Genomic DNA, 144,179 nt, shown 5'->3' with positions numbered 1-144,179 from the left:
TTTTAAACTGAAGAAATTAATTAAAACCAGCTATTTTTAACAGTCCTCTGTGTTTCACATTTAACCCACTCCTTGGAGATCCTTAGATAGTTTAAATGCATATAAAAATTGGGGAAGCATAATTAATTCCAGCAGTACTTAGCAATTGTTTCAGGCTTCTGGACAAAATGCTGGAAATAATGCTTGTTTAATAAAAGGTCTTCACTAGAAGCTGTGGCAGATAAAATTAATGCCCATAACTTCCACTAGCCCATATTTTTCAGTATCATCTCTCTCTGTTCCAACTGTGACTCCAAACTATGTCAGGCTTGCTACAATGATAGTGCTTCTTCTCCTGAAAGTTAAATAATTTGCAGAACTCTTCTCCATCTTATGCAGCAGAGACCTCCTTTTCTTGGATTGGATGGAAAATAACATTTTCCACCATTTTTTAATAAGAAATGCACACGGGAAGAGACAAGCCTGTTAAGTATCTCGATGTTGTGGATCTTTGCAAAGACATTTATGTAATGGTGTGCATTGGGCCTGAATGTTTCACTTGATTAGATGTAGGTGGTGATGTTTGAGAGCTCAGTCATCAGCCCTGGCTAGTATTTCTCTGCTAATGAAAAAGCAAATGTCAGGTTTCTTTCTGTCCCTTTTAACCCCATGTGCATGTCTGGATACAAAACCTCCACTTCCCCCAGAGTGGGCAGGAACTCCTGGGAAACACCACCAGGGGAAGTAAAAAATAAATAATAATAGTAGTAAGAAGAAGAAGATGAAGAAGAAGAAAGAGAGAAAGAAAGAGAGAAAAAGAAAGAAAGAAAGAAAGAAAGAAAGAAAGAAAGAAAGAAAGAAAGAAAGAAAGAAAGAAAGAAAGAAAGAAAGAAAGAAAGAAAGAAAGAAAGAAAGAAAGAAAGAAAGAAAGAAAGAAAGAAAGAAAGAAAGAAAGAAAGAAAGAAAGAAAGAAAGAAAGAAAGAAAGAAAGAAAGAAAGAAAGAAAGAAAGAAAGAAAGAAAGAAAGAAAGAAAGAAAGAAAGAAAGAAAGAAAGAAAGAAAGAAAGAAAGTATTTCAGACACTCTTCATGCCATTTACTCACATCCTGTCACTGCTGTGGAAATACAATTTATGGCTCACAAACAGCCACAGTGCAGCCACTGAAACAAGAGGAAGCACCTGGGTTCCAGCACAGCCAGCAAGGAAACTGTGCCTCATGTCCACTCCAGTGAATGCTGAGAGGCTGCCTGACCTCAAGTTGAGGAAACCCTATTCCTACCACCATCCTTATGGCAAAAATGTCAGTGATCACCCATTTGGGAACAAATTTCCCCCAGGGGAGCACCCATGCCCACCAATCCAGCATGTTCACAGTGCCAGATTTTCATCTCTCCTTCACTGAATGTTGTAAGGAGTTATAAAATTAGAATAATGAACTGTCCTGCATCCTAAATTTTATGTTGTCTTACTTTTTACATGTCACTATAAAACAATATGAATTTCAACCAATTTCGTAGGTAAAAGCTAGGAAAACCAGACTATAGTTTATTAAGCAGAGGCACCTAGGATAGACTGTGGGAGCTAGAGAGGATGATTCTCTTCTAATGCTAAAGTTGTGCTTGCACTTCTTTATTAAATTAGAGCCATGTAGAGCCATGTTTACACTCGGTCATCTTGTGTTTTCCCAGGGCTGCATGGACATTCTGCAGCAGTAGCAAATAATGAAAAATCAGTGTAGCATCTGACAAGACTTAGTAGTGCACAGCTTTTTCTGTTTACTTGTTTAACATCTTTTTCGCCACAGAAATTAGTAAGGATTTAATTGGTTAGTGTTATTGTTCACATAAATATCTGAACTATCTTTTGATGCTGGGCCCACCCATGACCAACAAGGGCTTTTGAGACTCAGAGTTTTCCTCTGTGGTCTCTAGAGATGGATAGCCATGTGAAGGCACATCTAATTAATCTAATTTAAGTGCTCCAAGTCATTATCTGGAGTACTTTAACTCATCTCATGGTCAGATGCATACTTTCAGATCTTTCCCTTTACTTTTTAGTCAATTCTCAGCTTGAAACAGAAGTTTTCCATTTGACCCTGTGTGCATAGCAGGGGTCTCTATTCTAAAATGAAATCAAGTTTCAGTTATTTGTGTCCTCAAGTTTACTCACTTATTTTATAACAATGTGTTCTCTCTTCACAAACATCTTAGTGTTTACCTCTCCTATTTTATTTTGTAAGTCTATTCAGACTTTTATGTCCTCACTGTTTCTCTTCTATATACGGACTGCAGAAAAAACTATCAGCATGCTCAAGTTATTCCTAGGGCTAATGTCCAGATTTATTCTTTGCCAAACACTACGACAGCAAAAAGCCACTGTACTTGCACTTGTCTTTAGTAAGGACATAAGCTGAAAACAGAAAGTAATTTTAGACTTTTTCCTGGGTTCTTCTACCAGACCTTTCAACTAAGTTTAGGAGACTCAGGTAGTCCATCCATTAAGAAGGTAAAGCTTACCACCAGCCATATACTTCTGCTCTTTTTCCTCCAGGGAGAAAATTCCTTCCCTTGGAGATAATCTTCTTTGTCAGTCCTCCACAACACACTTAGGCTTGGCACATTCTTCTGTAGCACTAGGGCTTTAAAGTCCTTTTTGTTAAAAAATGGCCATTTTTTGTTGTGGTCTCTCCTAAACATTTTCCTGATAGGTTCCTCCAAGTCCTAATCTCTGTTTTGTCAAAATCAGAGGATCATAGAGTCGAAGGATCATGAAATGGTTTGGTTTGGGAGGGACCTTAAAGCCCATCTCATTCCACCTCCTGCCATGGCAGGAACATCTTCCACTGTCCCAGGCTGCTCCAAGCCCATCTTGGCTTGCAAAGCAGGAGGTAAGCAAAAGTATGTCTTTTATCACCACCTGTTAAACCAGCTGGGGCAGTGTCCTTTATCTTTTCCACACCCCATCCTTCCTCCAGAGAGGCATCTTCTGTTAATGGGCCATTGTGTCCCACTGCATGACTGATAAAATTCCATCATCCCATGGGGAGATGCTCCAGCCAGGGGGAGGAGCCAAGAATTTAAGCATTTCCTACTCAGGTCAAATCTGAGATTTGGAACACCAAAGCAGCCTTTTTCCACTGGATTCCCAGACGAAAACCAGACCCTTCTACATCATCACTGGACCTTCAGAGGAGAGCTGCACCCTTCCACAGGACCACTGCTCCTACAGAGCCACATCTGTCACTCCAGGAGGATGCAGCCACCAATTAATGGGACTGCTACCAACACCCTGACTGACAGGCTGTCAGGTTGTATTCTGGCTCTGTAGGTGTTTTGATTCCCTTTTTTTCTTTTGTATTACTGTACATTTATTTTAATTTTCCTAGTAAAGAACTGTTATTCCTATTACCACATCTTTGCCTGAGAGCCCCTTGATTTCAAAATTACAATAATTTGGAGGGAGGGGGTTTACATTTTCCATTTCAAGAGAGGCTTCTGTCTTTCTTAGCAGACACCTGTCTTTCAAACCAAGACAAAGCCCCAGTGTCCAACCTGGCCTTGGATACTTCCAGGGATCCAGGGACAGCCACAGCTTCTCTGGGCACCCTGTGCCAGGGACTCACCTCCCTCACAGGGAACAATTCTTTCCTAATATTCCATCCATCCCTGCCCTCTGGCACTGGGAAACACTTCCACCTTGAGCTGTTACTACATCTTCTTATAAAGAAGTCTGTCTCCAGCTCTCCTGGAATCTCTTTAGGCCCTGGAAAGGGCTCTGAGCCTTCTCATCTCCAGCTGAACACCCCCAGCTCTCCCAGCCTGGCTCCAGCCCCCAGAGCATCTTTGTGGCCTTCCCTGGACCCACTCCAGCAGCTCCACATCTTCCCTGCTGCATCCAAACCTGGATGCAGTTGAGTCTCATCATTTTCTCCATCACATCTTCAAGCCCATATCTCATTTGCTACTGTCTCCAGTTCTATTTGTGATCACATCTGAGCCTCTGATAGTATTTTAGCTTATTCAATATGATTATGTGGAAAATCAGCTTTATCAGGTACCTGATGAAGGTTAGCATATATCATAACATATATCCTGCTGGATCCCATCAACCTCTTTGTCTTGTGCTGCCCAGTCCTTACTGTGTTTTTTTTCCTAATTCCCAAGAACCTATGGCATTTTCTTTAAGGATGATACATTTTAAAAATAATATTTTCTTTTATAATTGTTACTTTTGCTCATGAGGACACTGGGAGAACAGAGAACCTATCCACAAATGTCTGACAGATATTTTAGGAGGGAAGACACAGCCTTTTTCATCATAGCATTACAACTGCACCTTAAAGTCAGTCAGCCAGTTAGTGATTTGTGGTCATTTGTGCACAGTTCTTGTTCGTTTCTGTGAAGTATTTATTAGTACTATGAGGGGTATTTGACGTAGAGTTCAAAGTATATCCAAACAAACCTGTGTCAGAAGAAAGTCCCACAACATGGAGTCCGTTTTTCTTGGTGGCTAAGGACAGAAATGACAGTGATTTATGACACTGCTCTTCTGAAAACCAGCTGAGCCCCAGGACTGCCAAGTTAGAATAATGTGCACAGAGAAGCTCTCAAAACAATGTCGTGTGTTTTCCCTCTGTGTGGGTCAGAGCTCCACTTGAGAGCCTCCAGCTACTCAAAAACTCGCCTGCTTTTCTTTCTCAGCAAGTTCAGGCGGTGCTGCCAGCTCCAGAAATTCAATTATGGTTGTTTGATGTTTTACTTAAAAGCCAGCTCCTTACTGGCTTGTGACCACGTGAGAACTTCAGTTTCCATTTGGAGAAAAATGAAGATTCTGGCCATCAAAAGGCAGGATTTAAGGGCAAACTTGGACCTAAACACACACAGCCATCTCACAAAATGAAGAAGGAGGGCAAGGAGAAGGAGAAAGAGAAACATTCTTTGTTGGATGTCAGACAAACATCTATCAGAGTAACTCTGATGTAATTGGTTTTGCCCTGGGAAAAACTCATGTTGGCTTCAAATAGTTCACTGAAAAAACATCGATTTCAAGTTTTGTTTGTAATGACAAGAATAGGATGTGAATGGGACAATGAGATTTTCATCCCTATTTTTATGTTTTAAAGAAGACGTCACTTTGGTATTTTTAGTCGTTTAATATGAAACTTTTTTGAGAATTTTCAGAGAAATGTCTTTCATTGGAAAATGGAGTATCTGCAGAATCAAAATCCTCTGCAGGGGACTACATTTTTCTGAAGTGAAAGCAAACTCAGAGAATTTTTTGCACCATTAAGAGCTTATTATAAATATCTATCAAAAGAGAGTGTATTTTCTTTATTGGTGAACAACCCCACTATGCTTATTATGGCAAGATGTGCAGAAAAATGAAATCGTTCAAGTGTACCAGCACAGCAGGTTCTTCTGAACTGGAACCGGAAAAAATCAAAGAGAATGTGATAATATGCACCCTCAATTGTGATGAAGAACCAGGTGAACGCTGAAGACAGTAAATTTAAGCCAAAATATGCATGTGAGCATTTAGAATTCTCTGAAATGAAACACACTTAGGCAAGAGGCATAGCAGGATGAATGGGAGAAATGTCTGATTTTGCAGCTGTTCCTAATATTATTGCAGCAGTGACAAGGCAAGGCTGTGTCTTGTGGTGTAAGGGCATTGCCTCGCTGAAAATCCAGCACCTTTGCATTCCAGGCACCCTCGGTGCCTCGCAGGTGTGGACGCAGCGCTGGCAAGCACGGGACTGATCAATTGTTCCAGATAGGTTTGGATGCTCTCTATTAAGCCAGGGTGATTTGAAGAAGTGACTCAAGTGCAGCTCTTTGGCACAGGTCCTTGGTAGATGCCCAGATAAGAGAATGCTGAGGTGTCTCTGCTGACAGCAGGTGCAATTGCAAGTGTTGAAAGCCTGCAGAGGGTGATGGCTTCTGACAGGACCTATGCCAGGCGGGGCGTCTGAGGTGGCAGGAGAGGTGGGACAGCAGGGTTAGACAGGGAGGGCTGTGCATCCAGATTTCCAGAATGGCTGGGCATGAAGAGAAAGAAGAAAGCAAGGTATGTGTGTTGTTTTGAATAAGCCATTGCCAAATCCTTGGAGGGCTTTGACAGAGCAGGTCAACTGAGCAGGGGGGGAAGCTCTGTCCCTTCATGTGCTGGGAGCACAGGAGAAGAGGCTGTGACAAATCACCAGGCACTGCTAGGCTGTGAGTTTTTATTGGTCACCCCTTCAAAAGGAAGTATTTCAAATGCTGTCTGTCAGTAGGAAAAAGGTAAACTAGATTTGTTAAATAAACTCTCTGACCAGGGGTAACAGCAGTATTGGCTTTCTGTGTGTTGCTCTGCAGAATATACCCCAATTAATATTTTATTTTAAATTTAAAAGCCTGAGGTCTCTATTTGAAGTCAAATGAAGATTTGAACAATATCTCTTTTGTCTTATATTTGACTAGCAAGAAAGGAGTGAATTAGAGTTAAGGAATCAATATTAGCTCCCATCAAACCAGAGCAAAGTTACCTAGGCAGACAACAGGGGAAAGACCTGTCATACCAGTGAAAAGCCTGAGAAACAAAAATGAGGAGTGTCCAGTTCTTATAAGCCATCTTCTCTCTAAAATTTAACAAATGTTTCAATATTATTTTATATCTTAGTTTTACATGCATTTCATGAAAAGTGTGAAATGTCGTTTCATAATGTAGAAAGTCTTAAGGGCTACTAAGATCTAACACCATCAGAAAGGTTGATTGATAAATAACACTGTGCTCATGAAAGCAATGAAAACCTAATTTGGTAACATTTTCAGTGTTCATTGCTGCAATCTTCAGTTAGAAATCACCCCAGTACCTTTCCTGAACCAAGATATTGGAAGGAGGTTGAAAACCGGTAGTTGAGATTAATTAGAACAATTCAAGAGAAATTAAAACATTTTTTCATCTCTATGTTTAACAAGATCTCCCAGAACAATGCTTATGGTTCCTCTGTGTTTTTTCCTCTTTTTAAATTATTACTGATCATATATATCAAATGAGTCATAGAATCACAGGATAGCCCAGGTTGGAAGATCCCTTTTGTGGGAAAGCAGCATCAAGGAGATTATCCAGCACATTGATTCCAATCCCATCTTGAAAACGCCCAGAGATGGAGACCCCACCATGTATGCAGGGATTTGGTTCAAGAGTTCAATTGTTCTCTCAGTGAAAAAATTAGGTCTTATTTCAGAATAAAATGGCTGCCATTTCTTACTAAAATAACTTAAGAAGGACAGAGAGCACGAGGAAGACCTGTAGATATTCCTTTTATTTTCTTTAAGTGCTTAAACCATTAAAGTGGCTAACCATTTAAAGCTTTAGCTTTATCCCATTAAATTTAAAAACACTACAATCACGGTTTTCAACCTGCAAGTATGTGATAGATAAACTACCCCCCAGAATTCTGGCCCTGAAGTTTTCCCCTTGTTTTATCTCATGGTCTCACAGTGAGAACATAAGAAAGGTGACTACTGGTGGTGTCAGGGGGTGTACAAAGAGTGTAGAGAAGTGTGGGTATGGATGGCTGAGGTTCTTGCAGTTTGTCATTAGTAATCTGCTCCTTTACCAGAGATGCCTTTGGTTCATGGCATGATTACAATCTTAACACCTTAAATTGTGTCTCCAAGTATGCACATATCCTCTGAGCTGGTGTTTTCTTGTGGCTTCTTCCCAGGAAACTTCTGCCCCTCCCTTCCAGTCATTACACTTTTCTCTTGCTCTCATGTGCACTTAAATAAAACCATGGTTTTGCAATTCTCTGTCCCCGAAGTCTTCTCTGCCTTCAGCCTTTTCTCCTACAGCTTCTCCCTATCCCCACCCACAGCTGCTTTTCCCCTCTCTCCACGCCCACAGACTGTTGAAATCACTGTGTCCCTCTGCTCCTTTGTACCCCGGGTCTGCTCCTGTCCTGCTGCAGGTGTGGTACCCACAGCTCTGCCACACCCATGGGTCCTCCCCTCTCTTCTAACCTCTTCGTTTCTAAGAAGAGGTGACTTAGTTTCAAAGAAGAGATTTTTTAAGAAGAAATGACCATTTTCCTCCCCAGCCTCTGCACCAAGGCTTAGGATGCACTTTCAATCTGCAGCCTAAAGCCAATTGAATAATCAGCTGCTGCAGGAAGAGGCAGCCCTGCTCCTCTGTCTTCAGTTTCCCTCCTCTGTGCCCATCTCTCGAGATGCTAACTGGTCTGATGGTAATGTCTTTGTTTTGCTTCATTTTTAATTCCTCTGGTGAATTTTCCACACCTGATTTATGCTGCAGTTGCACAACAGCTGTGTCTAATGCAAAGGGAGTGGTGGCAGCCTTTGGAGCTGCAAGGTGGGGTGGGAGTGAGTTCACCCCTTTTTGTTCCACATACTGACTTTGTTGGACTGTGAAAAGCCTCTCTCAGAGCAAGAAGCAGGGAGATGGATGGCTGCAGATTTTTCCAGCAGAAAAGGTCCTGGGTTCCTTGGTGGAAGTACCAAGATTTGGACAACCTGGAGGAAGTTGGAGTACGGAATGGCAAGGCAACAGAACTTCTCATTGCTGCCTGTCTAAAAGCATTGTACAGTAGCTTAGGTTCTGTTTACTGGTTCGGTGGTTTTGCATTAATGTTTCAAAGCAAAGGGAAATGGCAGAACAAATTGTGTAATTTGAGATAATTGTTGATTTTTGAAATATCAGGCTAAAGAAAGTGAGGGCTGTATTAACCAATTGCTTTTCAAAATAGGAATGTAGATGGACCTTATTGACCGATTAGCAGTTGTAATATGATTCAAGTTAATAGTTACAAGTTTTTAGTGTGTTTCTATTAGTAAAGAAAAGATCTTTTAACATGGAAAAATGTAGTAGCATACAGTGAAGCCTTGTTGGTTTTGAAATATCTTTTTTCAATGTACCATACTTTCCCCTTCTTTGTCACAGTTCAAGAGCATGGTCCCTTTAGTACAGAATCCTTCAGATTTTTCTTAATTAGTGTGTTGTGGACCTTCCAAAGAAAAGCCATTACATTTGTTACTACCTTTTAAAACAGAATTAAATCAGTTTCCCCAGTCATGGAAAATGTGAGCTTATCTTGAATGTAAATTAGCTGCTGTAGTAAATAGCTTTGACTGTGTGTGTTTCCTTATGTGGGCTCACATGGTTTTAGCTTTAATTAAGGACACTAATTTTACTTTTGGAGAATTATAAATTCCGTGAGTCAGGACATTAAGCGATTAGCATTAAGATATGCTAGTTACTATTCTATTAGAAGAGAATTGCATAAATGATCTTTTGTCACGTTAAATCTTTATGCTCCCAGTTGAAATGTTCACAGCCTTTGTTCAGGTAGTGTTCTTTACACCTAATAACTGCTTTTATGAGCATTTTCCTAAATTACCTTATATTGTATTCAGTTATTTTCTGCTCCAAATACAGCGTATGACATTAGATCAGTGACAACAGCTAACTGTGGGGGGAAAAGTCCGAATTTGGCTGTGTCAGTGTGAGCTGTTGCATTCCTGGGTGTGTAAAACATTCATCGTGGAATTTCCGTGGGTTTCTCTGAGAAAGCACTGCCACATTTGGCATCTCTGGGTTAGCCAGCAGGATGACATTCATTTCTTTAAGGACTCAGTTTAATCAAAACAGTGGATAAGAATCACTTGGGCGTTATCAGCTTTCTCGTCTGGCATTCTGCAGCACATTGTACAGAAATGTTAGCTGTGTGGGTTTATTTAAGGGAGCTACCTCTTCCTTTCATGACACACTCTCAAAGGATGACATCATTGTGAGAAGGGGCAGTTTTCTGTAAAGGAAGCAGGACTCTTGAAAGGGAAAAACATACTCATCATTCCAACCTGCCCCGAAGGTCAGTGATTGTGTCACTGCCACAGCCAACCTTTCTGCTGAGACCATCCTGTCTCACTGCTCAGCAGCAGCTCTCAGCTCTGCAAAGTTATTGAAAATCAGGGCAAAATCAAACTGCAGGAAAGCCAGCAGCCTGCTCATTAAGCTTTCACGTTTCTCTTCATCCTCATTAGTCCAAAGGCCTTTGTGTTATTTCAAGATGACTTTTAAGGCAAGCTAACTAATGTGAGTTACGTAGTGGCTATAATTTCTTACTAAAATCTGTTCAGTGATGTTATTCTTGGGTTATTTTAATGAGAGTTGGACATAAAAGGTGTCTTGGCTGACATTACTGAACTACATCACGCCAAATCACAATTCCTGTATAATGCCCTTTGGAAGACATCCTCCTTCAGTCTGTAGAAATATAGCAATAAAATTGCACATTCCTTGTTTAATTACCAGTAAGCCTATGGATTAAAGATAGATCAATCTGCACACTCTTATTCTGCTGTGTCCAGGCAAAGTGTATGTTTAAATCAGTGTTTTCCTGGAGCTGCCAGCCAACAGATACCTAGTAATCTCTTACTTGCACACACCACCCAAATTTTACCCAGCTGCCTGCATAAACCAGCTGAAGGAAGAGAAGCAGAACCTGTTACAAACCTTTATATTTTTGGCAGCAGAATTGCTGTGATGTTATGCTATGTTTCATATTCAGGCTGTATTGAGGCAAAATTGGGAAGTAGAGGGAAATGTGGAGAAGGCAAATTAACTTAGAAATCTTAGCTTTTATGATGAGTTACATAAATGATGTTAAGGATGTTTTTGGTATCGTCACAGTGCACACTAAAGAGTACAAACAAAGGAAAAATAAATCAGTATGAGTGCCAGATAATTTGCAAAGGCTACTTCTGCACCCAATGCCACCTCTGTGTTAAAATGATTTAAAGCTGCCTGTATCATACTGATGGTTTAGATCCCTCCAGAGATGTTGTCACCCCACAACTTATCCTTATTTGTTTTTCTCCCTTCCTTCTGCAGACAGACAAAACAGCCTTCTCTGGCCCAACATTTGCTGTTTTCACCTTGTTCTTAGCCAGATTTTAGGAGTCTCCTTAGGCTGAGATTGTATAAGCACATGTCAGCGTTGACCATCAGATTATGAATTATATTTACACTGAGTGCAAAACAAAATCTCCTTCTGTGGCCAAGTCAGGATTCCAGGCTCTCTGCTTTGTGCACAGGCTGAGGCAAAGTTACAGCAGTGGATGCAAAAGTGACATAATCACTTATGTTAGGTCAGGAGAGAAGGGAAGCTACAGCCTCCAAAGTAAACCATATTTATGGTACGACTGTTCCTTCAGATTTCTGAACAAGATTTCTAAATTTCATTTTTAACCTCCCCAATATTATCTCCTTCTCACTTTGCCTTGGCAGAGGTACATATTTCCTGTCCTGGCTGACCCATCCTTTAGAAATGCTCTATTTTTTTTACATGGTCCCACAAAAAAATAAAAATAAAAAAAAAATATTAAGCTGGCAAACTGAACATATGAAGGAGTGCTGAAGCAATTGTTGTGGAACATGCTGGCTGATATCTGGATCACAGGGATGAAATTCCAGTGTAGAAGTGTGCTGAATAGACAAGGCAGGGAAACAGGTTGTGCCATGTCAAGGATTTCTTCTGAGGTTACCACAGGGGAGCCAGGTGTGCTCCAGATAGTTCTAGAAATGAGAAGTTAGGAGTCCTACTGCTTGCTTACTACCCTCAGATAATGTCCAAATTGCATTTTGAAAGGTTCATGTTAAGGGAGATATTTCATGCACCTCCACCACCCTGCCAAAGGAAACATTCCCAAAAGAGGAAACGTATCAGTGAGAGGAAATTTTGCAGGAAAAAAATAAACAGGTTTGCATGGTCCTTTACCCTCTGAGTGAGTGAGGTGTCAGAGGGACATCTGGTACAGAGTGTGTGGGGCACACTGCTGCGTGTTCTGCTTGTGTAAATGTAAGTCACAGATTCTGTGGGCAGACAAAAATAGGAGCACACTAACAATCTGGCAGGAGCATCTCTTGAGTCGCAGTAAATTTCTCAGTATTGCAGTTATGGCTTTTAATCAAAATTAGTTGGTTTTTGGTTGGATTTTTTTCCCCCTGAAAGGCTGCCTTTATTTACACTATTTGAAATGGATGTAGAATTTAGAACTGAAGCACATCTAAATGTTAAACATAATTATCTTCAAGTCTCCATTTTCAACAAGGTTAAGACACAGCTTTATGGCTGTGTCAAGGCTATGGAAAATATTTTAATGACATTGGCTCAGAAAAAAGCTTTCTTTGAAGGGCACTAAAGGAACTTTTCTGTTGAATGCCTGGAGATGAAAACTCACCCCATTACCGGTGCTGTAGGAAATTACCTGAAATTCCAATGTTTTATGGTATTTATTGAATAATTTAACATTATTTTCATTCAGAGGCATCTGTGAAGCATAATATTTTCAAATCAATAAGTGTCTTGGAGTTTGCCATCTCTGGGGGTGGAAGCCAGGATATGATGCACTTACTGCCAACCCTACTAGAACTGATCCTATAGCACCTGTGAAACCCAAAAGTCACATCCAAAAATTTTAGATGCCCAAAGCAACGTTAAGGGGACCATATGAACATAACCCTGAAGTTCCAAACCCTCCTTGGCTAATGACTGCTGGAACTCACAAGACTGTTTTTCTGACTCCCCTCTCTGACAGCTTGGTCAGAGGCACCTCAGGGATTTTTCTTCTTATTTCCTGGCTCCTGCTTTAACCTTACTGGCACCAGGTCCTAGAAGAAGCACTGCCTCCTCTGAGGTCCAGCTCATGGTGTGGCAGCAGCATTCAGCTTTTATATGTTCATAAAATGGCTCCTGGGATTATTTCTGGCTCATTTGAAAAAAAATATCCAATAGTTACTTAATATAAAATGCATATAAAGTGATACAAACAAACCTCCCCTTCATTGGAAGTTCCTTCATTTATAGGATTAATGGATTTTTAGATTCTCACTGTTACATGACAGTTTTCCTCTAAGAGATTAATCATTCCTTAGTTTTTTGCACACTTGGGTTTCTTAGAGCTGAGTGGATAGCAATATTTTTCACAATGAGGATTGTTTAAAGGGAAGTGTGTGATGACAAGTTTCTTCCTGACAAAAAGGTACTCCCAGGAAGAACACCAGCTTGCCTGGATCACAGAGCAGCAGTGCTGCAGAAATGTGTTACTGAGTCTATAACACCTTGTGTGATCTGAGAATACTTAAAAGGCAAAACATAAAGCTTCTGTCCAATATTATGAAACTTCCCTGCCAGAAATTTTCTGGGAATGCAGTTCAGCATCTTTTGTTAAGTCTTGTCATGAATCTTCCAGACAAGGAGGGGTTTCTAAACCTTGTGAATTATCCTTCCAGAAGCTGCTTCAAGCTCACCTAGAGCAACAGATCCTGAGGACGGAGAACAAGGAGCTGAAAAATCCTTCCTGAAACATTTTCCTGCAGAGGCACACCATAGTGTGAGATTGATGGATTCATAAAGCAGACGGCCTTGTGATTTTACTGAGGTGTGTTCTCGTGTAAATGCTCTGCAAAGAGACAGAGGCTGCAGGCAGCTGAAATAATGGTCACATTCACCCAGAGTGTGCCAGGCCTATGTCCCTGGGTAGCTCTGGCTGCCTGCAAAGGACAAGGTTCTGAGGGAGGTGTGGATGGAGGTTGCTATGTGACAGCAGGAGGAGGTGCTTTCCTCCTTGTTTATATTTGTGTATGGATGCCTTGGAGTGGCTACCTAGAACAGAGGCTAGGCAGAGTTAAGAGAATAAAGTGGGTATTTATTAAAGGACTTCAATAGATACACCTTGGTCAGTCAAAAGCCTCCCAGGGGCTACACCCAAGGTGGACAGTGGTCACAAGTTTTTCAGACAGATATAAGTTTGGTCTATTTGCATATGGGGGTTAATTCTCCAATTACAGCTTCAGGTAATGAAGTCATATACCTCCAGTTTGCTCCTTTTTGATTCCATTTTGTTTATTTTTTTTAGGGCCTGAGGCAGAGGGTGTCCTTGGTTCTCAGGCCCAGAAGGATGGTTATGTCTGACCCTAATGCAAAGAGAGCTTACTAACACCTTACATGGAGTTCACAGTTACACACTAATGCAGTACAGGATTTGAAAAATATAAAAGCTACAATCTTAAGGCATCATGTAAAGCACGAGAAGCCAGGTGGTGAATGCTGCCAAGCCAGACCACCCATAAAGTGTCCACGGGTGTCCACAGCATGACCATCTCTGCCCTGTGGTGACCTGGGTGGCAGCTCTGCATCATCTCTGCAAGCACAGTTTGTCCTGTTACGTGCACAGAACCGCGGTCCCACGCTCCGCAAGGTTGACCCTGACAACCACAGTGCAGCTGACAGAGTTAATGTTTAAAAATAAAAGATGCCTCCACGGGAAAATCCTCATGGGTCAGAAAAAGGAAGATAGTTTTGGTAAGCTTCAAACCTATTGTCCACAGGAGAAATCTGAAAGAAATATGTGAAAACAATAATATCCCATATTCTTTCTCTGGTCCGTGAAAATCTGGAATATATGAAAACTGAACTTCCCTGTAAGACAAAATAAATGACCAGCCTAAAATTGTTTGGGGTCTCTGCGTTAGAATATACCTATTTGTCTGCTTTTAAGTAGTTTAAAAAAACAAACAAAAACCCCTTATATTTTTTAATCAGTCTATGTGACTGACATTCTAAAACTGACTTCATTTTTCTCATGGGAAAGGAAAACAGGGAACTTTTTGCTTTAGTAATGTAATTTCCCTTCAAAATAAAAAGCAGCTAGATCAAGGGCAGTTTTAGGACATGGAAACAAGTAAAGATCCCAGGGCAAAAACACCTGAGAGAAATTCAGAGGTTATGCAGCAAATTTTACTGACTATGCCTCTCTCATTGCATGGTCAGATTATTTTCTGAATAAAGTACACCACTGGCATCCATATCATCCACTCTATTTTTAGGTAAGGGGTTGGGGAATTAGTCTGAAGACCATAAATTTTCATCAGTATTCAGAATGACTGATAGAAGTTGTGTTAATTGCAGTTAAACAGACAAATTACTGGCAACAATCAATAGAGTAGAAGAGAGAAGCAAATTTTTTGCTCTGATTTTGCAGAGGTATGAGAATAGTCCGTGGATTTTTTCATTTTTTTCTTTGTTGGTAGGTTTTGAGGATTTTTTGGTACACCTTTGAATATTAACACTCTGCTGAAGAGTGTTTCAGGCAGTCTGCAGGGTGGCTGCTGTACTCAGCCAGGCAGCATCCACTGCAAAGCTGCAGGGCTGAAATTATAGCCTTGCTTTAACATAACGACAGCACTGTGAGTTAATTGCTTCTTACACACAAATAGCATTTTCAGTTGTGTTTGCGGGGCTTTCTTTGTGCAAAATTCTAAGCCTTAAAAATGCAGATTTTTAAGTTGTGTATTCACCATTCCTATGACAGTCCTTGATCATTTATGTTTAGAAATACAAGTGCAGAAGAATGGACACAAAAGATTATTGTAACTACCTCTAGCTGCTGTGTGAAATGGTTCCTTCACAACTAGATGAAGGTATCTGTTTCACAGAAGTTGTCTAATTTTCGTCATTTATTTAATAAAGCTAGAACTGTCTATTATGTCCCATAATAAATACTGACATCAATCTTAAAAATAGCAATAATTAAATTAATGTGTACTGACTATCTTGTTGTGTATTCCCTGCTTATCTTATGGGAAGTATATTACAGTTCATCTTTCACTGATACCAAAAAGCATAGTATAAAACCCATTTATTGAAATTTTCAGCTACAAATATTGTTTTGTTGTGGATTTATGGCTGGTAAGATAACAAGTTTTCAACTTGCTGATTAATCTGGATGTCAGCCATGTTGGTGCCTCTAGAAGATGTAGCATTTTTGGTTATGTTATTATGAGTACACATTTAAGGTACTTGCTGTGGAGAAGGGTTGCAGCGCTGGTGTCTGTTGTATCTGCACACCCTGTTTTGAAAAGAAGAGTACACAGAGGAAGAAAACCAGCCTGTGGGGTGCACATTTCTAACAATTGCACAGATTCCAGTGCTGCAAATATATTGAATTTTCACAGGTTCTCCTATCCAGATCTTGGCAGGAGGTATTTCAGAAAGGTGGCAACCTCTTTAGCAAATGAGTTTTTGAGTAATTCAAGCGTTTAGGAAAACTTTGACTCTTTTTATATATAAATCTACTCACACACCTTATTTAGATGAATCCAAAATATTTTGTGTGCACATTTACACACTAAAGGGGAGTTTCCATTTTAAACATTCCACAGTGCATTAAGTCAAATGGTATTGAGGAGTGTCTGCCAAAAAAAGAACAGATCCATTTCTAGCACTGTTTTATTGTTGAAATTAAAGCCATCAACTTCCTTTAACAAGAGGCTCTTTTTGCACACAGAGATCTGCCTTTAAAAACTGTTCAAAGAAGGGGAATATGCGCCTGCAGGAGGAGGGCAATTTCAGCCTGATATCAAATTTTCAAGAAGAAAAGGATGAAGCATAGGTGAAAAGGGCAGTGCTGGTGTATCCATTTAGACTGTGCAGCAAACTACAGTACAGGAAACATTATGGAGGGATGTAATTCAATTTGTTAGTCTGATGTTTTCTGTAATCAAGTTCTGTTTGGTTAAAGTAGGTTTAAATGTCAGTCACAGCAACTGAGGTGTGAGTGAATGGAAACATCTTTGCCCAAATAGTTTGTGTACAGATGTTTGAGCCTGAAGAAACTTGCCATGTGTTTTTGTAGCTAAGGAAGTGAGTAATCAGTGAAACTAGTATGGGTGGTATAGGAAAATCATGCACATGGTCTTGGCACAGCTGTGTGCTTGCTACATTCCATGAGATATTTCATAATGGAAAACCAATTGCTCCACTCATATAGGATACCTGCATATCAGGATTGTGTTGTGGAGCACCCAGCCATGTCATGGGACTGGACAGATCCCTCCAGTCCATCTCAGCTGAAAGAGAAGGGCAAAAGAAGTCCCCTCGAGTTAACATAAAAGAGAGAGAACATCCTCTTGGATGTGTTTATTGTGTAATTGTAATTTTTAGCCACCAGATTGTGAAATGCCAAAAAGTGTAAGTGGTTGTAATATCTGAAGAACTATATAAATACCTGCAGTAGCAGGATATTTGAGTCTACTTAGCAAGACTGCAGGACCCTGCACCTCAAATGGTTTCCTGCTGATCACATTCCTCCTTCGTACTTGCTTCTTCCAGAAATTTCTTGCATATAATTTACACAAGAACATTGTGCAGTGAATGCCCTGTCTTAAGAAACAGCAATAAATAGGTGCTGCCACTCCATTGTTAATGTTTCTAGTTAAAATATTTGCTTTGAATTCATGCACACAACATCGTGTGTGTCACATTTCGGCCTGGATGCCTTCCACAGTTTCTTGTGTTACCAAAATCTCACCATTGCTTAACTGTGTGCACCTCTGATTATACTGAGGCAATTTATGGCAACTGAAGGTCAGCTCCAGAGCTTCTGTGCCTCAGAGAAATGTGTGGTGTATTGCAGCAACATGGGTGGAGTGATACACAAGCATGAATAGGTATTATCCCCCTTAGGTGTTCAGCCTGATCTCAAAAGGAAAATAACGGACTGCATGTGCTTATCACTGAGTCATTAACTACTTTTATCTTTTTAAAATCAGGCTTCTTCAAAACTGGAAAGGTACTGTGTATAAAACATTGTCTATTCTAAGTTTTGCCGTTTAAAACCAGTGTATCAAAAACTGATCTTTCCTGGCACTCACACATTTTCCATGCGCTGCGTTTTTCTCCCATGGTTGTTAACTGCATTCAGATAATGCCTAGAAAAAAAAGGCCAGGAAAACCTTTTCTGAAACAGCTTAGTCTGTGAAAGCAAGCACAGAAACTGTCTTGTGTGATTGCAGCTTTAGGAAAGACTTTTAATTGTGTATGATGTGTGTATAATGTTTAAATAACATTAAAGGCTATGACATAATGTGTGTGCTGAAAAGCTTCCTGTAGCCAGAACACAAGAGTATTTTAGAATTGGCCATCACCAGCTTTGGCCACAGTTGTACACTGTCTCAGCTTATATCTTTCTTCTTTTTTATTAGCTATGTTATTTATCACCAGAATTCTGTATTTCTTTCACCAGGTGACCAACTCCTCAGGATAATAAAACAAAGCAAAAAAACCCCAAAAAACCAAAACAAACAAAACAAACAAACAAAAAGTTTCATTAAACTGGTTATTCCTAAAGTTATATCTCCTTCTATTAGTCAGTCCTCCGTTATTTCATCAGTTGGTGGCTGAGACATTTTTGTTGCTGAGGTTTATAAATCTTTCCTGACCTCGTTCCCATGGAAGAGTGGTTGTAATCCTGTGAATGTTTCACCTGTCCAAGCTTCATGCTGCTTTGTGTTCTATTTCTTTTCCTTCCACCCACCACTAACACAATGTTCAGCTGACACAGCGCTGTTCTCTGACCACTTTTGAGGCATTTCTTTTCCTGGGAATACCTTGCAGGTAATTTCAGGGGTGCCAGTGGCCAGGCCCTAGACTGTCTGTGGCATCCAGCAGTGCCTCCTTCCCTCCTTTCTTTGGAAGGAAGATCCAATGTGCAAGGGAGGAGAAAGTAAAGGTGGGCAGACACCCAGGCAGACATTTTAGGGAGCAGACATGCCAGGCAGGCAGTAGCACAGCATATGCTCTGCTGTCTAGAAACAGCCGAGTTGAAGCCCAAATCCTGGCAATTCTCTTGATGTGGCAGATCTGATGATATAAAAAATATTTTCTTGCTAACCGTGTCTGTAAGCCTGACTCTCGTTTTAAGTTAGAAGAGGAAATGTTTGACCTTGAACTAAACTACTACTGGACTTACTTCAGGCTTCCTTCCAAAATCTTTTCTCATTTCAAACACAAGTTATTTATGCCTCTGGAAAAATGCTGCAGTGCTACAGGCACTGAGTGGCTGCTGCCTTCCATCGTGGGGGGCCCATGAATTTTGTCAGCCTGAAGCAGATCCTGGTCCATCCCACATCCAAACATTTTTTGGTCATTGTGAATGAAACCACAGCTACATTTGCTTTTCAAGCCTCTCCCCCCATGCTTAGAGGAAGATCAGCTGCAGTTCATCCATCCTGCAGCAGTGCTTTTGCTTAAGGACTAAAATTATGGAGGTTTATTTAGCACCCTGAGAAAGAAATATCCCAGGATGTCTCATTATTTTGTTTCTGTTTCACATTTTTCCAAATATTGCAGGAGTTGCAATGTACAAATACGCACAAAATTATTTCAACTACATAAAAAAACCAAAATAAGTTCTTGAAAGTAGATTGGAGAATATTCTCACTGTGAAAAGCATAAAGTTTGTGTTAGCAGAACTCTTCAGAATGCATTGGAACAATATGTACTGTGTGTGATCTCTTACAAAAAGCTAAGAGACACTAGAGCACATAATCTCTTGCACAGCATTTTTATACTAACAAAAGTCTGTAGAGAAAGGTATAATCCAGCTTTTCAAGCTCCACAAGGCTCTTCTTACTCTATATCCAAATACAAGTGAGGAAGTGTCCCATTCCATAAGATCGAAATATCTAAAAAACTTCCAGAAAAAAGTCCTCCATTTTCCTACATATTCAATAAGATGCTATTTCTTAGCATTAAGCAGTGACTAATATTAGCAAATCACTGTAATCTTTGTTGCAAATAAAATATGCAATTATTTTGGCCCATCTTTGTCTTTTTCTGCCCAAACTGATTACTACTAAGGTATTTTTTGCTTTGTTCTTGCAACAGCACATGCAAATGAATTTCAGCCTTGCACGTGTTTCATACCCTGCGTTTCCAGCATTCACTCAGCCTGTTTATTTGGTTTATATGGCTGAAACATTGGTGCTAAGAATCCACAAATAAATGTCCTTGAAAGCATTTGTACAAGGAAGATCCATTCTTGGGAGTCAATATAAACAAAAACCTGTCTGCAGAACCAATCAGGGAAAGAAATGTTTTAAAGATTGCTTAAAATTTAGTGGACCTACTTGTAGTCCAAGTGGATATTTGCAAGTGTTGTAGAGCAGCATTGGAACACTGTAGCAGTAAGAGCATCTGTTGTCCTGCCAGGAGGGAAAAGGCCACACTCCTGCACACAGATGGGTCTTGAAAAAGTTCCCAGTGATGCCAGGCTTCTTAAACACCATGGAGTGGGGAGGGAAGGAACATGCTGCCTGTTTTCAGGCAAAGTTTTGGATGTAGCCGTTTCGCTTGTGCTCTAATAATGCCCAGCAGTTGGGAGGTTCTCCTTTGTGCTTTGGCTGGCAGCCCTCAAGGGAAGAAACAAAGCCAGCCGTGTAGCTGGTACAGCTGGGGCTGTGCTGACTCACCCGAGATGAGGCTCTGGCTCTAGCTGTGACACTTGGAGTTATTTATTTCCCTTTCCCATCCATCGGGTAAAGGTTGCCGCTATTTGTAGCAGAGGCAGTGAAAGGAGGGGTGGCTCTGAACGATGGCTATCACAGCTCACAGCAGGGCAACCAGAGCCCCAAACAGAGCTCCCTGATGAGCTCGCATAAAGGACTGCTGGGCTGTGACTTGTCACCATTGAAATCCGAGCACAGCTCGCTGTACGGGTGATAACATTTGGCAGGAGGTCACCTGGGCAGGAGGGGACAAGAGCACAGCCACCTTCTCCAGAAGCCATAACCTCATGCTGCATATCTATCTGTGCCGGGGCATAGCAAACTAAAGCTTTCAGATAATTTCACAAAGGTAGTGACAGTGTGGTGTACAAGAAATGTTCCTGTTGGCATACTAAATGCCGCCTAAAGCCATGTGTTGACAATATTTATGAAGGAGCAGTAACAGCATTTCTCCTACTCGCCTGGGATTTCTCTCCTGTGTCAGGTTCTGTTTATTTGAAGGCTCCATAAATCTTATTTTCTTGTAAAAGAGAAAGACGTTTCCTTATAATTGCACCCCACAGGGGGAGGTGATGACTCTGATCAAGGAAATGCGGAACAGTGTTCAAGTGAAGCAATTTGATTCTTGTGTGGAGTTTGGAAGTTGCTAACTGAGGACTATTTTGGAGAACTTGGCTGGCCAGCATCTCTGGTATGTTTGGAAGCATCCTAAGGAGATATTTTTGTAAACCACTGGGATAAGGCAGTCTATTAAAGGTAATTCAATACTGCCAGGCAGTCACTTTAAGTCAGCGTGTCTGTGCATATTGCTAAATTGTCTGTAGCAAAGATAGGAAATTCCCACCAGTTCCCCCAATGCAGCAGAGAATTTTTCCATCACACTCCCAAAGTCTAGCAGAAGCTTTCTGGAAACATGATGGTGATTCAGTCTTGTGACACCTCACTTTCTCTTTTCTCCTCTTGAGAAACCAGACCAGATTTTGAATTGAAAGATTATTATTCCAGCCCTCAGAAGAGTCTCTAGCACATCATTATGTCCCACAAGGATATGTATTTGCTCTGGAAAGACTGAAATATTAATGAGATTGGAAAAGGAGGGCTTATGTGCTAATGCAGTTGTGCTCAGGCAGTTGTGCATCACTCTGCTATGGGCTTTTGTTTATTCTATCAGTTTCTGTAGAAAATCCTGAGCAACCTTTAAAAATTATTTTTGGAATTAAAATTTCTTGATGTAATTAAAGCAAACGTACTAAATGTGCTGTAGAATTGGAGGGAATGTGTGCCATTTTTTTATGAAAATATTTTTTAAAAAATATGTTAGTTTTTTCTGAGTCAGTACAAGGAGTTTAAGTGAAAGGGTTACTCTCACAGTGGAGAGATAAGGCCAAATAAGGACAGGCTAAAACTCTTTATTGGAAGACACCAGGGAGCAAAGCTCTTTTACTCCAGTGAGGATTTCAAGAGTTTTATATCTCAGGCATGACCTTTAAATGAAAGTGCTGGACTAACAGCAGGGAGCTGAGATGGGATTCTGCTCTCAGTGATGTCTAGGGGGTGGGTGTGAGAACAGCCCTGATGCTGCTTCTGTACTTCTGTACTGTCAGTGTTGTCCCAAATACGGGCTGTACCCAGAGTGCAAGAAGATAAGTACATACACAGATGGATAGATAGATAGATAGATAGATAGATAGATAGATAGATAGATAGATAATACATAGATGAAGAATAAATATTTCCTTACTCCCTGCACAGAGATGGGTGCTGAGGTAAATCCACAGAGCAGCACCCTCTCTGCATGCCAGCTCCCCACTTTTACACCCTTCAAATAGTGACAGATCAACATCTCCCCTGCAGAAAACAATATTAAACTACATCCATTAGCTAAATATTTTCTCACCTTCATTTAAATACCACTGGTTTTACCCCTCCTGCTCTGTGGGGAAGGGGATTATGTGACTAAGGAGCATCTAGAGCCAATGGGTGTGAACTTTGCTGTGCCAATGTCTATAGGTTAGCACAAAAGTTCAACTCAAATCCTTGTTTAGCCTTATCAGCTGCTTGTTCCTGCTTTATCTCCTTGTTTGGTGGATTTATGATGCCATCCTCCTCCGCTTCTCACTTTTTTGGTAGTTTTGTGGTATTGTCTTGTTCTCAGGTCTCCTCACTAGAACCTTGACCTGTGGTGCCAGATTTCTCTCCTGCGGAGAGAGCAATTTGATTCATCTCAGTCTTACACATACAACGAGAGGTTTGGGTGCAACTTGTATGGACACGAGCTGACTCTAAAGCAGCTCACGTGTCGTGAATGACACACAGAAATCCACAGCTCCCGGCCAGAACCACGCAGGGATTACTGATGGGTATGTGTTGGACCTTCAGGGAAATGCACCCACCCTTCCCACACAACTGGCAGGATCTGAGCTCTCTTTGAAAGGAAGGATCCATCAGTAACAGCTGACTGGGAGAGAAAAATAACCCATCGGCAGAACTCATGCAGCTGTCAGCAAGGCAAACTGCTTCGCCAGAAACCAGAGATAGGGTTTGTGAGGATGAATGGACTTTAAAGAATGTTTCCAAAAAGAGGATTTTGTCTGAATTAAAGGAAATATTAATTGAAAAATTGTCTTGTTTGTATTTTTTGTTCTATCTGCTGTGAGCTCTGAGACAATGTGTAATGCTTAATTTTGACAAAGTGGTCCCCGAAGCATGAATTAATGATATTTTACCACATAGAGCCCCCAAAGGAGGCCTGGAGGTACCTGATGTGTGGTTGCCTGATCTTTGAGCCTGTTGGGATGGGTACACAAGTTTTTTTGAGATTTAGAGTCCTACACAGAGGTATTACACCTATCCACATGAGTTGTGATCCCATGGGATAACTTCAAGGAGTCTAGCTAAGAAATTGTAACTTCTTCTCTGATCTGGAAATTCTTTGGTAGGAATTTGTATTAAATTTGGCTCAAAAATCAACAAACTTTCCCATGTCAAATGACCACAGAAAAGCAGCCCACAGACCCCCACAAACTGCATGGAAGCAGACAAAAACCTTTGATCTACAGCAAGACTGGGATTGTGGTAGTGACATGAATTTTCTTTGACACAGAATCTAATTTTTTTTCCGGCCTTGTTTATTTAAATGTGCTTAGTCATATGTCTGTGCTTATGGCAAATGTTCTATTCACACTGATGTCATCTGCATTAAAATAAAGCTATTGGTTTCCCACCTTGCATATCCAGTGCTTCTGGAGTTCTGGTGCAGAGTTTTGGATTCTTTTAATAGATAGGTTTGGTGAAGTTTCAGCAGCATTAACATATGAAGCTGCCGTGGCTCCTCTCCTTTTGTCAGCATCATTCTAAAAGGAGCTGACACCAAAGCAATTTCTTTATTTTTCACTCTTGGCACACCAGTGAACAATCCCCATCATGCCCTTAAAAATCTGCATCATTTTCAAGGAGCAGTAAGGAGTGGAATGTCTTTCTCAAGGCAGCAGAGACAAAGAAGGCTTATAATCAGTTCTAAAGCAGAATCTGTCTTTTCCATGTTGAAGTGATCTAGTGCTACTTTACAGCAGAAAATGCATCCTCCACTTCTAATAAAATTGCGAAACACAGTGAGTCCTATCCCACTCCTTTCTGTTTGGTGTGAATTCTGGTTTTTACTGTGGGAGAACCAGTGGTGCAGCCACCTGCATGTCCAGCCTCTCATCCACCAGCACCCCACAAGCCCTTCTCCTCAGGGCTGCTCTCCATCCCTTCTCCACCCAGCCTGTGTTTGTTGCCCCAGCCTATGTGCAGGATCCAGCACTTGGCCTTGTGGAACTTCATGAGGTTTGAGTGGTCCCACTGATTCTTAATATATGTACGGCAAATATATATATATTTTTTTTTATTTTTATTTTTTTTAGGAACAACGGCTCTGGTTGTTAAGCTCTAACAGTTGCTATAAATGCCACAGTGTTGCCATGGTGACAGTATGCTTCCACAAGGTTTCAGATATAGCAGAACATATCTTTATTCATGATGTTTGGCTGCTACTTTAGTCTCATAAAGCAGGCATTAAATTTACCATTGATAACACCACTTCTGTATTCTATCACTATTTTTGGTTAGGCTTTGCAACAGAATGAAGTGTTTGGGTTTTTTGCTTTGCTTTTTCATTTATTCTTGCTTTGGACAGGTTTTTTTTACAACCTGAAAATTGTCCTTTTTTTCTATAGAATCTTCATTTGAGGTTTTCAAAACATTTTTTATTAATGTCTTCTAATCAATTTGGACAGATTAAAAAAATCTCACTTGTGCAAAGCTTAACCACCTGCTAAAAAAAAAAAACAACCTGCTGGTATTTTCTGTGTTTTGTCTTTGACAGTGAAAATCAAAATTAGATAACCAGAAAGGTAATGAGAAATGTTAATAAAACATTACTGTGCATGGGGCAGTTGTGTAAAAATGAGATACCTTTTCTGTTTACCATCTGGATTTCCTGGTGCCAGAAGGCTGCACTGCACATTGCTGCTTTTCTTTCTTAAACATGATTGGCACAAGTCCTTCTGCCTTGTCATTTCACAGTGTTATGTATAGGTAGAGTTGTATGCCTTAGGACTTTTTTTTTTGCCTGTAGTTTTTTTTCTGTTTAGGATTCAAAGTTCTATCTGCCGGTTGCCAAAGCTTTTTTTCTCCCAGGAAGGGTCATTGTCAGATGTAATCAAGCAAGAAGGCATGCTGCAGTGGCCCATGTAACAAAACATGAAATCCGAGCTTTAAATCTGTTAAGGAGTTGTGATTTTCATTTCATCTTTCCCCAAGACTAGTTTACAGGCTGTCTGGTCAAGATTATTACTTTTACTTACTGTAAACATAGAGCAATCACTTCCTTTATGTGAAATCACATCCATTAACCCATCCTGAGTGGGTTGTGCACAAAAATGCAGCTTATTTCCCTGAGGTACTCTGGTATGTTTGCCTTACATATCTCACTAGCAATTATTTTAGTACAGTGTAAATTTACCATATGATGCAATGCTCCCAGCTTTTCTGAGCTTCTCTCTGGACCATGTAGAAAATGGGTGTTATTAAAGTTGCATAATGCTTGTGTACAGATTAATTAAAATGAAAGATTTGAGTTGAACACAATATAAAGTTCTGTGGAATTTCTTTGGTCGGTCTGTGTTGCTGGTTACACAGCAGCAGGCACCCAAATAATAAACAAAACCACAATTTGCTAAATATATCCTCAAGATTGACACAGATGGAGAAACTTCTTGCCTGAAATAAAAGGATAATGCAGAAATGCCATATACAGCAGTATATCAAGACTAGAAAGTCTCCAATGTGTTTAGAAAATAATTATTTATAACTAAAATGTGGAGTAACAAGATTTCTAGTAGCCCAGGTACAGCATGTTTTGTCTCAGCACTGAACACTGATTCAGCAGTCCTTGCTAGGCTCCTTGTCAGGCTCTTGGTACTGATATCCAAGACAGAGAGTTCACAGTTGAATGGTGTAAACTTCACAAAAATCCCCACGTAGCACTTGCCACAGCCCATGTAACTCTCAGAGTAAAAAGTCCTTGTTCTTAATTCTCTTGGGAGGTATCTAGGAAGTATGAGTTAAAATAACGTTAAAAGGGTGCATCAACATTAGAGGTTAAGAAAGGAACATTTTTAAAACTTTGTCTGCATATTAGTGTCAGCATTAGTAGAGGTTGTTGATAAACACATTGAGTCACAGACTCAAAGAACTGAGCAGAAAATTTTCAGTGCCCTGGACCTGCAAGAGAGCCCAGGATGTGCTTGGCTGCCTTCACCACAAGGGCACACTGCTGGCTTTAGGTTGTTTTATTCACAGCAAGGCTCTTCAGTCATTCCAAGTGCATTTTCTTGCAGTCACAATGGAAGAAGATCAGCTGAAGTCTGCTCTCATGGAGGTTAATTTCTGGGAGGTTTCTTTCACACGGGCTGATTAAAATAGTAGGGGGATTTTCTCTTTGAAATTTTCATCTGGAAGTTTTCAAATTAAAAATCAGAGAGCTGATTGCAGGCAATATAATTTTCTTGTTCTTCTCTTTGTGGAGACGTATAAGAAGAATAATTTGAGGATTGAGTAATGGAAGATAGGAAAATAGGAAAACAATATATTCCCTTTTATTTAAAGCCCCTTTCAAATCCTCCTTGCAGTTTTTACCTGTCCCAAGCCCCATCCCTGGCAAAAATTAAAAAAAAAAAAAAATTTAAAAATATTCAAAAAGACATACAAGAACAGAATAAAAAGCCCTTTTCTGCAATCAATTTCAATGGCTCCTTGGGCATGCAAGAATAGTTATTTTGTTAATACTGGAAGGAGTACTGATCTGCAATTCACTTCCCTGTCATAATGCCATTTGGTAAATCCTTTCAAATTATCTGAATGCCTAACTATTTTTCTCATTCTAGTATAGCTCATTGCTTCTCCCTATACTCTGCCTGATGTGCTTAGACCATTTTGTCACCAACAACATTAAAGCTATGTAGTGCCAAGGTTTTATGTAGCAACTCATGGCAGAGCTGACCTTTTCCACAGCAGAACAGCACAGTCTCCCATGTCGTGGTTTGATGAGTGCTGCCTACACACCTTTTCATTTTAGGAGCCAGCTTTTGAGAGCAAGGATTAATGACAAATCATTGTGGCTGCTGAAATGCAAACCCACCTAAAAGTAACCATGAAGCTGTTTCCCTCACCCTGTCCAACATCTATTTCAAATACTGAGTATACTAAAGATTTTTGGACAGGTTTCCTGTTTTTATTTATCTTGGTGTAGGGTTTCAGCACCTCCACTCTTCTTAGATTGTATGGATGCAGGGAAAGTGCCTTTCTGTTTTAGGTGAAGAATTATAGCTACCATCCATAGTTTGAATAACAGCTCTTCTAAAAAGAAAGATCTCTGTTGGTTGAGGCTAGGTCCACATACATCAGTTGTAAGAAAACTAATTTTTTTCTTTTGCTTGTACAGATCCCCAGTTTTCTTTTCACTTTTTTGGGTTTTTGTTTTGTTGTTTTGTTTTTTTTTTTCCCAGAGAACATAAGAACATACAGAAATATTTTTTTTAAAGCTGTAATTTTCTGCTATACTTCTTCCAGAAATTTGGAATAGGATGGGAAAAGAAAGAGGTGCCTATTTCTCAGATCCTTCCCAAATCTGGGAACAGGGTCAATGGAAATTTTCTCAGTTAGGACTCACCTTTAGTCTCATTACCTGTGAAAAATGTGATTATTTCTCTGGGAAAGTTATTTTGAAATCTATAAGCCCTCCACAGAAAAGAAAATCTCATCTCAGTAGAATCATGATACAGGAAGTTCAATTGCCAAATAAATACACTACAAAGTAGAAGTTAACAAAAGAGGGTGGTCTGCTCATGACCTGTGGGCTATTGGTGTAATTCAATTAAGTTTATTTTGTTAATTGCTTTTTATTGCTCCAGAACACTTTCATAGCTTTCAAGTTCCAAAATCAAGGCAAGCATGTAGGATCTGTATTTTGACTTTGCTTCTTCCAGGCCCACATCTGATTTTCACTGAGAGTACATTCACCTAAGGTCAGCTCTGTGCAGCTGAGTCTGAGTGTCCTCAGCTTCAGGCTCTATCACACTGAATGCAAAATATATTTTTAGCCATTGCAATCCCATCGGGGGTGGGGGGTGTGAAGGGGAGAGCACATAAGGGACTTTTCACAGAGTGGTTACTAGATGAAATGCACCTGCAGCCGGCTGAAGCCCTGCTTGCTGTAGATTCAGGAGCAGAACTGGACGTGCTGGCCATTACAAACCCGAAAATGCATGTACAAAACCTAAGAGGGAACCTATGAAAGCACCACTTTTTTTCAAATAGGATTGCCTGCCTTGTCAAAAAGGTCAAGAGTTGCTCTTTGTAGTGGCAAAATGTTTATCATGGAAGGCTTTTGTGTGGTGAGGCTACCAGTGTGTTTTCTGTTGGGGTTATCTTATCGTAGAGGTGCGATCACTGACACTGTTCTTTTTGTCCACGCATCTGTTCCTTTGAATTGTGCACAATAAAACAAAATTAGACTCTGTGCCCAATGATAGAATCCGAGGACAGTACAAACTGATGGCTTAAAACAATGGGTACTTGATAATTAAAACTATGGATTTGTGTAACTTGGAAGCAGTTGAGCACTATTGTTAGGACAAAAGATCCTTTCTTCCAGCTTTCAATACCAGATCAAGCAAGCTCTTTTGCACCTTGATAAATGTAAAGAAACAATTACTTGATTGTTTTTACTAGCTGTATATAAATAAACTGCAGTCATGTTCATAGATCTACCAGAGAGTGACACGCAGTACAAACTGCCAGCTGAAGGCAGAATGTATCAGAAGCAGCATGAATCAAAAAGAAAAATACCTTGGGAAAAAACCAAAAAACCTCTGACATGTGCATGCATGAACAATAAAAACAGAGGCTGAGGAAAATACTGACTCCTGTGCTCTGCACAGAGTGGACATTTACAGATGTGTGAAGGAGCAGGGAGCAGACATTCAATGTGAGATCCTAACCAGGAAAAATTGAACCATTTTGCTTTTAGCTGACCAAAGCCTGCAGGAACACAGACCTGCCTTTGATGCTTCATTGCAATGCTAAATTTAATGGAGCTTGGAAAAAAAAATAAAAAGCAGCTATTTCTATTTTATCTTTAATTAGTGGACTTATTCCTCATTCAGCAGAGTCCACTTCAGGCTATTCATCTTCATCTTTCAGTATGCCTGTAAAAGTAATACAGGGGAGAAAAGTTCATCATTTGTGGATATTGTTCCTGTTCTTGTCTAACATGCCAAGGGCTATTCAGTTCAGAGTACAGCTTGTTTTTCCTCTGACCCTCTTCTGAAGCATCACCCTTATTTACGGTATCTGGTTCAGATGTGCTGAAGCACAGTATAAAATTAATTTAAAGCTGAACAATTTCTACTGCAATAATTCTGTCTGGAAAGTGTGTGTGGGGCAGATGAAAAGCATTCTGTGGGATTTGCCATAATGAGGCACTTCAGGTGGATTAGATGGGATGGCCATGGCTTGAACATGAAGTGTTTTCATTTTTCTCTGGGATTTATGCTGATGGACTGGCCTGGCAGCAGGAGAGTCCCAGCTCCTTCACCATGAGATGACTCTCTTTGATGATACAATTTTCAGAAGACTTTGTAGAAGATCTGTCATAAAAATAAAGCCAAATTGGTCTAAGTCAGTTTGGGAGAGAAGGATGCCTTGGAGAGATGATGGAAAAAATTGACTTTTTTTCACTCTGTATAGGTAACCTTTAATAATGTTCCAAAAGCTGGTACCTCCACAATGTAAGCAAGAGAATAACTGTGACATACTTGTCACATAATTGTGAGTACTTGTATGAACATTGATTTGATTTCTGCATGTGAGGTTTTAAAAACTTAAAGTGCTTAGTTAGTGAAGTGCCTTTTCTCCTCCCCTCCCCCTAAAAATAGAATTAAATTTGTATATTGCAAGTAATCTGCAGACATACTGCAGTACTTGAAGTGCTTACTGTAATTTCCCTGTCAGTATTAAACTTTTCATACCCTCATTATTAGAAATATTCAGGGAGCTACTTTGAGTTATTTTGTATACCAAGTAATTGGCTTTTTTTCTTACTTTAAAAAGGTTATAAATAAAACAGATATTTTGACATTCATGATAACTTGGAAAACAAGATGTAAAAATTTCCAGTGTATCTGATCCATTTATCTGTTTCATCTGGTGCTGTTGTTTAATTCATGTGTTTCTCCTCCACATTATAATGATATTAAGTCATGTCTGCAACATATGAATGTTGTAGGTATACCCCTAATAATCAGATTATATAAAATTGAAACAAAAATTAACAAATATTCCCAGTGAGGGGATTTTTGTATTATTAACGTCTATCTTTAGAATATTGTATATGGATTGAAAAATATAAGCACAAGCCTATAAATTGTGTAAGTTGCACAACTTTCAGTCCTCACAGTGCTGGATTTAAAAACTGAGTGTTGCTTACAAATTAATCTGACTTTGGGGCTATATTTGGGATTGGGGCAGGCTTTGACAAAACTAAATACACAGTCCTAACATATGTGAGGTTGCTTCAACTAAATCCCAGCTGATTCCTGTGGAAGTGCTCACCTCACTTGGTGTAAAAGTCAATGGCTGATTCCCATTCTTCTTTACCAGGATATTTTAACAACTCAAGATTTATCCTTTAGAACCAGAAGTATTTAAAGACATATAATTGGATTGGTGCTGGCTTCTCTTTGCTTTTCTACCACAACATCTGGCTAAGGAGTTCCTAAGCCTGCTCTTTAGTGCTTACCACAGTTTGAACTGAAACCGAGGTGGATAACATCAGTTATTTGTTTTGCACCTTCCTAATAGTGTGACCCACCGGTGTCTCCTTTGGCGGACAGGCATGCAGCTAGACTGGCTCAATTTCTCCACAGCTCTCTTACAGCCCCGAGGAACAATTTTGTCTGTCAGTAGCTGACACAGCCTATGCAATACTGCGTCAGCTAAGCCTCAGTGCCAGGCACACACCTTCCTCTCGAGGCTATGGGGAAAGCGGTGAGAGCCTGCTTAATCCTCCTGAGCCCGGGAAGGGCCATGAATCAAACATGTCAGGCCTGGATCAGGCCCAGGAGGCTCAGAGTTGTTATCAGAGTCATGCTCCTCAGTGCCCATTGCTAGTGGAAGGATGAGCTTGAAAACATGGCCCAGAGAGTGGGAGGGAAGGGCCTGCAGGGACAGGTCGGGATTACTCAGGTGGGGACTGAGCAAAGGCCGACCAAGGGAAGTTCAACAATAAAAGGTTTGTGCCCCTGGGATGGGGCAGCCCTGGATGTAGGGCCAGAGTGGGCAGTGAGAGGCTGGAAAGCAGTGCCAGGGAAAGGCCTGGGGCCCCGGGCAGTGGCAGTGCCCTGCAGCCAGCACGGACATCCCTGTCCTGGGGCACCGGGCCCGGCATGGCCGGCCGGGCCGGGGAGGGATTGTCCCGCTCTGCTCCGGGCCCCACCTGCAATATTGTGTGCAGCTCTGGGCAGCACGGGGCAGAAATGACACTGAGCTGTCACGGAGTGTGCCCAGGAGGCCACGGGCACGGGGAAGGGCCCTGAGGGGCCATGGAGGAGCAGCGGAGGGCACTGGGGCCATGGAGATGGAGGAGACTGAGGGGAGCCCTCAGTGCAGCCCCGCAGCTTCCTCATGAGGGGAAGAGGAAGGGCAGCCCTGATCTCTGCTGCAGGGACAGGGACAGCACCCAGGGAATGGCCTGAAGGCGGGTCAGACAGGGTTAGGGTGGATATCAGGAAAAGGTTCTTCCCCCAGAGGGTGGCTGAGTACTGGAAAAATTTTCCCGGGGAAGTGGTCCCAGCACCAGACTGACAGAGTTCAAGAAGAATTTGGACAATGCCTTTGGGCACATAGTGTGATTCTTGGGGATGCAGGGTCAGGAGTTGGACTCGAGGATCCTTGTGGGTCTTCTCCAACCCAGCATATTCTGTGCTTCTGTGACAGAAGACCAGAGCACCCAGGAAAGAGCAGGCATGTCACTCCTGACCTCTGGAGGGAGGAGAACTGTGCCATGGAAAAAACTTCAGTGCTTTTATTTCAGCACTTTCTCTGAACACTCATTTCCTGTAATCTGAATTCATGCTGGGCTTTCTATTGTCTTTTTAAGCTTTATTGAGGATGACATAAAACAAAATTCTTGAAGGGGAACCTTGGCCTCAGAGACAAAGGCAGCAGGCATCTGCTGCCACAGGTGAGTACATTATCCAGTCTGGTGGCATTGTATATGTGCTATTAGTGGGAGATTTCTCCTCATTATCTCCCTGGTTTTCAACCTGTCCTTACACAGCGTAAAACAAACCATGGCACATCTGGACTGCAAGTTTGGGCTATTTAATGCTCCCATTTAGACAGGATTTCTTTGCCAGCTTTTGAAATTTACAAGACTAACTAAACTTCAGTCTTTCCTGAGCAGAAAATTCCATATTCAAGCCCAAATGATTACATCAGAATTGCAGCAATTTCGGTAAACCAAATAAATTTGGCTTTATTTACCATTCAGTTAAAGGTTTCAATGAAAAAAAAAAAAAAGATATACTGGTGTAAACTGGTGCAAACTGGTGCAGTTGCGTACTAGTGTAACTATGACCTAAATTACTCTTGGCAGTAGGCTAAACATGGAAGGGATGTAGGAAAAAGTCTTTGGCTCATGCAGATTGGTTTAATCACCCTTCCTGGCAGTCCTACTTATGTACTGATGATACAGGTGGCTTCATTCATCATTAATGAATGAATTAAAATATGATGATGATCATGTCAGTTACATTTCAGAAACATGCATTTCTGCCACAGAACGAAAAGCTGACCACTTAGGCTATGGAACAATTGGCAAGAGAGTGTGCAAAGCAAATTTGTGTGTGGTGGCAGCAAGCTGCTTGATTTGAAACCACACATTTTACTGGGTGCAAAATTTAAGGAGCAGTACATGATTGCCACGGGTCTCTCCCTGACTGGGTGGAGTGTACTGGATCTTCCTGGAGAGGCCCTCTGCTCAAAAATGCTTTTTGGAAAAGGGTTAATTCTCTGTTAATGAGAAAACAAATGCTTCAGAAAGACAGAGAGGCATAATCAAAATTAAAGAAAAGAGAAATAATCAATTTCACACATACTAAGGGAAGTCTGCAACAGTACCACACCAAAAACAAGGGTGTGGAGTAACAGAGAGAGCTCTGCACAAAGAAACCACCTGAAACTATGTGATTACACTCCATCAGTGCAAACAATTTACTTTTCATTATCAGAGATCTGCCAGTGCTTAAGCACCATTTTAGGCTTCACCTGCTCTTGTAGAATGGAAGTTCAGCATCAGTAGAAGTTCTGGTTATTTATGGACTTTTGCTTAAAAACTGCAGGGTGCTGAAGTGACAGAGGTCCTGCACTATTTTATGTAGAACAGGCTGTTTTAGAAAGAATAAAGGTTGCTTCCTATTTCTTTGGGTGTATCCTTTCACTGGAGGAGAGATTGTTCCCTGTTCTTTTTGTTACAGAAGAGCTTAAGCTAACCAAGCACTCTTTAGAGCATATACCAGCTTTAAAAATGAAAGCCTGTGAGGCTTTTAGATGTTTTTAAACCACAGACGGTTATTTGAATTACGTATTTTGAGGGTTTTCTCTGTGGTAGCAGTTTCTGGCATGCCCTGTCTGCAGTGGTGATGCTTCAGAACGCACAAGGTGCACAACACTGCCTGTGCTCTGATATCTGCTAAGCGGTTTAGTAAGAAAGGATGTTAAGCCTCTTACATTAAAGGTTTATCTTAAGGAAAAGTTCCTGCTTGGATTTCTCCACAAATGCCACTCAACATCTTTATGACATCAGCAAGGGTGTTTTCTTCCCTGCAAGCCTTTTATGTGAACATCTTGGAATTATGGACTTGTGGAATTGTCAAGATTGGAAAAGCATTAACACAGCATTACCATTTTCACCACTGAACTGTATCCCCAAATGTCCCATCCATGTGTTTTGAACACTTCCCGGGATGGTAATTCCACCACTTCACTATGCAGTTCCTTCCAACATGTCATCACCTTTCAACTGAATAAATTTTCATTAATATCCAATCTAATCCTCCCCTGGCCCAGCCTGAGGCCGTTCCCTCTCCTCCTGTCCCTGTTCCCTGGAGCAGATCCCAAATCCCCCCTGGCTGTCCCCTCCTGTCAGGGAGTTGTGCAGAGCCACAAGGGCCCCCCTGAGCCTCCTTTTCACCAGGCTGAGCCCCTTTCCCACCTCCCAGACCCTCGATCCCCTCATCCTGGTCCTCAATTAAGAAATTAAAGAGGACTGGCCCCAGCACAAGTCCCTGAGGAGCCCCAGGGGTGCCCAGTCCCAGCTGGATGTCACTCCACTCCCCACCACTCTCCAGCCCAGCCATCCAGATAGTTCTTCGCCCAGATAACACCTGACCTGTCCAGGCCATGAGCAGCCAATTTCTCCATGAGAATCCCGTGTGAAAGCATGTCAAAGACTTTAATAAAGGCTGCAGAGCCTTTCCCTCATCCCTTAGGTGGATCACCTTGTCATAGGAGGAGATTAGGTCAGTCAAGCAGGACCCGCCTTACCTAAATCCAAGCTCAACCCCTGGTCCCCATTCCCTGGTTGTCCTGCACATTAGCATTCAAGCTGATTTTAGCAGCTGCTAGTCAGAAAAGTGTTAAAAGCCATACCCAGCTGACACAAAGGGTTTCTAATTAAAAAAAAAACCAACATGTTCAAATGAAGTGTAAGATACACCATTATCCAGCTGGGAGGAAGGGAGTGCTGGAGATGTGTGGGTGGCAGGGAAACACTGACTGACTGACCCCACATGAGGTTCCCTAGAGCTGGAAGAGTTTCTATGTGATGGTGAGGGTTTGTTAGGAAACCTGAGAGAACGGTGCAAGAAGGAAATGTCCTCTAGTAAACTAGAGGATATGAGAGCTCACCACCTCTGCTACAATGGGCTCTGGCTGAACAAAGTCTCTGACTCACAGCCTTGTTGTTTTTAAGCTGGGACAACACCAGATGTCTCTGATTCTTAGCAGAACATCTTTAGTCCTTAAAGGACAGAGGGGAACATGGGTGGCATGGGCAGATATCTGCCTGTAAACTGAAATTTCTGGTGTTGTGGTTCTTGGTTCATGGGACTGCCCACTCAAAGTAGGCAGCTGAGGAGAAAAAAGTTGTTTCGGGATGCTCACTGCTTCTAAGAGGCAATTTTAAGAAATGCAGAAGTGGTTCACAATTGCTTGGTTTTGTGGGTGGTTTCGGTTTTTTATTTTGGTTCTTTTTTTCACAACATCAACAGAAGAGGCAGACTCTAGCAGAAATTACAGTCCCAAATTTGCTGCAGCTTAAGGGTGATGAAGGTCACAGAAAATGGTGCCTTGTGGTAGAGACTGGTTAAGGTCCAGCTCCTGGAAGAAAAAGGCTATGGGGTCTTGAGATCTGGTGGGGTTTGCATGATGTTAGGACACTGAATATATGAAGGAAGACATCAGACTGAATATAGAGATCCTGTGGGATACATTCCACTAAACAGAACCAGGCTTTGCCCATCTGGAGATGGAAAGTAGTGCCCATTACCTCACAAACGCTTACAAAAGATCTGTTGTGCTCTACCTACAGCTAGAGCTGATAGAGCTGGTCTGCTGACTGCCTCACTGGGACCTGTGTTTGGCTGTTCTTTTGCCTAATCATTTCAGGTTTGTTTGCCTCCTACTTCTGTGTGCTTCACACTTAATTTACAAGTGGCTAAAAGCCAGTTCCTGTGAGAACTTAGTCCCTTTGCAGACGTTCTCAATTATTTATGCCTTTCTTCAACAGTGAGTCTATTGTTCTTCTGCCCTGTCTGCAATGAATCCTTGTCTCCTCTGTGTGAAGAGTACTCTCTGTTATACAAGGATGCTCCTTTTTTTTTGCAATAGCTGGTCTCAAATTACCAAAAAGCTAGACAGTTTTTGTAGGTGATGATTTAAAGAGATCCTATTTGGAGCACATAACTATGATGCAGTGGGCAGAGTAAAAAACTTTTACAGGAAAGAACCTAAGTGGGGGAAAGGAGTGACTGATACCCCAGTAAGCTGCAAACATTTGCTAACCAGATTATTCATAGAAAATTAATGTAGTGGTGCAAATCCCAATTGCTTTAGGGATAGAAATGATGATTCTGTTTTCCTCTGCTTTTGCCTATATGCAGTATCTGTTTTCATTTATCCTCATAATATTCTCCACAAGTAACTAGGTCTCTTTCTTAATTGCTTTAATTAATATTTTTTCCTTCCCTTGTCTTGAAAATGTTGAGTTTTGTTCAGCACCAGGCCATTCTGCCCTTGCCTGTTAGCAGGCAAGTTTGTTATTGATCACACATGGTGCTTCTGCTGTGACTTTTTCTCAGAATTGTCTGTTGAGATTTTACATGATCCTGTTCAGAATTGATTTCTACACTGTGCTCCAGTTAAATGTAGAACATTCCTCTTAGCTATTGTATTACAACTTCTCCCATTTCATTCTTCTCCTTAAATAGTTTTTAAGTCTTACCCATCTCATTCAGTCTGGTCTCGTTGCTTATCTTCAGATAACTTCCTTCAGCTGCTTTTTAGCTTTTATTATAATTTCTATAAAATATCTTCTTTGTTATTAAAACATTTATGGATATTTTATACTATGTTCACATTGAATCCTTATCTAACCAAACCTTCCTTCCTTCCCCTGTCTTTCTCAGACTGAAAACTGAGGGAGAAAAAACTTAACAGGACATCCGTTATTCACAAAGGATTTTAAAATAAAAGGAAAAATCATATGCATGTTCCACTGGACAATGTTGAAAGTCATGCTAAGAGAGCTTTAGGCAAGGAATAGTGATACAGATGGCAGAAGGTACAACAGGATGGTAAATGAGCACAAATAGTATTTTAGGTCAAAGGTTATCTTTCCCTCTACATTCTTAATTTTATTTAGTGAACTATTAGTAGTTGTCTGCCCATTTCTAGCAGGGAACCTCCTATTGATGAATTCTGCATGTTGTTCAAGGTAATATGCTCTATATGGGTCTCTTGCTGGGTATGTCTTCTGTCTTTAAATCTCTAATAATAATAATGAGACCATCCTTTTTCTGCAGCTATTACCAAGTTAAGTGAGTCTTACATAGATAAAGTAGATGGGGAAAATAATTATTATTTTGTCCACAGTCATCAAAACCAGGTAGAATTCTTGGCACATATGTATACACATATGCTTAATAATAGGATTTGGGGGGAAGGGGGAAGTGAGGTGGGGGATGGTTCCTGCAGCTTTAGAAACCGATGAAATTGTCCAAGAAGCAAACTTGGTTCAATCTTAGTGTTGGCTAAAATGGAAATTCTGCATCATAGCACTCCCAGTTTGCTTATTTGGCCATGTAGAGAGATGAAACTGGTGAATTTGAGTGAGGATATATGGGTGTTAAGTAACCCTTGGCCTTCCTCTGCACCAAAGCACAAAATTAAAATGAAGAATTAAAGCATCTTGGAGTAAGGAACTAATGTTATTATGCTTCTCTTGGAGTTTTACTATTTATTTCTCCAGGTTGGGATACGGATGGACAAACAGTTAAAAATCTCTGCTCTGTTTGCAAACAACAGGTGAAAATTTTTAATTACAGTGTTCCTGTGTACAACCTGATGTAGCAGACCATGTAACTTTCCGAACCTTTCCATTTTTTTTTTAATTTTTTTTTACTTTCTAAAAGCATCCATGCTTGACTGCAATATAAATCCTTCTGGGACCTCTCCCTGTTGAAATTAGCAACAATTTTGGTGATTTCTTTTAACCTTCATGGAGGGTGGTTCTCTCACTGCCCATCTATGGGTCTATAATGTGTTGGTGCTTTGCAAAGGTGTGTTTACAGTTTTCATAAATACACTTTTTAGTGAAATGGAAGAGTAATGACTGCCTAGAGCTGTGTCTGAATAGAACTCTGTTCATAGGAAAAAACTTGCACAGTGAAATTACTGTGTCGAAAATGTTTTCAAAGGTTGAAAAGTCACTAATATCAATTCTGTAAAAGCACTGATACTAATGGATGGTATTTTCTTGCCCGCAGTAAATAAATTGTGAACTTGCTGTGGCAGGCTCAGTCTGCTTTGCAGCTGTAAACTGTTGTTTTTCAGCTGCTGAAAACCTCATGGAGAAAACACGATGGCATAAAAAAGAGGTAGGAGGTAAGCGTTGCTTTGTCCTAAGTAAGTGAAACAGAAAGTTTGTTTTCTGCATCACTAGATTTTAGTAGTTTTATTGCTTTATTTCTTTCTAGTCATTCAGGAAACTTGGCTATGAAAGCAAGGAATTAAAAGGCTGTGATATTTTTCCCTATAATCTGGGTAAAAGCACTGATCTCTTTTAAACTGAGACTATAGATTTGCTTCAAATGCAGTAAAAAGAAGACTGAATGCAAGGAACTTTGAAATATCTGTGTTTTATGAGGTCAAGAAGGCAAGCTGACCAAAAGAGCTTCTGCTTCAGACACTAGCTCTTCAGAAAATTATATAAATTGCCCAGCTTTCATGCATCTTCTGTTATATAAATATCTGTTTTGAAAATGAACTTCAGCCTGGTTGCCTTGAAGCTGGGGGAGAAACCATTAATTAGCAAGAATAATGTAGTAGTTTAACAGTGTAGAAGTCGATAAGGTATTAATTCATTGAAATCCAAACAAAACCCCTGTAAAGTCAACCAAAAAGGGGTGGAAAGGGGTGGGAAAATGTAGGAAACAAGGCAATGATTTATTCTTATAATTTGCTATGAAGACATGGAAAAATACCATGCCCAGCACATGCACTCAGCAGAAATCTCTTTAGACAGAGACACAGGGGAAAAAATGTTGTCTGTTGAGCTAACACATTGCTTAATCAAGATTTCATAAGCAGAATTCCTCCTTGCCACTTGGAGAGTGATTAAATTTTGGCTGAACACATCTGACTATTGTAGAAACCTAAGCTAAGAAACTAAGCTTCTCCAATTATGTGACCTGTCTCCCTCGATTATTAAGACATCTTAAACTTTCCATGGATTTCAAAATGGAGCCAAGAATCTTCTGGATAAGTTTCCACAGAGACAGAAGGTAGAAGAAAGAGAGGCTGCTAATTACGGTGTCCCATTTAACATCACATCAATTTGAGCTCTTTTCTATGTAGCCATCAGCAAGACTTAATCACAGGTATGTCGATCAGAGAGAGATGCAGATCATTTAGATCAATGCTCCCTTACTGTCTTTTCATCTGGGAATGGAACTCACTGAAAGAATCAAAAGAAAAAAAATAAAATAATCAAAAAATGCTGGTGGGCAATAGAGAGTCACAAGTTGGAATTCCTGGGGTGCATGTAAAAAGGAGAAGTAATGATTGCTCACTACGTTTTGCTGTCTCAAAGACACATCTATTACACTCAGTCTTCTGCATGTAAAAACAAATTATAGATGCTTTTGCAGGTTTTAAACTGCTAAAAGAACTTTAAGCCTAACTTTGGAGTCACTTTTGGCCTATTTAGACTCATTAAATTATGAACCACAGCCCATGTGCTCTCAGCTGGAGCCTCCAAACTCCTCAGTGAAAATAGGCAGTGCTGGGAAGATCAACCTTAGAAAATAGTGAGTTTCACTCATGAAAAAAATCCTAGCAATTGTCCTTTATCTTCTAGGTTCACAAAGAAAAGTTGCACACTCTTTCTGAATTATGTGGGAGGGAGAGCACTTTGAAATCTCAGTTTCTCATTGCTAACACCATAAGTAGCAACTAAAATCTGTTAGAATGTTGTTTAGTCCTTGTTCATATATCATCTGTAATAACATGACCTGAGTTTAGGTAAATTCCTGGATTCATTAATTAGAGAAACAGAATTCATCAGAAAATGAACTAAGGGCATACAGCCCTGAGAAACACATGTCAAGCAAAATTTGGCGAACACAAAATGGATGTATATAGCCATAATTTTTGAGAATAAAAGAGTCTGAGATGTAATAATTTCTTTAATGCTCTGGGCTTAGAACTGCAGAGATTCAGAATGGATTCCATAGCAGGTGAGCTGCTTTTCTAATATTTAAATATTAGAAAATACTATTACGTTACTATTACATTACTATTACTAATATTACTATTATATTATTTCTAATATATAATTTTATAAAATATTATTGCATATTCTAATACGTACAGCTTCCAGAGAAGTCAATGAAACTTTTTAGTTACTTCAGCCATATCTGTACTGTTCAAGAATTTTTTTTATTTCCTGTGTCATTTTTTACTTGGGAGGTCAAGATAAATTTTGCATGTATCTTAATGAAATCTTTGCATGTAATATAATAGAGATGTGTAAGCAAAATCTGAAAGTTTCCATTCTCTCTCATTTCTCTCTATGAAATACTCTGTGTTTAGGCAGAGCAAGAGAAAGAATCCAGAACTTACAATACTGCTGTACTTTTGTAGCAGTGTTCATTGTAAGAATTCAAACATTGCAAGGTATGAAATAAACATGTTTGTAAGCTAATATGTTTGTGATTAAATATGTTTGCAATGTAATAGGGCTAATAGAAACTTCAGAGATGCTAAAGAGACTTGATGGATGGTGCTTCTAGGCTGTAAATGCCATTTAGAATGCCAGGCTTGAGCTTACAGCTGACCTGCGTGTCTGGTGCAAGCCACAAATGGTGCCAGCATGTCACAGATAACCATCCTGTGTCAGAGCTGGGATCGTTATTGGCTCTTGTCAGGTGGTTTTCATCCCATGCCCCTGATAAGTGAAAGGCTTTATCAGTTTGCTGTTCTCATAGCGTTCTCTGGATAGAAATTGATCAAACACTGTGAATAGTGGATGCTGCCTCTGGCATTTGGGATCTATTTTGGAGCAGCATGATGATCAGCTCGGTGGCAGACCACTGAAATGTTTGTGAGAGAACATTCCTGAAGCAAAATTTCACTTCCTTTCCGTGGAAGTAGAGGTATAACTGTACTGGAAGAGTCTTTGGTGTGACATTAAAGATACACCAGAATCCCCCCGACAAGCTTGGAACAAGCATAAAAGGTGCCAGAGGAAAGCAGGGGTAATAAATATTGAAAGTTCTGACATCTGCAGCTCATTGTGTCCCATGAAAACAAGGCTAATCTCTTCACCAGAGAAGCCACAAAACCAGGATTGCTGCATGTTGAATTGATGGGAGATGTCATCACCACATTCAGTGGGGAGAACAAGCAATATTGCTGAGGGCTTGAAGTCTGTTAGAGTCCCTCTGTTTCTGTCCAAATGTGCTTGGTGGAGCTCAGGTGACACAGGCAGACGTGAGGAATATTCTGAGGGGCACATGAGCTTGCAGCCTCAAGTGGAAAAGTTAAGACTTTGTGGTCTCTGCCAGGATTTTGATAAGTGACTCACCCCAGGAGAGCCTGAGGGCACAATGAAGTCCTCTGTTGCAAGTTCATAGTTACATCTTGTTCAACATCAAAAATATCAGACACCAATTTTGCCTTATCTATGGATTTTTAGTGTTGCTACTGAATTCGTAATAAATTCATAAACCCACGTGAATTCTCTGTGGGTTTTGAATCAATTTTGTGCTGGATTAATAGAACCCTTTTATAGAACAGAGGCTCTGTGCCTTCATACTGCTGTATGTTGTTTGATTTCAAGGCTATGAATTTGTCAGCCTATTTGTTTATTAAATGTCAAAAAGCGCCTTGTCAAATAGTTTTTTAATATACTGTCACTTCAGATTCCTGACAGACATTATGAGACTGTGGGGGGAAGTCTATTATCTCACAATTCACCTTCGTTTGGCAATGTCAGTGTTGATCCACCACGGAGTATTTATTTTGAAACCCTGAGGTTTTTGAAAAGCATAATCAATTTCAAAATGCCGTGTACTCAGCAGTTTTCTACATTGTGATATTTTCCTTGATTTTTCAACAAGCTGCATTTCTACCTATGACTTATGAAATATGAAAATCAGTTTGATTTTCTGGCAATTTGGAAGACTGGGATACCCTCATGTAGAACTTTAAACACAGTCGATTCAGAATTGTAGACATTGATACCCCTTTGCAAGTGCAAAATTTGAATTTGGAGCCTGTGATCAAATCTAATTACACAGAGAGACACTCCTTTCCAAATTTGGTTTCCATATAGGCATTGTTCTGCTGGAAGTGGGCTGTGAATCTGCAGGGTCTCAGCAAACTCTGGCACTATGCCCTAGTCCTCCACTGCCACACTAATTATGAGTTATTCCTTTTAGCATTCGTGTCACATTTAACATAGGTGTGGCATCTGGGTCAGCAGAGCTGCCTTGCCCGAGCAGTTTACCCCTTTCCCAAGTCCCTGTGGCACTCTAATATATTTTTTCCTCAAAAACAACAAAATCTCTCTCCTTTTTTTTTTTTTTTTTTTTTTTTTTTTTTTTTTTTTAGGGTAAACTGGTTGCTTAAAATTTGTCTCAAAAATGGTGAAGTAAGCAACTTATCAGCAAGGTAAGATTTTGGGCTACAGTTTTCTCAGCCTGTAGCTACACAACTTTTAAAAATATGTTCAGGAAACAGAGGTTTGAATTACTTATGAATGTTAAGAAATATTTTTTTCAAACCAGAAATAATTAAGAAAAAAATACCACCCCACTCCCCAATCCTATACTAAGTTAACAGAGATCTGCAGTATTAGTTTGGAGGAGATAAAACAACAAGGTTGAGATGAAAAATTTTATATGTGGGTAAACATATACTGCCTTTTCATTCTGATCTGCTTTGAGAATTCTTAGGCTGCAGACCAGTGGCTGAATCAAATGGAAAGACACATGACTCTGATCAGCCAAAAAGGAGGCTGTACTCGTTAAATATTCAATTCCGAGCAGGCTCTCCCCAAAAGCAAAATAATATAATACTGGAGCTTAATGTGTTCACCAGCTTTGCCAGCTATGAGTGAGTGTGGGCTGAATCATGACAGTTCTCCTCATTGTTATGAAAACTCAAAACATTTCTAAAGAACTGTTTTCTGTCATGAAAATTGATGTTCCCTCAGTGTCTTCTGTTGCCAAACCATCACTTCTGGCGTATTCTTCCCATGGGTTAAATTTTAAATAAATCATGACACTTTGTCAGTTGGCATCAGCCTTGCTTTCAGAGTGCCTGTTTGGAGCTGCATTTCTCACTCCTCATACCTCTTCTCCCATGTTTTTACCTGCAGGATATCTCCACAGAGATAGGATGCCTTTTGTTTCTGCTCATCCTTCTGATTCATTCCCACCACCCTTGGTGGGAACTTGGGTTTTATTACCTGGCAAGAACAAAAATATCTTTTCAACTGGCCTAGCTGTTGTGATCTTGTCCTTAGCAATGCTTGGGAGATGGAGAGGAGCTGAGACATCTGTGAGGCTGAAAGCCACAGCCTGAACTGATTCCCTCCTGCTTGTGAACAGATGGGAGGTGATTTCTGAGCAGGCTCATGGAGCAAAGATTCACACAAATTGCCTAATATTAGAGAGCTTCTTTTAAAAATCACAGTTCTTTTAAAATCATAATTCTCATAAAATCATTACTCTTTCAAAATCATAATCACGTCTTCTTTTAAAATCATAATGACAACATAATTGTCTGCAATCCCATTGTGGACAATTTGCAGTGAATATAAAAATTGCACTATTTTGGGAGAAATAAAGCAGACTGTTCACCTTTAGGAGCCACTATGATCAGGAGAACAAGCGTTAGATATGGAAATAATATTTTAATTTTTTTGTGTAGGAAATACTGAGGCTAACAGAGTAGTGAAAGACAGTTTTCTTGCTAAATGTTTAATTATTAAGAGGCAGAGGCTTGTTTTGGCTGCATAACAGTTGCTTTCTCTTCTCAGAGGCTGTCAAGAGATAAGAAACTGCCACAAGACTCTAAAATGATGCTGGAAGAAAAGGTGGGTTGTTAACCAGACAGGTCTGGCAGTAGCTGCATGTGACAGCCATGGGAGCTGCAGTTCCAGAGTGGACAGGCTGAAGGTCCCTGTGGCACCCACATCAAAAGGAAAGGAGTTATAAAAATACTATTAAAAAGGATTATAAAATGGTTAAAGGGTAATGATGCAGTAATGATGCATCTACTCCAGTCACTTGGAGAATGTGGCACCCCTAGCAAGGCATTGTGCATGAAAGATGTTGCTGATCATATTATTAGATATGATTATTTTATATAAATAAATTTAAATATATATATATTCACATTTACATTCATGTTTATAATTTATATTTATATTAATGTATTAAAGCATATAGTTATATATAAATACATATATGTCATTATAATATAAAAGGGAGTAATTTTAAAGTGTTACAGAAGACCCAAGAGAGAAAGGATTATCCTAGACACCTCTGAAGTGCAGATAATGTGCTGTGCATGAAATCAGCCTGGGCTAAACAGTTGGGCTTTAATTCCATTGGGTATTGCCATGCTATGAGGATCTGAGCACTCACAAAATGATTTTTCAAAGCATCCAACTGTTTCACATAATCTAAAGTATCTTTCTAGTAAAATAGATATTTTCAATGCTTTTTTCACTCGTGGTTATGACAATGGAAAAGACCATTGATTTTATGAGATATCTTGGGTTTTTTGAAACAAGCTGTGAGACTGTCCAGCTAACTGAGTGCTTTACCCAAACCCATCCCACTGTGTGTAATATTTCTCATTTACTTCACTGGCAGAAGGCTTTTATGGCTATAACTCTACTATTCTGGGACACAAAAGTTTTATTTTTAGATGTGTATGAAAAAAAGAAAAACACTTTATAATTATCCCTTCAAAATCTGAAATTGCACTTTTGTCAGCCTTCACTTCTCTTTTACAGAAGACACAAAAGCAATCATTAAAACAATTTCCATGAGAAGATTACAAATCCTGTATTTGGTAAGTGAATTTCAGGTGAGAAAGGAAATTACTGCCATGGTGATAGCAAAATGTAGCTATAAAACAAAAAAAACCGACGTCCCTGAAATTTGGGTTAACAGAAGCAGAATTTTACCAGCCTCACAATCCTTGCTTTAGTAGAAAAGGGCATTTTATTTTAATTATTTTCTTGAGCTCTTTGTACCAGTGTAAATGAGAATTCAGTAGGAAAAGAACTTTTGGATCAAGACTATTCATTTACATTACAGGTTTTATGGAAAATGGGAATGTAACCATTTCATACACAATTTTATATCTATTTCTTTTTCGCTTTGTTTTGTTACTAATGTCCCTAGAACTGACATTCAGCAGGTTTTTTTTTGTGGGGGGAGAGGGGAGGGGGGAATTAGCTATAAATTAATTGCACACTAATTACACTGCATGTTTTATTTAAGAAACATATTTGAAGAGGTAAATTCTTGGTATTGCTAAGTTATAACTGCAGTTCTATGAACTTGTTTATTCAGAGATGAGAAAGTAACATGGTGAGGAAGTATAGAATGTCTTTATTGATTTCAATTTGTGATGAGAAATTAAATAAATAAACTTAAATTGAGTTTTCTCTGCCACCCTCCTCGTGCTTACACTGGGCACGACCAGTGCAATATGTATCTGAGTTCCTGTAGTATTATCTTAAGGTACAGTGTGGTTTTGGATTAATAAAATGTGTTTGGGTGCAAAACCAATGGAATGTGGCTGTATGTTTGCGCATAAATATATATTTATTCACACACATAAATTACACTTTGAAATATATAGCTCAGATTTAGGCACAAATCTTGCCTTCTCTGAATGCAATGGAGATTTTTGTGTTGATTTCAAGAGATGCAGAAGTGAGTCCATCTAAACTAATATATATCTTTACAATAGAATATGTGGGAGTCTGGAGGGATTCAGCAAGACAAAAAGGTTAACCAACTCGTAATGGTAAACAAGTATGATTTTAATTATCTGTTTGTTGAGGCTGTGGGTGGATATTTTGGTCTTGCATTCCGCCTTTTCTCTTCAGGCATTAGCCACATTTCAAAGAGGCTATTGTTTAAGTTTATTCGTGATGCAGTTGCTGACAAAAGGAACGCTGTATTTCACTATTTCTGTGCTTATTTACACTCTGTGTAAGCATATTTTTGTCCTAGCCATGGCATGCCAGGTCAGTTAAACAGGAATTTCAGAGTTGTCTGGAGGTGGAAAGCATAATGACCAATCATCATCCCATGTGCCTTCCACTTGCTCTGGCAGCTCAATTGCACACTGAGTGCTGTGCTGTCATTGGTAGCTGCAAAGACAAAACCTCCCCCTCTCCTAGGCAATTTTACTCCCTCAAAGTTTTTTAATTGTTTATTGCAATTAAAACCTTTGTCTGGAACTCCCAGTAAGGTCCAGGTTTTGCCCAGTTTCCTTGTACACCCTAATGTGGTGACCAAATGCCACATGCCTGTCTTGAAAAATCTCTTGTTCCAGAACGTAAACAGAAGGGTATATCTGTGCAAAAATTTAGTTCCACATTTGTGACTGACTCTTTTAGGAACTTTGGCTGGTGGGTCTTTATAGATATCCATATTTCATGGAAATTTCTTTAAGCTTGGTCTGAGGTGTAGGGCAAGATTCTCTAAGGCTCTGTAGCTCAGTCCCAGGTTTACCTTAAGTGCAATTCAGGCAGTCCAATTAAGAACAATTTAAGTACATATGTGTAGATTCTTGCAGCTTTTAAATGCAATTTAATTGTATTTAGCATAATGGAACATTGTATAATTTCACCTCTAACCCGAGGGCTGCTTGAAGGGAAGAGAATTACTTTGCAACTTCTGCCAAGTCTATTTGGGGAAAAGAACAGAGATCTGTGTGATGGCTCTAAATAGACCTTGGTGTTTACAAGCAACGAGAATCCTGCTCCTGTCTGTCCACCACCTCTGTGTGGAGTGAAACCCACCTAGAACAGCACAACACAACTTCTACTTCCATACCACTACTGCAGTATTTAAAGTAGCTTACAAGTAACTTCCTTAGTACCTTCTCTTGTAGGAGGTTTGCCACGACACATGGAGCACATTTGTGAGAGAGAAAAATATTTACCATGCACTGGTAATTAAGTTGAACATGAATTAAATGTCTGGAAGGTGTTGCCAAGATGCCACTGCTATTCTTGTTTCTGAAAGGGAAAGCTGAGGCTAAATTTGATCTGCTGCCTTCTTGCAAGATATGGATCAATCCAGTACTGGGAATTCATGTTTTGATTAGAAGTAAGAACATTCTGGTTATTGTAGAAGAGATTTTGAGGACTAGGTTTTTAATTGGACACATTTAACTTCTTCCTTGTTTACTGTTGTCTTCCATTTTTTTTTTTCTGAAAACATTATTTCATTTGAACATTTGTAAATTCCCCATTAATAAAGAAAATGGATTAATAACTTTGAAATGGTCTACACTGGACAACTGTGTTCAATATCATAAGAGTTTTAAGAAACAAAACCAAAACCAAGCAAAGACAAACTTAGGACAGAGGGAGGTGTGTTATGCATTGGTCACATACAAAAAGTTAAACTTTTAGCTTAAAATGATAAACTTATGTTGAGCACCTGAAAGGAAACTGTGACTTGTGCCTTAATGTGTAACACAAGGGAAAATCAGTTTCTAGTGTAGAATATTTGCAAACTACCTGGTCACCAATTAACTGCACCAATTCTATCTGAGAACGAGCTTGTCTCCTTTTAGCATTACTTTGATCAGGCTATAAATTTAGACAATGGCCTAAAATCAAGCAAATTCCCATGTCATATCCAGTTCCCTTGACTCACACCAGCACAAATATTCCTAAACTTCTAGGGATTTATTCAGAATGCTCAGAGAAATGTGGTGGCTTGAAACAAAGTGTGCCTCCAGCAAAAATGTCCCCTTAATTTCATTTTCTTAACTGAAGCTAAGAATAGTTTAGGTATAATCCTGCCTAGAGGCAGGGATGAAGAAAAAAAAATCTCTCTTCTATTTTTACCTGTGATTCTATTATTAAAATGTCCAGGCTTTCCTGGAATTCAGTATACATATTAAGATGCAAACAACCCAAAGCCTAAACGCTCATTTTACAGCAGCTCAGACTTTGAGGTGTTATTCAGTCAGGTCTCAGAGGAAATGGCATAAGGTGCTAAAGCTGTTCAAGTACATGTTGTGCAGATTCAAGGTTAATAGAGAACTATATTAATTTATTTTAAGAAAATATGAAAGAATAATATATTTAGATTTTCCTTTGACAGCATAAGAAAAATTCCACAAATATTTTTTTCCAGCTAAGGCATCATTCTTCCAGTAATTCTGGGGGGGGGAATAAGTGCAAGGGGTAATGTATCAGAGGAAAATTTCTGAGAAGGGTTGTGAAGTGTTCAAGAGATTTGTTAATGTCTTGTTTAAATTAGCACCACTGTAGTCACTACTAAAATAACACAAACAGAAACAGAAAGCTCCGTCCCAGGACCCTGCTGACTTTCTGAGAGCAGTGTCATGGTTTTGCTCCCTTCTGAACTGATGCAGCACTTAATTTTCTGCCACCAAATAAAACAAACCAAACAAAAAAAAATCCCCGAGTTAAGTAAGTCACAGGCAATCTGCAGCAGAGCTTTTGCAAGATTACAGTCTTCAAGAACTCTCAGTCAGAGAGTGCTTCGTAAGGTTAGAATAAATTAACACAGCCAGTATTTATGTAATGATTAGATTATAGATTGATAAGATTTGTGCTTGAGAGAGGAAGCGAGTCAGAGCATGCAAGTGCCTGCTGGAGCAGTAAATTTTTAGCAAACAGCAATGAGATGCAGTAATGTTCTGGTAAAGCCTTATGGTCCTTGAAGACCCAGTAGACCATGGGAAACAATATTTCAGTGGCAGTCATGCCAATGCCATTCTATTGTCCTCAGATTTTCCCACAGACCATCAGCAGAGCAAAAGTCCTAAAAGTTTCAAGATTTTTCTCTTTTTGTTCCCCCCACTAGCCCACTAGAGCAGTAAAATGATGTCCAAGGAAGGCCTCTAAACCTAAGCGAGGAAAAATCTTGGGAATAATTCTGAAATAACTCTCCAAAATGCACTGCCACTATGAAAGCTTCTGCTTTTCTGGTTCACTGGAAGCTGAACAGCTGTACTCTGAGGGATAATTAGGCCATGGAAACAAACTGTGGAGGCCTCTGTGCTCTCTGACCCTTTGATTCATTTGGGACATCTCAAGTCTTTATCTGAGCCTGAAATTTTAGATCTGAGTGTTTCATTTACTTAGTCCTTTCAGAGTGGTTACTGCTTTATGCATAGGCAAGACAGGTTTAGCTCATGTTCATGAATATGAAATATCACCTCATCGTGCCTTCACTCACCACCTTTTAATTTGGCATATGACCTTTCTAATAATTTATAATTAGGAAATAGTATCCTAGATACCTGAAGCGATCGGGCTACTCAACAATGGAAAAAAATTTGCTTGAGACTCTTTCTTTGAACTGTAAATGCTGCTTATCACATGACAACGAGTGTCCATACCCCTCATTTGATCTAAGTTGAGTCAAGGTTGATACAAGCTCGGAAAATCATTTTGGAGAAGCGATGGAGATGTGCTGTGGAAAGATTCATCCTAATCCACTGCTTGTAACAATTGGGTTTTTCAGGGCTGACAGGATTACTTCAGATTTTGAAAGTACATATTACATGAAGGTGAAATATTTTCATCCATTTCAAAAGGGCCAAGCCTGAATTTTCCTCTTGAATAGTCAATGGGCTATTGCATGTAGGCATGAAGGGTAGTCTTACATTTTTATGCTGGAAGCTTATTTGCTAAATCAAGGTTGGCAGTTACTGTACATTGGCAGAGGTAATATTTGAAATTTTATAAAGTCATTGAAACTTCAGAAAACAACATGAATAAATTCTGATGGTTACTACAAATTTGCAGCCAAAACTTTTTAAAAAAACACCTGATTGGATGGGCACGTGGAACTGACAGCTGTGAAAGCAGGGAGCTCATGGGATGGAGATTTGCTGCATTTTGGAGTCTTCTCTATTCACTTAGCTAAGAATGAAACTGGTATTCAGCTGCTAAAGGAAAGTCCCCTCACTTATAGCCATGTGCTACTGACTTTGTCCTGAAGAGTCATCCTGCCCTTCTCCAACACGGATAACAAGCCCAGGCCAGTGATCCTGCTGCAGCAGTCAGTGTGAAGGAGACAAAAATAACAGGACATATGCTCAGTGTATGGCATTTGAGACTTTGAAAAGTCACTTGTCTTACTTCACACTTCACAGCCTGTAACTTATTTAAGAAGTGCCTTCTGGCACCTCTTCTCTGCTTTCTCATCATTTGAAAATGAACACTCCCTTCTGAGGGGCAGTCCTGCTCACATCCTCTGTGTGCCTGGCTGAAATGCTGTCCTGCCTGGTAAACAATCTGCAAAAATGAATTGTTCTCATGGGAAAAAGCTGAACTGGACAGCTCTGTGACAGACTTCTGGAGGTTATGGGAAATCTAGCTTTTAATATGTTACTAAACTTTGCAGCTTGTCCCTTTGCTGCTGCAGAGCTGACATAGTTCTATTGACTCCTGGAGTACAGAACTGATTGACATAGCTGAAATTCCTATCTTTAATTTTCCTTACACTGTAATCCCCTGTTTTAATCAGCTTTAAGCCTATGGTATGTTTTTTAGACCAGTGAAAGAACTTCAGTTTTGCTGTTTTCAATGCACAGAATCCATATGTTTGGAAGACCAGCATTTTTCCATTTCTACTCATCATGACCCCTGTTGCTCCTTGAGGGAAATTTGCTCCTTACAGGAGGAGGAAAGAAATGTGGGAGCATAAAATAACCTGACTTTCATCAAGGCAGCTCTTTGCCTCCTGCATTTAAACAGCAAATACATTCAAGTGTCAGGCCAGCTTTCCTGCTATGGGCGCCTTATATAACCTAGACTGGGTTGCTGTAGAAATTTTGATTGCATTTTATTGTCTTGTGAAGTGGCTGGTTTTCAAGGGCTTTGTTTGTTTTACCAGTAGAGAGTCTACGAATCAGCTGTGCAACCCTACTTGTACAGTTTTTTCTAGGCTTTATTCTGTTGAATTTTAAATTTCTGTTCACTCGCTCTTTTCATTGTAACACTTGGGTTTGCTGTTTGGACCATAAAATTTACTCTGAAGCCTAAATCAAGAATTGAGAAAGATTGAACTCCTGGGGAAAAACAACCTCCAGAGAAATTCTACATAAAGTTCAGAGATCAGTGAATACACAGTGAATGTTGTGTTCATGTACCTCAGGGTGGCAGTTTGAAGGTGAGCAAAAAGTGAACACACATGAAAAAGAATGGAGAAGAATCTAAATCCCTTGGCAGGGAGAGTTACTTGTTTAAAAGTGGTACCAGAAATACAACAGAGTGCCAGTTCATTGCCCTACTTTTGTGAAACCTGAAGATACAAACCCCAATCACTACCCAGGATTAAAGTAGGCTGAGCTTTCTCTCAGGCCAACTGTCTCTCATCAGGGAAGCAAGGACTGGAAAGAAACTGTAAAAAAAATAATAATTAGAGTATGTGATTGTAAGTGTCAATTACTTTGATTTATCCCCCGTAATTTTCCCTTTTATTTTTTTTTGTCTTATATATACTTCTCTGGAAATTATTCTAGGTGATTTCTCTGGAAATTATTCTGGAAGTATTCACTGTGTTCTGATATCTTTAAGAGTTTTTTTTTAAGTTATGTTTTAAATTATGTCTTATTTCACACTATTCACTTACCTGAGGAACATTTCTATAGATATGAATTTCAAATGTAGCAGAATCTAACATGCAAAAAGAAGATGCCAAGTCAGGGTTTTATAGTGAAACCTTGAGTATATCAATATAGTATAAACACTTGTTCCATAAATGACAATAGAGTCATAGAATGAATAAGCTAAATACTCTTTCCACCGTGAAAATAATATATTAGAGGAGATCTGATCCTTGCTGAAATTAATTATGAAGCCCTACTATGACTAATTATAAAAATGCCATTGACTGTATTATTTCAGGCAACAGTGATAAATGTGCTTTAGGAATGAAAGTCTAGTAATAATCACATTAATACAATGGAAATCTAGCTAAATCTAGGATATCTAAGTAAAATAGTTTAGTGCCTATCTTAGCAAGGAATTATGACACCAGGAAGATAAAGTCCTCTTTAGTTTCAGATGCTAACCAAGCAAGGCAATAGAGAAAAAAACCCACGTCATTTGTCTAGGGGACCAACAGATTTCATTTAAAACTTGTGGAAGATAAATAAACAATTTCACTGAAGTTTATTGGCTTTGGGCAGTGGCTGTTGGAAATTAATCTTCTTTGTCACTCAATCTCAATACTACTCTTTTCTATATAGTACTTGAGAGCACAATATTTTTTATGGTTGTTCTAAATTCTCTGAGAAAAATTACTCAGGAATTCATTGTTAGCATAGCATGATGGATGCTGTAAAATTAATGGCTTTGTGGTTAAAACACACGGATTTCCAGAATTAAATTACTGTTCTGTCATGCTCAAATACATCACATGGTGGCAGGACCTGGAGACTGCAAAATCACTGTGGGTGCATCCTCCTGTTTGTTCTAGGAGGTAGTAAAGTCATTTCTTGTCTTGATCTGACACAGAGCAGCCTGTTCCTAGTCACTGGCTCAGCTTGAATTTTGGTGAACTGAGCTGGTGGGGTTACAGTACGAGAGTGCCAAACCAGGCAAAATGGGCAATTAGTCCATCCCAAAATCAATGGCTTTCAGCTGCTATATTTGTTCTGTACACAAGAGTGTGCAGACAGATTTTTGACATTTGATAGACATTTGCTTTGTTGGCATATGCAGAAGAAATGGATTTCAAAGGAACATCAGCTGTGCCTCTTTGCAGACGACACAGCTAAGTACTAGAGATAAAGTTTGAAATCTCCTTAATATGTTCTTCCAGTACTTCCAGATCAGGTCAAAATTCCTCCTTCACAGTTCATTCTGCTTATCAAAAAATAATCCTGTCATATGATTTCTAAAAGTTACAAGGAGTCATTAGTTTCCACAAAGCAGTGCTAACTTTTCAGCTTACTAGGTTCTGTGAAGTGTGTCATGTATAAGTGACAGATAGCTATGGAAAAAATGTGCAAGTGGAACAATAAGTAAGTATAGACCTTCTACAGCTCAAATTACATTAGCTGTTCACTTGCACTTGGATTTGCCAGGAACATTTTCTAAGAAAGTAAAGGCTCAATTTTTCAGTTCCAGCCAAACCCTTAATCATTTACGTATATAATAGCAGAGGGAAAAGGGATTTAACAAAGATGTTTGCATCAGCAAAGCATTTAAAACTTTTGCTTTCCTCCTGCTTTGGTTACTTTTCCCTTAGATGCTTGAAAGAGGTGGATATGCTCCAGAAATTAGATCCCTGTGCCCTTTACAAGACCAAAAGGCAAACACATGACAAAACATGTCCTTGTCCTGTACTCTTGGAAAACATTCCAGGTGCACTTTTGTGTGTGCTGACTGTGTCAGCAGTTGCTTGAATTTTGGTTATACAATGAGATGAATGGGAGGGCAGCAGGGCAGGGGAAGGGAGCAGCAGGGATTACTATGTCAGAAATGCTTCTGTGTCCTGATTGTGGCTGGCTGTGAGCATCTGAGTGACCTTTAGAAGAGAAAAAGGGGGGAGGAAGAAGACAGGGAACAGGTTCTGCCTGTCTGGAGGTAGGACAGTAGTTGGCCACTATCCATCTGTAAATTTTTTTTTTTCATTCTGCTTTTAAACATTTGCCAGTACCATAATATTTAGGATAACATATCTGGCCTACTATTTCATGCAGTCTAATATATCACTAATATGGTGTTTGTCTAAATCCAATTTATCTGATAAAAACATAACAATTTATGATGTGAGTTTAAAAGCATAGATTAAAAAAAAAAAAAAAAAGCTGGATGTTTGTGTGATTTTGAATGGAGATAGAGTAAAAATAGACAAGTTGAGGTAAAAGCAAGAGGAAAACATTACATAAAATTCTTGTCAGGAAATGTAAATAGCTAGATGAGACACTCCAGACTGTTACAGGCAAGTTGGGAAAGTCAGGGGGAGAGCACAGTAAACTGAAGTAGTACATTGTGTGAAGACAGGAATTATCTTGGGAATTACAAGCCAGTGAGCTTAGTTGTCCAGAAATACACTGGGAAGATATAAATCAGTGCACAAGGGTCTAGGGGATAATAAAAACATTAAAAATGGTCAACATACTTGTATGAAAGTGAAAAATCATACCCAGTGCTTTTCTTAGGCAGCATATTTGCTAAAGAAGACAGGAGAAAAATTGCCTGGATTTCAGTAAGACTTTTTAACTGTTCTCTGTGAAATATTCCTGATAAACTAGGGAGATAATTCTTCTTCAAACTACAATAAGGCAGAATTACATGGGATTGTAATGCAGCATTTAAGTCAATTCTTAATAATTTTCTGTCAGATTCTGTCTGCATCTCAGGCTTATGGAAGTATATGGAAGATTTGGGTACAGTCTCATCAGCTGGACGTCAAACTGGTCTGTTCCAGGTGTTGTTCACATGGTTGCTAAATGCTGTAATGACAAAGGAATGCATTTATGATGTATGAGCAGTTATGTAGAAAGTCAGAAATCAACAACAAATTGCTGTAAAATCAGGCAGATGAAACTCATATAAGCATGCGTAATAATAATAATAATAATAATACAATGAAACAAAATTTAAATAACTGCCTGTTTTACAAGTAGTAGTAAATAAAAAACAAAACCAGAAACAAAAGCAAAAACAAAACAAAACAAAACCAAACCAAAACAAAAATAACCCCACAACCAACAAAAAATAAGAAGAAAAGAAAAGTAAAAAAAAGTGTCAAAAGTGTTGGGTAAGGGCAGAAAACCTTCCCCATGTATTAATGTTGCTGCACAAAAGTCATGAAGGGTTACAGAAATTCTGGCAATGCCTTGGGTAAATGCAGTGTCCAGCTTAAAACATTAAATAAAGGGCTTGACATGGAGGAGATTTGGGTTTGGTGTCAGAAGTGATTTGGAACATGGATTTTTAAAAGAATTGAGTTTTCCTAGCCCAGACAGGAGAAAGCAGACTAAAAGAGTAGGTTTTTCTGTGACTCTGATGACTGGGGAACTGAGAAGTGCACTGCAGAGACAATAATTAGTTCTCCATTATCCAGGATAGGTAGGGACTGGCAGAGCAGAAGGATATGGATAATTATGTGATAGGCACAGAACACCCACGCTCAGATGTGCAAGCCCTGCTTTGTCACTTCAATGCAATTCCCAGATCTTTTTTTATCAGACTTGTAAATTAGAGCAGTGGGAAGCATAGAGGAGAGATTCTCCAATTTTCCAGGCTTCTGGCCTCGGGTGTTTCTTAATTAATTAGTATTATAATAGTTGTAATTAGTATGATGAGAGAAGTTCTATGTCTGAATTTCTTATTATCAGAGGACCCTTCTTAAAAATAAGCTGTACCCATATAAGCATGTTTGTACCACACTGCTCTTCTGCTGAGGGCATAATGGATTCAGCAGGATATAAAGCAGTTTATGTCCCTGGTCTCCAAATATAGAAATTTTCTATTTTACTGTAGGAAAAAACAGCTACATGACAGACACAGTCTATCAACAAAAAAAATTCTGGTTAATTGGTAAGAATCAAGCAGTCCCAAGACAATTTCTGTCTAAATCCTAACAGAAACATTCTCAATAGTAAATTGTTCATTAACAATGCAGTTATATTAATGTGGTATGTTCCATCTCTATATTATATAGGACTTGTTATATTATTAGACTGCTTTGTAATATTGGGTTGAATAGCTTCTCAAATTTAAAGTATCAGCATCAGGAGGTTGAAGCATCTGCTGTTAGCATTTTTATCAGCCAAACACCCAATTTGTCAAACAAACTTGGATTTATTTTCCCTTCTTTTTCTCTTCCTGTGGCAAGGAAAACAGCCTGTAATTGCACTGGTGATAATGTTTAGTAAGGTAGACAATATACATGTGTGTGGAAGCTTTTTTGGAGGGGAAGAACTGAGTGGGGAAAGAGTGAGAGGGACAAAAATGGAGAACTCCAAAGAAGAAGAATGAAGAATGATACAAAAGACTATCAGCATACTTGTTGAAGGAGTTACAGAGGTTAATGAAGGACATTTAAAGATCCCCACTCTCTGCTTGAAATGAGGCTTTTCATTCCCAGTGGAAGCCTTCTTTGTCACAGTACAGAGAAGTCTGTTCTATTTCTTCGTTTCTGTCTCATTCTTGGATTCTTTCTCTTCTTCTCTTCCCGGGTCATCATTTTTCCAAATATGTTGTGCCTTACAAATTAATACCTTCTAATTTTTCCTCCGTTTTAAAGTTTTCTTCATGTTTTCTAACCTAAATTTCCTTCACCACGCCGTACCTAGTACAAGGAATCTCAGGATTTGCAATTTTAGGCACACATGAAAATGAATATTTGCTCTTTGACAACATTGGTGTGTATTTCTCCATACATAGTTATTCAGCTTTGTGTAAAACATGACCTAAGAGGACAACAGTGTTGGGACAATATTATATGCAATAACTCAATTTTAACCACTTGGATGCTTTGATTTTTTCCATAATCCTGCAAAGACACTAAATTTAACTCCCTCTGGACATGATTTCTTTACAGAAACAGTTACCTGGTGTGTCCTTCAAATGCAACCAAATTCTTCCACCTCAGTTGACTCCCAGATTACCATAATTTCTTTGTTGTGAAGGCATCACTTCTTGCCTCCTTTTCCCCAACTGCTGATGTCAGGAGCATTCCCATTTCTATCAGATATAGTGGCATTGAAGACCAAGACTGAAAATCTAAAATTTTTCTTAAAAAGATACTACAAGCAGAGACGCACACAAAAGTACAAAACTGAGCTGGACTTATTTCTTAAACTACAATTGTGTTGCCTAGTGGAGTTTTCCACCTAAAAGATTCCCTTCAAAAATTGGGAGTTAGATGACAAGGTCTTGACAGGATGCCTGCAATGTGTGGGGTCAATCAGCACTTCTGTGTGGTTTCAGCATGAAATAAAACCTTATTATTCTCACACCCAAACTGAAATGTCAGATTTCATACTAAGAAATAATATTCTCCAAATTGCTCTACCTGAGGTCACTGAATAATCTGTAATTTTAGCACTCAGCTTTTCTTCCAATTATTGCTTCTTCTCATTATTACCTTTTATTATTTTTTTTTTTTTCTATGCAGGCAGGTTTTCAAAGCAGAAACTGAAAATGGAGTTCTGGTGGTTAAGAGTTACTTGGCAATTACCCAAAATAAGGTGTCATGTTGTTATGTTGCTCACAGGCTGCATTTTCTTGCCTGTGTTTCAGGCTCTGCTCTACTCACTGCTCTGTGAAACAGCATCAAGGAACATGAACTGCATAAAGCAGAACTTGGAAAAAGCTTAAATAAGGATGGATTTAAAATTTAATCAAACTCTCATAGTAATCACCCATTGCTGACAGATCTACAGCCAGTGAAAGGTCTGTTTTATCTTCCTGCTAATGCAGATTAGTCCTTTTTAAGCTCTTTCAAGGATTTTCATCAGCACCAAGCCCTGAGGCTTTCAGTCCATATCTTATTTTGCCACTATAGATTAAAACATTGCTGGATGTAAATTTGCTCCAGATTCATATATTCAGGAAACCTCCATATTTAATTTAATTTATTCTCTGTTCCAACAGTATGAATCATTATAAGTACTATGTTACTGACCCAAGTCTAATCTGATTCACCTTGAGAATCATAGAGGCTCTCTCTTTTTGGGATAAATGCTAAATTAAAATTATTAAAAGTACCATTTCACTGCTACAAATTTTGAGCTGGCCACTCTGCTCAGCACTGAATTAGAGATATAAGGTCTTCCACTTCAGATAGCACTCAGTTTGGGTAATGAAAATATTTTCAAATACATATTTGTTTGTTTGCTAGCTCTGGTGTATTTATTCTGCCAAGCACTGATGGAGAAGTATTTCCTATGTTTGCTGAATCTACCTTAAGAATGAGAGATCTGAACAACCCAGGGGCTGACCTGGACAGCTCAAACATTTGATGTTTCTAACTGAGAGGCAGTGTGCACACAGCTCTAGATACTTGATTAATTTAAACTTTGAGACGTTTATTCCCACATTTTATCAATATAGATGCTTAAAAACTGAGGCAATTGATTCATTTAAACTCAAAAACTTAGCTGTGAAAAAAATTCTTTCAATTTTTCTTAGTTTCAAAGAAAAATAAAGTAATGGATACCATGTACTCCTATTGAACACTTCTGTTAAAAAAAGGTGAGACAATTGCACTAATTCAGCCTGAAAAAGAAAAGGTCTCTGGGGAGACCTTATTGTGGCCTTTTGATATATAAAGAGGACTAAAGAAGAAGGCAGAGACTTTTTACCGGGATCTGAGGTGACAGGATAAGGGGAAGTGGTTTAAAATTGAAAGAGGGTACATTTAGATTGGAAATAAGGAAGGCATTTTTCATTATGAAACGCTGGAAAAAGTTTTCCAGAGAAATTGGGGATGACCTGGAAAATGTTCAAAGTCAGGTTGGATGAGTTGATCTGACCTAGAGAAAAATGCAGGAGGGGATGAGGAGCTGGAACAAATTATATCTGAGTGCCCCTTCCAACAAAACACCTTCCATACCTTCATGATTCTGTGGTTCTAACCCTGGTGACCTATGAAATTCACATTTCAAGTATCTACCACGTATTATTCAGTTATTTTTAAAGCGTAACCCTTGCATTTATCTGGATTTAAGAAAATCAGTATTTTCACAGTGAAGTTGGTTGTAAAGCAGCAAAGAATTGAACATAATTGTATGTATTCCCAGAAGATCATTCTCTAATATTTAATGGTGTGACTATTTAAAAAACTCACAGGTTTTTAATATTCTTTCAGAAATATAATATGGTAATTATTTCTGGGGAAGAGCTGTGAGCTCTTAGACAACATTTATATCCAGGAGGCATTTTTAAGATTTACAAAAAGCCCCAATATCTAAATCTTGAGTCCTGTTGAAGAAAGTAACTTCAGACAATGGAATTTGGAGGGTTTTCTGGATGTGCTGCTTTTGGTCATGTGAATCTCTCCATCCATGAGAAATTTGCTGGGTTGGACATGAATGCTTTACAGCAGCCTCAGACTGATAATGGTGGTGTTAGTTAACCTACACTTGCATGAGATTATGAATTTTAGACCATGAATGGATCTCATTTTGTTTGTTCTTAACCAGGGTGTAGCAGTTGGGGTCAACAGCACTGCTTTTTAACCAGGTGTCAGCAGAACTACCTGGCTTGTGGTGTTCTGAGCAGTGAAGTGACAGACATTGTGCACACCTGTAGTTCTGTGGAGGTGAAAAATCAGATTTTAAAAGGCTGTGATCACCAACACGTAAGTGATATAGCACTTTTTATCAAAAACTGGTATTTTCCTTACCTCCTACTTTTCTTCCTGTTTAGAAAGCAAGGCTCTCAGGGAAACAAAGTCTTCCTGGAGTAATATGCATGCTCTGTCTGCTCGACAGAGCATAACAGCACGTGGAATATTAGGCAGAAAATTTCACAACAATTTAGCAGTTTAGAAAGATTTGCCTCACTTATTAACACGTAATCAAAATGGTCAAAGCCACAGCTGATACCAAGTTTATGTGATTTTGCCCGGGGAAGGAGAGCAGGTAAAACCTAGATCTACTAATTTCCTGCGGGTCTGGTCGTTCAGTGATGACTTATTAATGAAAAATTTCAGTGAAGGGTTTCTAACAAACAACTGGACCTCCATTCCTGAAAATTCTCCAGAATTGAAAGACTGTCTTGGTTATCCATCAGCTACAAAAATACTCAATCATTCAAAAATAATCAATCAGATCTTTTAGAATACTGGGTTTATAAAAAAGAAAGTAAAATTGCAGTAGTGTGCTATTTCTTTTGCTAAAGGAATAACACACTATATTCTAAATTCTTGATGGTGCAGCTACTTGAGCAGCTGTCTGCTCCCCTCCTCCTCTTCTAGTAAGGCTCCATTTACAAAACGTGGGTATCAACTCCCAGGGCTCCATTATCTGTCTTGCTGGATGTCAGAGGATCAAAGCAGCTGCGTCTGACCCAGTGCTATGGGCTGTCATGTGTCCAGCTCTTCTTCCCTGCTCTTAGTCCTACAGGATGAATCCCGAGGCTGCACTGCACTGGTGTGCATTACTGGGAATGTTTTTCCCCCTGTTAGAATGGAGAAGTTTGCCCAAATCTTTACCCAGAATTTCAACAGTATACTTTTCTACATGTTATTACCGATGTCTGCAACCATGACAGAAAATAAAATTTAATATTTGCTACATTTGTTTCTGATCCTTTAAGTTACAGTTCTCAACCGAAGGCTGAACAGTTTTTCCTGGATTTCCATCAGTCTGAAGCTTTTAGCTCCAGGCTTTCTCATTTGTTTCAGATCTCAGGCTCATACTTACCCTGCAGCCCTGAGAAGCATGCACAGGCATGACAGGACCACCTTAGGTTTCAGAAATCTTGAGGCCTTTACAGCAGTTTTATAGGATATCCATATGTTAAAAACAAAGCAAAGCCTGTGAATGTGATGTGGCATTAGCTTTGAACTGTCCATCCAGATAAATTGCTTTAATTACCTCTGGTAATTGTGACCTGGGAGACTTAAGTCTTCATAATGATTCCTGCTGGAGATTCAGGAATTAGCAGGGGCTGTGTATCATTCCAAAGGTGGGCTTTGCTTGCAGTCCCTGCATTTTGGAGGCTAAAGGATTGAACAGTATGTAGAAACCTTCCCTTGCCAACTTGTTTTATCATGATATAACAACCCTGGCCACATATAAGCTACTTGTAGAGATGCAGCATTAATGTAATGGCCAGGAAGCCAAAAATTTAAAGAACAAGTACTTCTTGCAGTAAGAAACAGTAAGAAAAAAAAATGGGTAACATTCTAGAGAAATGTGGCTTGGGTGCAGCAGCTGAGACCAAAGAACAATCTGCTGCATTTTCCAAGTGACTAGCAAATACATACAATTTGGGTTGAATAATTAATAACCTGGAATATGAATTGGTTCCAAAGAGGGTTTTTATGAGACAGGAATCACGTTGTTACAAGAAGCTGCACCCTTTTTTTAAAACAGCTCTTTGCAAGATTGAAAAGTTTGAGGTAGAAAAAAAAAGCAGAAGTGGAAACTGCCATTCTGCTAGAATAAGTGAGAACATGTTCACCATTTATTTATTTATTTCAATAAGGTAAAAGATAAAAGATCTCCATTTGCTCTTAAACATTCATCTTACAATAATTTTTAACATTTCATTAGGACAGTGTTCCTCTAACTGCTGCAGAAATGGCAGAACAATTAACCAAGCAGTTACCTAAAGCACTTCACATGAAGTGATTTGGTTTTTCTTCAGTGAAATTAATTTGCTTTATTATTTCCTTTAAATCAACATTATAATTAGATTGTAATTATAAAGGCCAAATTTTACTTTATGAATTACAGTGTGTGAGTGTATGTATACTGTTTTATAATAGGTGTATAATGTCTGTTTATCATTTGTGTAGACTAGACTGCATATTATACAGGGTCATCCACTCGAAAAGTTAAGGCAAACGTCTTTCAGGAGAACTTGTTTTGCAAAGAAAAAGCACATCACCACTGGGTGCCACTGTGCTTCCTTCTAGCCTGCCTCATCTATCACTGCAGAATGATTTTAGCAGTGAAGGCCATGATCCAGAGCCCATTCAGACAGTGATAATGCTCACAAAGACTTCAGCAGGACGTGAGGAGAATCTAAAAGAAGGTGACCCTTCGACAGAAATGCTCCTGTTGCATAAGGATTATAAAATATGGTAGCTGCTTGTGCAAGAAAAACTCTCTGGAATTTTATTCCACTGTTGTGCATGGGTTTTTAATAGCAGCAGCTTCCAGGAGATGAGCTGCTAAGCTGCTCCTGAATTCCTGAGAAGGCAGGGATAAATGTCCTGCTCACTTCAGCAGAATCACAGGCAGGCCCCTCTCTTCAGATATCTAGCTCTTCACATCCAGAGAGGATGCCATCCACTTCAGAGCACCCATGAGAAGCTGAAATCCTGTTTTCCAGCCCTTCTAAGCTGCATAATTTGCTGTGCAATAGCACTAACACCTCCCCTCAAGGAGGACGCACTGTGGCTGCAATTTAGGGATGCTGGCATTATTCTTCTCTTGGCTTCACTCTCCAATGGTAATATTGTTGATTTATGAAAGATTCAGAGTACTTAGATAAGCTATTTCCTGGCTCTGTGCCTTCGCTTTCTCTGTCTCTGTAGAGCCCCAAGTTATGAAAGAGAAAGGGAGAGCACCGTCCTAAGCTTTTAGTCAGATTAATGATAAATGCCTTTGGTATTTGAGAGATCTTCTCTGAATCCATCCAAAATTATCAAAGACTACAACAAAGATAGAAAGACAATGCTCAGAAGCACCTTAAGTAACTAAGGGATGTAAGGCCAGACTTGTAAAGATTTTTGTATGTTTGATAATCAAACAACAGGAATTTTAAGTGCTCAAAGGTCAGTGGGGGGTAGATACATCCAGAACATCCTGGGCATTGGCAGATTCAGCATTGGGGGCTCCTGTGATTAAAGGAATTACCTGTCACAAGCTACATACATAAATATCCATGACAAACACAGGAAGGAATCTTCACTTTAGAATGGCATTCAGGAAAGCCAATAAACTGAGTGGAAGTTTACTTAAATTCATCTTTGGGAAATGCTGATAAAAGCTCTCAACCCCTAAAAGTGCATGCCTCAACCCACTGAAGTATAATTGTTCATATAAATCAAAGTGGTATTCTTATAGAACAAGAGTTTTTATTGCTGGGCTACATTTCAGCACCTAACTGTATTTGCTCTGATTTATAAAAGGAATATCAATTGAAAGAGACACTTTCTGAATCCTCTGTCCTATCTCCTTGAATCATAGACTTGTCAATGTTGGAAAACACCTCTAAGATCAACGAGACCAACCTTTAACACAGCACTGCCACATTCACCACTAACTCATATCCTCAGGTGCCACATCCATGGTGTTTGAACACTTCCAGGGATGGTAATTCCACCACTTCACCACGCAATTCCCTCCAACATGTCACCACCTTTCAACTGAATAAATTTTCATTAATATCCAATCTAACCCTCCCCTGGCCCAGCCCGAGGCCGTTCCCTCTCCTTCTGTCCCTGTTCCCTGGAGCAGATCCCAAATCCCCCCGGCTGTCCCCTCCTGTCAGGGAGTTGTGCAGAGCCACAAGGGCCCCCCTGAGCCTCCTTTTCTCCAGGCTGAGCCCCTTCCCAGTTCCCTCAGGAATTCTCCAGCCCCTTCCCAGCTCCCTCAGCCTCTCCTGGGGCTCCAGACCCTTCCCCAGCTCCATTCCCTTCTCTGGACATGCTCCAGTCCCTTAATGTCCCTTTTTTCACGAGGTCCCCTTTTGCTTACTGAGGTTTAGAGCAACAGTCTGGTGGCATTGGGTGTTTGGGGAAGTTTTGTACATTCTGGCCAGAGACACAAGGACACGAGACTTGAAATACAAGCGTAAGGGATTTCATAGTTTTCAGTGACATTGAACTGTAGGACACATATCCCATTCCATTCTTTTAAGATAGTTTTGAACCAAGCCCTTAGTATACAAAATATAGTTTAGTCTTTCAAGCATTAGACGCAAAAAAAATATTTTTATGTACGTCTCCTGTTAAAATGTGTCTCTGGGGAGCGATTGGAGACTATGTGTCTGATAAATTTTTGCAGATGGGAATATATTTTGACTATTCTGAAAATATCTTCCATGTATTTCTTTTCATGTTTCCCATAGCAGAAGATCCAGATCAAACACAATTCAGAGGTATTACAATGACTTCTTTTTCTTATTCTTAATTTGTCCCATCATGAAGTGTATGGGAGCCAGGTTACTCCTTGCACTGTAGCAGAAGCTGAAGGCTGAGCTGTAATTATTTCAAGCCTGATGTAATTAGCCTGATATAATTCATAAGAATCCTCATCTCTTCTCATGAACACAATAGTAGATGCACTTATGCAGAACTGATTCACATAAAATGTGGGGAGAAAGCAGCAATTGTAAGGCAAAAAGAAAAAAAAGAATGTTTTGTTCTAGACTGATAGAGGGGGGAAAAGGATGAAACTATACATATAAGGGTAACATAAGGTTAAATACTGCATAGGCTGTTAATTTTGTACTACTAAATTATACTAATGAGAAGGAGACAAAAATATATGTTTCAAACAGCAGAACAAAGCTCCATAAAGTTTAGAACTCTGTACTTAAAATTTCCAATGTCACAAGATCAATGCAGACTTTAAAAAAATGTTTTATAATAATAATCTGCAACCTGAATTTCAGATACTCAGATAATTCACTTAATTTTATTTTAATGTACTGTGCCTGGATCTTCCTTCCTTTGTTTAGGGCAAACTTTTAGTCAGGCAGAATTGTTTAGGTGGTTTGCATTAATAAAAAAAACCAAACCAAATCTGTGAGTTATTTAATCTGAGGGGATATTTGTTGAGTATTAATGTATTCAAATATACATTTGCAGTTGGAGTTGGATAGGACCGCCTGTCTTCGCCTTGCAATCCTTGGTGTCACTTGAGCTGCTCATGTGACAGAGCTCTAATATGAGAGGAGACAATAGGCATTGTTGGCCTCACATATTAATAAATAAGAGCCACAGTGTGTGCAAACAAAGGCTGCTTCCTGGAACACTGTGTCACATGATTCCCAGGGTCAATCCTGATGGCTTTGCTCTGCTGGGATCAATGGGCTCCATTCTCCTGGCATTAATTTTACACCACTGCAGAGACGTTGCTGGTGCACGGTCCCAAGTTCTGACCTCAGCTCTGTTGGTGTCACTCGGATCAGAAGTGACCTACTGATCTGAGAGCTGTGCTAGCCCCGGGCTCCCTGACCAGGCTCGTGTGGGCAGGGAAAACAGATCCACTGGGCATCTTGGCAGAGCTGTAATTAGACAGTAAAATCTGTGTGAATCACCACAAGAAGTGGTGAGAGAAGAGCTCTGGAGGGTTATAAGCAAGTGTCCCATTTTTCTGCTGAGCAGAGAATTAATGAAATGAATAAATACTGCAGGACTCTGTCTGTGGGGACTACCACCCCCATGCTTTTTCTCTAAACTTAGATTTAAGTTAGACTGAGGATGAGTGTTTTGCATTTTTGCTTATGTGTTTTTGAGTGTTCTTATTGCCAAAAGGGCTCCCTGGCTTTTTGGATTGCTAAGTAATAGATGGTAAAAGGCTATCACATAAAAAGAACACCATAAATAGGATGGTTTTCTTAGAAACAACAGGCAGCCTAAGGTTTGCACCCTTAGCTGATATTTGCCACTTTCTGAACATTTCTAATATTTGTTTTCTGGACTGCTAATGAACACACATGAGCATTACTCTTCAAAAAAAACCAAAACAAAACAAAAAACAAAACAACATCCTCTCCCAAAACACCCAACAAAACCGAAAACAAAAAAGCACAAACAAACAAAGAAACAGGGAAAAACCCAAACAAAGTTAAAAGGAAAGTCTTTGATAGCATACCTATTATGTAGGAAAACCTGCTATAAAGTGGTGAACTAGGTTTTGCTCTTTTGGGGGAGGTTGGAATAGATGATCTTTGAAGGTCCCTTCCAACCTAAATCATTCTGAAAATGGATATCTGTTTTTAGGAGGAGGATGAGTGTGTGTATGATTCTACACCAGAACCAGGTTTTTAAACTTTCAGCATTATTCTCATATCCAAATATCCTGTTTCCACACTACCCCACAACTTCCTCACATTATTTTCATATGAATCTAATACAGAGTGCAGCACTGTCCCACGAGACATTTCCCACTTAAAATCAATTTGGTGAGAAAAGTAGTCAGAGCCTCTAATCTTGATCGACAACCTGAGGAGAAAAACAAAGGGAATATTGCTTTGGGAAATTTTACCAGGAAGGAGGAAGCCTGGAATCCAAATCCTGGTCCTGAAATCCCCTGGGGTTCTGTATTTCTAAAACTCTGCCAAAATATATAGGACAGGCTGCAACTAAAATACACCATACTTCGTAGATGGCTGGTACTGAACTAACCAGTACATGTTAAAAAATTGATCTACAGTCTGCTCAATACTAATTAACATTAAACTTTATGAGAATGCCCAGACAGTCTAATTAAAAGTGGTGGGGTTCATTTTGTTTTTTTGTTTTGTTTTGTTCTTGTTTTTGAAATACATCACCAATAATTCAGCACCAGATAGGGCAAGAAAATAAAAAAATTAAGAGGAATGAGTTTGTACCAGGATTCTTATTTTTCTTCAGAATGCTAAATAACATGACTTTCCATCATCTGCTTTGTCTCCAGCTTCTGTCTCTAATGGGTCTGAGCAGACTGTTCAAGGTCCAAGAAATTCTGTTGCTCTTGAGAGCCTCAGAAAGTATATCCCAGAAGATTTGTTTCCTTTTGGTCTTTGACCAGTGTCAAACATACAAGATTAATGCTAAGAAGAGTTTGCAACACAATCTTCCTTATCTCTGATTTTGTGTGTCCATCAGGTTCCTGAAGACTCAAACAAGACCCTGGCACAGGGTAACAGGTACAAGTTGTTGTATATATATGTATATATACACACAAATATATGTAATTCATTAAAGGTTACCAACATGCCCATATATGTGTGTATTATCAGAATGAAAACCACAGTCCAGATTTATCTAGTTCTGCTTTTTTATTGTGTCTTTTTCAATATAACACCACATCCTTGGAAAACTTTCAATGTACTGCCTATACAAATATATACAACCCCAAAGTAAAGGAGAAAACTGCATATTCACTAGTAACATGAGAACTAACTGATTCGTGAGTTGTCCAGTTGATTTTTCCTCTGAGTTATATTGACTCCTCTCTCTGTGTTAGTACAAACAATTATGAAGATCAAGGTCAACTCCACATAAACATTTGAGTAGAACCACTCTTCCCTGCTCTTTTGCTCCTCTGAGTCGATGGCATAATTTCATTTCTTAAGCAAATAAAGACAACTCTAACAAGTTTACCTCCACATTTCAGGTGACTGTCTCTCCCAGACATCAGTAAATGTAGCAAAGCATTTCAGGTGATTACAGAATCCACGTAAATACAGACCAACCATATTTTTCATTCAATGCTGAAGGCCTAATATATTGTGCCATATTCCTGTCCCTCTGCACTGGCTCTGACTAGGAAGATTACTGAGAATACCTTGGATTCTTCATCAAATTGTGTAATGGCTCCAGAACACTTGATCTAAACAAAGATTAGTGCTTGGCTGTGGCAGCACCCTATTTAGGCCAGTGCCCATTTAGACTGTTTTCCCTCTATTTCTTTGTGAGTTCAGGTCTACAAAAGCAAAACAGTATTTCAGCTGGTGCATTTCTAGGGGATTATTGCTCTTGATGGGTGGTTAAACATCATTCAATGCATGCAATGATTGCCCAAATATGCACTGCCTATTGTGTTTTAGTGTTTAAATAGAGCACTGTGAGGATAAGTTTGTTTGAAGTAAGGTAGTCTTAGCAGCAGTGTTTATATGTGAAAGTGCATAAACACCATCATTTCTGTGGAGCCAGAAGTGGAATTCCTTCTCTAGAGCTCGTTCTGTCTGAACACGTGCTTAAGTTTTGTGTCATACCCAGCTGATCACAGAATCATGAAATTGTAATTATTAGTGACAGAGAAACCTATTAGGTAAGTCCCGTGGGGACCAGCAACAGAACCACTGACAGTAATCTCTCATAATAAATGTAGTTATACAGCTAATGTTAGTAATTGGAATTTTCTAACTTTCTATCCAGTTAATTCTGCCTGAATGCAGGCTTACATTTTGTATTATACTCAGATGATCAGAGAATCCCAAAATCGGAATTATTAGTGATAGAAAAACCCACTACGTAAGTCTCCCAGGGAGGGGCATGGCATCGACACAGTAATCTCTCATGATAAATGCAGTTATACAGCTAATTTTAGCAACTGGGTCTTTCTTCAAACAAATTTATTACTTCTGAGGCGATTTGTAGCTGATGTCACTACAAGAGAATTGTTCTGCAGCACGACTTCAGCTTTGTTAGTGAGGAAGGAACACGAACACTGGTACAGCAGTCCTGTATTTGGAGCAGAATATTGGCTTAAAGAGAATGGCAAAGATACAACAAATCAGCTTTTGTTCTTGTTTTTCCAGGCAGGATGTTTGCCTCTGCTAACTAATTACATAACCAATGGCTTTGCTTAGTCTTAAATGTCACGCTCTTGGTGGTGTGAATGGTGTACACAGCTACACTTGTGCCTTCAACACACAATATAGATTGTGTTGCTTCCTCTTTTCCTGTGGATTTTTAGGGTTGGGCAAAGCATTTATATCGTGTTCCACCTGAAACTTTCCAAGGAGATGTGTAGGCTGTATGTGCACTGGGAAACAATCACAGGTGAAATGATTGCCAGTCAGTGTGTGCGTGAGAAGTCCAACCTGCAGCAAGAGAACCACACATAAATCATTTTCTGGGTGCCATATACACACAGGGCTGTGCCTGGGTATGATCAGTACAACAAGCAGCTTATCTCAGGATTTCTCAACCTGGAAATCATTGTCTCGTTCCACACATTTCTGCAGAAAACAATGGGTTAGCCACCCTGCCAAGTCAAGAGACTAAAGAAACAAATAAATGCTGTAGAGCAGGATGACTCTGCTCATAACAACCAAAGGTGTCTGAACGCCTGATATGGAACTCCAGCTCCCCAGGGCACGGTTCAGTCCAGTCTGGAATCCCATAAGCAGCATGATTTTGCCTCTCTCAGGATGGCAGCAGGTAGAAACAGGAACAGCATTTTCCTACACCCCTGGCAGAAAAGTGGAGACAACAGAAAAAAAAAGCTAAAGCTGACCCTCAGGTTGTAGTTTGATTGAGTCCAGGCCCTGAAAATCTGTTGTGACCATTTTCTGTTAAATGCTGACAGTGGGGTTCCAAAGTTGTTCCCAAACAACTGAGAGCTGCCAAACTTCTAGGCAGCAATTATCTGATTGTGCCTCTGCTGTTAACAGGGCTGCATCTGCGTGGTCTTTTTGGTACTAACTGTAGAGGGGACCCCAGGGACACCTTTGGAGGTGTCCACGTTGACCAGATTACCAGGAAGAGGCAAACCTGCCTGGTGACACCTGATCTCTTACAGTTATCCTTGGCCTTTCCATCAGCTCTGTGCTTTGCCAGCTGGTTTGCTTGATCCTGTTACCAGTTCCTGCTGCTCCAACTCAGCTCTGTGCAGCAGAGTTTCCCTGTGGGAGATTAAAGTCCTCATACAAACCCAGCGAGGAACCTAGATTCTGATGCAATCTTCCTTCAGGTGTGAAAAAACAGATTAATCACTTTTTTTTCTATTGAGGCTGAAGGTGTGTGATCTGTTTTATTTAATACCAGACAGAGGAGTGAGAGTAGAGGAGCTGACAGCCTGGAGGAGCTTATGGAAGGGGTGGGAGGAAAATGAGGTGTCAGGTTTTGTGATTGTAGTGTCTGCATGTTCTCACTGTGATTATCTTTTGTTATCAGTGTTCAGAAAGAGTAATTTGAGGTGTGTCCTAGACCTCAGGGCATGGTGGCTAGGTTGATGCACATGATTTTAAGGTAAAAGGCTGTAGGAAAGGCAGAATACTAAAAACAGTAAATAGTAAAAATACCATCCTCATAACACCTGCAAGAATTATATGTCACTTTGCTGTGGACAGTCATCAAATCTGTATGCAAGCTACACAATAGCAACTGTAAATTGGATGATTTTAGTAGGTAAAATGAAGGGAGGAAACCAAGATTTACACATACAAATTTTACAGTCATGAAAAATGAGACCTTCAAATATGCACAAATAATAAAGACCCGTATTTCTAAAAGACAACCTAGAGCATAACATCTTAATGTTCAATTAATGGTGATTTAGCACTAGTTTCAGAATAATACCACTTTTTTTTTTCATTTGTGCTGTATGACTTCCATCCCACACAAGTTCTTCAAGGTTATTGCACCTCAGAGGCCTTAACATATAGACACAGACTATATATGGGCTAAAATGCAAGTCACAAACACCCACTTGATCCACATAGATGAGTTTTATCAAGTCAGCCTAACTAACTTTAAACCTACCCAAGAAACAAACAAAAAAATAAACAACCAGAAATCAAGCTGGTTATATAAAACAAGTTATATAAATTTAAAGAAAATAGGAAATATGAGTACTTCTAGTTTAAAAAAGTGCCTAGTTCACTGAGAAAATAATACAGTGTCACACAGCTTTAGATAGATATTAGAGTTCATGTTAGGCACCATCTCCAGCCAGCTGAAGGATACAGGAGCTAAAGGAGCTAAAGATATGCTCATCTAGTTCTGCTACCAGTGTCTAGGAACTGTCCTTGTTTTTTACAAACAGAGACAAAATCTGATGAATGGGAATAACCAGATGCACAGATTCCAAAACTAGGGTGATAGTAAAGAACAGACAATAATTAGATAAAGGACAAGGAGATCTAGTTGGTTTTTTTTAAGAGCTGCAAAATGAACGTATACAATATTTCAGGCAGATGATGCAGGCTCAAACAGTGGCAATATTAATATTTTTGACCACTGTCATCTTTTGGCATGGTGCAAATAAAGGAAAGGATGTGTTTAGTGCCTGAAGTAAGAGATGGCCTTGTTTCCACAGGGAGGAATTGGTGCACTTCAGGTAAATCTAACACAGAGATAGAGTATGCTTGAGGATCTAACACGAATTTGCCACATCCACCATTAAAAATAGTTTGCCAGAAGTCTTTGTCATAATGAGAAGCCTTTAGATACTTCAGTGCATAAAAGATCATACTTAAAACATAAAAATATACAATCATGGACAAAGAATATTTAGCAAAGAAGACAGGCCTGTGGGGTAATTAAATTGGAAAATTAGGATGGCAGTTAAAGCCTTTTATTAAATATCATATAAATAACATATCCTGTAACAACAACAACAAAAAATCCTTTTCTTTGAAAATAATCCTGCTGGAGAAGGCATAGAGAAAATCTTGTCTTAACTGCATTGGTTTCTAAATTTGTGTTTCCTGGTGCAGACAGTGATTAAAAGTTTTATTATGCCCCTCAGAGGTTTAACTTAGAGACTGGTAGCTACTCAAATTGTTTCCACAAATATTCTCTGTCATGTTCAGGCCCAAACGCAGCCATTTTTCAGCTATTCAGTGGAATTAATGGAAGCTGTGGCAGCACAGCAGCTTTTGGTGGTACTTTGTCCTTTTTGACTTTGAAGCACTGCAATGTAAAATCCCTAGGAAATTAAAAGCAGCTTTTTGAGGAAGGAAAATGGGGAGGAAGACATGGGGGAGGAGGGGAGACTTCTGTGCCTGGAAATACCTGTTCTGTGCGGGGGCTCAGAGAGTATTTTAAAAATTCTTTTATTAGTCACACTGTCAGCCCTGGATGAGATTTGTGAACTCTGTATGGTTTAGCTGAGACTTGTATTTGTCTCAGAAGTCACCCCCTCCCTCCCTATGGTGTAACATCTCCCAGACTTGCCTGGAGCTTTATCTTTATCTGATATTGAAAACAGTGCAGATTGCATCTTTGTCTGCTGACAAGTGAAGAAAATTATCAAAATTGCTTCATGAAATGGAAAGCAACATGATACACGATTATTCTTCTTTGTTCCTTAATGATTTGGTCATCCTTTCCTCAGCACTGGCATCTCCAGACTCCTACCATTGTGCAGATCACAGGGTCTATAAATATTTAACAGTTCATCACATTAAGCTGTAGTAACATCTCCAAAATAAAAGGAAAATTAGAAAATATATCCTGTCTGTTATTTCTGAGCAACTCTGTGTTTCATTAGTTAATTAATTTATCACTTTTCAGGTAAATTGTTTTTATTATTCTCAAATCAAACACTTTTTTGAACAGAAATTACATTGACATGTTTGTCCAACTGTAGCATTGAGATTTTTTTTTAAGCTTAAAGTTACATGGAAATTGAATCCAAAATGATGGCTGAACTTTCATGAATTAAAGCTCAATTTCTGAGGCCAGCACACTCTTTAATTCATAAGCTCCATTAAGTGCTGCTAAAATCCTCCTCCTATCTGGGGCAGCTTTCTTCCTAGCTTTTTAAGAGCACTGAAACAAATTCTGCTTGGTTTGTCCACTAACAGGCAAGTCAGAATTCCAGTAAAAGTCCCTTCTGAAGATTTTTTTTGCCCAGAAATGTTTTTTGTGGGGGGAGAGAAAAAAAAAACAAAAAACAACAACACCATCACAATTTAAAAGTTGAGAGGATTATTACAACTGATGACATCAAATGTGGGACATGAGTCAATGCATTCAAGAAGAGGGTTGCCAACTTGAGACACCTAAACAAGTGGAAGGAATAAACCAACAGGAACCTCATGAAATTCAAGAAAAACAAATGCACAGTCCTGATCTGGGATTGAATAACCTGGTCTGATCATGCCAGTGAGCTGCATATTGGATCAGGGACTTCTGAAGTTCCCTTTCAGTCTGAATTATCCCAATCTCTTATCACTTGGCCCTAAGATCAATTTTATTCTTTAAACATATTTGTAGTCTTAAGTAAACAAGTTTAAATATGTTTCTTTCATTAAATTGCTTTTTTTTTTTTTTAATATCTGACAATCCTTGTTGTAGAACATCCTAATTTTGAGTCACATGTGACCTAGTTTTCCTTGTTGATTATTCTTGATCTCTCTGTTCCTTTATCTGGAGTGACATATGAAAGTATCTTGGCACGGGCTGAGTGCAGACTGAGAAAGCCAAGGTCACACTCTTGTTTTCTCTCCCCATCTCTCCTCTGATGTGAAGGTTTTATTAACTGCCTGACCCGCTGCAGTTAGTTAATAGGCACCAAACCAGTTTTCACTGCAAGCCCCATGTAAAAGGAAAATCACGTTCACGGCAGCTTTCTCTGATTTATCAGTTAAACCCAAGCCAAGGTTTGAAGTGGTTGAAGGCCGCAGAGAAGTGCGGCCTTCTCTCTCCCTGCTGCGTCCAGTGACACTGGGCCGCCATTAACCGAGCCAGGCAGCCAGGCCAAACTCACAAACCTTGGGGAAAACCAGCTGACAACCATACCAGGAAACTGCTAAGAGACTTTGGGCAGCTGTGATTAAAGAGGTGGAGAATTTGGGGCAGAATTGGAGTGGTTGTGCAGGCCTGCACACCACCAGAGTGACAGGAGCAGCAGGGCCGGGGTGGCACCTCCCTCACTTCAGCATGGCTGCTGCCTCAGTGCTGCCTTTCCCACATGGAGATGGGAATGGGAAGGGCCATCTCTCTTTTGTTTTGCTTGGTGTCACCATCTATTGCTCAGAATCTGCTGTGCTCCTACCCAGGGTGCAGCTTGTCAGTAGAAGAGGCCTCAGGTTTGGCCTGTCCTTGCTGGGAAGGATGGACAGCCCATGATAGAGCAGGAGGCCGAGTTCTTCTCGGGGAAGAACCCCTGGAAAGTTTTTATTAATTAGTTTTTATTAATTAGTTTTTATTAATAGCTCTTTATTAAAGTGGTTTATTTTATAAAAGAGATGTCCAAGTATTGAACACTGAATCCCTGAGAGCAGGATGCATATCTCTAGCAGGCCACGTGTGCAGCGTGTTTCCATTTATATAAAGCAGCTCATTTTTAGGAATTGTGTGGAGCTGCCATTCCACGACAGTGGAAATTTGCATGAATACCCAAGACTCAATTTTGCAGAGTTTTACACCTTTGTGTAAGGAAGAGGAGAAGCAGCCTGCTGGTCCCCAACAGCAGCATCTCAAAGCCAAAATCTATATGGGGATGATATAAAAAAAAATTAACCGACACAAAGCCAAGCCTCAGGTTAAACTTTGAAAGCATCATATGGGAATCCTCAAAAAAGGAAGGCTTAGCATGGGTGGAATTATAAGGGTGACTGTTTTGCTCAGTAATGAATCCACAGACAACAGAGCACCAGAAACAGATCCTTCTGCAGCTGCACCATCTCCTTGGATGAGCGGGGGATCTGTGCCTGTGCCTCATCTGACAGAGAACTTTGTGGGGTAGTGCAGAGCTGCTTCTGCAGCCCACTAAATCCACAGAATAGAAAAACAATTGCTGCCATATTTAACTGCAAATAATGCCCAGTGACAGTCTGTGTGGGTGCAAGCAATTACCATGTTCTCTGCATGGTGTGAATTCCTCCTGTCTCCGACGGCTGCAAAGCTGAGTGTGAAGGAAAGATTACTTGGAAGCCAGGTTTTTATGGGATGCAGAGTAGAATTCATGGTGGAAAAAAAAAAAGACAACTCATATATTTATCCATTCAAATAAACCTTATTTTTAAATGAAGATCTATGTGGGTAAAAATTAATATTGTTAGTCCTAATATCAGTTCTTCATGCAATACAGCCTCATTTCCATTTTGATTTACTGTGACGTGATTTCAACAGATTTTAAAAGATGATAAATATTGTGGATGAGGTTTTTTCCTTTTAAAAATGCTTTACATAAAACCGAAATGTCAATTATAGTTTTAGATTGCTAGCTCTAATCAGACAGATGTATAAGACCAAGTGTCACAGGGAATATTTGGAAATAGCTGTCATTAAAGGAGAATCTTTGAAACAGTAATATATGCCAGAAATCAGGCATGTTCCAGAACAGCATAAAGGAGCCAAGATCTCAGGTCTTGAAAGCCCCAAGGACTGTGAATAAATCTCATCTATGGTAGCTACAGAAAAATAAATAAATTTGTGTCAAACCATTTTGCCTGAACTACATGTAGTCATTTAAGGACAGCATTGCAAAACCTAAATATTTGTCTTCCTTGAGACAAGTTAAGTGATATTTCCTGCAGAACATTTGCACAAAGAATCTAAAGATCCAGTATGAGCAGGAAAAAAGCTTGACATTAATCCAACACATGCAGCTCTTTTTTTACCCAGGAAAATTCTTCCAAAATGTTAAAGTAACATTTCATAGCTGCAGATACAACTATTTAGCCAAGTTCCAAGGAAGACTAAATTAAACATTGAAAAGAAAAAAAAACTGAAGAAACCTTGTTTTTAATCAGAGCTCTCAACCTGGGAAAGATCAGCAGGCTACATTTGAGAACAGATTAATTTATCCTTAGCTAATTACCCTGCAAGGTTCAGCTGAGCTGCCAGCACCACTAACAGTCAAGACATATCAACAATGGATTGTTCTGTCTGTTTGATAAACTCATTCACTGAACACATTGATTTCTGGCCGTGCATGTACAATAAAATCTAGGCACTCCACAGAGCTACTACTCATCTCATTCAGATCATTTTCTGCCTTTTTGTTATGCCTCATTATTTTCAACCCAGTTTTTGCATCATTCTTTCTAGTTTGGGGAGAATTCTGGCAGTCAAGACCAGTGTGTTCTAGTTCTTGCTCTGCTGCTCATTATCTCTGCAGTTTTAACAGCTCTGACTTCAGCTGCCCCGTCTGCAAAACTTGAATAATATTTTAAAGTCTCTGGGGGTCTTTTAAAGTATTAAGTAATTCTCACAGTGAAACACACATACATTGCACAGGGACACATTCATTTAGTTGTAATATCCCGTGGCAAGCACACATTTTGATTTTGCTTTGAAATATAAACAGAAAAAAAATTTCATCACTTACCAAGAAGTCAGTGCCTTTTTTTGTCTTTTCAGTACATAGAGACATCAAAAGAACTGAAAATTTCATGGAAAGAGTGTGACGATCACACAAGTTTCCTTTTCTTTTTAAGTTACTTAATAATATACATATAAATATGGGAAAATTTGAAGTAATTAAACCTAATGTAATTTTTTTTACTTAACAACGAATAAATTGTGCTCTCACTAAAACTACTGCTTTCTGCAAAATCAGAGACTGCTTTCACTATCAACCAGTCACTATGATGGACATTAACAAGAATCAAATCAGGTCCTTTCTATTGAAAGCTTAACAGTTTGCTGAATCTCAGTTGAAATATGGTGACAGCTTGCTTTGAATGAAAGTACACAGTGAAGTTTAATTTGGATATTATACCCTAAAAAGCCAGTCCTTAGATTCAGAGAAGCATTCTCATTTTAATTTCTGGTTTAGTTAAACAGTAAGACCTTAAAGAAAAGCTACTTCTTTAAAGCCTGAGGTAATATATGTCTTGCTACCTGCAGAATAGGAATGTACTTTCTCTTTTTAGAAGTATAACAAAACTAGAAAGCAAACATTCTTCCTACTGTGCAAAGAAAGAAGTATACTGTTCATTACACCAAGAAGGAAACTTCAAAAGTTAAAAAAAATACTATGTGTTTTAGACTGTACTCTGACTGCTACTCTATGGCAGAAGAATTATAATCCCAATAAATAATCTGTAAAACCTCCAAACTCTACCACGTGCTGATGTTGGGTGTGTCAGCAATATATCTGAGTTACTACTTGATTACTCCTGTTGCACGAAATTTCTTACTAATTGAGACACAGCAGAAATATCAGTGATTGTTTATAGTCCCTCTGGTGTTGTGGTAACATCAGTCTTAAGAACTACATAATTATTGGGATTAAAAGTCACTGGTTTGGTTCAAATTACGTTGAGAGTGTTTGGTGGCATTTTAGAACACAATGTGCAAAGTTCCTGCCTTTACATTGCTGGAGGCTAGAGTTGGCTGTTTTGATATATTCTTAAGAGCAGAGTAGCATGGCATTAAGGGACAATAACAGCCTTAAGCTGGCCTCTGGAACCACCACCCATTCTGTTGACATTATCTTTTGGCTGTCTGCAATTGATTTAAAACCAAACAATGGCGTTACATAATGTGCTCTTCATAAAATTACTGTCTCGTTATTAAAGTTCTCAGCTGACCTTGCCTGTGTATGCACTGTGTAGCTGGTCTGGAGAGAGCCCTCAGATGAAGTTTTCATCAAATTCTCGAGGGCTACATCTTCATTTTTGCATTAATTCAGCTGATCTGACACTGAGGTTGGGCATTTGTGGTCTGACACCTTGTAAAGCTCTAGGGAAGCTGCTGTGCCCTCAGTGGTACTGTCACCACGCCTTTAGGACAAAAAAATGTCTCCATTCTAAGTTAACACAGGTTTTTCCAGCCCAAGTGTCCTTGCTTTTGTCAAATCCAGAGGTATTTGGGAAAATTATAACAGCATATTGTAGTCTGTAGTCATAATTCTCCAATATTTACAAGCTGGCATGGGGAGTCAGCTCAGGAGTCTTTTGTTCAGATGTACCATTAAAAGGTGCTACATTTTCATTTAATAGTCCTTAGGAGAGATTTCCTGGCAATTTGTTTAATCTGTTTAAGACTAGGTTTTTGAGGATTTTTTTGGAGGGGCACTGGAGTTTGGTGCACAACATCCTGTGGCAATGAGTTTTTCAGCTTGACTTCATTTTGTGTGTAAAATCCACCTTCTTTTTCATTCCTTGCTTCATAAGTATAATTAATGCATATTCATTCTTGAATTGGGCAAGACAGTAAATAACCCTCTTCTATCTGCCTTTTTTTGTTTGCTTCATTCATGGCTTTTTAGTCTTAGCTGTGTCCTTCCTTAGCCATTGGTTTTCCAGGCTGAGATGTGTGAAGAGGGAAACTATCTTTGTCATTTTTTTGCCCATTTCTCCATAATCTTTGGTTCTACGATATCCTTTTAAGATGGGCAAGGTCATAAAATCACAAGAAATACACACGATATTCAGATTTATACAATATTCAATGTCATATGTAACAATATTGTGTTATATATGGTAAAACAGGGAGATTTTCTTTGTTCCTTTTCTGTTCACTTCTATTCTTTCTTTTATTGTTAGCAAGAATGGAGATAATGTTTTCCCAGAAAGCGATAAACTATCTTTAACTTAAAGTTCCCACCCTGGTAGTTATTACACAACTTGGAGTCACTTGCTGCACACGTACATTTAGTAATTTTTTTCTTTGTGCTTTTATCTACACTGCATTTTCTCAGTTATTTTATTGACCATCCTTTTTCTTTCTCTGCTTCCTTATAGCTTGTTTTTACTGACCTGAATGATTTCAATTTCAAGAGAAAACTGCCACTCTGATATCACTGTTTTTCTCCAATAATTTATTACCATGATGAACAGCCCTCCCATGTCATTAGGATATATTCCTTTTCTTCATAGGAGTGTGAACACCTGCAACCCCATTTTCACCTCTCAGCAGGGGAAGGCCCTGAAATTCTCTCAGCACTGAGCTATTCACACTGCAACAACTTTTTTCTTGGTTTTTACAAACCAAGCATTTACCAAACCCAGCTGAAGTTGCACATGGTCCAAAAATCCCATTATTTTCTGTCTGAAGTATGTAAAGGAAGGATCACAGGAGTTGAGGCCTTATCTAGCCACCACAATCTGTCATATTATCAGTCTAATGGCTCTGGGAATCACTCTGCCCATAAAACACTGGCATAATTCAAACAGTCTCAAGTGCTCAACTGTTTGATGCAAAACACACTTTGAAGTTTAATCGTGACCATAAACGCTTATTGCTTCCCCAACGGTGCACATGTTCAAAGATCACATATTCTGTGTGCAGTCCAATGTGTGAAAGGACTGGCATAGGAGGGTTTCCCTCATATTTTTATCTCATCTATGTCCTGCAGAGATTCCCTGCCCTAATAGGTCGTACTGATTTATTTTTTACTGTAGTACCCTTAGAAAAGTAGAATCCTGCTTTGTCGTCTCGAAAGCTTAGTGGTACTGGAAATTAAAAGCTTAAAAGGTGACTACAGTGCAGAGGGAAGGCAGGAGAATCAGGGAGGATGTGGTAATTTTACAATAGTAATTTAGACACTTTAAAAAACTTTAAAACTTATAATAGTCCAATATAATACATATAATTACACTGTAATTATATTGCAGTTACAATGTGTCTAATTACGTTGTAATTGCATAAATAAGGAATGTTTAGACCACTGAATAAGAATTTTAAACGTTTGTTTTTTCAAATTATTTAAACCCAACACAGGAATTGAAAAGAACTGCCTTCTCTCATACATCCCAATATATGTTATGAATTAGGAATCTTTCAAGATCATGAATACAGTGGAATTGCATTTTCAACTTGAACTAAGTATTCAAATTCTTTTTACTATTTTTTTAGCTATGGTGTGGTTACAAGCTGCTAACTAAAGCACGTAATCAGAAAATACCCACAAAAATTTTATTTTAAAAACTTAAATTCAAAAATGTAAGTTTTTAGTAAACGTTAAAAGTAGAAAATTATCTTCCTATTCACACCACCATGTATTTGTCTTTCTTTACAAAGAGGAAACCTGGCTCAGGGCTCAGATTTGCAAGGTGGGCAGTCAGGATGCCATCAGAATAATATGGAGCATATATAAAATTTGGGGGGCTTATGTTTTACTACAGAATGTAGAATTATGCATATCTGCAGTTATCAAATTATCATAATTGTTATTAATTCCTATTTATTGATGTTATATTTTTAATATACAGGAAGAAGTTAGAATTGGTAAAATTAATTCTCTTTTGTATTTGCAATCTACTGTTACAAATGTAAATGTAATACAAAATCAGAGTGCAAAGTGACTGCATGCCAGCTCAAAACAATGAATTTTTGTTTTCATTACATTCCCTTTTCTGAGGTTTCTTCTTCTATAGAGCTGTATATGCAGTCAATTCTTCTGTGTCATCAAGAATTTAATGAAATCACAAAACCCTTTTAGAAATTTTAAATTTAATGTGTGCTAAGCCAAAGCCAAAAAACAAGTTAGTATAATATGATGGTAGCACACACTTTTAAAATTCTATCACATAGAAACTCCTAAATGAAAAGCATCACAAGTGGATGGCAGGGTTTTTAATACAAATTATGCAGGTTGTCTCTGTTGTCCTCCTGAAAGGCATGTAATATGTAAGGTATTAATCCAGGAGATAACTGCAAGTGTGCCATTGTGAGCTAGAAAGGTGGGACTTTTCCACAGAAAACCTCAGAGGGAAAAGGATACTCTGGCTGGAAGGATGTCATCTGAAGGATGACATTTTGATGTACCCGTGGAGTGTACCTGCATGGCCTTCCTTCACACCTAAAATTCCTTCAAGGTCCTGAAGGCACATTCCTCTTCTGTCTGACAAGCAAATGAACTGCACATTTTTCACCGAGTGTTCAATAAGGAGAAGTGTAATGGGATCCCCAGAGCTGTGCAAGTCTGGAGCACAAGTGACAAAGTTTTCATGAGAATGGCATCAAGACTATCTTCTGAAAAATGCCCCCCCAGTGTGTTCTCTGTGTTCTCTTTTGCTCTCATGCTGCACTGCAGTGCATTTTTAGCTGAGCTATCTTTGTGTGCCACAGTATATGAGGGAAGAGACAGGTCAAGAACATCACCATAAGAGAGAAGAATATGAAAATATAGAATTTGAACTCCTTTCTGCCAGAAGCACATTAGGAGCTCCTGCAGAGACACAATGACGTCAAACTGGAACAAAGCACCTTCATTTCAGCAAACTTCCATATTAACAAATATTACTTTTATCAAAAAGTAATAAAAATGTCCCGAACTTCACTATTTGCTGCTGCTTCATCATCTCTATCCTCTCAAGTGGAAATCTTAGACTACCAGAAATTGCTTTTGGGGAAACGAGTCTTCTTTGCAACCAGAAGTCATTCTCACTTTTCTGTGAGATCTCTAGAGACCTGGATATTGTTTCAATGGCCTACAATAAAACCTGGTTTATTTGCATTGAATGTACTGCATTACATGCATTAAACATATTAGCAATGCATGTGAAAAATTATGGGCTAATGGCATTAAGATTTCAGGCTCCTAGCAACCTGCTTTTCTCAACTGCTCTTCTTTGAAGATTAAGTATCTCTGCAGCACTATTTTATATTTCTTGTGGATTTGTGGGAAGGAGAGCTTTTAGCCACTTTCAACCACTCCTTTAAGCATCAGTACATGAAGCTATGGCCATTCATTTTAGTGTCAAAAATGAAAAGCTGCTGCCAAATAGACCCTTTTGTTTCCTTCAGCACATTTATGCACAATAGGTTCTATATTTGCTTTCATACTCTAATGTCTTATATACATAGTGTTTATACTATGCCTTAGCTCTTTTTTACAGGGTGTGGCTGGTGCAAGTGCTCCAGTGCTAATCTTGTAACTTTGTGGAATGGGCAAAGTTATTTCCAAGCATTTTCCAAAGTCTGGAAGCCCCAGTGGACAGGACTGCCCATCTCATTCATATCCAAAGGGACAGACCCAGAATGTTGGGAAACATCCTGAAATTTGGGGCACTAATTTATAAACTGGATACAGCTGCAGCCAAAGAAAATCAGCCCAGTACGAAGTGAAAATTATGCATGAATTGCTTCAAAAAAGGGGAATGTTGCTTTTGGAACAGAGGGTCATTAAAACTGCGTCAATTAGAAGGCTGGCTTTTCCATTATTTTTCGTGTTTTAGTGAGTAACACCTTACGAGTTCAGAGGGGATTGAATGTAGGGTCATATGTAAATAATGCAAGTACAGGGCAGGATTTGGGGGGGTGTTGCCTTTTTTTTTCTGCCTTTTTTTTTCTTTTTTTTTTTTCTTTTTCCACATAATAACTATTTTAGGTTGGACCAGACACCCTGAAACCACTTTCTTGTCCATGCACGCAATCTGTAAATTTTCCCTCTCTAATTTATGTTGGTGAGTGATTTTGGTTCTGCTTTTGTGTAGTTCCATAGTCATAGTTAAACACTATGGTGTTAACATAGGACTAAGACTAAATAATAAGACTAAAATCCAGTGTGGGTCTTCAAGCTCCTTTAACTATCAGTCTTCTCTGATCAGGAACATTAAGGCAGAAGTCAGAGCTGTGCTGAACTCTGAAAAACCATTCTTGGCTTTTGTGACTTCACTTTAAGGACATTTTGAACATAAGGAAAGGAAACAAACTGCTTCCAAAACACGTAAAAATAGGGAGAGAATGGATCCTGCAATGGAGATTCTTTGTGGGGGGGTGGTATTCTTCCTTCTCACTATTTCCTGTTATGCATTAAACATCTATATTGCTTAGAGAGGAAAGAAAAAATGGAAAGACAAATATTGGTATATATCTTAGCAAAAGATCCAGGTAATTATCTTCCTTACTGAAAATCTCATCAATCTGCTTTTGTTTGAATTCCTTTGGCCTGCAAATACTTTCAAAATACACATGCTCATAGAGAAAGGAAAGCTTATGTATTGGATGAGTATGTTGTAAAATGAATTTTTTTCTCATGGCATAATTTACATGAATTACTAAAATCCACTAGAATTTTTCTGGAGATGCAGTATTGCCCACTTTTACCTTGCTGTAACTAGACAATTTCAGCTTTAGAAACAGAGTGTCTGCACTAAATGTTCAACTGGTCTGCCTGTGAATTTGGCACTTTTCCTGCCATAAGTCCCTCTTTGAGAGGAAAAAAAAGCTGATTTTAGCTTGTGATAAACTTACTGGAGAAAGAAGTGTGGAATATAATCCAGTGCTAGAGTTTCTCATTTTAGGCTTTGGATGTGTTCCTCATTCCTCACACACAGTGTTTTTAGCCCAGAGCTTGAACTAAAAATTCTGTTTGCTTTCAGAATGTGGGACTGAACCCCATGGCTTGGTAAATATAAAGAGCTGTGATGCTTCAGCAAGGAAATTCCAACGAGCCTGGCCTGGCTGCCAGGGTGTTGCCATGCCACTTCTGTGTTTCTTGAGGGTGCCATTGTAAAACACTCATATCACACAGGCTTCCAGCACTGCTGACATTTGATTTAGAACAACACTTGTGAGAGTTTGGAGGGGCTGAATGGTGCACACAGCTTTCCCCCAGCCCTTCATCATCTGTGTGTTTGAATGCTTCTCCAAGCAGTTGCTGCTTAGTTTTGCATAGCTGTAAATTACAGAAAAGCCATCTGAGTTATCAGATTATATCATTTCCTCTAATGCACTGCACTACAGTGCCTGCAACATGTGGTGCAGAGGTCCATGCTTTAGTAAGATTATTATTTTGTGATTCTTTTGCAAATACTGCTCAGAGATTTTTTTAAGAATAATTTTTGTGCTGCTGAAGAGGGAAATTGTGGGAAGGCACTGAAAATCTGCTGTTCTGAGGGATCTCTCCTGTATCTTTGCTGCACATTTGGCTGAGTAAAAGCAGATTCTTGCCACAGTATTGTGCAGCCAGTGAGACAAGTTAGCCCAGTTTGCAGTGCCACTTAACCTGGATATCAGGGTTTTATTTGATAGTGCAAAGACAAAAGGGCAGGATCTCTGACAGTATCACTGAAATGAGAAAAGTATTCTCACAGCCTCTCCTTGGACCACAGACTACAATTGCTCTATTTGATAACCTGCACACAGCTGAGCAAACAGTGAGCAAACTGAACAGTAGGAAATCTTTATCAAGCAGCAGCTTTAACCACAGCTTGGTTCTGCCAGTGCCAGGAAGGAAGATGATGGAAGAAAACAATTGGCCAGCTATGGCTGCAACAGGTTTTGACATAAAATTAATTGCTGTGCAGACACAGTAATGCCTAAGCCAATTTCTCTGGCACTGCATATAGCATATGTACTGGTTTATGTAAATGTGGGCACTTCACCTATGGCAGGGGCAAGCCCCATGTCACAGTGAAAAGCTAGAACTAAGCTGTGTTTGTGAAGGAGACTGCAGGAGAGCATGGTAAAGTACTTGTGAGCTTTACAAAGTGCAATGATAACTAAAAGATATTTTTGTCTGTAACACCAAACATAGGGAGATACTGAGTTTTTGAATTTAACTTTGTGGTGATTATTCTAAACTGCAAGTCAAGTCAGATCTAACATCTCATGTGAGTGAGTTAATATGCACAGGATATTATCCCATATTATCCCAATTGCATCCTTCATGGTGGCAAGGATGCTTTGATTCATCTCAGTCAGGTTCCTGCAGTGTTGCTGCAATATCTGACACTCTTTGTCCCTAAGCACTGCTTTTTCTGTGAGATTTCTCTTTGGCAAACAGCATTGACAGAAATCCTGAAACCCTTCAACAGCAACAAAATCATAGGAGGCAGCCTGGACTGATTGCGTGGTGTAACAGCACATGTGAGGGATTAAAAAGAAAATATAAAAAAAAACTTAAACTGTAAGATTTTAGGGAAAATCTTGATCCATTTGAAATCATTAAGGCTCTTCTGCAGATGTCACTTGGAAGTAATTTGTTACCAGGAAGAGATAATTAGAAGGGTTTTTTTTTAAAGTTATCCAACTGCTGAACCATGTGTCCCCTTTTATTCCCCCCTTTTTTCCTCTTGTGTTCCTTAATCCTTGTTCTCTAAGTCCTATTGTATAATTATTATATACTCAATCTTTGTCTATTGCCCTTTTTTCAGTAGAGGTGATAGCGATCACCATAACTTTGTGAATTATTTACTTAAAAATTCTATTTTCAAAACACAATGATTCAATATGCTTTGAACACAACTTTGAACCACTGTTAAAAGTGTATAAGGTATGTTTTAATAGTGTTATGTCAATACTACGTGGAGTGAAACCTTCTATTGCAAGCAAAAATATGTTTATTCAACTTAGAGATATCTTTTTATGTGAAGTTTATATTAAACACATCCATGACTTTTCCATGACTTTTGACTTTAGTGTGAGTGTGGCATCTTTGTTGTTTGAGACCATCAAAACTTCTCTCTTTCTGCCAGCATGACAAATAGCCAATATCTTCTCTACTCCAGCTTGTGCATTCATGTCATCCAAAGAATGCAAATTCCATCAAATCAAACTATTTACCTTCTTAAAGTGCTACATGTGCTAAAGTGCTTTACTGGTTCGTGTCTGTAATTACCTTTGATCCCTGCTAACTTAAAGGAAAAAAGCAAAGACTCTACTCCCATGCATTCCAGAAAAAATATCCAAAAAACTACCAGAGCCCTTCCATTTGAACCTCTTTCTGTTTGCTGCTGTTCCTTTTTTAGGTACAGGAATTTGTTTAGTCTGAAAGGAATCAGGAATAAATCAGATCAAAGCCCTTTTTTTCTTGTGACGTTAGACTAAAAGCCTGCCACTCACAAATTATAAAATGTCTTCATCAGTGCTTGTATGCAAAAGACTGCATTCAAACTTCTGGCAGTGTTCTACCAATTTATCTGCAATAAAATTGAGAGGGAAATGAGTAAAATTTTAGATTCTGTACAATTCTGTTCTGTACACCCTGGCTAAAGACAGACAGAGTTGTACCTTCATGAAAGGTTTGGGGAAGCTTTTCTACACTTACATGGTTAAGGGTTTTGTTATGTAACAGTAATAAAAATTTGTGTTTTCCTGCTAACCTAAGACCATTCTAAGATGGTTCTTTGTCATTGCAGAGCACTGCACTACTCTGTTTCACATGGTGCAATAAGACTGTTAGCCACATTAATAGTAAAATCTAGGTGTGACAAAGAAGCTGCCTTAGGTGTGACTTATCTGTCAGTCTGATGAGGAACTGGACTTTGAGTTTTTTGAGCCTTAAGAAATCTTTAAAATGTCATGTAGATGGGAAAGGGTTACAGAGTCAGTTGATATCCAACCCTTCTGCTCCTAAAAATTTAATCACTGTGAAGGAATTAGGTGAGGCTCGAAGAACTTGTTTGGCTGCAAAGTGTCATCAACACAGTCTGAATTGTTACTTTTTGTGCTGGACCCAGACAAGCAGAGGTAGATGAAATCTTTCATTAGAACAGGAATGCACATAATTTTGCAAAAGCTTCTGTCAGTGACCTGACCTTTTCAGGTTGGTTTCTGTCTTCAGCTCAAAAGGTACTAGATGTTTTCAACCTATACATTAATCCAGTTGTGCTATTTTATACTCATAGTGGGTCTTTATGCTGTTTGCCCTCTGGGTAATTAATGTGGTGTCCTGGCAGTGGTCTGTGGGCATGGGGCAATTTGAGTGAAAACCAGAATAAAAAAATAACCAGCTCTGGAGCTGGTCACAGTTTATTATGAACTGAAGAGATGATTTGATAGCCATTTCCTCTCCTTCCTACTAAAAAAATCAAACCAAAAAAAAAGAGGAAAAAATAGAACCGACCAACCAACCAATAACAACAACACAACAAAAAACCAAACCAACAACAAAAACCCCAAAAAACCCAATAAAAAACAAAACAAAACCAACCAAACAAATAACCCAACTAAAACCAAAAAAAAAAAAACAACTCATGAAACAAACCAACAAACCAAACCAACAAACACAAGAAAAGAAGGTGAACTGTAACAATGATTATTATATTATGGTATAGTATATATACAGTATATACTAAACCAATGTGAATTGGTTCTGGTTTCTTTCCCCCCAATTTATCATTCACTGAATTATTTCACAACGTTTTTTTTCAGTAAACAAATTCAATGCTTCTTTCTTGCCTAACTAAAAGAGATTCAGACCCTGAGATCCACAGGGGTTGTACTACCTCTTTCTATCTCAAGAGCTGAATTTTTTGGCACTACAGCCCCTCAAATGAGGTTTCAAATAACTTGACCCACATTCATATCCCTCAAATAGTACAAAAATGCTTCCCAAGAAAATATGAGTCTACTGGTGAAGGACTGTGTTTCTTGAAAAACAAACATCAACTCCCTCATCAGTGTAAGAAGGGTCAAAAGTCAAAATTGCAGGTGATGCCACAGTAATGGCCTGGGAGTAGTGATTTACATGTTAAATGCTTTAGGTAACACTCAAAATATTTTGCTAAGGGAAAAGAACTGTTCTGCCTGTAGGCTCTGTAAAAATCATGGGAGAAAAGATTCACCACCCTTAGTGCTAAAACTTTGGAAGCCTTGATTCTTCCTCACTGCCTTTTGGGAGATACACAATTCCACAATGAATTCAGTTGGAATTTCCTTTTTTAAGGAGTTGCAGAAGTGATTCAAATGTATTATTGCAGCACGGCAGACAAACTGCCAGAAGCAGAAGAAATATTAACTGTACTAGTATTTGCAAAGGTGCATTGGATAATTTCATATTACATCTTACCTTTTTTTTCACAGATCTTACTATCAACTGGATTTTTACCCAGTGTTGCTTTTGTTTCACCAATTTCTGTCATTTACACTGTCATTTAATCAACTAGTCTACTACATTTATTGCTTAATTACTATTTTGCTAGTGCTTAATGCTTGCCCAAAATGGTCTTGTTTCTTCACTGTAAAAGCTCTAAAATTGGTGCCAAGTTCAATTTGCTGCATGGTTCAACCTGTGTTTCATCTCCTTGTTCTCCTTCTCCCTTCATACACCTGTACACAAAAGCACCTGTCCAAAGGGATATTCCAGACGTGTGAATTCATGGTCAGCAATTTGGTTAATAAATTGTCAATTTTAAGATCTGGACGTACAAAAAAAAAGTTGAAGGACAACGTGGATTTCTACAATTTCAGTTGTAGATACAATTCACAGTTCCCTTTTGACAGGACGACAAGGGCCTAAATTGACAGATTTCTTGGTTATTTTTCTCCCAAGAAAAAGTGAGGCATCTTGCCATAGTGCCCCCAAAAGCATGTATCTTAGGTGCTGCGTTTTTATTTTATGGCATATCACATGCTGTTCAGTTTTCATGCCACAGGGCTGCGTTTGCTTCAGAAATATCACATTTTCCTTGCTTTTACTGAAAAGCTGGAATACCAGCAAGGTTTTGTTGGGCTGAAAGGGGAGCTGCATATTTGCTGAGGATCCTTTCACAGACTTCCTTCTACCTTTCTTAGGGTAATAAATTACATTTTTGATGATTCTGAAGCCTCCAAGCAGAGTCTTCAACTCCTGTTTCTACCACAGGAAGGCCTGGAAGCTGCCAGGTATTGGCATTTCAAATATCAATTGTTCTGCCCACAGAGTTCTTCTGGTGTAATTACTGTCCTGAATGGTGGTTCCTGCAGCAAGCTTCTGATTCCACACACAGGAAATTAAAGTCATGACTGCTGTGGAAGAGAAAATTTAATAGACTCCTGTCAGAAATGGATGATGGGAAAGAGTCTTTCAGAGTCTTAGTGTGCCATAAAAACTGCACGTGACATATATTTAAACAAATACTTAATATTTAAATATTTGAATATTTTTTTTAAAAAAAATCATTTTTTCATGGTGTTCCAGCTGTGCCTGGGAGAGAGGAAAATTAGTTTTCTTTCAGTGAGGTGAACTTATTCATAGTGCACATGGGATTGCTGCTCTTTGTGCCTTTGGCAGCCACCTGGCAAGCCAACATTCCTGTGTGTGTTTGCTCCCTTCATTTTTCTGTCCCATTTTTCTGTGATCCTGGAGGGTGAGTGACTCAGAAGGTGCCACAAACACAAAATAATTTTCAGGATGACAGAAGTGTCAAGGTTGGAAATGACCTCTAAGATCACCAAACAATTAACCCAGCGCTGCTGTGCTCACCAGTGATCCCTGTTCCCAGGTGCCACATCCACACTTATTTTTCCTGAAGGTTTCCAGGGATGGTGGTCCCAATGCTTCCCCAGGCAGCCTCTTCCAATGCCTCACCATCATTTCAGTGAAGAAATTTCTCCTGATGTCCAGTCCAAACCCCCCTGGCACAAGGCAAGGCCATTCTGGTTCCGCTCTCCTGTCAGGGAGTTGTAAAAAACCAAAAGTACCCCCCGAGCCTCCTTTTTAACTTGTCAGATAATTGGGTGGGGAGAAAAAAAAAGGGCTCAAGAATTGCCAGGAGTAATGCTGTCTTTTTGCACTCCCCAGAACAGATTAAAAACAGAGAATACCTTTCTTTGCCCTGGTTGTCAGAAGATCTTTTGCTTTTGCTACGTACACCTTCAGAAACCTCAGAAAATATTTTTCCCTAAGTGGAATGTTGACTTTGGAAAGAACCAGAGTGGGAGTATGCATTAAAAAGTCTTTGCAATTTAGAGCTATATTTATATTTCTAATTGTGCTAAATTCTTGGCTAATAAAATAATTATGAAAATACAGCATACTCAAACATACTCTTGAATTAAATTACATAAGTAAACACACATTCATTATTACCTAATTTTCTTGTTTATCCAGCCAAACTCATCAGATAGCTTACAAAGACAAGACAAATAGAAAGCAGAATACATGGTGTAGAGTTTTCATTTTGTTTTTATCTAAAAATGTTTATAAAATTACTTCTAAAATGATACTAAATATTTTACCAGTTGTCATTTTATATTAACAGCATGCATCTTGAATCTAAATTCATTTGAATAATTTTTAATTACTCTAAAGCTCTTAAAAATTAACAGAGAAAAAATTAAAGTAAAATAGCATCAAACTAGACATTTAAATGGATGGAAATTTCCCATACATGCAAGAAAATGTTTACTTGCAGTGTAAGACACAGATGACATGTCTAGCATGTATTGCAACACTCAGTGGAAAGGAAAACTTTTAATAAAGTAATTTAATGGTTTTTAATGTGATAATTTTAACAGCCATGACTTTTCTGCTTATGTAATTTCTTTTTCATCAGACACACTTACATAAAGGCTACCTCACCTAAATAACCTTCTAATTAATGTCCTACATTAATTAGATGGTAATTGAAATACTCATTCTGAGTCATATGTAGAATGTTAACAGCAATGGCTTTCCTTTTTTTTTTTTTTTAAATAGAAAATCCTTCAAGGTCAATATACAATTCTGGGGTTTTTCTCTCTCCTGCCATCATCTTCCCAGTGCATCAGTAAACAACTCTGCTGACACAGAAATTACAGTGAGGATAAGAGTAAATGAGATTTGGTTGGGAAATTTCTGGAATGTGACGGGGACAACTCCTATTAAAAAAAAAAAAATCTATAAGCAATTCTAGAGCATTTTTTCTTCACGGCAAATCAGTCTCAATGTAAAAAGAGCAGGGGAAGCCAGGAAAACTGGTAGGAGGAAGCAATGACCTCAGAATGGTTCTGCAGCTCTCAGTTCTTTCTCATGTGCACACTCCCACCAAGAAGCTCCTTATTAATCCTGATCTGACTTGATGCTGATTTACCACAGAACCTCCAGTCGGGCTTTGATGCACCCAGTTTGCAGTGAATTGCATCTTGACTTGGCTGACAGCTCACATTTCACTGAAACCCTGTACAGCTGAGCAACGTTCGCACTTTAAAATCGACTTTACATATTTTATCCCCATCATTTTCAAAATGGAGCAGTCTCACTCAAAGGTTTCTCGTACTGTAACTTTTAGCAAAAGAGGGGAAGTTTCCTTATCACTTGCTGCTCATCAGGGTAAGGATCTAAGAATTGGGGGTTTTGCCTCATTTTCTTGATTTTCATCCTTAAACAGTGCTGGTCCTTTCTAATAAAAAAAAATTTGTCAGAAATTTGCATATCTTTGAACATATAAGTGTGTGATAATTAGTTTTGCAGGTAAGATAAATAATACTTTCCTTAGCTGAGACCTCATTTTTTTTGGCATGTGTAATGAGATGTGGCAGGTCTTGATAGCTAAGTGAAATAATGTCTTTATAGTTAACACGAAAAAAAAAAAAGAATGAAAAAGGAGAATAACCTCTGTGTGTTTCTGTGAATGGAATTCAAGCTGGTATGGGAAAGGATTCTACAGTACTTGTGATGTTTGCTTTGGCTGCCATCACAGAAAATATTTCAGTGGTAAAACCAAAGGTTAAATGCAACCGGCAGGAAGTTATAAAGGTGAATTGCATAAGATGTTTCTGAATAACAGGAGTTTACAACTCCAGCTATTGCTTCTGTTCAGAGTGCTTGGAAGCTCTGTACAGCAGTAGTAGTAGTATATAAAATGCGAATTTTAGAGTTTAGGGTGATAAGTTTTTCTGGTTGATATGGTACAAATTTACAGGATTAAATTTCATTAATGTAATAAATGTTATATACTTATAACATTATAATTAATATATATTATATAATTATAATATAATAAAATCATTATAATTATAATATAAATACAAGATGCTTGCTCTTAATTTAAAATGACAAAGGGTAAAACATTTACTATTATTTAAGTCAGAGTAGTTTGATAAACATTCCTACGTAAAAACAAAATGAAAAGTCTACACCATATATTCTGCTTTCTATAATATAATTGTGATTATAATTAATATAAATTATGGTATTTCATCAGTTAGAGCAGTGAAGTATAATATGCTGCTTTTCCTTTTGCTAGACTTCCTTTTGAGTTCCTGCTGTTGAAGCAGTTTGGGAAGAAACTAAGGGAACTTTTATATGGTTATTACACTTGTTTGGAGCAGCAGAATGACATGGCAAAGTGAATTTATTGACACTATTCTACCTCTGCAGTTTCCATGGTGAACACACAGCAGTGCTGCTGCTTTGTAGCTTTCTGCCCAAACCATTCCAGAGTTCACCTGCCACTAATTCAACTTTTGAAATGTGAGCAGTGCTTTGAAAATACCCCGAATCTTTGCTTTTATTACATAAGGTGAGTACAGACAGGAGGATTTTCTTCCAACATGGGCAGCCCATAGGTAGAATACACATTGAGCTGAGGCTTTTGATATTTAATGTGCATCCTTGTTAAGGTTTTCCAAACTGGGTGTATTCCATGTGAGCACGTGGAGGGGATATTTCTGGAGGTGTCCAAGTTGATGAGCAGTGGAAAAGGATGAAAAGCCAAATCTCCGAGCCTCTGAGAGGTGTATTAAGCTTGCATGACAAGGTAATTTTGAAAATAAATGAGATCCGGGAGTCACGCTGGTTAAAAGGAATGCCTTTCAACACTGTGAAATGCAAAATTGCACATGGTGAGGTGTGTGACAGCTGTTCAACACCTTAGAGGAGTGAGAGAGTGTTTTCCCACTGAAACTGGCAGAGGGAATTCTATCAAGTAGATTCAGCTTATTTCCTGGCCATCTCTAAACAAACAAACAAACAAACAAACAAACAAACATAAATAAATAAATAAATAAATAATCACTACATGCAAGTCACTATAAAAGGCAGGGAAGTAATTTTAATTCTCTAATAATTTTTAAGATCTGGCTTAATTCTGACTATCATAGGCAGCTTTTCTCTGTTGTATTTAACATCTTTTCAATGCTAAGATTTTGCAGCTCTTCCAGCAAAAGAGTGAGAGAATCCTTCTTGGCATGACAGATCACACTGAAATTATACTGAGATTAACGAGGTGTAATCATGCAGATATCACATTTCCTATGGCATTTTTCTCTCACATACAAGGCCCACTGGCTTTTCTACTTTTCCCTGAGTCTAATAGAAACTTGGCAAATATTTTATGATGAAGAAGCACAGGAGAACTAAAAAAAATGCATGCAAAAACAATTGTAAATAGCTATAAAAAAATCTGTCAAGACTTGGTTGTCTCACAAATGTTGGTTTAAGTGCATTGTAATTTTAAATATCCTTTGATATATAAATTGATCCATAGATATAGATATATAAATTTCACGTGGGCTGAATGAAACTGAGATTCTTGCCAGTTCCAGTGAGGATACTGGCACAGCTGCACTGGCAGAAATTCCAATTTCAATCAGCAAGCTCAGATTCCAGAGAGGACCTTTTATTTAGAAATGACGTGCTGGACAGAATTGTGTTTAGAATGCCACGTTTGTCTCCTGATGGGATTGTTTCCTATTAATTCATTTAAAGGTTAAAAAAAGAAAGAGGTTCCTCCCCCAGAGGGTGCTGGGCACTGCCAGGGAATGGGCACAGCCCCAAGGCTCCAGAGCTCCAGGAATCTTTGGACAATGCTCTCAGGGATGCACAGGGTGGGATTTTTGGGGTGTTTGTGCAGGGACAGGAGATGGATCAATGATCCCTGTGAATCCCATCCAGCTCAGGACATTCTGTGACTCTGTGGCTCCAGATGAACTGCAGAAAGATCGCCCACAGCACCAGGCATTTTGCAATTAAAATGGCACATACAATGAAATAATTGCCAAGCTTAAGCCATTGGACATTTTTTTCTCTGCTAATTTTCATGTTCTTTATGTGCAAATCATTGGAATGAATTTGTTCAGCTTTGTTCAGAACTGGATTTGTCAACAGCCACTAACTAGAAGAGCTGGTTAATGAGTATTTGCCACAAATCACTTTGCTTACGTAGCAAAGTGTGGCATATGAAAATACAGTTTAACTAACCAAACAAAACTGGTATTTATCCTATCATGTATTTGGCATACAAATAATATCTAAAATGGTTTTATTGTCTATTATAATTATAAGGCGTTGTTCTTTACTGTGTGTTAGTCCATTATCAACTGACAACTGCCTTTTAGTTTTATATGAAATAATAGCTCATTTTACCATGAGAAGCTGTGAAAATGCACATTTTTTTCATTGAGCTCTGGAGGCATTGTAAGGGAGAATAGCTTTCAAGCTGTTCATTAAATAGTATCTGCCTATTACTACCTCTAATTTGGACCACAGCAGCACAGGGAATTAGTTTTAAGCAGCACCTAGCAACGTAATGTTTAGAACCACTCACTAAATTCCTCTTACATTAGCAGGAAGAGTACTTTTTACTACTGCTACCCGTGGAGAAGTGGTAATTATATTGCTGCATTTCAGTTCATCCATCATCTGGACATTCTGCAAATGGGTCTCTCTGAACCCCTGTGTAACATCACCAGCTCTGTGTTTGGGTTTTGCTTCTATTTTTTGGTTTTTGGTGTTTTTTAAAATTTGTTCAGTTGGTCCAATGTATTACAAAATCCAAACAGAATTACTTTTTCTGCAGGCCTTTTCAGCTTGGGAAATATCATTTTAATACTTAGATATTTACCCTGTTTCTTCGAAGCCAGGCTGTTGCAGAGCAGCTCTCTAACAGAGGCTCCCAAAATTGACAACACCAGGGATGTTCTCAGAGGAGCCCCACGGTTTCTGGAAATGAAACTGCATCTCTCTTCCTTAAATGTAACATCCACCCCGTTCATAGGATGATTTGGGGAAGTTAGGAGAGATTTTGCTTCTCTGGGAATCTCTTCCATAAGGTATTCCACCAGAAAAATGCACAGGACTTTTGTTTTGAGGACGTGTAATGGGTAAAGGATGATGGTGAAAGATTCTGAAATTCAAAGACTATGGTTTAAAATGGATGGAGGCAGCTGCATAAAAACCTTGGTGTTTGATAAGGCAAAGCAGAAATCATAAATCTCATGGAGGTGCTGGCCTGTGTGGAATTATTGCTTGTGCTTTGCTTGCCTGCTATCAGTGGGCCTGTTTGCAGTGAAAGGAATAAAAAAGAGATAAAGAATTGCCAGCCATGCAGGTCTGGGGCCTGAACCACCCCAAGCATAATACAAAATAATTCAAGACAGAGAATGAGCCAGAGGATTCAGGGGCAGGACAGGAAACAGCTGTGAAAATACAGGCCTCTAATGAAATTTTAGATAAAAATTAAGTATACAAAGTCTGCATGTGACTGAAGGAAACAGAAGGTGAATTAAAAGCAATTTTAAAAGAAACTGAAGAAGAAAGACCAGGAATTTAAACCTAGGTGAGCAAAACGAGACATGTCCAGTCCTTGACTGGAATTCAGCATTCCTCTCCAGGTGTAATATTTTCTGGTGTTGCTGCCTGAGGCTGTCTGACATGCAGTTTATAAAGCAGCTAGGAATTCTATCTCACAGCCATAGTAAATTCAAACTTAGCTGACAGCTAAGAGTCACCTGGCTGTTGTATTTCTGCCCTTTATTTAAATATTGCCAGTTTAAGTTGTTCTTTTAGGGTTCTTAAATGTTATTTTTTTATACTATATCGAGTCCTGTTAATAGCTCATACAGTTTTTATAGTAAAATTCACCTTCAATTTAGATGAAGTGAATTAGGATTTTGCATCTTCCAGCTATGGATTTAATGATTATCTGGTAATTTCAGATGCATAAGCAAAAGCAGAAATTTGGAGTATTTTTTGGGGGGAGGACATTGAGCTAGTCTGCTTTTCCAAATTTAGATTGTAGTTTTTTGGTGTTTGTGAGGAAAATATTTAAGAATAACATCGCTCCTTGCATTTTAAAGACATTTCACTGTCAGGCCTTGAAATCATTCCAAATTATTCCAATTTTATTCCAAGAGTTTCCTCACCTCTGAAGCTGTATTGAATCTTACCAGGTGCCCCAAAACCTATACCTGTGTTACCTGTGTACTTTACTATCTTGTCACCTGTGTGTTCACCTTAGGGGTTTTTTTTTTGGTGTGGCGTTTTTTTGTTTTGTTTTGCTTTTTGGCTTTTTTTTTCCGTTGGTTGGTTGGTTGGTTGGTTGGTTGGGGGGTTTTTTTCCTGATTTTTTTTTTCTTTTTAAAAGAAACTGCAATGTGCAAAAGAAAAAAAAAGAGAATATGACATCACTGGGACAACAGAGCAAGGAACTGACCTTGCCACCCTGTAGCCAAAGTTAAGGACTCTGATGGAAAGCAAACCCCTAGAGGTCACTATAATCATAAATATCCAGGGAGAAATGTAGATTTGAGTAATGTCATGATTAAAATAAGCCACCCACAGAAAGGAGCTTACTGTCAGATTTCTGGCCTGTCCTGAAGTGACCCCTCCAAAGCCAGGGTGAATGTCACTGGTGATGAATGCACCAAAATCCATCAGGGCACAGCATCAAATTGTCAGAAAATTACCAAAAAAATTGTCAGAGAATTTCCAGGGCAGAGCTGGAGCTCTGGGGGCTTGTCCTTGTGAGGGAAGCAGGGTGGTGTGGAGGGGAAGGCAGGAGGAAAACAGAAAATAAGTGAAAAAGGAGCTGTGCTTGTCACAGTGGCTTGGACACGATGCCAAAGTGTGCTAAACACAATGGGCCAGCAATCCACATTAAATGGGAGAAGGTTTTGTATTAGTAACAACTGCTTTGCCTGTGTATTGCAAACACTGTCTCAAAAGAGGTTTTCTCATACATTAAAAGGGAACAGATCACTTGGAACCTCATTCTGAAAATGTGGAATAAAAACTCCTAATACTCATAACAAATGCTACAGCAAGGGTGAAATAAATGCTTGATGGTCCACCCAAAACAGAAAAAAATTGATTTCATTGAATAAACTAAATTGTTTGGAGTCTCATTTAATTTATAAACAGTCCACACTACATATGGTTGGGAAGCAGTTTATGATGCTGTGCTCTAATCTTGAGCATGGTCATGGCAACAAAATCCTGTTGAAACCTGTATTAAGTGATTGTATTAAAAAACAGATTAGTTCACTGCCAACCAATTCACTATGACATGGAACAGAAGCAACTTTGCAAATGTCACAGGGGCTGTATCTAATTATGCAGCAGTTTATTTGGACTTCTGGCTTCTACCTGGTTCTCTAAGGCTCCACAAAATAGCTGCATTTGTCCCAAGGGGAATAAGGTAAAATCTGACAGCCAAGAGAAGAAAGTTTGTGGCATAAAGGTGCTGGGACTTCACTGTTTTCATGTCTATGCTTTGCAGACCATGTGAAATTCATACAGACCATTTTCCAGTATATTGAAGCATTTAAAGGGTGTGTCCTGTACCAACAAAGTGAAAAGCTGATTTTTTTTTCCCCAGTGATGACAAGTGATGGAATACACAGGCAGGTCTTGATTCAATTGGCAGAACAGAACTCTCCCATGTCATTTCAGGCACTGGAGAATTTGCAGAGTCCTGTCAGATATGATATCCCAAGAAAGCAAGGATTTCTGGATTTGCATATGAGCGCCATGTGAGAAATCCTAGGGTATCTCAAATGTGTTTGGGCATCCGAATCAGACTTTTACTGCTCAAACGTACCCTTAACACCGATGGTCACTGATGCAGCACATGAAATAAGTAATTTTTGTCCCCTTTGTTGGTGTGGACTTATCTCACTACCTCATTACAGTAGTTCTTTGTGTTAACTTCATTAAGTTTTCAACACGACTTCTGAAAACAATGAAAATTCCAAAACAAATTGTATAAGATCTTAGATAACAATGGCTTCAAAAGAGAGCATTAATCAAGACCTAGCCCCTGGTGCCTGAATAACATTCAAAAGGAAACAACAGTGTTTGTTTTGCTTTTTTTTTTCTCGGTTCAGACTATCCAAACTGAACTTAAGCCTGGGGCAAAATGAGCTGAAAGGGAAAAAAAAAAAAGAAAAAAAAAAGGAAAAGTTGAAACTGAGTTTCAAAATGAAAAAAAAAAGCAAGAAGGAAAGAAAAAGAATAGATCTGTAATACAATATCTCGTTCAAAAGAAGCAAGAAGGCCCACACCAGATCCCATCCCAGATTCCCAATGCTGCAATGACACTGACTTCTGGAGGATTGTGTTGATCCAATTGAGAGCAGAACTGGTCCAGTGCACGATTCTGGCAAAGCCACTGAATTTACTTCACAGATATTTTTTAAATATAAAATTTTAAAATACCTAATGTCTGGTTCTGGAAATATGTTGCTGACAATATACAGGGAAGGGAAACTTCCTGTCTTCTTTCCCATTTTTTGTGATTGAAATAAGTAATATTCTTGTTATGACATCACATTTGTTTTAGAAGCAACTCAATATGGTTTCTATAAGAGAGGCTCAACAAGTGAAGCAAGGGAATAAACAGCTAGAAAGAAGGCAATAAAACTGATTAAACTGAAATATTACTTGGTATGAGAAGAGGGCCCTTTCTATATACAGACATTTATGCAGGGAAACAGTGATTATTTTGGATCCTCTGGCAAGGCTGCCTGGTGAAATGGAATTAAAGACATTGATTAAAATCTTTAATTCTTCACTCAGAATTTGAGTTATCAAAGAGTCCAAGGAGTCCTTTTTAATCTCTTCCTGTAAACAGCTATTGTATGTTACTAGCTAATAAACTCCAGGGTGCTTTCTGATAATCATTATATACAAAATAAATATACATAATATTATTATAACAACATTATATATTTCAAAATAAACAGAATTTTTTCACTGATACATAAATCATGTACAGAGCTCCCCCTCTAGCAGAAACACACTTTTTTTTTTTTCTGAGAGCTAGCACTGTCTTGATTCTGCCTTGTTTTTCTTAATAGTTATTACTGTATATAACAATTTCTCTCTCTATATATAATTACCCCATTCCATTAGGAAAGGATTTAAAGTAAATCATGCAAATAAAATGGCAACAAAAACTGATTCCAACGAGCTACAAACTTCAGTTTGCAAATAAATCTACCAGGCAGAGGTAGAAGTCATCCTGCTCTTGATACATCATCACAACAAACTGTGTCCCAGGCAGCAGAGTTTGTATTTCTATTATTTAGGTCCTGGCTTTTCCCAGGTGATTTCCTCTTTACATGCAGCCCATCTTCTTTGCAAGTTTCTGCTTCCAACAATACTGAAATTTAGACAGACAATTCCCTAAGTCTACTTAGATCATCATTTTTCTCAAAATCTCCTACTTTATTTTATTAAAAAATCTTTTTTAAGGAAATAATTTGTCTTGACTATCTTTAACAATCTTACAGGGCTTTGAAAAATAATTGTTCTTGGAATTTATCAGGTAAATGTGCATGATCATATTCAGGTTGGATCTGATTGCACAGATAGGGAGAAGAAGCAGGAAAGCAAAGTCCTCTGTCACATTTCTTCATGGGCAGCTTGCAAACTCGCAGCTGAGACCCACTCCAGTTGTTTGGTGGCCTTTTTTAAATTTTTTTTTTTTTTTTTTTTTTAATTCACAGAGTTGCACCACCACAATTTTTCGTCGATTCCAGCAGAAATCCCTTTCTCCCGCGTGCATCTCCCTGGTGTCCTGCCTTTATAATTTCACAGGCCACCAAGAGAAGGGAACTGACTGAAAGCAGATGCAGGAAAGCTGAGTTTGCTGCTGCTCCTGAAGGTCAGTGGCAACCACAGTGCCTGGGAGAGTTTTATTCCCAGGACATGAGGAGTCGTTTCTTCTGCTCGCTCCGTTCCCACAGCTCATGGAATCACTGGGAATTCTGCACTTACCTCCCCCCGTGCCTTGGGTCAAGTGCTCCAAAGGGAGCCCTTGGTGGCTGGTGCAGGTTGTTTTGCCAGGGCAGGGAGAGGAGTTTTTGTTGATTCACACGGCATGATCCGGCCAGCATGTGACAGTGGCCAAGTGCCAGCAGGATTCCAGGGACACCGGCTGCTCCTGCCACTTCTCCCGAGCCTGTGACCTCTGCTGTGACAGGGAGACAGCTGAGTGCCCCTCTGACTTCACCCTGCTCCACTTCTTCTGCCTTCATCCCTGCTTGCCCTTAGTCAAATAATGTAAAAACTGTGGAGTCTTCATCGTGGAGAATCCGTATCCACTGCGGTTTTCCTGGAGTTTTTGTAGTAGTGCTGTAGCATCAGGGTTTGATTGGCCATTGGGTAGGCTGATATTTTGTTTTCATATTTGTCTATATCACCATGGAAGGCTGGCAAATCTGACAAGAACAGCATTGGTGATCCAAGGCATTTTTCTGCCTCATCTCAGTTCTGGCCAGACAGAAGCAGCAGAATTTGAAGAGTTCCCTGCTGAGGATTTGTCATGTCCCTTTGCTCCAGCCACAGGGTTGGAGGAAAAAAAAAAAAAAGAAGAAATCAAGACAGAAGAATTTGCTGATTACTCTCAAACAGAGATGTGTTTGCATTGACAGTTTGCACAAACCCCTTTCCACTTCTTTTGAAAGGAAAGATGGAGCTCTCCCCTGAGCACAAGTGAAACAATTGGTTCAAATAACATTTATTTAGTAGCAGAACTGTAGAGGCCCTGGCGCTGCAAAAATATGAGGCAGAAGAAAATTTGTCAGGTAGTATATTCCATTAGACAAACTAGCTAGTACATTTGGAAAAAGTCAACAAACTTGTGAGGACACAAGGCTTTCCCCAGAGTTGAGACTGCAGTCTTGAGTTCTTCCCTGTGCCCATGAACTGTCCTTTAGCCACACTTAACCAGGCCTTGAATTTCAGGATATTTGTATATCCCCCACCCATTCTGTTTAATTTGATGACTGGTTATGAAGAGCTGTATAGGTTTCCTCTCTGAAATACAGACTTTACTTTGTTATATAGTCAAAATAAAGCCCAGAAGCATCATTATACCTACTTGAAGATGCTTAGTCCAGGTTTTGGATTTTTGTTCTTTGCTTTATTGGGAAGATTTGGCTGGTTGGTTGGGTTTTGGTTTTCATGGGTTTGAGGGGGGTGGTCTTTCCCTTTCCTTTCCTTTCCTTTCCTTTCCTTTCCTTTCCTTTCCTTTCCTTTCCTTTCCTTTCCTTTCCTTTCCTTTCCTTTCCTTTCCTTTCCTTTCCTTTCCTTTCCTTTCCTTTCCTTTCCTTTCCTTTCCTTTCCTTTCCTTTCCTTTCCTTTCCTTTCCTTTCCTTTCCTTTCCTTTCCTTTCCTTTCCTTTCCTTTCCTTTCCTTTTTTTCTGATTTTTGGGACTTCTACAGAGTTGAATGATGTTATAAATGGCTTTCTCTTGGGTTCAGTGTTAATAGGTTCCGAGATAAAAATCTCATCTCTCAATTATTTAGGATATTGTCTAGATATTTAACTGGACAGAAAGTTGAGGCACATGGGAGCACAGACTGTTCAGCACTGAGTGTGGGGGCACTTTTAAAGATTAATAATTTGGACAAGCAGAATTCCCTCAGCCCCTAAACTGGACTGCTGGATGGTGCTTTGGTTGTTTTTTCCCCTCACAGTTTTCTTTTTTGCTGAGGGAATCTGCTTGTCTTATACCTGTTTTCAGGCAGAAGTTCTTCACACAGGCTCGAATTCCCTAAAGCAATAATTATGTTCTTACAATGACTGCAAACAGCTGTTGAAATAGGAGAGAGAACAGGTGAGGGTGGATGGCATATAAGATTCTTGAGCTTGCTATTCCTCAGATTCCCTCGGAGCAGAAGAAATGTAAGAGCCTTGCTTATTTTTTCTTGTTTTTCTTTTCTTTTCTTTTTTTTTTTTTTTTTTTTATTAGAAGCTGAATTGCCTGTTCTTGTTTGTCCAGTGTTTTTTGGGAACTCTCCCAGAGGAAAAGCGTGGGTTGTGTAAATCTCCATCTGCCCCAGCTGTGATAACCTTCCTGCAGTCCCTCCTAAGCACAGCACAAGAGCTGGGGACTGGGACCCCAGGGAAGGCATTTGAAATCCTGCCCACTCACCCAGTGGCCTCCTGCTCCTGATTTAAGCTGCAATCTTGTCAATCAGGGAGCTGGACAGCAAACCAGGATCCAGGGATGAAACTGATTAATCTGCTCTAGATTATTTGGTTTGCAATTCTTTCTGCTAACTTTATAGGGTTGCTTTTACATAGGAGCAAAAGGACTTAAAAAAAAACCCTTTTGAGTCATCTAACCTAATCATCCAAAAGAATAATTCTCAAGGCCTGAAGAAAAGTAAAAGCATTGAGCTCCAAAGTTTGGGTCTCAGTTTTCACCAGATGTTGGGATGAGTAGGAGGGAAAAGCTTTTTCCTTCACCTGGAAAGACAGAAATATTGGAGACAGAAGACACAAAACATTATTTTCTTTGAGGAGAAAAAACCCCAACAAACAATCAAACATACAACAAATAAAAGAAATCCACAAATAAACGCAAAACAAAAACAAAACAAAAAGAAACAACAAAAAACCCAAAAGCAAAACTCCAAAGGCAAACAACTCCAACCTACTTCATATTTACTACTGAAATACTTTTGTTTCAAAAATTCAGAAAGTGTCCAAGTGCCTATTACTCTAGAGTCTGGGGAAGTAAAGTGGAGGTTTAAATTACTCCTCTTCAGAAGTACAAAATTATTATGAACATCTATTGCTCTGTCTATTTTCTTGATGATGAAAAGGAAGCACAATGTGGCTGCTTCATGTAAGTCTCAAGTCCATAATTTGAGTAGGCAGGGCCAGGTTTGGAGTTTCAGTTGACAGATGCTCAAAAAATCTGAGATCTGAGTTAAAAATTTGACAAAGACAGAAGCTTGTTAAGATTTTTAGGGTTTTCTATCTTCATGTGAAGCAGGAAAGAAATTTTTTCATGTCTGTTCCCATTTTATCTGAAAAGAATAGGTCACCTTTCTCTTCTTTGAGCTTTAAATTAATATTCTGCCTTTTGAATAAAACCTTCTTCAGACTGGCTTTCATTTCAAAAGATATCCTATTCCTTTATAAATTCGACTGCAATCTTGAAAATATTCCAATCAATATAATAAGTAGATCAGATCAACATCTGAAACTGTTCTCTTTTTACAGAAGAAAAAGAAAGCAGCATGATAAAAATAATAATGCCTGCTTTTATTAGCTCTATGATATATTGAATATAATAAATTATTGCAAGGTAATGAAGCATTCCCTTGGGAAGGAAGGAGAAATTAGATGATTTGCCTGTAAAATTGGCACAAGAAAAAATTGATACAAGTCCTCAGTTCTGTCTACCACCTAAATAAATAATCACATTTTTTTCTGTTCAGACATTTTAGATCTAGAAGTGACATGTGAAAATTGAATTTTTTTTAATGGAAAAACTGTAGAGCTTTTGATGTAATTTAGGTGTTTGGCTATCTTCCCACTTACTTTGTTGAAGAAAGAACAGACAGACAGGTGTAGTGTTTCTGAGGTAAATGAGGTTGTAACTGAAGGAGGTGAAGTTGAACCACAACAATGTGGTTCTTGGCTTGTGGTAACCATAACAGATAATAAGCTTAAAGCTGATGGAATCATGTCTATTTACCTTTGCTGCCTGATAAATGCCAAGAACAATTATTTTTAAAACCCTATAAGATTGCTAGAGATAGACAGGACAAATTATTTTTTTATTCCATGAAAAAAAGGGGGGGAAAGAGAAGCTTTTGTAATAAAACAAAGTAGGAGATTTTGGGAAAAAATATGATCTAAGTAGACTTAGGGAATTGTCTGCCTACATCTCAATATCTCAGCACTAAAATACACAATTAAATAATTGTGGATTGCATGGGTTGGGTTTTTTTTTTACTAAAATAGGCATCTAGCTAAAAAAGTCTCAACCTTGTTTTGGTAGAGAAATGGGCTAAAAAGAATCACAGCACTACTTGCATAAACAGTGTCAGATTTAAACTTATATTTGAGGATGACAATTGAAAAATATGAACTCAGAAATCCTATATCCCAAGTCCTGGACTCACTGCAGGATTCAGGAACAGCTTGGATGGAGCTGTGAAGTGCAAGAACTAAAAGAGAGTGGTCATATTACCAATATTACAAATCTTCAGCTCATACCTGGCAATCAGGATTTATTCTGAGCTGGCAAAAGCTGGCCCTGAGTACCTGAACCCGTCACCAATTTTGAGGCTTTGGTCATGGTGGGAAAGGATTAAATGTGTTTTCCTGCCTGACAAAGACTGATGATGCCTCACCCAACCCAAATTCGAGAGAGAGAGATAAGCAAAGGGGTGAGAAGAAGAAAGTTGAGTGATTTGAGCAGCCCTGAGGCAAAGAGGCCTGGGGGCATTTAGGTCTGGCAAATATTAATTAGTTTTTGAACAAAGAAGAGCCCTAGGAAAGGGGCTTGGCAGTGTTGAGAGTCACTGTGGGTGTGACTTACAGAGACATGTCTCTATTTTCCACTTATCTTAATGGCATTTAAACAGATGGTTAAATGTTTTGTTTAATATTGGTAATTTCCTAAAGAAGAGGCTTTGGTTCCTTTACTTTAGGAACATTTGGGGAAGAAGGTAGCAAGTTCATTTTTGACAGAAAATTTGCCTCTGAGAAAAAAAAAAAAAAAAAAACACCCAGACTTCCTTCTGACATTGAGTGAAAGGCTTAAATAGCTCTTTCATGAATATTTGCTCCAGGAGTCCTGGGTTGCATTTTTTCTAAGCCTGCCTTGGCCTTTAAAAGCCAAATTCTTCAAAACCTGAGTTCTGAACACCTTGTCCCTAGAGGCAGCCAGTGGGGAAATTTAAAGAGCAAAGAGGAGTCTGGGGTGAGCAGGTGGAATGGGGACAGCTTTTGCATCAACAGGAAAAAAATACTTTTATCAAGAAAAACATTCTTTTCTGTTGAATTCTACGTTTAAGTTAGTTGGTCAAAAATCACAGAGTCATGGAATGGGTTGGGTGGGAAGGGAGCTGAAGTCCCATCTTGTCCCACACCTTCCACCAAACCAGGTTTACCCAAGCCCAGGCAAGGCTTAAAAAAACTTGAACAGGGGAAAGAAATAATTATTTCTGCTGTCAGAATGAAGAGTTGACAAGTTCTCAGAAAATTCCTGTGGCCTGGACCTCCTGAGTGAACTTGTGGGTACTGCAGATCCTGGAGGTATCCTGCTCAAGACTGAACTTGAGGAAAAATAACAGTTTTATCAAGCAAAACTACTTAAGGGTAAAAGTTCTCAAAGCAGAACAAATTAATGACTGTTTGTCCAAGCCCTCCTGGGAACTGCTTTTTATAAGTGAATGAAAAAAATCAGATGGCAGCAGATGACAGTAAACAAACAGAAATGCTCTCAAAACAGCCAGGGATTATATTTTTCCATATGATGATTGAAAGTGTACAAAGAGCACTACAGATGATACTAAAATAATGCCATTTTCTTTGATTTATTTTATTATTTATTTTATTATTTATTTTATTATTTATTTTATTAATTTATCTTATTATTGCTATTGTTCTTATTATTGTTTTTAATAAGTTACTATCCTTACTATTACTATTATAATTCTTATTACTATTATTATTATTATTAACTTTCAAATTACTACATTGCATTTTTTTATTAAATATTTCTCTACAGTTTTCAGGAGAATGGCATCAGGAAAAGATCTACACTGGTCAAAATAGCTAAAATAAATTTAATTAATTAGGCAAATTCTCATATTGATTGGATGAGACTTCAAGGAGAGCTCAATTAGAAAAGGTGACAGTGATTATAGAATTTTTTTACCTTAGGAGTTGTTGAGGAAGAAGGAGTAGGGCCCACTGACTAATGATTTATTACTGAATCAGTAAATAATATGTGGATTCTTTTGGAAAGGAAAGAGAGGGCTGGAAAAAGAGCCAAACATTAATAGTTAAAATTACATTTTAAGAATTTAAGGGAAAGCTTTTTCTTTGTATACATGCAAAATATTCTGTGTTGTTGTAGCTATTTACCAGTGATTTCCGATTCTGATTTTTTTTTGTATTTGGATAAAAAGATGACTTTATTTTGACGAGCCATATCCTAGAGTCTTTAGTTATTATTCCCTAGAAATAAATAGGCATTGAAGCGTTGGCACAGTAAAAAAAAAACCCGAAGTAATCAAAAATTTATTTTCCTATTTTTCTCAAGCATGTTTGATTTGTTTATGTTGACACACTCTGCTGGACTCCGACCTCCACCAACCTTCCCCTTGAATTTCTGATTTTCATCCTCTCCAAACTCATCACATTTGGCCCTGAGAGCCACAAATGCTGCGCCAGGTGCGGGACACGAGGCTGGGCACAACTTCTGTGTACATGAAAACCCCTTTATCTTGGCAAGGAAGGGCTGATAAGATTAAATGTCCTTCACAGAGGGCTAGGAAAGGTGTCTTTTCTGAGCTTTCCCAGCCTGCTCCAGCACCTGGCCCTTTCAGGTACTCAGTGAACTTTTCCCCTCGGCGTGCTGGATGTGCAAGTTCCAGACAACAACTGAACAAAAGTCTGCAATTGTTGTATTCTCTGGGAGGTTATGCGGGGAACCATCAATTTCAGAGTTCACAGGAAAGGTCTGAGGACATCACCACTAGCACACAATGACATCAGAGACAAATTTGACTCTTTCTTTCTTTTTTTTTTTTTTTTTTGTCCCCTGAATCACAGCAGCACGTGGGGTGTGTTGTATGTTGGTGCAGATCCTTAGTGGACCTGCCTTAAGAGGTATTTTTTTCAGAAAGCAATGGCTGTAAGAGGAAAGCAGTACCTTGTTTTGGAGCCAAAATGTGTAATTGTTGCTTTTTCAGATGTCTGGAGCACTGTGTGTTATAGCTGCTCTTGCCACACAGATGGGCTGTCCAATCCCTAGGCTGTAAATTTGCATCTTAAAAGCACTGGAAGCTATTTCTAAATGGAATTTTACATCAGGAAATGATTGTTCACACCAGCTGAACTGTTTTATTGTGTGAATGTGGTGGCAGGAGATCCTCTCAAGGGCTAATTCTTATCCTAAGCTTGCCAGCCACTGTATGGGTTATATGTATGTTTTATGTAAACATACAGAAGTAAACGTCCCTAAACACACGAGTATGTATATACACAAACATATATTCACTGAAAATGGGAACAGGGGAGTGTCTGAGTCATCATTCCTGGGAGTGCTCCAAAAACGTGCAGATCTGGCACTTGGGGATGTGGTTTAGGGGTGGACGTGGCAGTGCTGGGTTGGTGGCTGCACTCCATGAATCCAGAGGTCCTTCCCAGCCTAAACCATTCCATGATTCTCTGGAAAGCACACAATCACACAGGTGTACAATTAGTATATTGTACTTTGCATTTAAATTGGATAGATAATGTATATTTTAAAACAACACACACACACGTATATATGCAAGGCCTAATCCAATTGTCTTTATTTGAATAAAACCTGGCTTATTCCAAGCAGAAAAGGAATTTTTTCTACAGTGAAGACAAAGAATTTTTGAGTTTCGTGGATGATAAATATTCACCAAGTGTGAATGGGAAGATGAAGATACAACACTTAAAGCAGCCACAGTTGTAACATTCACTAGATGCTGCAAATGCAGGACCACAAATACAACTGGCAGGATGCATTCCTGAAAGGTGCCTATTTTAGAAATTCTTGCATAGGGAAAAGCCACCTGAGAAACTCTGACAAAGGTTTTAAGTGCTCTCATCCCCTTGTGCCTCTTTGGCAGGAACTGAACCCTCTCATGTCCACAGCTTCTCTCAAACCCAATAAACTTATTTTGGACAGTGTTGTAACCAACTGAAAATTTCCCTATTCCAGGTTCCTACAGGCTGACTACATTATTCACTTTATTCTTTAAAAATAATGCATAATTCATAACAACACTTTCGAATCTGCTTTAATCTGCATTTATGAGATGAAGTATGTGCAGCTGTGAACAGTCTTTCATTTAGCTTCAAAATGATCTGGCATTAAGCAATAGTTTGCAGGGGTTTATTAACAGAAGTTACAGATGATTTTGATCAATTTGTTTGTCTATTTATTACACAGTACTTTTTACTCCTCTAGTCTGTTATTTTCTTCTTTCTTTCTTCTGCGCCAGGTGCAGAATTAAATCAAATAGCACATACTATAAATAAATTAAAAAAAAAAAAAAAAAAAAAAAAAAAAGAAATCTGCTTGCCTTCCTTCATTGTTGCCTTCTTCCCAAGTCAGCACTGCCTTATTTAAACAAGTTTGGTCTGGTTAAATTCTTCCACTGTGAGCTTTGCAGCATGGACTGCCTGTAGTGCTTCTTCATGTCATGCTAGTGCAGTGTGAGAGTAATTAATGGCTGAACACTCTTGGTGCAACTTTACACCAGAATTCACAGGCCTTTTGTTTGTTGTGGTTTTGAACAGCAGTGGGGAGAGAACTCAACCAACATCTCACTGATTTATTCCTTGGTTCTGAAGAAATGACAAAACATCTGAGCTCTGGGCAGAACGAGATTAGATTTTTTATTTTTAAAGACACATTAATAGATGAAGAAGACTGCTAGTAATCAGTATGTTATGCTACAATCAAAGGTTTTCATCAGAAGAGAGGAAACCCTTAAAAGACTAAAATCAGTTACTAAGATGATTCTTCACTCTATTGAAAATTACATTATTTGATAACAAATTACAATATTCTTTCCCCAGATCTAAGTGCAAGTAAGAAGTGATGGGGTTAAGGCTTTATCTGTGGATATCCATGAAAATAATTTTTACCATTCCTGATGTACAGAAGACAGATCATGCGTTCTGGGCAAATAACTGATATTCTCCCCTCTCCTCCTAAACCCTTGCTGAGACTGAACCTCCTGTGCCGTGTTTCTAGTAAAAATAACCCAGGAAGATTTTCCTAGCCAAAACCATCGAATAACACCTTTGTCTTCATCACTGCAGCTTCATCTCTGCTGTGACTTTGAAAAGCGACATTCTCATTTAATTGGGCTGGTATTTGCACATACTGGGTGCTTTTTACCAGTAATGTTCTTTCCTATTATGACTGGATGAAAATCTTCCATTAATTTTCCACGGTTTCTCGGTGGAAAAAGGATTTCTGATTTGTATTTTTTTTTTCTTTTAAATCCTGCTGCTCATGAAAACATTCCAGTATCAAACTGCAGAAAAGTTCAAGGGGGGAAACTCTTGGCAAGTGCCTGATTTTTACCTTTAGTAACCATCTTGATCTCCCTGCTAAGCGGGGCTTCCCAACCTGACTTCACTCCTTGTGACACATCACAGCCTTGAGACCACCAGAACCTTTTCCCCAAGACCAAAGTGAAGATTTACAGGTGAAACCCAAGTTGTCTTGAGGGAAAGAAGTGGGGAAGTTCAGCCTCTGAGCTAAAAGTGCTGTGTGGAACTCTGGGAAAGACTGCTTTGGAGTTTTCCAGCCCAAAATGGAGATTTTCGGAGGAGAGAGGCACACCCTGTCCTGCTCCCACCTAATCATCTCACAGATCATTTAATCACATTTTATTTCCAGCAGCACTGCTAAACAAAGGCATTTCGGGGAGAATGAGTGAAAATTGCTTCATTTTGGCCCATCACCTCCAGACCAGTTTCATAAATCCTGTGCATATTGCAATCGTCAGTGTAAAAGTTAGTCCCATACCTTTGAGAAAACATGCCAATCCCAGTTCCATAGCTCAGCCTGTTTGAAGAGAAATATCTTTACCTGTCCTCTCAAGGGTCAGACAGGGGCAGGTGAAGGACACTGGAGAGGCAACTAAAAAAATTTCTCATTTATAAACCAAGCCTTTGTGAGGTTAAAGGGAAATAAGGCAGACAGTAATCCCAAGCCTGGCTTTTTTGGAGACTTTTCAAGGCAGAACACCAGTAGTGAATGCCAACAAGACATATCCTATGCTTCTGTGACCAGGAATCAATCATGGCATGGCAGCAATGTTAAATCTTTAATCTGTGTACACAGATGTGCCTGGTTGGAAGACCCACATGTGGTTCCTGCACTTCTCACACCTCATTGGGAAAGAGAAAGAAAATTTGAGTTATGCTTCCTTAAATCTCCCTCTTTGGGGACTTTCACAAGGACCAGGAGCCATTTGAGTTCTGAGCTGGAAATAACTGTGTCTTGGCCATTCTGTGGCTGAGTAAAGGGGATTTTGTCTCCTTTGCTCTGGCACTCAGGCATGACACAGCCTGCAGTGAGCTCCAAGCAGGCAGCAATCCTGGCCTGGGAGCAATTCTGGCTGCTCCACATTGCTCATCCCTGATTATTTTTGCTCTGCTCTGCTTTCCCCATCAGAGGGGTTTGTAATTCACATCAGCTGACTCAAGCAAACTCCACAGTCGTGTTCCCCACACTCACACACACTCCTGAAAAGATGCAGGGAAACAAAGTGGGGGAAGCTCAGGTACTGGTGCAGATCTAGATTACATCTAGGCATTTGTGTTTGGAACATTATTGCCTTCCTCAGCGTTTTAGGGAGTTTCATCATTGCTTCCTTCTGATGAACACGATATGATCAATTTGCAATCACAGAGCAGTGATTCCATCACAGTGTACCAGCATGACAAGGAATTAGAGCAAGGCTTATATTTCTCAAGTGCACATTTGTTTTTGTTTTTTTTTTTTCCTTTGTAATTTCTTCTAAAAAGTTTTCTCCCATCTCATAGTCTGTGTTTTATTGATTTTACTGATTTTTATCTGATTTTCCAGCCTTTGCTGCATGAGCAATAGTGAGTAAAGCATTGAATTTCTTTACTGCTCTGTCTGGACCACAGACAGTGATAATGATCTCTTTTTGTGAAGATATCTCTTGCAGGGCAGCTGCTCTCCTTCGCTGTGAAATCTGCCATGCACTCCTCCCCAGCTGCATCCACTGGGTGATTAATAACCTTTGGTGCCTGGCCATGGAACCTACACCTTGGACATATATCCCTCTCACCACCTTTTTTTCTCCTTCACACTCTTCGGACAGTACTCGAAAAAATGTTTTACAGCCTCTTGTGTCATTTACCACACACTCTTCGTTTTTCCTTCCTTGCTTTTAAAATAAAAATATTGTCCGTGTGCTTCTTGTCTCTGTTCCTTCTTTCTTTCTACCACCCCTCTGTTGGATTTGGGGTCAGGAATTTGGTTTGGAGCTTTCTGCCGTTCCCAGTCAGAACTTTGCATACAATAAATTATATTTTTACTTTTTTGCCACTGCATATTGTCGTTTCACACCATTCCTGATGGCTGTCAGCCCAGACAGTTTTCCTTTTTGGTGACTTTTCTATCAACAAGATGAATATGCAGTGGGAGCCAGGTACAGCCCCTATCACAGAGCTCCTGAGGGATTAAAACTTTACCTTCAGTGTTTTCACTAAAGCCCCCATTCTCTGGGGCTAAATGCCAAATGAAAATGGGAACTTTCATGTGCTGCATGTTCTCACTCAGGAAAGAGAAGCTTGGAGCGTGCAGGTTATTGTAAAGACTATGACTTTTGTTAAAACTTTGGGTTTGAGAGCTCTGCTTCTGAGGGCATCTGACAATGGCTTTGTCCTTGGCAGAGGTTTCTGGAGGTCACTTGGCAACCCAAGCACAGCAAATCCTTGTCTGTGACCGTTCCTGACACTGGTGCCTGAGCACCTCAAAGGAAAAAATATCAAGGTATGTAAATAAATCATAGGAGCCAAAGGTTTAGATTAAAAAAAAACATTGTGCACTATAATAAAGCCTTTCTCTTATGAGTGACGGGGCCCTTTCACACTTTATCCTCCTGAGCTCCTGGTGCACAGGGTGGCTGGGCCTCAGAAACATATCATGTACTTTCCTTCCCTTCCCTTGTTCTTTATTAACGAAAATATTTAGATAAAAAAGGGGTCCTTGTTTCCTAACAGTTCATCCGCCTCTCCTGTTTATTCTCTACCTGGTGTCACAGTCCTCTGAGCTTTGGCAGTGTAATAATTTCCATAGCAGTCCTGCTGGGATGTCACAAGCAGAGGATTAGGATTTCAGGTTCATAATAAGCAAAAAAAGAAAGATGAATACTTAAACAAAGACTCCGTCTTCAAGTAAATATCCTCAATAATGTACAATAAGGAAAGAAAAACAGGGGAAATGTATAAAACCTACGCAGAACTGTACTAGAACAGTTCAGCTTTTTTAAACTTTTCCACAAACTCCCAGATGGGCTTCAGGAATGCCATTGCCTTTTGTCTTCATCCTCTGTTAGAAAGCTGCCTCTGTATTTTTTTTGGGCAGGAGAAAGTGCTTGGCCAAGTATCAGACTGGACTGAATAAAATTTTAATGACCCCCTTTTTTTTTTTTTTTTTACACAGCTAAATGGCAGGATCCCACCTTAAATAAAGGCCTGGGTTCCCAAAATAAATAGAGAGAATTCCTGTCAGATGGAAGCAGAGCAAGGTGGGTGTGAAGTGAGCTGGGAGAACCAGGCTGCTGGTGGTGACATCGAGGGCTTGGGGCTGTGGAAAAAAAAAAATAAAAATCAGATGTGGTTCTGAGGAGACCCTCAGTAGATTTTTTAGGGTTATTGTCACCTGCATGGTGGATCACACCAAAACAGGCACGAGGGTTAGACAAACTGGGTGGGTCAGCCAAGCACACAAATAACTGAGCTTGTAAGATTTTAATCTGAAGCCTACATAGCAATTAGAGTTTGAAACCATGAGCACAAACCTCCAGGTGTAGCTCACCTACCTCAGGAGCAAGTTAAAATAATCACTAGGAGCCAGATTGTGCCATCAGGATTCCCACGAGGAAGTTGTTTATTCTCCAAGTAAATCTCCTTGAAACCCATCCTGTTTAGAACTGCAGAATCTGCTGTAAAATAGCTACCAGAAAATGGCCATGTGGCAAAAAAGGATCCTCTGAAAAATTATGCTTCCACATCTTAGTTGTCTAACAGAGTTACTAAAATAAAGCATTAAGTTATGTGTATTTTTACTGTTACCAGAATAATATTTCAGTCACAGCATTCCAAGTCTTCGTAGGATGGCACAGTCCTTGAAAAACCTTCCTTTTTATTTTTTTTTCTGAGACTAAATTTTACTGATATAAACCCCAAAATGTTAAGACATTCAAAAAATAATGTGCTGTTTTCCATGGAGCATGTTCCAGTGCAATTTTGCAGATACTTCAGGCAGATAATTTTATGCCTTGGTTAAAAGAAGCAGCAGAGACTGGTATTTTAAACATTCTATTTTGTTTCCCAACAATGATAACATCTTAGGTTAAACCCTTCTCCTCAAAGTGCTGGATTGCTTACCTAGCTGTCTCTGAGGAAGTCCTAAATTCCTGAAAATAAAGCCCAGAAATAAAAGGTGGCCCTTGAGCACACTGGATAAACAATCTGCTACTCTCTAGTTCCAACAGGTTTCCAGGGCTTCATCTGCTTTTCACGTGTGTGTTACATGGACCAATTAGTAATTACTCTGATGAGTTTTCTTTTAGGTGCCTGTAGCAAGGCATTGTGTAATTTGCTCAAACAGTGATTTCATTTGCAGTCATTGCAGCTACTTTTGCAAATGGAGCATGTATTCATGTACTGCAGGAGGAATAACCACAGACACTTCTTTCTTTTACTGTTCTGACTATATTTATATTTTCATGTTAACGTTTATCCAGTTTGCATAAGTCTTCCCTCTGGATGGGAGCAATTGCAAAGTACTTACCTCCCCCAGGAAATGTGTTTGCTGGTATTTTTACAGTTCCATCTCTGCACCATGCTGTAGAATATTGTGATGTCAAAAAACTCTCTCCACTACAAGTGCATTTCCTGATGGTTGGAGTGCAAAGCCCTCCAGGGCTGAGCTGTTCCCTCTGGCAGTTCACCTGTTGCAGCTCTGTCCAATCAACCACACATTTCCACAGCTTCTGGGCGAGATTTGCAATGGATTTTACTACAAGCTGAAAGCTACTCCCTTTTCCCTTACCCTAAAATAACCATTGCACATGCAAAGACAGCCAGGAAAATTAGGAAAAAAATGAAAATTTAATGGCACCAGGGGCATTTAGGGATTTGGATGGGTTTCTTTGGGTGGGGTGTTTTCTGGGTTGTGGTTTGGGTTGCTTTTTCGGGGTTTTTTTCCCCCCTTTCTTTTACAAGAAATTATGATAAATTAATTTCTTGCTGTGGGACGCTGTGTCAAAGGCAAGAGGAGAAATGGCAAGTGGGGTGAATAAGTAACTCCAAATCGTTTTTCCCTGCTGTGCCAGGGTGGAACAATCTGTTACCTGTAGATCAATTACACATTGGCAAGTGGTGGCAGGTTTCAGCTGCAGGTATTTGGCCTTAAATAATAATAAAAACACTCTGTGCAGGCACCCACCGTGGATGAATTGTGTGCCACTCCTGCACTGCCTGGATTTTCAGGTGCATGACCATCACTCATGCACAAAAACCAAACCACACCAAACCAAAGCACGCTGTGGGATCCCTGGTGTGAAAAATAAAAAAAAAACCAACAAAACTCCTTGGGGTTGTTTCACGAGGAGGGGGAGAAATTTGGTAAAAAGAACTCTAGGGGTTATTTTATTTGCCCACAATATCCAAAATCTGGCAGCAGTAAACACTTCAAAGCCCCCATCCCTTCCAGAATCAGGCTTGGGAAACAGGATATGGGACTTAGCATGCTGAGTAGCAAAAAAAACAAAAAAAAAAAAAACAAAAAATACTCCACTTTCATGTAGACAGCATTAAAATAACAGGAAAGCCAACCTCTCACAGAGCCCAGGATCCCAAAGGATTTTAAACAGGAATTGTCCTTCTGCAGAGGCAGAACTGCAGGTGCAGATGGAAACATCTCAGAGCAGGAGTCAAGGAGCAGGTTTTTCTCCACTGTGGGTGATGGAAAAACGTGTGTTTTGAAAGTAAGAGGAATTCCCATAGGATTTTAGGGTGTTCCTGTTTTAAACTGGATAACCTGCTACCACAAAATCCTGCCCAGCTCAGGATTCATGTAATTGCTCTTTCCTGAAAGACTGGGCTTCAGAACTACTGCTCGTGTCTGGGAAACACAAAATCAGTTTAAGACCCCTCTTTGTGGGTGTGTAAGGACCTGCAAAGGTGCTAGCAGGAAATGCAGCTGCTGCAAGGATAAAATTGCTACTCCTTTTTTGAAAAAAAAAATATGAAAAAATCCAGGATTTCTGCAGCCTTGTAATGCAATATGCACCCCAAGCTGAACTTTGCCTGCAGCTCCCTCTAAGGAGGCAGGCTGAGCAGTGTGCAGAGAGGGGCATTCAGAGAGCAGGAGTCTCTTTTTGGAAGGTAAAATGGAAAAAGTTCAGAAGTTCCTTATTTTCTGGCTGAAGAGTTAATCCTTGGATGGCCAAAGGAGCTGGATTTAGGCTAGGCCTTACAATAACAACCTCTCTGACAGCTCATTTTGGAGCATTGTCTATCTTATTTTGGTTTTGTTTTTTTTTTTTTTTAAGTTAACAAGGATTAGAGAGAGAAAAAAAACAAAACCAGGAACTGGGAGAAGAGCATTCATCTGGCGAGGGGACAGTGATGTTGTGGTTTCTGACACTGTTGTATTTTTTTCATCAGGCAGCTCCTTCTGCTCTCATCTCCATGAAGTCACAAACTGTGATTTCATTGGAAATACAGACCCCCTCTGTAATGGTTGGGTGGCTTTCATGTCTTCTCCCTTCTTCATTACTCATTTCTTCTGTGAATCATTACCATAATTTTGTTCTAGGCATATTTGGGGTTGAAAAAAAAAGTATTTGTGTCTAAAAATCAGAAGGCTGCGGAGCTTTGCAGTGTCAGGTTTGCTCTTTCATTTTAGGAGAAGAAACTTTTTTTTTTTTTAGTTTAGATGAATGGAAGATAATCAGGGTTCTGACATTCTTAGGACTCACTGAGGCCCTTTTGTGGACCACAAGTTAATTTCTAGGACACACAACTCTTTTTTTATTTTCAAGCTTTTATCAACTTATCAACCAATTTATTATCTTTACCATGGGAAATGAATGGCCCCTCATTTTCAGCCTCAAACTTTCCTGAAAAAGTATTGGATAAACTGTGCATCAACACAACACCATTCTAAGCCATTTAATGGAATATTTTCATGAAACAGATGTATGTGAGACAAACACTTTCACAAAAATATTTTCTGGTATTTCCCTTAGTGCAGATGATAAAATGTTTCAGCACTGTGCTGAAGAAGGAAAATTGGAAAAAAAAATCGTAATTTTCTGAGAATTGAAATTTTCTGTTTTCATTTATCAAGATGAAAGGAAAATCAAATCATATTTCTATCAAATAGAGAAAGAACTGCTCAACTTGTCATGTATATTTTCTTTTAAATTATCAGTTGTAGAAGATAAAGCTTTTTTAGGGCTTAGGGGATGGATCTGGATTCAAATCTCACCTGCTGAGCTCAGGGGTAATATTTAGTTTTGTAGGAACAGGATCTGTTGCTACTGAGAAGAGATATTGGGAGTTTAGAGCTGGTTGGGAGTTCTGTTGTGTACAGGCATTTCAGCTGATCTGAAATAACTAAGTAAATGCTGGAAAGATGCTAAAGATATTAAAAAATTTGTAGCTTGGGATTTTATTGGGGGTTTTTTGACTTGTGTGGTTGATAAGCCAAGTTGCTACTTTAATGTACTGTAATTCTTCAATTGTTCCTCTGCATTACTATGCAATAAAATGAAATTAAGGAATGTGGCCAACATTAAAAATCCTTGAAATATGAAGAGCAATTCATAGAATGCAACTTACCCTTACATAGAAGATTTTTAAAAAATTGAAAGGAAAAACATCCTCATGCACGTTCAATTATTCTTTTTTCCTGTAGAAAGTTTTATATGGATCTGTTCAGGCATTCTAAGGTATTATAAATTTTGCTTTCACAAGTAAACACAATTCATGTATTAAGAGTTAAGCTTATGATTAGAATGTCAGAGGACTTTGGTGAATTACCCATATATCCAAATACCATTCAATTAAAGGTTTCACAGTGTCATAAGAAAGAAAAATGCCATGCCTTTAGTAACAAAAAATGCTGCACTATGGGAATGAATTATTTTATCAAAAAGAAGCAGCAAGAACAGTCTCTAAAGACAGTCTTTTTTTTTAAAGGCAGAGTGTCTATCAGTAATTTGCTTCAGAGTCGCCTACAGCAAGGAATTTTCAAAGTGTTTATTAAATTTTAAATGTATTTTTAAATTCATTTAATATATTAAACATTTTAAGTGTTTATTAAATCTGGTGTGGAGGGACTGCTGAGGTTAGTAATGAATTAAGCTAGAGGAGGTGCAAGTGACCTCTGTGTGCTGATCAAGCTGTGATGGGGCTCCAAACACTTTTTTAACACTGCTAAATGAACCTAAATGGAGCACCACATATTGCTTTATCAGCAGCAGCAGACGTGCAAGAGTTTGTCACACACTGCTTTGCTTCCCCAGCACTGAGAAGCTGTGCCAGAAAGAGAATTACTTATATTGCCCTTTAATTTGGACTCCAACCTTTTCTTTTTCTTCATTTTTTCACTGTAACACCTTCACTGAAAACGTTTTTTGTTTTTTTTTTATCTTGGAACTCCCAGGTGCTCTAATAATGCAAATAACAATATAGTGAAGGAATATCCAGACCAGTAATTCTCTGATTTGTCTTAAAAGAAGGGGAAAGGGATCAAAGGCTGTAAAATAGCTTCAGCACACCAAACCACACAAGCAGAGTTTTTGCTGCCGGGTAAAAAGGTGTTTTGCAGCATCATGGTGCAGGAAGGTGCATTCTTTATTTAATGCATTGATTGTCTGAACCATGAGAAGGCTGAAACAATCACCCAGCAGAGTTTAACAACAGGAACACCGAGTGCATTTCCAACGTAAAACACCACCTGAGGTTTCCTTGCCTTCTAACAAAACTTATCACAGACCTCGAAATAAAATAAAACATTTGTTGACCTTTCCTTCCCCCGGCCCCACAGAATGCTGAATTGCCCAGGTGAAATAAAACATGTATTTGACTTTGGGATTGTACTGAAAAACGTGGTATTAATGCAATCTTCCTTTGCACTTGCTGCTGAGAGGGGAAATTGCACACAAAGAAGAAAAGTTTATTGCTACACAAACTCACCTCCATGTAAACAGGAAATGTTTGCCACATAGGGACAGGGGTATGTTTATATGTTTACTATAAAGGCTCAGTGCATATGGTGGGAAGGACACAGATCTGCAGCTTGGGGAAAGCCAGTTCCTGCTGGCAGGGCCTGGAGCTTTCTAGGAGGAGATTTTATAGCATTGACCTTTATTTATGGTTTGTTGCCCTGTATCCTGTGTGATGAAACGTCCAGCATTTCTTATCTAAAGCTCTGCTTCAACTATTATGTTACAAAGAAAACTTTACACAGACAGAAAAATTGCACAAGTAATTTTTATTAGGGTCTTTATTGAGTTTCCCACTGAAGCAAATTTAAAGTGTGGACATATGGAGTTTTTTTCAGGTGGTATTGAAAAAACAAAGCATTAGTGAACCGTGTTGCTAAATGGTGAACTGAAGTCCACCATAACTGATTTACAGAAATAATTGCATATAGAAATATAAGAGTAAAATATCTGTGGGAAACTGTACATCTGTAGAGTATCCTTGAAATATTGTCCTTTATTTCCATGTGACTACTGCAGCAGCCTGTGACTTCAAAAACGGGTAATAATCTGGATTATGTTTTCTTGTTCTTGTTCTTGTTCTTGTTCTTGTGGTTTTCTGGTTTTAAGCTCCCCCAAGCATTTCCATTCCTGCTCTAGGTGTGTGAAACCTGTGACTAGGTCAAGTAAACCAGCACAGCTGTGGATTATCCAGTCCTGTCCTGGCTAAAACAAACTGATCTCACATTGATGTGGCAGGTTCATGGGACACCCCAGTGTAGCCCCAACAAGTTCCACGAGATTCACAGCATTCTTGGGCTGCTCTGAGGAGCCTCCGAGTCAGAACTGGTTTCTTTACTTCATTTCTTTTTTTTTTTCCTTTTTTTTTTTCCTTTTTTTTTTTTTTTCAAGGCAACAAACTTGTTTTAAAAGAAGGAGGGAAGACAAAACTTTAGAAATCCCAGGCACCAAGTGATAAAGGAACTCACAAAGCCTGCTATGACAGGGATCATTCTTCAAGGTGATTCAGGTCGAGCTGGCAGCTAAAAAAATTGTGTTACCCTCACTGGTTTAGGTGTTTAAGTCCCTCTAAAAATCTGTCTGACACCCACATGTATTTTACTTAGACGTCAGAACACTGGCAGTGATTCTTTTACAACTTACATTTTGATTCTGAAGTTTTTTAGAATATATAATTTCTGTGTATACTGATCACATTTCATGTGCTTTCCTTCCTGCTGGGCTTCCCCTTTTTGTTCCACAACTTTCCTCTATGAGAAGAGTATGGAAAAGAAATTGGATACTGGATTTGAAGATCTTCACCTTTTCCATTGTTTAAGAAGCCAATAAATCATCAAATATTCAACCTCCATTCTATAGTAAACCTTAAAGTTTCAAGACCTGTTCCAAATTCTTCTCTCTCAGTGTCATCATAGCTGTCAGCTGTTTGCAGCAGTGATAACAATCTGTCTTCACATAACCAGTATCAAAATACACAGTGCTAAAAATTATGGATAAAAGATAATTAGAACTCTTCAGACACAGCTGCTGTAAGTTTTAACTTAAGTTTTCCAGCAGGAACCTACACTTGTCAGCTTCAGTTGCAGCTCTTTAACCTCGGTTGTTGGAGGGGTTTTTTTAACTTTTCTAGGAACACGAGTAGCAAAGTGACTAGAGAAAAAGGAAATTTCTCACTTATGCCAAGTGAAATGGAACAGGCCTTTTTTAAAAGTTTATTTTAAAGGAAAGCCTGCCAGAATAGGTCTGTGGAGATCTCAGGCTGGTCAGGGAGAGACATTGGGCTTTGTTTCCTTCTGCTGTCATCTACTCAGGTTTCACTGCAGCATTAGAAGATAAAGCAACTGGAACAAGCTTTGGAGCAAAGAAGATGCAGCAGCTGTAGCAGATTTATCCTCCCTGCCAAGTTCTCTTAGAAATATTTATCAGATGTACCAAATGGTAATAATGTCAGGATAAATCTCACCAAAACTTCTGGGAAATTGAGGTTCCTGTGAAAGTACCCAGTTTATAATCTGGTACCAAGCCAGGTAATGCCCACAGAGTTCTCAGAAGCAAAACATACAATAGCAATTGTTTATTTTACTGCATTCAGCAATAAACAGAATTTCTTCTGCTTAATTGGATCTTAATTGAGAAATAGCAAATGGGCAAATTTCAAAGCCAGATCAGGAGGCTGAGGCTTAATGATAAGTTTAATCATGCAATTAGCAAGGCATGGATAACCTTGGGTGAGGGAGCCATGGTATCAGTTAAACTGGGAGGAATTCAGACACCACACTCATTAGGGAAAGCACTGAAAAATAAACAAATTCTGGAGTTCAAAGTTACTAAGCAACTGCACTTAAAGGAAGAAATATTAGACTATGCATTTCTCTCTGTTTGTCCTACTTACTGTATTCGCTGCAAAATTATTGCTAAGCAATAAACTAACCTGGGAAATTTCTTAGATGTTATCTAAATTTGATTCCCAATGCCTTTTTATTTGCCTTGAATGCATTTCAATAACACTTTGTAAACCTTAATGACAATAAAAAATAAAAAAATATAAAAATTTAAACATAAAAAAATAAAAAATCTCGGCAAACTGTGGTGTGATAGTTCCAGTCAAGTGGGCACATTCCCTAAGGATGTGAAAGACTAAAAAACTGCATGAGGAAGCACAAGATCTGTGCTTCTCTCATGTCTGTAGCTGGCTAAAAAAAAGGAAATGGAAATTCCAATTAGTCTCCTACCTCGCTCAGACAGCATGGTGAGAGTAACACTTGGGGAGAGGGAAGGTTTTTTTAAAAGAGAAAATGTCAATAAATCCAGAGCCACGCTGTGTCTGACCCCTGTGCAGAATGCCACTGGGCTGAGCAAGAGCCACACGAATGTGATGGACTGGTCAGAGCTGCTGTCTAAGCACTTTCCTTCTTTCCCTTGGTGATTAAATGATGATTAAACCCACGGGATGCACAGAGGTATGGTCCTGACCACAGCTCAGGGTGGAAGAAAGGGGAGGGATGTTACTCCTCGAAAATTAAGTTGTTGGGTTTGGTTTTGGTTTTTTTTTTGGTGGGCTCAGGGAAGATTTCTTTCTTGTTTCTACCATTTCATGGCTGGGCATAAAACTTACTACAGCATGAAATCTCATTCATTCTCTGCAGTCCGTCAGGACAACTTTTATCTTCAGCAGAGCAATCCTTCCTCACAACAGCAGCAATCTTTCTGCTGTACAGATAATTCCCTCTCCCACAGCCCCCACAGTCTCTCCTAGAGACTGAATTCGTGCCTCCCAACTCCTACTTGTGATCATATTTAAATCTTTTTTACCGGTCTGCAAGTTTCTTAAGACTCATGACTTACTTCATGTGATGACACAGTTTGGTGAGGAAAATCTAGGTGTCATTTTAGGACACAGAAGTTCAGCTGTAAAGAAGGACACTGTGAGATATTAAAACACTGAATGGAGCCCATTCAAGTGACAGTTTAATTTTGTCACATGCCATGAATTGACATGTCCCATTGGCCCCCTCTGGACTTCAGGAGGCTGCTGATACTGTATAGCATCAAATTGAAGGTTGGTAGAAAAATGATGTAATTGATTTTCCACTAGAGAAAGCTGCTGTGACTGAAATTTCTTTGTTAAACAAATCATAGCACTTTCGATTTTTGGGGTTTTTTTTGGTAAAAATAAATACTGGAAGATGTTAAAAAGTATCCAAAGGTCCATTTTTATATTTTGAACGTATGTTTTATTGATAATTTCAAAATAATTATTTGCTTTTGGATTTTCTTACAGTGTTTCAATTTCAAATAAAATGTTTTGCATTCATTAAAGTAAAATACTTATGTTGATCCAGTTTTGTCTTTCCAGATATGTGAAAGTATTAATGAACTTGAAAATCAATTTTCTGACAAGGCATAACCACGATTACAGCAGAAAATATTAATTCGTATATAATAATGTAATGATTAGCAAGATTAATAACCTCGCATAAAGTGGTGAGTCACTTCAGTTAGTCAAAGAACAAATACCCTGTAGACATGTAAAAAATTTAGTAAATTCGCAGTAAAGCCAGTTCAAAGCAAATTGACTTTCACAAGAAAGTAAAAGCTATTTCAGAGTCAGTCCTTCTGGAGTGAAAAATCATCATTTTCAAAGCCACCGCCACCAGGTCGTTCTCAAATAGACAAAAGGCTGTAAAGTACAGCTTCTTTTGATGGGTCTTGTATTGACTTCACCTTGAGCCTGGGAAACCTGAGGCCCAAAGCAGGTGAAATGTGCAGCACAAAGAGAGCTTTAGGTTTCTGTGCACTTGAGCAAGCGTTAGGATTCCTGTGTGACAGGCACAAGAGGTGGTGGCTCCAGAGGGGTGACAGACAGGCAGTGGAAGCTGGGAACAGCTCTGGGAGGAGCTGCTCTGGTGTTCCCATCAGAAATGAGCCAGCTGTAGGAGAGAACAGCCTGCCTGGGTTTGGTACAGCAACCCCACAAAAAAAAAAAAAAAAAAAAAAAAAAAAAAAAAAAAAAAAAAAAAAAATTCCCAAAGCGCAATATTTAAAATTTATATAATGGATTATTGCTGCTTATCACCTAGGCTCTGACAAGCACAGAGTTTAAGCATCGTGTCTAATCCCTTTGACTTGAATGAGCTTTGAGTCAGTTGCTTTTTTGTATTCATACCCTTTATTGTAAGTGTTTTCTGATGCAAAGCAGAGTCTAAGTTGGTTGTATTGCCTACTTGCATACAAATGCTGTGGTTGTTGTTTCATATGGTTATTTACCAGATCCAGAGGCAAGGAACCCGTCCAAAAATTCCAAAGCAGCATCATATCACACTCCTCATTGGCCAGCATCCCCTGTACACAACATAATTTATGTGGAAATGTGATCCTGAGAGGAATTTGGTGCTCTAAAACATCCCTTACTCTTTGGAGCATCACTCTACCCTTTGGAATTTCTTTGGAGCAATTGCATGAAAGAAACACCCTATTTAAATAAATAAATAAATAAAGTTAGTTCTGCTTTTCCTGCTATTTAAAAAAAAAAAAACAAACAAAAACAAAAACAAAAAAAACAAAAAAAACAAAAAAAAAAAACAAAAAAAAAAAAAAAAAAAAAAAAAAAAAAAAAAAAAAAAAGATGTATGGGTTTGTGACTGTGACAGCTTCCTCAGCAGAGTCCAGTGTCAACATTTGCTTCATTGAGGAAAAATTCAGCAGGTTAAGCTAAATGTTTCTCCAAGTCAGATGGTTAAAAAACAACAAAACAAAAGCACACAAAACCACCCCTCCGTCTGTATAGTCTAGAAAGTATCTTCAAAAAGAATTCATAAGAAATATAAATGTTAAGTTGAGCATTTCTGCAGGTCTAACACTATTTTATGTCACAGTCACAACTAGCAGAACACAAGATATGAGGTTTTCTCTGTTTAGCATAAACAACTGCTCTGACTATACCCTACTCTTAATAATTTTTCACTCTTTGTTCAATGAGAAATGAGATCATCCCATACATACAGACATGCTAATGACTCATTTCAACACTTGAAGGAAAAAAAATCTCAAATGAAAGCATTGCACAAAGAGAAAAAACCTTGGCAGTAGGTCTCAACCACAGCAATGCAGCTATAAACATAGTTTTAGGGGAAATAAAAACCACTTTTCATCAATATTTGGCTTATGATTGGAATGTTTTTCTCATTTACTTCATTTCTACCTGTTTACAAGGCAGTGAGAGCAAAAGTGAGAATGATTGTGTTTTATCAGTAACCTTGGAAAATTAGACAACTCATGACCTTGACAACTATTTCTTTCTACTTAAACATGATGGAAAAATACCAATTCCCAAAGATGTAGCCAAATAAATGGTATGCAGGGGAGGTACATGGGAAAGGCAATTGAGATACACAAGCAAATGTAAATGACTTTGCAAAACTTAGAAAGTGCTGTCTGAGTTGAAAAATTAGTGTTGTCATTAATACTGAGGCCCTAAATAAGTTGCCAGATCAGTGTGAGAGCCACACAGAAAGTAAATGATTAAGCTTTTCCTGAGCCTTGAATAAAAGAATTGTTCATTTTTAAAGAATATGTCCCTGAAAGGATATGTTTGTGCAAGGGCACACAAAGCTTTACACTTTGCTTTGTTTTGTTTCCTCTGAAGAAAGTACATGCCAGTTGTGAGAAAACAGAACAAAAGCAGCACAGGAAGGAAGAAGAGACCCAAAAAATGGCTTTGATGTGTGTAAAAATTATCTGTTTGCATAAAAAAGCAAGAAAGTCTAGAGGAGGAGCACAAAGGGGATCAGAGAGCTGGGCCAGCTCTGCTCTGGGGACAGGCTGGGAGGGCTGGGGGTGTCCAGCCTGGAGAGGAGAAGGCTCCAGGGAAACCTCAGAGCCCCTTCCAGGGTCTAAAGGGGCTCCAGGAGAGCTGGAGAGGGACTGGGGACAAGGCAGGGAGGGACAGCACACAGGGAATGGCTTGGCATGGAAAGATGGCAAATTTAGATGGGATACTGGGGAGGAATTGTTCCCTGGGAGGGTGGAGAGGGGCTGGGGTGGGATTCCCAGAGCAGCTGGGATCCAGGCTGCCCCTGGATCCCTGGCAGTGTCCCAGGCCAGGTTGGACATTGGGTTTGGAGCAGCCTGGGGCAGTGGAAGGTGTCCCTGCCATGGCAGGGGTGGAACCACCCGAGTTTTAAGGCTTTTTCCAGCTCATCCATTGCATGATCCCGTGCAAACACCAGATCCATAGGGGTGGGTTTCTGCTGGGCACCAATGGCATTGACTGTTTTTATACATTATCTATACTGATGTACTTAAACTGAAGAAAATGGGGCCTGATCTTAGGAATTTTGGAAATTAAGCGAAGTTTTCCCTTCTTGTTTTGCATTCACTGGAATCTTCTCATGGAGAGTAGAAGAACAACTGTGGGGGAAAGCCTTGATTATGGGTTTTCTCCCAGACACTTTCCAACTTGTTTTGGAGTTTTGCAAGCTCTTCTGGAGGCAAGGCTTTGCAATAGCTTTCCATAAGTGTAGTTTCCTCCCTATTGTGTGTACAATCTTTATTTGCTGTTTTTCTTTCAAGGCTACTATAATCTAAGAATGTTGGAGTTTTGTTTTTAAGTCACTGAAATAACTCAAGATATGGAGAGAAATCTCAGTGTGACTTTTGAAAGCTGACATTTATCTTTAAATTAATTAGATGTGCAGGGGGGATTGCAAAAGGTGTATAATTTTAGTTAATTTTTATTTAACCTTAAAGCTTCTAAATACCAGAACCTTGATAAATACCAGTATTGGTTTTCAGGGACATCCTTCCAGGAAGTAATAAGCTCTTCTTGTAGAACAAAATTAATTTCCATCTGACATTTATTGCACATGCTTACTAGTTTAAACAAATGGGTCATTTCAGGCCACAAAGTGGGAAAAACAAAGAAATTTGTAGGATTGCTACCCCTTGCAGATTATGTAGAAAATAAAAACATATTTCAGAGGTGATTAAACATCTAAGCACTTAAGCCCTACTATCAAATGTAAATTATTGAAATATGTATACTGCCATTTGTCCAAATTAAAGCAATGTGGCAATGCATGGAGAATATACAGATTAATTTTATTTTTTAACTCTTGCAGGGATAAGGGCTCAGGCAGATTTTTTTGCCCCATGTAGGATGGAATACAAACTAAACAAATAGCTCCCATCAACTGAGAACTTTAGTCCTGCTTGCCATCTTCGTGGGTCTTGCAGCTCTCAGGACATCTTGTCTCTCTCTCTGTAAACCCCTCCTCACATGAAGTCCAGTGAGTTATGGGCTTTTTTACTGATTTCATGTTCTAAACACTCAAGCACCACAGCACCTGGAGCGAGGGATTGTTTCCTGCTTTACCTCCTACACCTGTGAGATTATTTTCATTTCAGCCAGCCACTGGTGTCATGCAGCTGTCAGTCAGTAAAGACACTTCCCTCTCTATTCCCCCTTGCACTGCAAGGCAATAAATCCTTCTCCCTTCTCTTCCTTCTCAGCCCAAGGCATGGGAATTTCACACAGCTCCCATCCTCCAGGGATCACCCACTCCCGATTGCTGACAACATTTGCTGGATGCTGTGCATTTCCCAAAGAGGAGCGAAGCCACATTCTTTGACCTTTCACGCAGCTCTCACAGCAGCTTTGTTCCACTGACAGTGCAGGGTCCTGGGTTCTGCAAGACCGGCTGTAAAACCAGTTTTAAGGGTGGATGTTTACAAGTGGCATTGCTTGCTCACGAATTTCTCAAACAGCCAGAATCCAGGAACTGAGTATCACAGTTATGAGTTTAAAAATAAACAATTGGGATTATTGCCCTGTTCCCCCCTGCCCTCCATCCCCTCTGCTTTCACCAAAAGCATCGAGGTGCCACAATGTGAAATCAGGAGCTGAGTCCCGAATGCTGCTTGCTGCTCTGAGTGCCTCAGATTGAAAACCAGCAGGATGAGAAAAGGCTCACACAGTCCAGATTAAGGACAATATGAGCAGGAGTGGCAGGGCAGTGGCAACAAGCACACTGAAACTCCTCAGCAGCAGACCATAAAAGTCATGGGAACATGCAGGTCGGCAAATTATTTGATTTTCTCTTCACGTACAAGAATAAGGAAACATCTTGCAACACACCTAATAGAACCACAGCCTTACAGGTTCTGCTAAAACAAAAAAGGAAATACTAAAATTTCCCAAAAGTGACCATAAAAACTTAATGGAAGAGCAATCCAGCAAGAGCTATTAAATATAGTGGAGAAGTCCTTGGAGTAGCAATTACTGGAGGTTGTGACTTTTCTGGGAAAGTACTTGTCCTTGGTTCTTATTTTAGGTACCCAGTGTTGAGGGCCATTTCCTTTATTTCTCCAGTTATTTTTGTGCTTTTCTGCAGATTTTGAAAAGACAACACTGGCACTCTTTATTGCTGTCATATATTTTTTCTTTTTTTTTTTTTAATTTCCACAAGCATCACTGCAACTACTGCAATGGTGATTGCTGCCCTGTCACTGCAGATACACTAAATATCACATTTTTTCCCAAGAAAAAGGGATGCCCAGCACTGCATGTTTAATTCAATCACCTGCTTTGGCAACAACCATCTTTAACCCTCAGAATAATTTGGAATACTTATTCTTACACATTTTGGGGACTATTAAGAACTCCATGCAAGCAGCCATTTCTTTGCACACCTTGCACAGCGTGTTTCCTCCTCTTTGCAGGTAGGGTGTAGCCAGAATTCATCCCCTGGACTCTTGGGCAGCCCCCACTCCCCACAGCCTGGAGAAAAGCAGGTGGAGAGGCTGCCGTGGAATCCACTCCAATACCAACTCTGTATTTATTGAGATCCTACTGATTTATTGTGCCAGGAAGGTCAAGTGAGAAGCTCTACACAAAGCTGTGTGACAGAGGAGCTGTCAGGAAAAAAAACCAACTTCCTGATGGTGGTGGGGACTTCTGAGTGGAGCCTTAGATCCAATGGAAAGAGGAAAACCGGAGAGCTGGATTAAGGAGAGTGGCAAAATAAACAAATTAGGTGGTAAAATAAGCAAGTTGGGTGTCTTACACAGCAGAGCCTTCAGCACCTCCTATACCCACACACCAAGAACTATTGACTGCAAAGCCAGAAAGGAGACCTGCAGATTTTTTTCTGAGCTTCCCTGAAAAAAAACTAAGGAAAGACTTCTGGAACTGTGTCTGAAGTGAGTAGAAAGGGTCTGGTTATTTCAGCACAGCATGTGCACTCCCTCCTCTGTACTAACCTGTGGTACGTGCAGTATTGGTGCCCAACAGATTGACCTTTCTTGCCTGAAGAGAAGTGCAGGAATAAATCCCTCATTTAATGTTATGTAAACTCATATTCAACTCCCCAGTAGCTATTCTCCCCTTTTAAAATATTTTTTTTCATCAGCTATGAACACGGAAATAAAGTTTTTCACATTGTATTTGTGCTTTTTGCATTCCCTAAGGATACAAGAAAAAATGCACCAGCTAACTGACTTAAAAGAGTGAGCCATTCACTTCACCTGACAGGGACAAAGACAGAAAAGCCACCTCACATTTCTTTTAGCTTTGAAAGAGATAAATTATTTGTGTGTTTTCCCATTCCTGTAAACTGAGAGTAGTAGCACTACCATATTTAATGAAATGGGCACAAACCAATATCCAAAAGTCAGACTGAGAACAAACTCCAGTTTTTGACTTTTGACTTGACAATCTTGCTCAAAATAACAGGAAACACTGAGAAACCTTCTCAATAACTTTTTTTTCCTTTGATAAACCCTCATATACATAAATACAGAAAAACTTCACCACCATCCATAGGTGCAGCTTTAGGACCCCAGGAGCAGCTGCACGTGGGGCAGGCACATTCCCTGGAGGACTGGAACAAAAATTCCTACAGGGTGATCACAAATTTTGTCAGAATAACCCCCTTTGCTGCAGAACTCTTTGTCTCAGCTTTGCTCCCTCGTTGAGACACCCAGTCATGGGAAACAGTGATTAAAACCCTCCTCCTAACACACTGTGGGAAGAGTCCTTTCAGCTGCTGCCATGGCTACAAGATATAAGCCAAGGTCATTGTTTGTTATGATTGTAGCTGTGTTGAGCCTGGTTTTTGTTGGATTTTTGTTTTGTTTTGTTTTGTTTTTTGGGGGTTTTTTTTTGTTTGTTTTTTGTTTTTTTTTTTTTTAATCGGCAGCTGTCACATATCAGGGAAATTAAATCATGTTTGAGGCAGACATAAAGTGTAGGATTTTTCTAATTCAGGTGAGTCATGCTGGTATTTCTGTCTTCTCTGTGGTGTAATGTCTGATCTCCTTTGCCACCACGCTTTAAACACAGAATAGCTTACCTTAATGTGCTGCACCACAAAAAAAAAAAAAGGTATCAGAATAAATAACTCTGCATCAATAGCTTGAAGTAAACTGGTAGCTACAGGAGTGAGTTAAGTCTGGATGCTTGCAAACTTTGACATTTTACAGACATGTTCTCTAAAACCAATGACATTGCTGGCAATCCGTGCTTGTGCTTCATTTAAGTCGCATTATCCTCTGAATTAATCAGATTTATCAGATTTATTCTGCGTGGATTTGGTATCAGTCACTCACAAGCAACTTCAAAAACAAGATCAACGAAGAGACACAGTGTGAAAAACAGTGTGAAAAACAGCGTGTGCTAACCCCTCTCTTTACATCTGCAAGGCTGAGTTGGTCATTTTTGTGGATATTTCTATTTAAAGAAGTTACTTTTAAGTACCTGGACTATAAGAAAATCTGTCACATACTTTAAATGAGACTTCTGTACATAGAACCACGTCTATGCACGGTGAAACCATACCACAGGATGCAAAAAGCTCGCCCAAAGCCCTCTTCTTGGGTTTTTTCCAGGCAAAAACAGAGGTAAACCCAATTGCCAACGTAATTTAAAGCAGATCCAGCATTGCTTTATTGTGTAGGAACTGGAATTATTCTCTCAAGAGACTAAATGCAGGGCAAAATTGCTGCAGCAGTGTAGCAGGGTTTTGATACAGAGCAGAAGCCAAAGCAGCAAACGTGATATGGTGTGATCCTGGATAAAAGACTAATTCTTCTGGGTAGCTTTTCCTTAGCAAAACACAGTGAGCTAAAGTACAAAAGGCACAACAGGTAATGTTTTGCATTTTATTTACTTTCCATTTTTGAAAGCCCCTTTTCAAGTGTAACCCTCTAAAATGGATAACAATGGTTATTCAGGTATTCATCACAAAAGTGAAATATTGCCAAGACCTGTATTTCCCTGCAGGAAACTTTCCATATTTCTGTATTTTCCTTTCAAAAATTGGTGTAGAACACAGCGCTTCGCATCTCTACATGAAATACGAGTGGTCTCCAAACATCCACTTCCTTCCAAAAAAAAGAAAAAATTATGTATATACTCTCATATAATCAAAACTGTGCTTATCTCCCATTTCATGTGGGCAGTCATGTAATACGTGTTCTTAAATGCATCCATGACCTCAGTTAAACCTTACAGAGCACGCTCTTATTTTCCATCATTTCCTTTCTGACAGAGTTGACACTAAGCCAAGGGAGCAGAGAGAATCCCTATCTTGATGTATAAAGAAATAATTAAGGGCATTGCTTTTCCAGGCCCAAATCATCCAGTTTCAGAAAAACATTTGGAATAAAACACTTCAGAAGGGATCTCAGAGCTAATTATCCCTTTGCTTTCAAGCCTTAACATATTGCAATATTTCCGAAAGTAAACAGACTGAAGGTTTGTTAATAGGGAGAATACTGGATGACAAATTCTTGGGTAAAATTATTTACAGGAAGATAGGAAATGAGTCAGGATTCTCAGGAAAAAATAGCTATCTTACAGGCGTCTGAAAAAATGTCCAAGGGGTTTTTTTAGATGGAGAAAGGAAGGGGAAATGTATCAATAGGAGTTACAAATCACAAATTCCTAGCTTCCTTCTTAGCTGCATACCAACTTTGTCTTAAGTTTTGTCTTAAACTTGTAGTGCTAGGCACCAATGAGCAAAAGAGAGAGATTGCTTGGCTTTATTCTGTATATTAATGACTCCTTGATGCAGGCACCAAATAGAACTTGAATAAGTCATTTTCTCCACTTCTGAAATTCTTTGGAAATATCAATAGCACCGCACAGAAAAGGTTTCTGAAAGCTGCTTTAGGAGCTTTTGATATGCAATGCAGAATACATTTTCATATGCTAAGCAGAATAACAGTATAATTAGTATGTGGTGTCTATAGTTTTGCATGCTCAGAAGAACCCAAAAGTGAAAAAATAAGGAAGGTATCAGAGCAAACAATCGCTAAGTGACATTATTTAAACTTTGGTATTAAAAAAAAAAAAAAAAGAAAAGACTTTCTGGTTGAGGAAAATAAGATTTCAATGGCGTCATGCAGTACATTTTTTGGGGATGACTTGCCATTAGCATGCAGCAGCACATGAGGTGGATGTCTTTCTGCATGCTCAACTCTCTTGCCTTGCCTTGCTACCAAAAAAATACTGAAGAGTCTCTGAGACTCTTTGTAGCCACGTTTCATTCTAGTCAGAAATTTGAGGCTGGAAGGCAGGGGAACACTGGGGATGCTTTTGTTTTGCTAAGCAATCGAGAAGAATCCTTCCTTGTAAAACGTGAGTTGAGTCACCATCCCTGCAGGGATTTGAAAATAAATGTGGCACCTGGGGACAGGTTTAGTGCTGGCCTTGACATTGCTGGGTCCCTGATTGCACTCAATGTTGTTAAAGGGTTTTTTTCCAGCCTAAAATGTTCCTCTGTTTCCAAGAACGTGAGCCCAGGGAGAAAGGGCTCGCTTCTTTCAGGTAGTCTAATTAAGTTTAAAAAAGCCACATTGTTCAGACAGGCAGGTTTTGCTGACATAGGGGCAGTAAAGTTGTTACTGGCCCAAGAAAAGTGAGTCAGGATCTCTGTGTAGAGGAGATTCCATGCTGCACAGAGCAGCTGCTTCCAAGATTTGGGAGGAAGAAGCTGGTGTGGGTATTTTTCAAAGAAACTGTTGTCATTTTTGAAAATAAATAAATAAATAAATAAATAAATAAATAAAAAATTAACCCTTTAAGATTGACCAGATCCAGTATTACATTTTTATTTCTGTTTTACAAGGTCAGCTTATAGCCCCACAACCCACAAAACCATTCCCTTAAATCAATTTGGGAACATCTCCTTCTCTCAGCCCCAGGAAAGCCCCATCTTCCACAACTCTAAATCACTGTTCTAAAGCTCTTTGAAAAGGTGGTGATTCCCTGGAAAATTAAGTACCTGACAATCAAATCTCACTGACTGAGGCCCTTTATTGCTGGACCCATAATTTAGCTCACTGCAATCCTCGGGTACACATATCTCAGCAGGAAAACAGCCAGGCTAAAAGGCTTTAAAGAACAATAAAATTCCATCTACTAAGAGAAAGAATATGCAGATGAATAATAAAGTTTGGTTGTTTTTTTGTTGGTGGTTTGTTTTCTTGTTTGGTTGTTGTTTTTGTTGTTTTTTAGCACAGGCCTGCTCAGGTTAAATTCTTATTATATTTGCTGCTGCTCCCCAAAGGGCATGTTTAAATTCAGGACTGCTCCTGTAAAAAAATACCTCCAGCTCTGACTGTGATAGACACATCTTCTGTTGTGTGATGGTCCCAGGTTATGATTTGGGAAAACAAGCAGAAAATTACATAATTGATTCTCTGTACTCTTCTTATGTTATTCCAGGTTTGGTTACTTCTTAGCTTAGTTCAGCTTAGGTTACTTCTTTCCAAAACTGCAGAAAAGTATTTTAGGTATGTAACCTGTACTTTAGGTTGTCTGTGTTCTTTTGTGTATATTATTAATAGAAAGGAAATATTTAGGGTATTTTTATAGAAAACAGCTCAATCTCTTCTTTAGCAGTTCCCAGAATGGATGGTTATCACAAAATGAATATTCAGCCACTAATATTAAGCAATCATTTTCATTATTTACTATCCATCATTGGTATTACATTGCATACACAGAAAGATTAATTTCCTCCTAGATTTTTTTCTAGTAGTCTTACGATTTTAGGACTTCTAATATGATTTCAATATGATTTTTATTATGATTTCATCACTCTCTAAGGTGCTCTGTCTGTTTGCTTTTGGAAGGTTTTAAAAAGCCTATTTCATTTCTGGGTAATTACTATCTTATTTCAAAATCCTGAAAATTATTTAAAATACATTTGTATTTATGTCTGGACACAAATACAAGTGTGTGGAGCCAAAGCCCTGGCCTCTGAAATATCTGTTTAATGCAAGTATTTTCATAAATTTTTCTCCTTGAATTAATGTCATGGATCATGCTGTTCTTTTCAGCCATGTAGGCTGAAACAACAATAGGTCTCATTAATTAATTAATGAGAAGGATAAGAAAGAAAAGAGCCAGCTTATCACAAATACATTCAACAGTTTAGTCATAATAAGGTGCTCTTATCGCCATGTGACCCTTCAGGATACAGGAGCAAAATAGGCACAGCTTTCTTTATAAAGGTCAGATGCTGCTGAAACTTCTCTTCCACGCAGAGCAGAATTCGTTTTGCCCTCCAGGTTCTCACAAGGTGAAACTTTCCAACCAAAATCAGTTCAAATATCTGATTCCAAGGTCCTGGAGTTCCAATATTTTTGCCTTTTTAGCTGAGAAAATCTACAAAGATTAGAATAATTTCTCTAAAGCTCCCCTGAAACGGAGTAATTTTCAGCTATAATGACATTCCAGCCCTAGTTCCTACAAGTGCCAGATTTCTCTTTTCACCTTTGAATTAAGAGCATGTTCTGTTTTTCCAGCTGGATTTAAAGGCCAGAAAGTTGTTTAAGGCTGCTGATCATTTCCAAAACCTGGATACAGCTTAAATATGGTGATGAGGAGAGAGAACGGTTCTAATGATATTGATAAAGTTTTTTTAATCATCTTGGCTTATACCAATATTCCAATATTATAGCAGCATTTCAGGACTTCAAGAAGAAGGACTGAGTTCTTATTCTGTTGCTGCAAACACGCTAAAAAACAGTCTGACCTCTGGTCTAACCTGAAACAACAGGAAAACCATAAAGAGAACATGGAAAGACACAAAAAAATGTGATATCTAGTTGCTATATAGCCACCTATTGACGACTTTAATGTGTTTATATACTTCATATTAGCGTTCTTGTTACTTATTTCCCTTTATATATGGTTATATATATTGTCCATCTATAATAAAAGTCTGAGCAGACTTTCCGAGTATAACAACCTGCACAGAACTGTCAAATAAACTAACCTGTTTTACAGATAACTAATTTAAAGATCCATATCCATATTTGTCACAAAGCCAACAAACAAAAAGAAAAAGAAAACCAAAACCAACCAAAGAAACAAACTGGGAACATTGAGGGTAGGTTTAGAACCTTGTCTTACTAAGAGTAGTACTGCATGATTTCTGTAACATTCATTATCAGTGAACTCTCACATTTCTGCAGCAGATTGACTGGAGCATGACAATTTCATTTCTCGTGTAAGATAAAACCTGTGCAGCTGGCAAAAACTACAAAAATTAGAAGATGCAAAAAGCCCTCAGGTTCATCTTGGCCTTCTGCCTCTTAAGGAGAAAGTGAGTCCAGCAACATAAATTTTCCACAAAATTAGGACTGCAAAATAAGGGAATCTATGAATCATGAAAGCTGTAGCTCTAATCTTTTATTATGCTTGCATTTTCCCTCAGGACTGCAAGGCATTGTGCTTCTGGAATTAGGATACTAGACTCAAAAAAGAAAATGAGATATTCTTCCTGACCTCCTGCTCAGGAAGTTACTAGAATGGTATTTATTTTCAGTGACTAAACCCGGGGTTAACCATGGCCCACATCAGCCGGGCAAATCACCTCTCCCTGCTCAAAGTGTTCTGCTTTACCCTGTAAATAACCAAGCACATTTTTCAACGCCCAAGAACCTTGAATTGCAGTAATTAATTCATGAGACGTTGCAGTTGAAGAAAACGTGTCCTGTTGATTAAATTCTTGGATGGGGATCAATGGTTTCATTGCTGGGACGTATCAGCTTCCTAAATATCATCACTGTGTGCTCCAATGCAGGGAGCACAGCGGGCTGCACGTGGCTGAGAGAGAGGAATTAACACTTGGAATTAACACACAGTGCTCCCTGAAATCAAGGATCACTGCAGGGAGGAAGAGGAGGGCACCTCTGAGGCCCCACACAGTCTGACCTCCCTTTCATGTAGAAATGGGGATGACAGGCTGGGTGCTCCTCTGGTTTTGTGCTGCTGTGACAAATTGACAGGCAAAGGTGATCCAACCCACCGGAGGGAACAGGGAGGTGTGGTTTAGGTAGTTTTTGAGGAATTGGGTGGTTTTACAAAAGCAGTTTTCACTGGCAAAAGGGAGGTTTTTGAAAACTGACTGGCAATGAATTGACAGATATATCTTCCTTCTCTCTTTTCTTTCTCTTCTCCCATCCCACTACTCTCTTCCTCCCGTTTAAGATAACATAGTAATTAGAACTTGTTTTTCCTGTTTCCATTTGAATCCTTTTCAAAGTAAGGGCAGATTGGTAAAAGACACAGATTACTTGTACTCTTTTCCTTCGATTTTCACATTTTTATAGCTTGGGAGTGACCTACTCTGCCACACTGAGCTGGGTATTCATTACATTTCCTGAATATATGCATATATGCAAATTATTTCAGTGGACTTACTTGAGTCCACTATATGAGTAGGGGTCTTTTGAGGGTCTTTGGTGATCATTTAGTAACATCCCATTCCCCAAATTTCAATTTTATGGTTCCAGATCTTCTAATGCACCTTCTCTCCTGGAGAATATCTCGGGTATGTGGGCAGGTCGAGACGTCCTTCTGTTATCATTCTTTGCTCTGACACATAATCTCAAAACTAAGTCTGCTAGTGCATTTTATTAATCACTGATATAGGGACCAAACGTTACTGTGCTAAAGTTAAAAGAATTTTCCAACATCTTCCCCCCCTTGCTGCATAGACTCCTTTTTAAAGAGCTTGTTGGGTAACACCATTGATGCTGTTTTTAATTAGTTCCTTGGTTTTGCATTTTTCCCCTTACTTTTTTATCTAAAAATAATTTGTCTCATGTTACTTTCCTGCTTTCAGTGATTTTCTTATGAATTTTTGTTCTGTAAGGGAAAAAAAAAAAAATCTAAACTTTTGAAACAAAGCTGAAATTGGTCGATATTTACCATTCAGGAAGTACGCCTGGCTCACTGCACACAGGTAGCACTTACTGAGGTCCCCATTTGGTATGAGGCTGGTGGCAGAAATGTTGTTTAGCTTATTCTGGAAATGGCTCCAAATGACCAAGCAGGAGTCTCCAGGCTCCTGAAGTGCTCTCCAGAATGTCCTCGCTTGGTCAAAGCACAGATTTTCTCATCAGATTTTCTTCCACCCCATGGTGGTACAAGCACGTGTATGAGCATTAGCAATTCCTTAAAAATCTGAACATAGTCTCCCCTGGGACAATCCACAATGTACCTTTTTTTAACTGTTTTTATGGCAAGATTAGAAGAGCAAAGAAAACATTCTATGTTTCCTAATGTTTTTTAAATTTCCCCTCCAAAACACTGCCATTTCTATGACATTCCACACAGATTTCCACTTCCAGGGCCAGAAATTGTTCTTTACTTGGCATAATTTGGCATTTTGAGTGGATGCATGGTTAAAAATCTTTTTCTCTCTAACAAAGGAGGAGCTGGAATCCTGATGTTCAGAATATGCCAGGGTGTTGAAAAGATAAATACTGCTGCTCCATTAACATCTTAATGAACTTACAGAAAAGCCCATCAGATGTCTCAAACTCGTGTTTCACACATGCTGAACAGTCTCATGTTTCTCTTACATTCCTTTGAAGTCCTTACATGCAGAAGATCGTCACAGGATTTTTTTTTTTTTTAACCTCAAATATTGAGAGCAGTTGCAGGTCTGACTCCAAGCGTGGTGCTGACTGCTGATATATGAGAGAAAAAAAAAAGAGAGAGAAAACAGAGTGCCAGGCCTTTGCCACCTGCCTCAGACACTGTCAGCCTTTCAAAGTTCTCATTTTGCTGCAAATAATAGCAATGAGAAGGAGGAAAGGGAGCTGGGGAAGGACAGAAAGATTTCAAGGCAAAAGCTCTAAAAACAAACTGCAGTTTCCTTCCAGCCCAGGGAGTACACCAGAAACGTCCCTGCCTGAAACAAAGCAGAGGGAGGAAGGGTGAGGTTGAATTTTGTGTTTTACAGTCTATTTCAATTCCACATGAGCATTTATTATAGATCTGGCCTGGAACATAGTTATTTCTGCATCGGCACAGAAGAGATCAACTTATTTTGGCATTTGCTTCACGAAATAGTTCTGCAGTTTCACAGGTACACTCGGGGATGGACCATTTCCAAGGTCCTTTAAAACTGTGAGACACATGACAACGATGAAGGAACATTCTTTTCAATCTAAACCCTGCTGGCAGTGATTTTCAAAATTCTGTAAAAGACTGAGTGGAAATTAGTATTTAACTCAAATGTTCAAAAATTCTTGCATTGTAATTTCAGGAATTGAATTTTGTAACCCCATCAGACACACCGTTTAATAAAGAGAGATGAAGACATTTAACTTTCCTTAGTTCAGGTGGGGCAATTATCTGTAGGGTGATGATAAAGAAATTGCTCCTCTGTGATGTCAGCATACCACAGCCTAGAAGGCTAAAAACATTTTATGGAAAGTTTATCTCCTTACAGTAAGTCATGGATCTTGGGAATATTAATACAGTGGATTGGTTTTGTTTGTTTGTTTGTTTTGGTTGGTTGGTTTTTTTTGTTTGTTTGTTTTGTTCTGTTTTTTGGGTCTTTTTTAACAGAACATGCCATGGGTCAGGGTTTAAAGACATGAACAATATTACTGCCCAGGGCAGACTGGGAGCTGCAGGAAGGGTTTTTCAGGGAGAACCTCCCATTGAGTCACCAGGTGTGGAAGGGACCCCCTGGATTTCTAAAGCCTTTCTCAGAGGAGGCTGGATGCAATCCCAACTCCAGACTCACCCAACAATTTATGTCTGAACAGTTGTATAGGTGTAATTGAACCTTTGGATCAAGGATGGCAAACCAGACATATTTACATGAAGGCAAGTTATTTATTTTACTTGCCAGATGAAGGATTGTTTGCACCTGGTGGGTAAATACAATGCTTATTCTCCAAAAATCACTGGCCTGTGGAACCACACAATGCTCATTTTGTAGGAAGAAGAAATGGAAAGCAACCAGCCCAGTTGTGCCAAGTTTTACCAGTCCACTGGGTGGTCAGGTGTGACTTTGGAGTCACAGACCAGGGACTACCAGGGACCACCACAGAGACCCCCAGGACAGAAGAATGCATGAGCAGAGGGGAGGGAACACCTCCATGCCAATGGTTTCAGGGAAATTATTATAATTTGCATGTTTTTCCTGGGAAAACCTATGAATATATATGTCAAATACAGTGTATAAACAGGAGGTTTTTCTGTACTCAGCAGGCTCAATATATCACAGGAGATTTCATGCATCTTGCTGAATAAAGAATACCTGCTTCTTAATTCTGTATTGGTGTTAAGGAGTTTTTTTTTTTAAATCTATTTTTGGTAATATTATGATAATCAGACTACAACATCTTAATCAGAATTCTTTACTCCACAGTACAGGTAGCTGCAACTACTGTGTAGCATGGTGCACTATTTTTGAAGGGGTATCGAAGCAATAGCATTAAAGCTAGAAAAATCAGTTTTTAAGTAGAGGTTGGTGTGGCTCATCCACTCCAAGACAGGGGTAAATCTCTCTCTTTAGCCTCAAGAGATAACCGGGAGAGAAATCCCCTTTCCAGGGAGGAATCTCCACACACACTCCAAGAAGGGGTGTGTGAGAATATTTTAAAAAGTGGACCTGGGCTTTTATAGTATCAGGTGATGGGCTGTCAGTCAGATGTGCCCAGGTCAGCTCAGCAGCCTCAGATAAGTTATCAGCATTATCTCTTGGCTCCTTTATCGGGTCCTGCACCACGCCTGCCACATCCTCACCTCACTCTCAGGATCTTTTGACTTTTGCCAGTGATGGGTTGGGCTGGGCTCAGCATTATTCAGTACTAAAAACACCAAGACACCCCCTTCCCCATTCACCACTGATGGGATGCTGTAAGAGTTGTTTTACCCCTACTCCAGGCACAGCATCCTACTGTAATTACTCCTTACACTCTTTTTTCCTGGATGGGGTTGGAATACTTCTCAGATGGTTTTTCCCTCTCATTCTGTTTATGTGGGTGGAGAAGTATTTACAGAGGAATTGTTTCTTTGTCGTTTGGGGCTTTTTTAAAAAAAAAAAAAAAGAAAGAAAATGTCTTTATGAGCTGAAAGCAGCATTTCCACCTTCAGAAAGCTCAACCAACTGGAGTGCTTGGATCCTGGGACAAGAAACAGTTCTGATTGAATTACTTACCATGCTGTTGTCAATGTGCAAACAAGCTTTCCAACTGAAGACTGTCATACCAGGATCAGGAAGCCGCCTGGCAGAATAAGAAATGGTATCTTAAGGACACTTGTGCTGCTTAAGGTAAAGCAAATGTTGTAAGGTACAATAGAGATTTTGAAAAGCAGCATTGGCTTGTTGTGATTGTAATTCATATGTATGTCACTTCAGTTGTCAAAGACTCAGAAAAGCCTTACAAACTTGAGTCATCCTGGATGACATCCAAACCTCCCACATACAACCTGTAAAAAAATGGTCCTTTATAAATATATATCATAAATACCCTACCCATTTTCTGGAGTGACTGTTTGACATTCTGTTGTCTTTGTGTTGTAAGAGCCTTATGCATGGCAAATAATATATCATTAGTTACTGTTTTTCTAGTAAGACTTTAAAATCCTTGAAACAGTAGGAGTCAGCTTCCCAATAACATACACACTACCGAGAAAACTAAGAAATTATTAGGAAGTTACTGCTATTCTGGTACATGGTGCATTACTCAGATGTCCTGTAGACTGGAATTCAACTTTTTATATGAGCACTGAGTGAATGTGAATGAAATATTCTCAAAGTACTTAAAGCATTCCAGATCTGCCATTGAGCCCTGGACCTCCTGGGCAATTTCCCATCAGTGACTCCACATGAAAAGTGGGAACCAGAAGCAAATCAAACCCTGAGAACCCTAAGAGCACTCAGCATTGACATTTTAACAGCTGTAGTAGATGTTGAAATACTAAAAAAGCACGATTTAGTTTTTTGAATCAAATCTGGAGGACTGTATGTTTTGCTATCTCTCTATGATTCTTGGGAACACTGCTTTACCAGATGTTTTTTATATCAGAAATAGAGGTTTCCCTGGTGCATACCATGGATGATAAACCTGTAACTTGAAATCTTTTGAGATCTGATCTGTACAGGACCTAACAGGGTGAGTTTTATATCCCTTTCTGCTCCCTCATCGGGTACCACTCACTGCCAGCCCAGCTTGCCACTAAAGGAATTTGGGTTGTTTAAACATCCTGAAGTTCGTGTTTGTTTTGTTGACATTCAGAGGGTGTTGTGTGCTCAAATGAAAAATGGGACCTTGGTAAAACTCTAACATCCAACCTTATCAGCCGTGTACCAATTTTCCCACGTTGTTTCTGGATCTTCGAACTCTGAGTAAAATGTGCTTTTATAGTGTCTAACACCCAACTGATCCTGACAGCAGCTTATCAACTACTGCATTCTTCTATAAATCATGCTGGCAAATACTTAAGGGGAGAAAGTGTCCTTTTAGAAACTTGTTTGCTCACCAACTACATTGCCACAATCTCCCCTTTAATTGCTGTGTATTTATTGGATTCTGACAAAGAGTTGCAAAACATGCCTCTGATGATTGCATACATTCGAACACATTTAGATAGCACTTGCCTTAAGCAATCGGTGCTGTGAAAGCAATCCTTATGTAAAAGGGGTGAAAAAACCCTGTAAACTGAAGGGGAGACAATGTTCTGTCATCCTTAGAAACACACAGTCAGTCAGACTAACACCAACCATGCTAAAACAGTGGAAAAACCCCAAGCACTGTACGTCAGCACTCCAGTATCTTCCACAAATGGTTCTTGCAGCTTCGTGACAAGAAGACACAAGGCATCAATCTTCTCCCTATCTGCAGCAATAAGATCCTATGCCACTTGGGACATGTAATTTATTTTTTCTGTCCCATGTGCGGGAAATGTTTTCCTATGCACTAAAATGCTCTGAAATACACGTTACAGTGCCAGTGAAAAATCTCATTGGTCTAGTATAATAATAGTGATAAGTGAGGAGTAAGGTATGCCGGGGTAGATTCCTCTGCTGTATTTAGACATCTGGAAAAATGATTTGCACAGAGTCATCTAAACAGTTGACTTGGTTGCCTTAATGGGTCATCATTCTTTTCTTTCTGCGAGGAGGTCACCAGCATTCACAGATCACCCTGATGGAACCATTACTATTGGCACCTGGTTCCCTCAGCAGAAGGCATGAAGGAACTTCCAGTTATGCCAAGAGAGAAAGAATGAGGGGAGGGAGTGCAACACAAATTATAACTCAGGGAAAAGGCGCCAGGAGTCACCGATGTGATTAAACAAAAGAATTCCTCAGCAAAAGAATGTTCAGGGACCTGTTTCTATCACAAGCATTTGTTAGGGCACTGGTGTGCCTCAAAGACTGATCACTTCCAGTGCACGGTGGGTTCTGCCCGAAAGACCCATTAAATAACAATATTAGAAAGTGTGTGAGTGGCTGCCCAGCAATTCGGACATGTGTCCTCCTCTCCGCGTGCCTGCACTGCCTCTTGCTTGAATTTAGCAATGAAGAAGATTAAAGCTGTCAGTTACATACAAGGGTTAAGAACTCCAAAAGGATTTATGATCTCTGTGCAGTCTCCAGGGAGAATAAGCAGACTGCTCCCTGCCAAAACACTCCTAAGCTGCCCTGCAGTGAGGAGCATTACAGGAAAAGTACCAGTTAGACAGAGGGAGGGGGAAGAGCTAAGGAATAGGGAAATGCAGCTGTCAGTATCTTACCTGCTGTGTGTATTCCCCATTCTTACTTCACTGTACTTCCTTTTTTCTTTCAAGAAATGTGTTTAAACTGACTCAAATTTAATGCAAGGTTTAATTAAATCAAGTTACTCAGTTCTAGTACGTTCTCTGCTGCATATAGAAACTTCCTTAGAATAATGAACTTAAGGAACTCAGAAATATTGAACTGCTAATAATGGTGAACTACTAATGAAGATGGCTCCTTTCTCAATTTGCTTATTCATTGCTTGAGCCAATATTAATAGTCTACAACTGATGGATGAGACAATTGTAATTGTTTTAGCACTCTCCTGGACAACAGTGTTTATCAAACTGCAATGAAATGTTACAGCATTTCAGTATCTGAGAATCTGGAAATATAATTTGCTTTCAGCTCCTCTCCTTCCTCGAGGTATTAATAAAAGAAAACCTTCTGGAATCGTCACAGGCCACTCTCTTGTCAAAACATAATCATATCATCTGCCCCTGCCTTTTGCACAAACCTACCAGTCAGCAGAGGTCTTTCAATCACTAATTTCTCAAAGTCATCGTGAAGGGGTTTTTGAGAGGACAGAAACCCCAGAGGAGAGGAAAAAAAAAAAAAAAAATCAGTGATTTGACAGCAGATCTGCAGCTGAGGCCAACTGCTCGTGAGCCGCAGCTGTGTGGAGCCTCCAGCTGGAAGATCCCGCATCTCTGTAAATATCAAAACCATCCCTCAGCCGTAGCTCACCCCGCTGAGCACTCCACATTTCCACAGCTGCATCAGACTGTGGCAAAGGTGATGATAAAGGTTTACAAGAGCTTAAGCTCACCCACACGCTTAATCACGCGATCCGCGTAATTTGGGCTGGCGTTTGTAAAAACTGCCCAGCTGGCACCGGGTCTGCTGCACAGGGGCACGGGCACTAAGGGGTCAACCCAACCTTGAACTGGGAGCTTTGGGGGGGTTTTGCTTTTCATTGCACAGCTTTTCCCCCGTTAGTGATGAAAAAGCAGAGTTTTGCCAGCCCCCAAAAGAGAGGAAAACAAGCCAAAGGGAGGGTTTCACTCTCTGGCACAGGGAAGGGCCATGATGACTGCAGCTGAGTAGCCTTTTCAAGCATAATGTTGCATGTCCTCACTTGTGTAGCAATTTATATCTCGTTTGCATAAGGTGTGTGAATGAGATGCATCTTTCCTGTGAAATGGGAGCATTTCTGAACAGTTATGTAATAAAGGTATTAGCGTGCCTGTCTGCAAGCATAATGCCAAAAAAAAGGGAGAATTGTGGATGAAAATTGAGGAAAAATTTTGAAGCTTCTCTATAGCTCCATATCAAATTTCTGTTCATATTTTGGTCATCTTTTGGGCTTTTCCACATCATAAAACACTGGCAATAGGGAATGCAGTGGGGTGCAAATTGTGCACAAACAACCTAACTGTGGCTCTGAGCCCCAAGTACTGCCAAAACTGGGTAAGGAGGGCAAGAATTTGATACCTGTGTATATCAGATTGAATGCAAAACGTACATTCTTAGTGTATCCTCAGCATGAAGTAATTTTCTTATAATTTAATTGGCTGTTTTAATCAAATGAGCATCCATGTGTAATAATTCCTGTGAGAAAAAAACAAAAACATCAGATCACTTAGAGATCCAGTTCTACCGGGACTGTGCACTTCAGCACAGTTTGGGTTAAATTGGCTGCCAGAATGACTCATTGAACCTGGATCATTACATTGGAAAAGAGCTCTTCTGGAAGGAAATTAATGATCTGAAGGTACAATCTAGCAAGACCCAGGATACCAGTACCAGTTCCAAGCAAATAGGCAGCTTCTTTATGGAACACGTGTATTTTTGGATAGCACTAAGACAGTGACATAAGGAACTGTAGGAGGAGAGCAGATTACAAGCCAGGATCTCAGAAAAAGTCAGAGGCAGGAAACAAGCAGAAGAAGCTGTGGGGAGCCTGTCTAGATCCAAAAGTCTCTTTGGAAAGACTGAAGTTAGAAACTGAGAAGATACAGAAAGAGAAAGTTAATATATCTTCCAATTATATAATGTTTCTATTGTTATCCTCATCCCTTCCATGCCACAGCTAACAACCTCTTTTTTTTTTTTTTTTTTTTTTTTTGGTCAGGAAATTAACTGAAGCAATGCTTCAGCTCCCTCTTTTTCCTTTTAGCTCCAGTGCTGAGCTCCTGTTTCAGTCTTGTCACCTCAACACCTGATTTGCTCCTTTTCCAGGCAATGCAGGACATTTTAGCCTTGTGTGAATCCCTTTACAGCATGGGTCCTCCTCCATGTGGCCCAGAAGTCCCAGGCAGATGGCTGACAGCAGTTCACAGCATTTTGTCTCTAGCCGCTCAATGAACATGTAAAAAATTCAAAACAAGAATAAATACAGTAAAGCGACAACAAAATTATCAGGAATACAGTTCCTTCCAGCACTCCACTGTTAGACACTAAAACCAGTGTAAAACAAGGAAAAAATCTTAATATTTCTTGTTTCCTCAAGTCTCAGGATTTGGTTTTTTGCTTAAATTCAGCAGTAGTCTCATAGTCAGTAGATAGTAATTCCCTGTAATCCTTGACAAATTCTTCTGAAGTTTTCCTGTTCTGGAATATGTAGTTTTCTGGGATTTCTCTCAACTAATTTTACCTGTTTGAAAGTTAGATGTCTTCCATAAAATCTAAGTGGTTTCTCCAGTGGAAAGACAGGCACTTCCCATCTATCTTACATTTTTATCTTCAGGTGGCTGAATCATCCACTGGAGATGCTTATCTCTCTCCATTAGTGCACTGTGAGAATAGGCAGGTAATTTAAAATTGATGTTTAAGTTTAAATGGTTAAAATTCAAGTAAGTCAGTCTGTTAGTGAATAGTTAAAAAAAAAACAAAAAAAAAACAAAAAAAAACCCACACATTGCGGACAAACACTCTTTATTAAAGGTGTTTATCATTAACTACATTAATGTCTACAATACTTCAGAGTGCACTGACTAGACCATTTTCTTTTAGCTGGTCAATATTAGGACCATTCTGCCCATGCTGGCAAGAGTAAGAAAGGGGAATGTAATAATTTTTAAATGAAAGCCCTGTTTATTGGTAGTGCTCCGTTTCAGATGCATGAGATTAATTTTCCTATGTGGAGTTCTGATACTACATTCCCATGGTCCTAGGTTTCTATCCTCGGATGCTGTGCTGAATTATGCTGAATTCTGATACTCTGCTGAAATGTACAGGAGCCTTGACCACCACAGGAATAACAGTTCTGAGATATCTTTACTTGGCTTTTCAGGATCATGGGATGCTTTTGAAATCCCTGGTATGAACAATAATTCGAGGTGACCTCCAAAGGCACCAGCAAACCTAGGAACAAAGCCTACTTATTCTCAACCTGCTGTTTAAAATATGGGAGACTCTTTCCTGTTTTCTAGGGTTAGCTTTCTACCATAAAATTGCAGAATTATAATCACAGAATACCAACATCTTGTGCCGCACGTATCTGGGAGCCCCGGATGCATGGATGA

Source organism: Sturnus vulgaris, chromosome Z (genome assembly GCF_052056855.1).
Source record: "Sturnus vulgaris isolate bStuVul1 chromosome Z, bStuVul1.hap1, whole genome shotgun sequence".
In the NCBI taxonomy this organism is placed as follows: Eukaryota; Metazoa; Chordata; class Aves; order Passeriformes; family Sturnidae; genus Sturnus; species Sturnus vulgaris.
Note: the sequence above shows the minus strand (reverse complement) of the source record.